This window comes from Lynx canadensis, chromosome A1 (assembly GCF_007474595.2).
Source record: "Lynx canadensis isolate LIC74 chromosome A1, mLynCan4.pri.v2, whole genome shotgun sequence".
Taxonomy (NCBI): Eukaryota; Metazoa; Chordata; class Mammalia; order Carnivora; family Felidae; genus Lynx; species Lynx canadensis.
This window is the reverse complement of record NC_044303.2, coordinates 10,731,884-10,876,062: the sequence shown is the minus strand read 5'-3', so window position 1 is coordinate 10,876,062 and position 144,179 is coordinate 10,731,884. Positions and strand designations below refer to the sequence as shown.

The 144,179-nt window shown below is 40.1% G+C and overlaps 1 protein-coding gene and 1 long non-coding RNA gene across 2 annotated transcripts; one reads left to right on the top strand and one right to left on the bottom strand.

The window, feature by feature from the left end:
- Positions 1–31,969: 31,969 nt before the first annotated feature.
- Positions 31,970–35,937, top strand: LOC115509451. The gene is made up of 2 exons (XR_003967358.1): positions 31,970–32,146; positions 35,489–35,937. It is a non-coding gene; the product is annotated as an uncharacterized LOC115509451 (long non-coding RNA).
- Positions 35,938–70,546: 34,609 nt separating this feature from the next.
- On the bottom strand, positions 70,547–135,989 carry RXFP2 (relaxin family peptide receptor 2). The gene is made up of 19 exons (XM_030309964.1): positions 135,913–135,989; positions 134,865–135,001; positions 116,953–117,099; positions 114,407–114,484; positions 111,460–111,565; positions 110,549–110,620; positions 96,952–97,023; positions 96,300–96,371; positions 94,650–94,721; positions 93,537–93,608; positions 89,817–89,888; positions 88,292–88,363; positions 84,917–84,988; positions 84,734–84,805; positions 82,527–82,598; positions 79,696–79,925; positions 78,656–79,066; positions 75,413–75,631; positions 70,547–70,927 (listed from the first exon to the last, which is right to left on the bottom strand). Exons 1-19 carry the CDS (start codon positions 135,987–135,989, stop codon positions 70,668–70,670), a joined length of 2,385 nt encoding a protein of 794 aa, XP_030165824.1. The 3' UTR covers positions 70,547–70,667.
- Between the last annotated feature and the right edge of the window lie 8,190 nt (positions 135,990–144,179).

Here is a 144,179-nt window from a genome sequence, read left to right as displayed (position 1 = left end):
TCGAATCCCAAGGATTAAACCATGATCAGTTGGCTGTCATTTAATATACTTTAAATTCTGTTAATGAGAAGTAACCCAGGCTGAAAGTCTCAAAAGTGAACTAGAAGGTACAGATTCCCATTCTTGCTCTGTTGTCTACTGCACACACATATACGCCTACAGTGACGGTTTCAACCTGGACAGATGATGAACGTTGCAAAATCACGGCTGCCCTGACATATCTCAGAGGATACAGAGTAATTAAACAGAAACACAAGAAAGTGCGGGGAAATGTTTTACTATCTTTCAGGTCATCAATTATGAATGTCACTTTCTCCAGGTAATTTTCATAAAAGCCTCTTTAATGACCCAAACGGTTACTCCTGCCTAATGTTCTCTTTTCAAAATTCCCCTTTAACAGAAACCTCTGGCACACTATGTGATAATCATTAATTTTTTTCCCTGGTGCTTTAGTTAGTTTTTAAATAAAATTTTTTTCTTTATCTTTTTTTTTTTTGGTCTTAATTAAAGTCAGTATTTGGCTTCTTATGAACAATGCTAACTTCCTCTATTTTCCATTTATCCTCGTCCAACTCAGGGTAGATTTTTCTAACTGAGACTTCCCTCATCCTTGACTCTGTCTCCTCCATTAAGAATTTTCTTAATGACACTGCCCTTCCCAGGATTTCCTGATAATCTTTCCAACTGCAGTTTCATGACAGGTCACATATAAGGTCAAACTCATTAGAAAGCTCACATTTCAGGTCCCCCAAATAATTCAATGTTCTAGAGCTCAAATGGAGTACCAGAATCCACCCTGGTGGATATCCTATGAGAGAACCAAAGTACGAATTAACGGGACCCACCACAAAATATCCTACCTGGAATGCAGACAGAGCATCCGCTTCAAAAACTTCTTGGGGAACTCCAGGTTGTAGGACGGCAGTGAACACTAACAGACCTTTCAAGTTCCCTTGCAAATTTAGTGTAGACATAGCCCTAAAGACTTTGGTTTTTTTCCTGTGTGCTAATTTCTAAAAAACAGCTTCCACCATTACTCTCCTGCCCACCCCTTTTATTGATAACCCGTACTCAAATTCTGTCACCCAGTCTATATCCGTAGGTCCCGAATCCGACTGTCCACCGCATCTCTCCATACTGTGGAATCTTAACTGTCTGTTATCTCTGCGGCATCTTCTGAGTGGCAGCTCATCAGCAATTCAAATGTAACTTGACCAAGATTGTTGTCTAAAACTTCGCAGGACGTTCGCTGTGGTGCTGCTCAGTCTTGTCATCTGACTCTCATCTTCTAACATCTTTTTCTAACTTCACTTTCATTGATTTGCCCCTCTGGCCACAGAGCCTCCTGTTCAGTCTCACTGAAGGTGTGTTTTCATGGAAGACTCAACAACATTCTTAATTAATTTGCCATTCTTTTTGAAGCTAGACGAAAGAGAGGGGATCCTACTTTTCTGAGTCTTCAAGGTTGTGTTAGCACCCGAGCGGTACAGAGTCAGTGCAATGCCATGTTCAACTGGCAGGCTGAAATGACTTTTCTATTCTTTGGTTTATTATGTGTGTTACTGTCTAATTGCACTGAACAGGAGGGGAAAGCACTTGACCCTCAGTAGGATCAAGGCAATTTGTGCCTCACAATTTTCATTTGATATTTATAAGCATAACTGAAGCTCATTAAGCCATATTCTACTGCACAATGCAACTTGATTTTTCCCCAGTTTTACTGAGATATAATTGGCATATAACATTGTATAAGTTTAAGGCATACAACATAATGATTTGACATATGTATATATTGGGAAATGATCACCACAATAAGTTAGTTAACATCTATCACCCCACACAGTTACACATTTTTCCCCTTGTGATGAGTCCTTTTAAGATCGACTCTCTTTGCAACTTTCAAACACATAACAACATAGTATTGTTAACTATAGTCACTATGCTATACTCTACATCCCCAAGACTTCATGTATCTTATAACTGGAAGTCTGTACCTTTTGGCCACCTTCGCCCATTTCCCCCACCCGGCACAATGCAACTTTAAACAGATACTGTTTAAAGCTCTTGGCTAATATATTCCAAAGAAGGTAGCACACACAGAGCTGGGTAAACCCAGGGCTCTCACATCTCAAGCAGCTGCTAGGCAGAAGCAAAAGAGGCAGAATATATACCAACTTTGGAAATTATGGCCTTTAATGACTCAAAATATGGGTATCCTGGTTGAAATTGGAAGATAAGTCTTAAGGAGACAATATGACATTCCATGAAAGTTTTTAGGAAGGAATGGGACAGGTTTGTGTGTGTGTGTGTGTGTGTGTGTGTGTGTGAACTAGATCAAGAGTGGGTTGACAATCTAAAAAAAAAAAGTATATTACAAACTGATAGAAATCTGATTCTTACTTCCTGAGTGGTAAATTCACTTTGAACTTGTTATAAAAACTGGATTCACTTTGTAGTCTATTCTTTACATCCTTTAAGTGCGGCAAGGATCTTAGAACATATGTATTCCATTCCTCTTGTTTTACCAGCAAGGAAACAGAAACACACTGGGCAACCTTGTCTCCAGGACCACAGGGCCTGCATCGGAGCAGTAGTGGGGTCAGGATTCAGGGCTTCTGCCTCACCAGTCAATGTGGCTTCTGTGGCCAGACCTGTCCATATTCCGATCACCATCTCCTTTTTTATATCTCAAGTATGACACTTCTGTTCTCTCTTTCCATTCTAGGTTTGAATCTGTCTTTGAATCCCTAGATTTCGGGTGGGGGGAGGTTTCTTGTTTGTTTTGTTTTGTTTTGTTTTTAGATTTGATACCTTCTCCTGATCCACGAGAAAGGTGTCTGGGTGTATACAGATACCCGGTGCAGCGTGGAAGAACAATTTGTTGTCTTTTAGTTTATTTTTAAACCATGCTTGCGTTGAGGGTTCCACAGACTAGGGGGTGTTGTTGTTGTCATTGTTTAATCTCTCTTCCCCTCCCCTTTGCTGTTATTATTACCGGGCACAGAACGGTCACCTAGCTTCCCCCTTCTTCAACCCTCATGCTGAGCTGCCAGCTGGGTCTTCATCTCTAATAAATCAGCTTCCATTTCACTTAGTCACGGGAATCCTTTATCATAATGTTCCCCCTTTTGCATCAAATTGACTTTCTCATTTTCAGTTTCAAGGTTTTCATTTATTCTTCACTTATGAGTCATCTGTTATTTGACCCAAAGTCACACTCATTCTCTAAGCTTCTCTCCCTATTCCCTTCCATTGTTAACTTTCTGTGGTTATATTGGGTTACGTGGGGTTATATTGGGATCAGGTAGGAGTTTACCTTTCACTTGCTTGCTTCAGCACCTGTCGCCTATTTTATGTACGATAAACACATTCTCAATCTCGGCAGACAGGGACAGAACTTCTAAGCCACCCTTATAGGAACAGAAATTGTGTCAGTGTGGGTATGCTGATGGCTGAGACAGGACCTCAGTTCAGACGGGGCCGTGTGTGGACAGGACGGGGTTAGATGTGACTACGTGGGCGGCTCCCTGGTCTACATTCCCACTGTGCCATCTTGATGTGTAAACCAGCCCCTGGGTGCTACGTCCCATATGCAGAAGGCCCTCGGCTAATATGTTTTGCAGTTCACTGTGGTAACATGATAATGTGGGGGTCTCTAATAGCACCTCCCTACCCCAGCATAACTGACAACTCCCTTCTTTGAGCCACCACTGAACTGAATGCAATTGTATTAGCGTTCTAATACTTGCAACCATATCTGTTTCACTATCTGACTCTGAGCTCCTCGAGTGTCTGATTTATATTTAGATCCTCATTGCTGGGGTTTACCAAGTGATTAACAAATGAGACTTCTACTTCCTTGAAAGGCTCCTTTACTCTCAACTCTGGGCCTCACGGCACAATATCCGTTTTGTAATATTGTTGTTACTAGTAAATACACAGGGTGACAAGTTATTAGGGAAATCAGAACTGTCTGGGGCTTACATGTTTGGGGGTGAAATGTACTTTAGACAATTTGTGCCACATATCCAGTTTGGTTCGAGAATGTCTGAAGCATTTTGCAAGTGTAGTAGCTGGCTTGAGAAGGGGTGGTTAAGAAGTCTACGAAATAGAACAGTAATTCCCCTCTATACCTCTGATAGGAAGGCCAATCAACCTTAGATATATGGCTCAGCAGTGAGAAAACCGCCCCTCCACCCAGAGTCGTGTGTGATCAGTTACATCTGCATGATGACTAGAGCCCTTCAACCAGCTTCGCTGAGGCTGAACACCCGGAGAGGAGAAAAGTGAGACCGTGAGGCGGTAAATAAGGAAAAGGCCAGGAATTAGGCTGCTTGGTGGAGGAGAAAATCCAAAGTCAGTGTCAACATCTGGACTTCATGGCAACTGTAGCCAAATAGCACTTATTTAAGAAAAGTTAGTGCCACCCTCACTGCTCACCCACTCACCCTCCCCCATCACCAAATTGGCACTTAGCTTTTCTGCATCGCTGACTTTTATTTACTTTTCTAGGAATTTGATCTGCCCAACCATACTCTTCAGAAACTGGAGGTTGCCTTTTTTATCCCTAGCTCAGTATTTGATCTTCTAGGTGCATAGCGAATGCTTGTTGCATGAATGCAAGTTGAGTATGCGGCACAGCAACAGCAAGCACTTAGAGAATACTTCCCAACTTGTCAGATTCACAGAGAGCAGCTCGTTTACCTTCCTTAAAAAATATATATTTTTAAAAATTTTTCATTTATTTATTTTTCAGAGACAGGGAGAGCACAAGTGGGGAGGGGCAGAGAGAGAAGGAGACAGAATCCAAAGCAGGCTCCAGGCTCCGAGCTGTCAGCACAGAGAGGGACGCTGGCCTCAAACTCACAAACTGTGAGATCATGACCTGAGCCGAAGTCGGATGCTTTACCGGCTGAGCCACCCAGGCACCCCTCCTCTTCCTTAACATAGACTCTGTTATCTCCTCCATTTTATGGATGAGAAAAGTGATAATCAACAGGTTAAAGAACCATCTCTAGGTCACATAACCCATGGAGTCTGGCTCCAGAGTGTGTGTTCCTATGTTGCTTCTCTGTTCTGTATATTTAAACAGAATTTTTTAACGTTTTTTAATTTATTTTTGAAGGAGAGCAAGAGACAGAGCATGAGTGGGGGAGGAGCAGAGAGAGAGGGAGACACAGAATCCGAAGCGGGCTCCAGGCTCTATGCTGTCAGCACAGAGCCCGACGTGGGGCTCGAACTCACGAACCACGAGATCATGACCTGAGCCAAAGTTGGACGCTCAACCAACTGAGCCACCCAGGCGCCCCATCTGCTCTGTATATTTTAAGTAGAAATAATCAATGTGCCACTGTGGATGGTGAAGAAAAATACTCAAAACTAAAAGTAACAGGGCTTTATAGAATTTCTGTGACAACATATGAAAAAGAAATTTGGTGATAGCCTTGAAATACTCTCATTGTTTTCTCTACTGCTTGGAAAAACATGTAGATTTGTTCTGTTCATGCTTTTATTAGATCTTATTTTATTTTTTTAGCATCAGGACTCTAAATTTTGAAATGCTATCTAAAATGCTTAAATTTTTAAATTATTTGCATTATCGTCATTGCTATCCATATATCATAATGGTATCTACAACAAAGATAGTTATAAATATAGCTTTGAAATATTTCAAGATACCTAAATTAACAGTGTAAAATATTAAGCAGTTTACACCTAATATCATGGATTAGAGGATCATACAAGCATATCCATTTCTTGTGTCTGAATACAGCCACCTTAAATTCATTTATTTCCCTAGAGAAGTTATTTTTCCTAAGCATAAAGAAATAAATTCTCATGTATCACTATATTTAAAATGTAATTGAAAAAATATTTCCATATTTCAAAAAATATTATATAAAGTCATGACTCTTGAGCTTCTTTGACCAAGACCCATAGTTAGAAATTCATATTATTATCATGTGTACGAAAGTTTTCTTTTGCAAAATATTTAACCTTGGAATACAAGATGCCCTTTGATATTACTAGTCTATCCCATTTAATATTTGAAAATAGCTGGCTCTGAATCACTAAATTGATTTTCCAAACCCCTGATACATCATTAATGATTCATGATCTGCAGTTTTTCAAGACTAAGTAAGTGGACTCTGGAGTTTACAACTTTCTCTGTTAGATCCTGGTAATGGCCGGTTACTTAGAGAGGAGTCTGGCCATAAGGAGGCCCACAGAAAACTGTCACATTGGGCAGCCAAGAAAGGCACCAAGTCATTGTGGGATACACTTATCCCATTTTCTCAGGATAGTGGCCTCCTGATTAATTACTTTGCAAATTACTCATTAAAACTTGGCTTCACAAAGTTAGCCCTTGGTCCAGTTTATTGCTGCCAGATTTCCTGTTTACACTGAACTCAATGTGTTAGGCTATTGTCTCCACTGAAAAAATACTTTAGACAAGGAAAAAAGGTGAATCAAAGCAAGAAATCAGATTCCTAGCATCATTCTGGGTACACTCTGGCAAAGAATTAGTGAACACAAAATGACTACAGAGGATATCTAGCAGCCTACTGAAGAAACTGACAAAGTAATTCTGTAGCGGATGGACCAGAAAGTTTAATATAGTTATTAGTCTGTGCTGCTTTCTCCTGGCATTGCCGTGCACTGGCAGTCACTGGTAACTTGAAATTTCTCTTAGAGAGGTTTCAGGATGAACATTTTCTATATTCCTAAATTAAGAGTTAGGATAAAGCATTCTTGCAAGTACACTGATATACATTTTCTCATTGCATAAACATATTTCTGCTGCAAGTCATGAGGCTATAGATACCTGCTTCGATTTAATTGACTACCACACTCGCACATTTATTTTCTTAATTTTGAAGTTAATAAAAGCTACAATCAAAAAACCAACTCTTAGTTTAAAAATTTTTTTCCTATTGTTTTTCTATTTTCTATTTAATTTATTTTTGTCCTAATCTTAATTATTCCTTCCTTTTGCTAATTTTGGGCTTAGTTTGTTCTACTTTTTCTAGCTCCTTGAGGTTTAAATTTAGGTTGTTCTATTTGAGATTTTTCTTCTTTTTTTTAAGGTAAGAATTTATGGCAATGAACTTCCTCCTTAGTTCTGTTTTACTGTATTTTACATTCGTCTTAAGGTATTTTCTAATATCCTTTTTGATTTTTTCTTTGTCAATGGTTCTTCAAAAGTGTGCTGTTTAGTTTTTACATATTTGTGAGTTTTCCAGTTAGTTTTCTGAAAAGATAAACAAAATTGATAAACTCTTAGTTAGACTAACTGAAAAAAACTCAAAATCAGAAATGAAGAAGGAGTCATTACGACTGGAGCCATAGAAGTGAAGAAGATCATGAGAGTACTGTGAATAATTACATACCAACAACTAGATAACCTAGAAGAAATGGGCAAATTCCTAGAAATATACAACCTTCCAAGACTAAATCATAAAGAAATTAAAAAGTCTGAACAGACGTATAATTAGTATAGTGATTGAATCAGTAATCAAAATTTCCCAATAAATAAAAGCCCGGGATTAGATGGCTTCGCTGGTTAATAAAACCAAACATTTAAAAACGAATTAATGCCATTCTTTCTCAAACTCTTCCAAAAATGGAATAGGAGAGAATACTTCCAAACTCATGTTATAAGGCCAACATTACCCTGATACTAAAGCCAAACCCCACAAGAAAAGAAAACTACATCAATATCTCTGGTGAATATAAATGCAAAATACAAACAAACAAACAAACAAAAAAACAAAACAAAACTCAATAAAACATTAGCAAACTAGTGTTTGCTAAAAGCATATTAGAAGGATCACACCACAACCAAGTGATTTATCTCTACGATGGAAGGATTGTTCAACATACGAAAATCAATGTGATACACCACAATAACAGAATAAAAGATAAAGATCACATTATCATTTCAATAAATGCAAAAAAAGGAAAAAGACAAAATTCAGTATTTCTTCATGATACACATTCTCAACAAACCAGGAGTCAAAGGAAAATATTTCAGCATATAAAAACCATATATAAAAGGCCCACAGCTAACATCATACTTAAAGGTGAAAATTAAAAGCTTCTGCTCTAAGATCAGAAACAAGATATGGATACCCATCCTTGCAACTTCTAGTCAATAAGCTACTGGATATCCTAGTCCAAGCAATTAGACAAGAAAAAGAAAGAAAAGGAATCCAAATCGGAAAAGACGTAAAATTGTTCCTGTTTGCAGATAACATGATCTTATATAGAGAAAACCATAAGGACTACATAAGAAAGCCTTTAGAACACATAATAAACAAATTTAGTAAAACTGCAAGATACAAAAATGAGTTGCATTTCAGAATACTTACAATAAACTATCTAAAAAGAAAATTAGGGCAACAATCCATTTAAGATAGCACCAAAAAGAATAAAATACTTAATAATAAACCTGAGAACTATGAAACACTGATGAAAGAAACTAAAGAAGACACAAATAGACATCCATGTTCATGGGTTGAAATAGTGTTAAATAGTGTTAACATGTCCATACTATATCCAAAGTGATCAACAGACTCAATGCAATCACAGTGGCATTTTTTGAAGAAACAGAACAAAGATTCTACAATTCTATAAAGATACAAAAGAATAAGAATAGTCAAATCAATCTTGAGAAAGAACAAAGTGAGGGCATCATACTTCTTGATTTCAAAATATATTACAGGGGCGCCTGGGTGGCACAGTCGGTTAAGCGTCCGACTTCAGCCAGGTCACGATCTCGCGGTCCGTGAGTTCGAGCCCCGCGTCGGGCTCTGGGCTGATGGCTCAGAGCCTGGAGCCTGTTTCTGATTCTGTGTCTCCCTCTCTCTCTGCCCCTCCCCCGTTCATGCTCTGTCTCTCTCTGTCGCAAAAATAAATAAACGTTGAAAAAAAAAATTTATCAAAATATATTACAAAGCTATAGGAATCAAAACAGAATGGCGCTGACATACAGACATATACAGACCAAAGGAACAGAATAGAGAGCTCAGAAATAAATCCATGCACATGGCTGACTGATGTTCAGTAAGTGTGTCAAGAATACACAAAGGGGAAAAATAGTTACTTCAACCAATAAATAGTGTTGAGAAAACTGGTTATCCACATGTAAAAGAAAGGAATTGTGCCCTTATCTTACACTATACATAAATATCAACTCAAAATTGATTAAAGACTTAACTATAAGACCTGAAACTGGGGCGCCTGGGTGGCTCAGTCGGTTGGGCATCTGACTTCGGCCCAGGTCATGATCTCACGGTTCATGGGTTCCAGCCCCGCGTCAGGCTCTGTGCTGACAGCTCAGAACCTGGAGCCTGCTTCGGATTCTGTGTCTCCCTCTCTCTATGCCCCTTCCCTACTCACACTCTGTCATTCTCTGTCTCTCAAAAATAAATAAACATTGGAAAAAAAATTAAAAAAAAAAGACCTGAAACTATAAAACTCCTAAAAGAACACACTGGAAAACACTTCATGACATTGATCTTGGCAACAATTTTATGGATATGACACCAAAAGCATGGGCAACAAGAACAAAAACAAGTGAAACTATATAAAAATAAAAAGCTTTTTCACAGCAAAGGAAATAATTAGAATACAAAGGCAACCTACAAAATGGGAGAAAATATTTGCAAACCACACTTCTGATTATGGATTAATCTCCGAAATACTAAGGAACTCCTACAATTCTTCAAAAATGGACTAAGGACTTGAATAGGCACTTCTCCAAAGAAGACATACAAAGAGTTAACAGGTATATGAAAAAATGTTCAATGCCACTAATCATCAGGGAAATACAAATCAGAACCACAACGTGTCAGGATACCTATTGTCAAAAAAACCAAAACCAAACCAAAACAAACCAAAACAAAACAGGAGACAACAAGTGTTGGCAGGGATGTGGAGAAACTGGAATCCTTGCATGCTGTTGGTGGGAATGCAAAATGATGTGACTGCTATAAAAAAACAGCATATAATTTTATTAAGAAGTAAAAGTAAAACTACCAAATCACCCAGTAATCTTATCTTGGGGTATTTCCCTAAATAACCGAAATGAGGATCTTGAAGGGATATTAGCGCTCCCATGTTCGGTGCAGTAGCCAAATATGGGAACAATTTAAGTGTCCATGGACAGAGAAATGAATAAAGAAAACACGATGTATACATACAATGGAATACTATTCGCCTTATAAAAAAAGGACACTCTGCAATATGTGATAACATGGATGAACCTGGAGGACACTATGTTAAAAGAAATCAGCCAATCACAGAAGGACACACACCGCACGATTCCACTTATATGAGGTATCTAAAATAGTCAAATTCATAGCATCAAAGCCTGGGGCGGTATTTGCCAGTGGCTGGGGGAGGAAGAAATGAGAAGCGATCACCATAAAGTTTCAGTTAAGGAAGATAAATAAGTTCTAGCCATCCTCCATACAACATTGTACCTACAGTCAACAATACACTTAAGGGGCGCCTGGGTGGCGCAGTCGGTTAAGCGTCCGACTTCAGCCAGGTCACGATCTCGCGGTCCGTGAGTTCGAGCCCCGCGTCGGGCTCTGGGCTGATGGCTCAGGGCCTGGAGCCTGTTTCCGATTCTGTGTCTCCCTCTCTCTCTGCCCCTCCCCCGTTCATGCTCTGTCTCTCTGTGTCCCAAAAATAAATAAAAAACGTTGAAAAAAAAAAAAAACAACAATACACTTAAAATTAAGTACACTTAGATTTCTGTGATAAAGGTAGATCTCGTGTAAGTGCTCTCATCACAAATAAATAACTAAAGCAAGCTGCAATCAGCACAATTTTTTTGCCAGGAAGGATGACATGAAAATCGACTAGTTTCTCTCCCTTCCCCACACTCCTTGTAGGACGATTATAGGCCAAACTTCTAGCTTATCATATAATTGTTTCTTTGTAAAGAGGTTACTTGGCCTCACATCATATAAAGTGCAGCTTCTTAGCTGATGCCAAGCAGCCTTTTCTAAACTAACAAAAGATCAAGTACATAATTTAGGGTAGTTCAGGGATGTCTACCTTATAGCCATGCACTGCAGCTATTAAACCCACAAATTAGTACTAACAGGCACCAAGCTCTTCTAGTCTTGCCATCAAATTAATATGTATCTAACCCACAGGGAAGCTTGACCTTCTTTATGTCTAACAAAGTCAGCCTTATGTAAGTCCGTTTCCTCTTGATTGGTTCTGTAATAACAGGAAAACAACTTTGAACCTCACACAATTGAGTACTTAATTTTATACAGTTTGTTCATTAATGGTTTCTCATATGTTTATTTCTTCTCTTCAATGGCCTGTGTTATTCAAATGCCAGAGCTCTGTCTTGTATTTTTCTTGTATCACCTCCTGCCTCTCTTAGGCAATGGTACCCACCTGATACCTGTGGTCTGACCAGCTGATTTCTGGGCTCATCTGGTGTGTGTCAGTGGAGAGGTGAGTAGAATCTTGGATGGGAGCAGGTTCTGAGAGTGTGGGCTGTGAGGTCCGGGGAACCTTACACTTCTAGAATGACGTATCAGCATAAAAGCTGTCTTTGATCCACTGTAAAGTCTTAGAAAGCAAATGTCTGCATTATTGTAATGTCAAGTTCATGTACCAGGCCACAGAATGCTTGTGGGAAAGTGCCTAATGAAAATTATTTGAAAAAAGATTATAAAGCTATGGGCTTTTTAAATTATTTTCAGTAAATGGTATGTTATTTTACACCAGTTAACTTCTAAATATCTTAGGATTTGATGTAGGTCTAAACAGAAAACCAATGGGTAATGCTTACGTCAGTTTTTGAGACACATTTTTTTGTACAGATGTTCACACTGGGTGTCCTTTCAGACATTTAGGGTAGAAGTATTTACTTGTCATATGAGTTCAAAATGCAACACACTCCTATGGGCTGAAACGTTACTGTATAAATAATACAGGGAAGCCTTTCCTGTGCATATGTGTGCCCAAACACAATTAACTATCCTGTGCCCAAACACAATTAACTAGTATAAAAATAGATTATACCCCACATGATAAACGTGGTGATTTAGTTTTATATTTTCTGACACATATATTTAAAGAAAATTTCCTCATTGAGCAAGAAGAAAATAAACCAAACAAATATAGTACATGTGGGGGTGGAGAAAATGAATCTGACATTTTTCCTAGTGCCTGGCTTTGACTATTATATTTCTAATTATAGAGCTATGGACAGGGCTGTTTTAGGCTGAAATGCAAAATGAGTGAGAAGAGATCATTTCCTGGGTAGAGCCAGATTATTTTCTAAAGTATCATTAATCTTCCTTTTTCTTTTTCCTATCAAGACATAAAACATGAATGCCTTTTATTTTAATGATACAAGTTTCCAGGTAATTGAATTAGAAATGCAGAAACATGGCCCGATGTTGACAAGCCAGCATGATCTGGCTGATTACAACATCTTCCTTAGGTAATTTTCAGAATCATTAAGATACCACTTAAACGCACACACGCACACACACACGCACACACATGCACGCACACACGCACCCAAGTCATTCCCTGAGATTCATCTGCCCTCAATGCACATCTCATTAAGACATTATAATCAAAAGTCATATGCAATGAAATTATCATCCTCCACCAATAGGGCGGATAAAGTGAACTTAAGGTCCCCTAAGTGCCTTTCCCTGATCAACATGAATCACACTGGAGGAGTCATATAGCTCATGTTCTTGCTCTGACCTCTTGAGTTTTCACTTTTTCTAAATGGCTTAGCTAGATCATCTAGGCTCCCACCTGGACCAGCTAAACAGGATTGGGATGAGGCTCTAATTTTCAAACCTGAAGCCTCATGGTTTTACACTGAACCCCCAGAGAGAATACAGGCTGCCCTCCCAGGAAAAGCTGTTGCCTGACAATGGGTCCACAAGGTCATTCAGGTTCTCACATGTTAGAGGTTTCAACCAGATGTCTGAATGAACTTTCCTGGCTATGGGAGTTTTTCCTCCAGGCCATCTGTAATGTAGAAATCTATGTTGTTGTTTTCAATGTTTTCTTGGTACCCAGATCCCAGGGAACATAAAAGCATTCATGATAGTTCAGAGCCAACTTAAAAATATTAGAGTCAGGGCTTCCCTATCCATCTTCCATTGCCATCTCAGGCTGAGAGATCAAACTGCCTGGTAAAACAGAGCTGAATTAGTTATGGGCTTCTGACTTTATTTTTATAACAGGAGCCTAATACATGTTGGGCACAGCTCTGGGCATTTAAAATATTCTCCTGCTTTCCCCTCACCAACAAACTGTGAAGTAGGCATTAGAATCCTCATTTTACAGATGAAAAAAACTAAGAACCTACTATGTGCCGGGTCCTGGTCCAGGGGCTGGGGTTGAGATTAGTTACCACGTGTAGGAGCAATGGCTTGTTGTCTGACTAAGGTTATACTGCCCAGAAGAAGGTTAGTAGCACGATCTCCTACCTCTTTGTTGCTGTTCACCACACCTCCTAAATCTGAAGGTCAAACTCTAGAGAAAGGTAGACAATCAAGAGCGAAATCTAGATTTGTCTATAGTGCTATCTATCCATATTGCACAACTGCCTTCAGAGTCAACCCTCTAATCAAACGCTCATGCTGGTGACCACTGTTTGGAGCCTCTGCCTCTTCTCCCCCACTGGACAGAGCTTTCACACAGTCAACCCGAGAGCAGATTCACTGAGAAGTGAGGGAGGTGGGTAGGTGTGTTATTTTGGTAAACATCAGGGAAAGTGAATTTAGGCAGTACCGGTACCTCTTCCTGTTGGAATAAAATAGGCTGAGAAATAATAAGTAAAATACAATAAATAAAACAGGAAAACAAAAATGGTGTTCCACAAACACATTGAAGATATAACGAGCAATTTATAACTATGCTATGAGCTTCATTTGTAGAGAAAAGCAACTAAATAGTTCTGGTGAAGAATGGTTTGGGGACCTCCATTACCTGGTTTTACACACGCAGAATAATCAGCTTTGTTGATCACCTGCCATATCTCCAGGGGACTGGCAACTGGTGGAAAACAAAGTCTGCAAACAACTCTACTGTGGAAGTGAAAACAAAACAAAACAAAACGACCTTAAATGGTGCTCCAGGACAAAAGGAGAAGCCTCTATAGTGACCAGACTCTTCTATTTGACTGAAATATATTTTTATTTCATTACATAGCATCTCATTATACGACTCACAGCCACTGTCACCGAACTGTGTAGAAGTTTTAAGCAAGCAAACTGTAGAGGTTTATTTGGTTTACAGGCTAAAATGTATCTATTTATAATGCTGAAGAAAGCACTGTGAAATAAATAAATGTTGGGAGGTGTAATGAATAATGGTGGCATTGTCTCCATTCCACAAAAGAATTAATGAATTGAAAATAAATAAAAATTACGTTTTTGATTATTAAGCATGTACTAGGAAAGATTATTTTTGTAGGAATATATATAGAAACCAAGTCATCAAGCCATTTAGTGTGTGGCCAGTATCTTAAAACTGGGAGACATACAACTCTAAATATATTTGAATCTCTCTGTACTTACTGAAAAGTTACATTTCTATGCATAATGATGTCAGTTCTCCCATTTTATCTCCCTTTTTGGCTCTTTTATTTGCATTATTTTATCATTTGTGTTATTTACAATACACCATATACAAAATATATTGAGCCAAAATTTGTGGTCAAGGTGCAATTAGTAGACTGACTTCAGATGAAGGCGAATAAGAGACTTTGCCCTTACAAATTCAAAATTTAAAAATTGAAATATATATTTTAGAATTTTACCTCCATTATTATAGTGAATTAGAAGCTATTCTTTAACCAAAATCCATTTTGAGAATAATTAAAACCAATAAACATCATCGCCCTGAATTAAGTGTCATCAATCCTCACTCTCTTAGTATGTCTAAAAGAACAGCATTTTTTTTTTTTAATTTTTTTTTTCAACGTTTATTTATTTTTGGGACAGCGAGAGAGCATGAACGGGGGAGGGGCAGAGAGAGAGGGAGACACAGAATCGGAAGCAGGCTCCAGGCTCTGAGCCATCAGCCCAGAGCCCGACGCGGGGCTTGAACTCACGGACCGCGAGATCGTGACCTGGCTGAAGTCGGACGCTTAACCGACTGCGCCACCCAGGTGCCCCTAAAAGAACAGCATTTTTAAAGTGCTCTTTGCTATATAAGAAAGGAGTGGAGCCGTCCAGGTAACTGCAGGGAATGGTTGTATATTAAATACTCTGACAGTTGTGGAAAGTAACCATGACAATCTGTGGAGGAAAAAGGTCCATAAAAATCAGAGTGAAAAAGTCAGAAAGCACAGACATCTGGGGTAATTTAGCTTAATGGACAAATGGTCCCACATACACAGGTTTACAGCCCCAGAAGGTCCTCCCCCTGTTAACACAGATGGCCCAAGCCATCCAGAAAAGGGAAAGTTAACGTCAGTACTCTCTGTATCAGGAGACAGTGTGAGGATCTTGGTTTTAGGAACACTCAACAAAGTGGGCTTAAATTGTCTGAAAAACCAATTTAGAAAAACATATTTAGAACATGTTCCCCTGTAATGGTAAATAAATGAAATTTATTGTAACTGTAAAGTAGTAAGTGACAGACTCTACATAAGCCCTTTAAAAAAGGCACACCAAGCTACTGCTGATGCCAAAGGAAGCACTCTATTTGTAAACAGAGGGATCTATTTGGCACTTCAGCAGAAATGGTTTACAATCAACTATATGATAATGAGATTAACATCAGTCTGTCATCACTTTCTTCTGCTTTGGTTGGTTAATCCTCAATGATGGTCTTTCTCCTTTCAGTAAAGCACATCCTCTTACCTAATGGATGTTCCAGTTAAATAGAGACCACCTTGCAAACTTTGGCAAATAAGTAAATCCATCCACAAAAATCCAGAAACTTCACTCAAATTCACAGATAAAACACATGAGCAGACCTGAGAGTTCAGCAGAAGAGAATTTTTGTGTTTTGAGAGGGAGAGGGAGAGGAAGAGAGAGAGAGAGAGAGAGAGAGAGAGAGAGAGAGAGAATGAGAATGAGTGGGGAAGGGGCAAGGAGAGAAAGAGAGAGAATCTTAAGCAGGTTCCACACTCAGCATGGAACTGACACAGGGCTCAATCCCACAACTCTGGGATCATGACCTGAGCCAAAACCAAGAGTCATGCACTCAACCAACTGAGCCATCCAGGTGTCCCTGAATCCCCACTTGAAAATAAGGTTGTGCATTCTCTGCGATATGATGATGATACCGATATTAAGTTACTAATAGAGAACTTCCAAAAATAAAAAAAAAAATCACATATTTATTCTTTGTTCTGCATGCATGTTTGGTCAATTGATCACAAACAGTGTGTGGCACAATAAAAGACAGTCCTTAAGCTCTTAAAAACCTAACTGCATCTGAACCAGGACTTGGTTATGACTTGATTTCACTTTTATATTATTTCAGATTAGTCATTTTGCAAAAGGGGGATTCTGTTTAGTTTATATATATGTCAGGCACCCATTCTTCCCACTGACCAGTATCATTACTCTTGAGGAACTTCCGCTCTGAGTGGAAAACAAAATGAGTATCATCAATTTTCATTGCACTTATGATTCAAAACCTCATACGGTTTTTAAACTACTGTGTTAGGCTGTATGTTAGAATTTAGGATCTGAAGGTGTATTTGGACCTTCAGCTGTCTAGGGCTAAAGACAAAGTTGTGGGAATTTATGCCCACCTGAGCCCAAATATTAAAGGTCCATTCACAGAACCTGTTCACTGGGATGGCAGCCCAGTTTGCCCGCTCAGCTATGCCAGTGAGCATCTTCCCGCAGCTGTCAGACCACATTGGCAAGTGCACGGTATCACCCTCCATACTGTTCAACCTTACTAGAGTGGCCCCCCTCCAATTCTGTAATTTCTTGGATTCACTGGGTGCTCAGGAAGGTAAGGGTTTGGGATTAAAAGCACCCCTTCCCCTGGCTGTGGATGATGAACTTGGGAGATTTAGAACATCTCAAACTTCTTTCCTTTCAGGACAACTCGAATAAAACTCACCATTAGCAAAGAAGAGGCTATTATAGACTAGGGAGAAAAAACAGAACTGACGTTCTCAACCACTTATTTTTTAGTCATGGATTCCTGTAAGAACTTGGTCAAAGCCATAGACTCTCTTCCAAAAAAAGAGAGAAAAAAAAAAAGTAAAGAAAAAGAAAGAAAAGATACATGTTGCCCAGGCAATTTTCACACAAATTTCAAGGGAGAAATCACTGATGTTCTGAATCTCATCCAAGATACAAATGAAGTCAAGAGTGCTGCCACCATTTCCCCCAGGCCCCTGGTTAGCTTTGAATTGTTCCTTTCTGTGTACTCCAGGGTCCAGCTGGCGTTGGCCCTTGGCTGGGTCGGTGGGCCTGGGGTGCTGTGTCAGGCGGGAGATGAGAGCAGGAGGGCACAGACCCTGGGCTCCTCCTCTCTGTCTCCTAATCAACAGTCCTCACACCCGGTCTGGGGGCTGTGCCAGTCTGACTGTCCTCTGTCAACGGGGATAATTCACATACAATTTCTATTCAGTGCTTCCAGGATTCCTTTCCGGTGCTAAGGACATGATCCAACAAGAAATCAAGTTCTACTTGATTCTACTGAATCAAGTTTCAGTCAAAATACAATTAAAAGCATGTACTATAATGTGTCTGTGTCCAATGGACATTTCTGATAAATGCCCAGCTGTTTAACAAACACCGAGGAGAAACTGGAAACACCCAAAAGGCACTCATCCAATTTGCACTAGCCTGTAAGTGCTGGCTAACATCAGTGTCTGGGAAGGCTTTTAATGTTATTGATAGCTTATTCAAATAGGCTGGAGTGGTCCCACAGGGCCTGAATCACTACTACTGTGAAGAAATAAACTACTTATGAAGCAAAGATGGGGAAATATGCTCAGAAGTAAGTGTGCTGCAATGCCTAAATCAAAATGGCCCTTCTCAGCATCTATGATGTAGCCAGACGGCAGTAACCCTTTCTCCCAGTTATACAACCCAACTAGCTTCGAGAATGCCTGGACAGCCAAATGTCCAATGACCTTTGAGGAAGAGAGTCTTGTAAATAGGTAGCGTGCTGTTTCAGGAGACTTTAACAGCCGTGGTGGTCACAGAATACCATGGTATTAAAGTGAGATACCTCACATGTCCTTGTTGAGGACTAAAAAGTCAGGGGAATAGAAAAAGACATTGTCCAGAAGGAAAGAAGGGGCAGAAGAGAAATGGAGATGCTGACAGAGGACTTGAAGTTGGAGGGGAGAGGGCTAAAGAGGTGAAGTAGGTGCCCTGTGCTGGTCAGGAAGGAGAGGGTGCTGGCATTCATGGCGCCACACTTGGCTGCTGGTGATTTAAAGGCTCAGTGCCCCTTGGTGGAGAAGGTAAAAGACAAAAAATATAGGAGGTTGCAGAATAGTGGCTCTGATTCATTTTTAAAAACGTGTGTTCGTGTGTATTCCATATATGTGTATGCACACATGTACATACGTGTATGTACGTATTTTGCAAGAGAATGGAGGTAAGATGGCAGACTGATGAAAGAGGAGCTTAAGCTAGTATTTTTTAAAATTTTTTTATGTTTGTTTATTTTTAAGAGAGGGAGAGAGACAGAGTGCAAGGGGGGAGGGGCAGAGAGAGAGGGAGACACAGAATCCAAAGCAGGCTCCAGGCCCCGAGCTGTCAGTGCGGAGCCTGACACGGGGCTTGAACTCATGATCCGCAAGATCACGAGCTAAGCCAAAGCTGGATGCTTAACAGACTGAGCCATCCATGCGTCCCAGTTAGTATTTTTTTTTTTTAAATAAAGGAATATCAATTAGTTGGAACTTGTTTGAAAAGCTTTGATGGTTTTTTGGAGAACCAAGATAGAAAAAAAGCAATTTATATGCTCCTGGGCAAAATATTTGGATAAAGAACCAAGAAGGGACAGTATCTGCCTGATTCTAATAGTACAAACACCTCGCTTAATGCTCTTCACAGTGAAGACACTGAAGGTTTCAAAGACTGATATACTCAAACTGTAGGAACATAAAGACAGGCTGGTTCTGCTGGTCTCTCTGGAAACCAAATTTTGGCTACCTCATTGCTCATTAGGCTGTGAATCAGGGGCTAATCAGGAAAAATAAAAGGAGGAGAAACTCTAATCAGTCCATTTGTGAGCAGCTCTGCCTGCAAGATGGATGGGGAGGAGATTTAAACTATCATAAAGTTTGGTTATTATCTGTGGGTTTCAATTATCGTTGGCATCTCCGCTCCCGGGAGAAGCGGTAATTGAGAGTCAGCTGTGGAAATTAAAATCATAAGATGGGGAGGGAGGGTGTCAGCATTCTGAATGGCAGCTTTTGATCGGCAGATGGGCTTGGTTTTAAGAGGCCGGTTGGCAGGGTTGTGTGTCTCCTGACATTCATCTGTCAGAGGATGCGAAGCAGAAAAAGCTCATTTGCACTTCCATGTCAGAATCACCAGGATGACTCTGAGACCCCTCCTTAGATGATGAAAATAATAGGAAGCTCATGATAACACGAACACCAAGACCAGGCAGAGGTAGGAGTCCGGATGTAGAGCTCTCATTTTGCAGGTGAAATCCCACTCGGGCTACTCTAAAACTCCTCTAGATAGGGGTATGTCTTGTGCAGATACGGACACAGTCCTCAGCCTTGGGGCTAAGTGGAGGCTTAGAGTGTCTCAAAACACAGGACCAAGGTCTGACAACTTTCAGTTTGTCTGAAAATCTATGTAATGATTTACTACCACGGAAAGATATTTGGGGTAAATTGTGTTAGCTGACACAAGTAACTTACAAAACAGTATATTAAATGACTCCATTTTTTTTGTAAACAATATGTGTGAAAAAAAGAAATACAGAAGGGAATATGAAAAATGCAAACAGGGATCACACTGAAGAGGTGGGATTATGGATGGCTTTTATTTTCTTCTATTTGCTTAACTAAATCCTTAAATTTTTCAACACTGAACACATCAGTTGTATAATAAAAATATTTTAATAACATTAATACTGAAACATATTTTAAATGCATTAAAATATTTTTAATGTATTAATCAGATGTCACACAGCTAAGGTGCTAAACCTGTGAGAATAAAAGAGCAATTCGTAATTGATTTCTAAAAACTCCTACGTGGATGCCCCAGGATCTCCTTCGGAAAAGCCAGGAGGAATACAATGTGTAGTTTTCACTTGCTACAATATATTTACAAGAATGTTTAAGATCTGCTACTTCAGAACTCATGGAATCTGTAATTAAATGCACTCTATTTAGTCATTGCTTCACGAGTAAACTTAGGGTTGCCAACGGTTTTTTTCTTACTTGAGAAGATAACATATTCAGGACTCAAAAAAATAGCAAATGAAGGTTCCCCAATTCTTGGTATCAGAGTGTTGAGTCGAAACTTCCCTCCCATTCTACTTTTGGTAGATTTAGTTCCACTGTTTTTGCTGAGTGAGTGCAGATAATTCCTGCAAAGAATAATGCTGATCTGTGCCCGCCCCCCTTGAAGTCTTTCTGTTTCCACTTCTGCTGCTTCCTACTCATCTAGGCACTCCGTGTAAGGCAGAAAAGATAGGTTCTGCAGTAGAAAGAGTTTCTAGACTGGACTTACGGGTGCCAGCAAGGAAGTTCCTATAGCTGTGATGGTGAATGGCTTGATAGAATGGTTGCCATAGTAATGGATATGACTGGGCTAAATTTGAGAGACAAAAATAGCTAGGACTTTCACTAGACTATCACATTACAGTCGTTAACAAAAGCAACAAAAGCAGCAATAACAACAGGCAACTACTCTGTACCAGGCCATTAGGGCACTAGATATTTTATATATATTCTCTTGCAAACTCACAACAAAGTTGCCCAGTAGAAATCAATGGCCCCATTTTACAGACAAGGAAGCGAAGACTTACGGATGTTAATTAAGCACACAACCTGGGAGTATTTCACAGGTGCTTAAATTCATGATTCTGGGGTCAGACACTCTGAGTTCTTCTCTCAACCTCTCCACTTGCTATCAGGGTGGCACTGGGCGAAATATCTAACTCCTGGTTCTTCAGTTTCCTAATCTGTGAAATAGAGATGATAACAGGCTCTATAATGCAGGGGCTGCTGCGGGGGTTAAATGAGGTGAGGAGAGAATGTAATGCCATTAGCTTGGTACTAGCCACACACTTAGCCTTCAACAGGAGTTGATTCACTTCTCATTCTGTGGCTGAAGGGACAGCAAGTCCAGGTCAGTCTGAATCAAAGCTCTCCCCCTTCCAAAAAATACCCAACATGAGGCAGCCACTGCTCAAGAGACCTCCAACCTTCATTCTGATCATTTTCATAGTCAAGAAAATTATTTTCCATTCCCAGACAGTGCTCACAGAGACAGAGTTTCCCCCTGTAGTTTCTACAGAAACAAGAAAACAATGCTAGCGTGAACATTTTGTGAAGACTGAGACCAAATTTCAAAACTTCAAGTGCAGTTTTGGACACGTGAGACCAAATTCCAAACTCTTAAGTGCTGTTTCGGTAAGTGTGCTTTTAAGAGATACAACTAAAGTGAAGACACTGTCTAACATGCTGTTGGAGTCTATTGAGTGTCCACACTGAAGTCTTTTGTTTGGATTTGTTTTATTGTCTGGAAAAACATCTAAGTAAAGAAGACAGTCCTGATATATAATTCTGTCTCAAGTGGTTTCTGAATAAAGTCACTATGATCCAACTTCTTCAGTGGTGGTTCAAGGATTATTATTATTATTTTTGTTTTACTAATTCAACAAATGAAAAAGAAGTCAGTCGACACAGATTTCCCACTTTCCAAATCACTTTTGATTTCTGTCACAGCACAAACTACACCTTTAAGTGGTGGCAATTAATGGATGTGTTTTATGCTCTGGACATATCGTGTGATGATCGAACATTTGTGTTTCAGTATCCAAAATGTCTGCTTATCTCCCTCAACCCCACGAACTAGAATCTGAGTGTTCATGCCATATATCCTTATGTTCATATCAACTCCTTACATATTTTATAAAGTTTATTTTTATTTATTTATTTAAGTAATCTCTACACCCAAAGTGGAGCTGGAACTCACAACTCCAAGATCAAGAGTCACGTGATCTTCCGACTGAGCCAGCCAGGTGCCCCCTTACATATTTTAGATAAGTTTTTATTACCCATGTTCTTTCTCATTCTGTCATCTTTCCTTATAGAATTATTTTATTGTATTTCCGTTCTTAAACCCTTTTCAGTATATTCTAATTTATATATATATATATAAATATATATAATATTCTAATATATTCTATATTCTAATGTATGTCTTTTGTAAGATGGCATAAACATCCCGAAAAGTCTTCACTGCCTTCAGACCTGGGATAAATACATTACTTTGCTTGTCTTCCCTCCCTCCCTTCCTTACCCTCTCCCTCCTTTTCTTCCTTCCCTCCCTTCCTTTGTTTTTGTTTTTCTTTTATATTAAGACTGCGTTTTTTTTAGAGCAGTTTTAGATTCACAGTAAAATTGAGGGATCAGTGCAGAGATCTACCATATGACCCTGCCCCACACATGCAGAGGCTCCCCCAGTATCAATATTCCCCACCAGAGTGGTATATTTGTTATAACTGATGAACCGACATGGATACCCTGTTATCACCCAAAGTCCACTGTTTACATGATGGTTCACTCTTGGTGTTGTATGTTCTGTGAGTCTGGACAAATATATATATATATATATATACATATATATATATATATATATATATATATATGTACATACATACATATACATGTATACACACAGACAGACAAGTACCCATCATTACGGTATTTCTGTTTTTTTCCTCCAACATTCAGCACTGTGGCTTAGCTGAAATTTATTCTAATACAGGTTTCCTCTGTTATCCAAAACACTTAGCTTTTACAATAGATCTACATTAGTACTTATTTTCACTAACCAACAGAAATTTGAAGACGATTTTCACTCTTACAAAATGGTAATTGCTTTTTCACTTCACGCTACCTTGGCTTACAAAAGTTACGTAGGAACACTCTCCATAGCAGGGGAAACCTGTATTTGGTTATCATCAGAATATGTCTTTCTTTTCCTTACTGTTTTCTCTTCTTCAAACTGTCATTCTATTGTTCTAGCAAACTTCACTAAGTAATCGACCTTTTCTTCAAAGTTGTGTTGCTTATGTGTGTGTCTTAAATTATGTTCCCTAGGCAATCTAAATCAAAATCTGGAATTTCTATGATTGTTTTTTATCTGTCTAGTTTTCAGTCCAATACTGGAGAATTTTAATAATGGTCATTTATAATAGATTTTTTAAATTTTGTTATATCAAATTTACCTTAATGACTTCTATTTGTTAAAATTTCAGTTTTGATGTGTTTGGTTCTTCACTGTAGATGATTTAACTATCAAATTATAACGTATTATGTGAGACTTTTATTTCATAATTAATAAGAATCTTTCAGCCAAAGAAGGGTGGAAATTCCTGTCTCAACTAAACAGTATATTTTAAATCACCAAATATTATTAAGCTTCTACTATTTATGGGTACTTTTCTAGGCTCTAGGGCTGAAAAGATAAGCAAGGATATGCCTCTTTCCACTCCACTCCAAAAGAGTGCAATTCAAATTCATTAAGGTTAAAGCTAAAATAGAATGAAAATACCTAGAACAGCTCCAGGAAGGCTACCCCCTCCCATCTCACCCTCCCATTATGGGGACTCACTATAATTATCAACACAAAGAAAGGGCTCCAGGAACCAAAGGACTAGTATCACTGATGTTGAAAGCAAGATGCAGCACTCACGTAGATGAAATTGTACCCCCCCCCACTCTTTTTTGACAATTCATATGTTTCTGCACATTATCATCTCATTTGACTGAATACTCCATTTTCACATGGGCCTAAATTGTGTACAAAATCAGAATTCAAAAGGATATAAAAGCCTGGATTTCAAAATGTATATTAGGTTAAGAGACATTTCTTCACTGATGTAAATAAACCCAAGGATTGTCCTGACCAACAACAAATCTAGGTCAGCAACATAAACCAGGCAGAAAATCCTTCATTGTCCAGTTTAGGCTAATACTGCAACTTTAATTAAAGAGTCATGATGTCAGTTTGGAAACACAATGGGGGAGCAGCTGTACTCCAGTGAAAACATCCCTACAATTTCCATCAACATAGATAAGCTCTTACACAATGCAAAGGAGATGTGTGCACAGCCACAAATTTAAAGAATTGTAAGCAGAAGGCAATCTCAGTTCTCACTGAAGAAACTACCCTTCTAATATTAGACGAACGTCCTGCATATGTTTTCGTTATTATTTCTTAACATGCCTGATCAAGATTAGAGGGAAAAGTCATTGGGCTTCAAAGACATTGTAACCATTAATCGACCACTTAGAGAGAAGTCATGAGGTTGACCACTGCAACAACTCATCCAATTTACTTAGCTGTAAGCCCTAACGCTTGTACCCTCCTGTACTCCTGACATTCACCATAAAGAGCAAGCCATGTCTTCAATATGGAAGCAACTCAAGTGTCCATCGAGATGAATGGATACAGAAGATGTGACATGATACACACACACACACACACACACACACACACACACACATTATTCCGCCATAAAAAGGAATAAGATCTTGTTATCTGCTACCATGGATGGACCTAGAGGGCATTATGCTTAGTGAAATAAGTCAGGGAAAGACAAGTACCATGTGATATCACTTACATGTGAAATCCAAAAAACAAACAAAAAGCAGAAACAGACCCATAAATACAGAGAAGAAACTAATGGTTGCCAGAGGAGAGGGGAGCAGGAAGATGGGCAAAATGGGTGAAGGGGATCAGGAGGTACAGGCTTCCAGCTGGGGACTAAGTCACCGGAATGAAAGGTACAGCATACAGAATATAATGTATTGTAAAAGTGTTGCATTGTGACAGATAGTAGCTACACTTGTAGTAAGCACAGCATAATGTATAGACTTGTCCAATCACTATGCTGTACACCTAAGACTAATGTAACATTGTGTGTCAGCTATACTAAAGTAATTTTTTTTAAGGAATGTCTTGAGTCTCACCCGGCATCCATCCCACTCATCGCCACCCTCCATCAACATCCTGGAAGTACAGGTGCATGTTACACATCCTATGCCTAGACCTGTCACCACACCAGGAGTATGTCTGATGCTATTTTGAGTAGCTCACATTTAGAAGTGTGCTCCTGAGCACAACATTTACAATACACAATTCACTTTGCAACTCCGGTTTTACTCAGAAGCAACCTTTCTACAGGTTGCCGGCAACCTTCCTGTTTCCTGACTTTTATTGACATTCCAAATTCACAGTGATTAAGGAGTTACCCCAAACATACAGTTACCTTACAGATTTTAAGATCTTAGAGTTAAGGATGTATTTGCCTAAGAGCTCATTTATGTTTTTAACAACTTTCTTGCCTCCTCCTCATCCTGGGTGGCTCATTTTTCATCTTTGTGTAGCGTGCGTCCCCATTGTCTTCTTTTTCTCAAGATGAGCACCGCACACCTGACCGCAATATGCAGCAGAGGCGGACTGTGAGCATGGCTGGACCATCTGGCACCACAACTCAGATTTAATTAATGTTTGCTGGGTGAGTACCATGTGTCAGACCCCGAGCCGGGCATTTCTGCACATTTGGCTGAATGCTCCGTGTGTACACGGCCCTAATTCATTACTGGACTATTTTTAAAATCCCCATTTATTCAGCATGTCTTTTCTTCTCCGTATCCTGAGGCTTTGGCATCTTTGGGCCTTGATGACCCTGCAGGGATTGTCCCTCCCAGAGTGAGCTAATTCCTAGGGATAAGTAATTGGCCTTCCGATGTGCCTTTCATACGCAAACCAGCAGTCCAGAGCCCGTCCTTCTCACGCTAAGCGTGGCTGTCCACCTGCCCTAATCACCCCAGGGCCAGGTACCGGATAACCAGGGACAGCTTCTATGCCCCAAAGCTCTCTGAAATTATTCAGCCCTAAGTCCGCTTGCCCTGCTCCTCCTGTATCTTGTCTTGCCCACATTCATCGTCACTCCCTCCACCTCCACGTAGCCCTGCACGACACATGTGCTTACTGCTTTTAGGGACCTGTGAGCGTAACAAACTCTTCCCTTCATGACAGTCATTTCCATGTCTGCATGTCTTACCACACCTTATTGAAACATCCCACAATCACAGAACTGGCATCTAAGATTATTCTGTTTTTCTTTTATCCCACCCTGTGTGTTCAGTAAAAGCAAGTTTTAAGTTATTTTTGTCATTTGTCTGGCTCATGTTAACAACGCTTAATAGACGTAATTATACAGAAGTTCCTTTAGTGGAAAGCCAAAAGGATTTAATTTCATTAATAATTATTTTCTAATAGGTGAAAGAGACAGCTCTGGCCTATCTGCCATGTCCCGTCACGGCACACACCGCTTTGCCTGTACGTGGGGAGAAACACACGCCATTCATTCTCCCCCAAGCAAGCCACTAAATGTGTCTTAGAAACCTACAAGTGACCTTAGCTGGTTACATAGGGGTTTCGGAGGTCTCACATTTCACTGAACGAGAATTGGGACGTATCTTCGCAGGACCGGCTGTTTCACTCACAGACCATGGGGTTATTTGGGCAACGCTAACTGTCAACTTTGGGTCCTCAGGATCGCTTTGGAGCTTGCTAAGCTAAGCTTCCCAGCCTTTCCTTCGTTGCATCCTCACATAGCTTCCTGTTTGGCCTAGAAGTACATTCTGCTTGCCTAGGGAGCAGTGAGGAGGCAGGAGCATGACAGACAGAGGTCTATATTCCTATCAAGGTTTCCTTTTTTCCTTTTTGTCTGTTTCTTTGTCAAAGTGTCAGGATGGCCTTTTTTTGGCGGGGGGTGGGGTGGGGTGGGGGGTGGTAATTAAAAAGTGGACTGTAAGGAAAGGCCTTAAAAGTGTGTGTGTGTGTATACAAACACAAATATAAATAAATTTAAATAATTTTTTCTCTCAGAGATGCACATCCAGACAAGGTCACCAGCACCGGATTTCTGTCTCAGAGGAGCTTACTGAAGGAAAAGCATGTACCTATTAATTCCGGTTTCTGTCCAACGTCCAAGAGGACAAATGCATGACATTGCACCAGGCATAAAATTCAAGCAACTTATGATTTGGGATCGTGCGAGAGAATCAAGGTGTTACGACGTCATACATTCTTTCATTGGTCAAAGATGAATGAAGCCACAGTGGAATTTCTTCTATCCTGGGGTCGTTTTTGTAATGGCATGAAGTGCTTTGTACAGGGGTCTGTAAACAAAATCGAGGACTTAATTCTGGCCTGTACCCTTTTCCTATGTCTAGCATTTCTGTCGATGTCATACTTTTAAGACTATGTCTTTCAACCAGCAGGAGAGTAGTGAGCCACCTGATGTGTGTGTCTCCATGCTTTCCATGGGAGGATAGCCACTCACTTATTCCACGGACATTTACTGACCACATCAACTCCGTGCCACGGACTCTCCTACATGTCTGGCACATAGAGTTGAGAATAAGACAGAAAAAGTCCTTGCCCTCGTGGAGCTTGGTCTCACAAAACGAGGGACCATGTGAATGAACGAATCAACAGGGTTCATGAAATTCAGTAGGCACAGATTAGCATAGTTCATTGATAAGGTTCATTTTTTTTTTTCCACATTTTAACATCTCCAACATCGGGATGTGTCTCAATATTGACGGTGACAACTTGGCAGTAGTTGTCACACCGCTGTCACTGCTCTGCACAGGCATAAACATGGTCACAGCTATTCATTTTGGTAGCACTTCTCCTAAATTATGGGCATTGTTGGCACTGCAGGTGTTCTGTTTAATTGCCATTTAAATGGTTTTTCTGAAAAGATCCCACTATGATTTGGCACCGAAAAAAGATGTTACTATGTATGCGCTACGGCACCGAAACGGAGCAGTGGGGCTTAAATGTTATATCACTCAGGGAAACATTTGTCTTTGTTTGACATTTCTGTACTACCTTGCAAAGCAAGATCCAAATGCTTCACCAGATTGAAAAAAAGAAAGACACAGAAGAGGAGTCTGTTACGGTCTGTTACTGAGATATATGCAAACCCACTGTCTATCACACATTGCTTAGGGAAGCAGTGCTAATTAATGACGGTATGAGCAGAAAAATGTACCAAAACCCTTGATAGAAATGGAGACTCGAAAGCAGTAAGAGGGTGGTGTAACCAATCCACACGATGTCATGGAAGACGGCTATTAAGATGGCCTGCATGCTGTAATATAATCGGCAGTATTTTCTTTTTCTTCTCGTACAACATAAAAATGATGCTATATAACTGTTGATATTTTAGATTTGATGAAATGATGAAATAAAAATGGATGGCCCGTGAATGAGAAGTTTTATACACATGATAGAATGCAGAGTAGAAGTTTGTTGATACTGGACGGTCTTAACCTAATGAGGTATTTGCACGAACCCAACTTTAGGCAAACTGCGTAATGTCAGATAGTTTTGCAGATCACTGGTCATGTTAAACAAGTCTACGTCACTCCGTATGCCCAACAAAGTTTTTGGTATATTTCCCATTCTGGTGCAAAAGCGTGACAATGAGCAAACCTCATGTTCTAGTTTCCCAACTTTAATTAGCGTTGCTCCAGTTTTTGGCAGTTTAGAGAATTTAGAGGGGAGGTGCTGGGGCTGTGTTCTAAACTCAAACCTTCCAACTGCTTCAGGGGATGGAGTGAAATAATTAGACAGGAGAGTCCATTTGCAATCCCAAAGCATGCATTCGGGACTTTGAGGTTCTTAGCACTAGAGTAACATGAGTAAAATGCCAACTACAGGGATATGTTTCCAGGCAGCATATGGCCTCAGCTCAAAAATGCATCTATTTCTCTTTAGGCTTGGAACTTCAAATCATTTTGGAATCAGAGAGAAGAGAATTGAAAACTATACCACGGGAGAGAACACACACACACACACACACACACACACACACACCACACACACACACATTCACCTAGGGAGGAGAAATAAAATGATAAAAGAATGTCGATTATCATAACAGACACAAGTTTTAAGCACAGCTTCAAAACTCTGTCACACCTGCGACATCAGTGTTTGCTACCATTCAGCCAAGTGACAACTGTGTTAGTACAAGCGAGTAACTGAAACAGAAATAGATGTGTAGCTGCACCCATCACCAAGATAACAGGTAAACGAGTTTCTATATGGTGAACAGATATCTTCAGTAGTGTTGACAATGGGCTACACCATATACAAGGCATTTCACACTATGGGGAAGGCCTGCTTCCTGACCCTGTGGCCCTATGTTAATCTCCTTTCTGGTAAGCCTCAGAGAATTCAGGGATTCCCTAGACTAACACCACCATCCCCAACGGCTCTGTTTCAGTTTTTCCTTTTAAGTAGCCTGGCCTGTGTCAGGAATTCTCTGACAGTTGGTACAGGAAGATGAGTGTGCCAGTGTGAACACTGCAGGGGATGTATTCCTGCCAACTGGTGGTGTGTACTTATATGTGCAGAGCTAAACCAGACTTGGATGACTGAGAGAGTAGAGATTGCTCCTTAAGTGGCAGTGAGAGAAACACTTCATTACCTGTCTTCCAGAGCCAACTTCTCTGAAGGGACAAGGGGTTTAGATGTCTGGAGATTTCCATCTGATTTACATGCTGGGGACTGGTGCTTAGAGCGTGTCCGGGGAGTTCCTGATGTTGCCCTTTGGTGAAAGGAATACTTGTTGGACGCAGTGTTGGGTTCCCAGAGGGACAAAACAATCTATGAAGGGGTTTGATCCAGGAAGCCAGTGGAGACAGCATTTGCCATATTTTGATTTCCTAGTATATTATAAAATGGCAATTCTCTTTCAAGGGGGCTGGGAGATAGCACGGGGTAGTGGTAAAGAGCACGGGTAAGGAATCAAACAGATCCGGGTTCAAATCCCACCTCGATCACTTACTTCCCACATAATCTTGGGCAACTTTACATAATCTCCTTAGTCTCTGAAACAGGGTAATAATATCTCATCAGGGTGCCTGTGAGATTTAAAGTAACTGTATAGGTAAAAACACTTAGTATGTGTGCTCAGTGTTTATTTGGACACTGTTGTGTCACCACTAAGGAAGTTTCCTTCTCTTTATGATGTAAACGTACTTAGAGAAGTTATGTTACCGGTGTAGGGGATAAATCATATGAACCAGAAGAGGATGTCCATATCCTTAGCTAAGGGTGTCTTTAGGGCACAAAATGGTATTATGAAGTTGTCTTTTGGTGTGAGTATGTCTTGGTTAGAAATGAATAAAGTAAACCTGGTAATCCACCAATATGATCAGAAAGGTTAATCAGAATTAAACAGAATCTACCTATATTTGCTGAGATCTGCTAATTTCAAGTCAACGTGGTATCGGCCTGATTACCCCGTCAATCGACTCTGAGCCACTTGATGATAGGCCTGTTGCCACAATCTTGTGTAAAACTCAGTTCTAACTCTAATCGTTTCTCTGCATGAGAGGAAGTTTTGTAAAGCAAATAATCCCCACCTAACCCACTTTATTTTGAAGGTTGAAACTTTCTCCTATCTTCAAGTGGGTACACGTGTTCGGTATTCTTTGCTGCCACCTCCCACCCTAACAGCCGGGCTGTAACTTCTCCTCCCTTTCCTGTGCTCCACAGCACCCGCCCAGCTCTCAGGGAAAGCTGATTGGAAGCATATGGCAGTAAGAAACTAGTCAAGATTTGACAGAGGTAATCACTGGCACCTTGGACACATGGGTGTTTAGGGGTCTTTAATTCGAGGTCCGACTTCAATTTCTGATGCCCTCTCTTACAGCATAGCTGCTGGTGGCGCCCGTTCTAGGGGAGAGAACGTTCTAGGGGAGAGAGTACTGTTCTCAAGCGATAATAATGTGTGAGTTGTGGATGCTCTGTACCCGAAAGCCCCTCCCCACGGGGGATTCCCACGGAGGAATTTCCTCAAGCAAGGGCCTGCGTCAGGAATGCTGCTAGGGTCGGAAAGGGGCATGGGTTCCTGCACGGCCCTGTTCAGAACCCAGACCTTCCCAACAGGGTGCTCCCACGCTCTTGAAGGGTGCGGGCCTCAGGGGCCGCAGAGTCTGGCTCCTCAAGTCTCAGCCTCCAACTTTCTCCTGGCACAAAACCTCTTCCGAAGCACATGGAGACGGGAGGAGGATGGACGATGGGGATGCAGCCAGCTGCTGCCGGGAGACAGCCCTCGTCCCCACCCCGCCCCACCCGCCAACCCCGCTTCCCTCTGCCCCCCCCTTCCTCACGGGGAACCCCGGACCCCGCCCCCCCCCCACCCCGCTCCCAGCCCACCCCTCGGTCCGGGGAGCTTCGAGCTTCACAAAGCCACTTGCCGGGCGCTGCGGTGCCCTGGGCGAGGGGGCGAGCGGGGCTGGGTACCTTTAGGAAGAGGCCAGGACACCGGCGCCCGGAGAGACCAGCAGCATCGCCCGCACGCCGCCGCCGCCGCTGCGGAGGGCTACTTCGCGGCGCCCACAGCCGGATCCGGCGGGGACCGGCCACCGCCGCCACCGCCGCCCGAGCCGCTCGCGCTCCCGCGCTGCGCTCCGCGCGCGCTCCCGACTCCGCTGCCCGGCGACCGCCACTGTCAAGCTGGAGCCCCCCCCCTGCGCTCTCGGCGAGCCGCGTACCCCCCGGTACTCTCTCCTCCTTCTTTGCTTATCAGTTCTCTGTGCTCCTCCCCCCTCTCTCCTCTCCCCTCCCTCTCTTTGTTTCGCTCTCTTCTGCCTTCTCCCTCCAGTTTCGTCCTCGGGATTGTCCCGTTCTTTTTCTGGTCTTCCTTCGGCATTCTCTCGCTTCTCGCTTCTCCTTTTCTCGGGGGGGCTCTGCAGTTTCTCCGTCCTCGCCCAGCCCGGAAAAAAACTGGACGGCCGAGAAGGAAAAGAGGAAACGTCTTCTGTAGGGCCCTTCGCACTGCTGCAGCGGGTCTGGTGGGAAATCTTAATGATGGAAAGACGTTGGTGAAGGAAGCCCAGGAAAGGCTAACTAGGGTAGAGTATTGGATTAGAGTCAGAGGGCTCATTTGTTTTTTGGTTTTGCTGGTTTCCTGTTTAACCTGAGGGTGCTCTCTCACACCGTCTAAACTTCATGGGACGAGGAAACGAGATCCAGTTCGACAACTTGTCCAAGGTCACGGAGCAAGGAGATTGATTCTATACCTGTATACTAAATCAGAGCTGCTCTGGGTTTTCTTTCTTTTCAGTCATGTGAAGCGATGCGTCCTAATATTTGATGCTATGGATATTGTGTCACAAGAAATTAGTGAAAAATCCGTGGAGACAGAAAATAGACTGGTGGTTGCTAGGAGGTGGGGGGGGGGGGGGGGGGATGGGATGGGGAGTGGCTGTTAGTGGGTAGGATCGTCTTTAGTGTAGGGAAAATGTTCTGCAGTTTGATAGTGATGACACAAACTCTGAGTATACTAAAATACCACTGACTTGTACCGTTTGACCAAGTCAACTTTGTGATACGTGTGTGAATTGTGTGTGGATAAGGCTGTTACAAAATACGTCAAGAGTAAGAGTGCTGTGGGTTAACCCACACAAACACATGGTTGGGGTATGTCACAATTCTGTTCTTAGTGGGCAAAAACTGTGGTTTATATGCATGCATGCATTCATTCATTCATTCATCCGATAATCCATGCCCATCTTTACCAGGTACTCTGACAGGGGTACAAAGATTAAAAATGCATGATTTCTGCCTTCAAGGAGTTCCCAGTCTACTGAGGGGGCGGTCATTATAGTACAATATGGTAAATGTTATTCCAGGGAGGTAATCAAAGTGCCAGATTTAGGGTACTTAAAACCAAGGGAGGGACGTTTGCACCATCATGGAGACGCTGGAGTACATGACAGAGTTTGCCAATGGCTGATGTGCTGGGTGTGAGAGGTGTGGCAGAAAATGCAGCCAGACTGTTACAGGACAAAGTCTCACCGTGTGTTAGAGCTCAGTTCAAGACCGACACCCTAATGAAAAAGTGAAAACTGAATTCCTCTTTGTCTTTCCTATTCCTGCCACAGTGTGTGATTTTGGTGAATGGTCTCGGTATAAACCCAGTTTGGTTACCTCACAGAGAGCAACAGTTGCATCAACTGACCTTTGTTTCTACCTTTATAGTAGAGTTGTATAGTACCTTTCTTTCCTCTGAAGCTGGAGAGGTTGAGGGGATGCACTCAAGGCTTTACAGCTTCTATCCTAAGTGATGGATCTAGGATGACTCCATTTCCAGGCTGAGTCCCACATTCTTGACATTGTCAGCCTTGCGAGTTGTGAAGCTTCCTTAGAAGCGCAAAGAACTCTTGAGCTAAAAAAGCTGTTTGAGCAGCAGCAAGTGAAACCTGTTTTTACACTTGGAGTTGATCTACTTTTGGATTGGGAAGTAGGGATATTATAGGCCCTAAGGGGAGAAAACAAACAAACAACATAGCCAGCTGATCCCCTTAGCTCCTCAGGAAAATCCCGGATTCTGGATTTGTAAGAGTGGCCTTGCAGTTGGAAAACCGGAGGCTACCTATCTGTATTGTCAGCATACGATTGTCAGCATCAACAGCACTTTCCTTCTCCACCTTTCCTTCCATCCCTCCCTGGTTTGTGAATACCTTTTGAAAGCAGAGACTGGGCTTTGTTAATTTCCTTGCTTCCCCTCCCCACACTTAACAACCTCCTCCCTCTTAACCCTCCCCTCTTCCCCGCCCTCCCAGCCTCAGAGCTTGGGACCCAGTAGCCCCTCAATGAATGTTTGCTCAATATTCAATGTTGTTTTACTGGCAAAAAGGGAATCGTTTTTCCCCACACTAATTGTTTATAGTGCTGATATACATTATGAATTTGGGGTATTAATTGGTCTATATAGCATGTACATTCTACAGCTTTGGGACACGGTTGCAAGAACATGAGAGAATTCATACATTCCACATTTTAACAAGCTGTGAATTGAACTCTAAATCTGAAGCCTGAGTTTAAGTCAGTTTCAATCTAATAGAACACAATATTAATATTTTAACAGTAAATAAGCTAAGTACTTGAGAGCAGAATAATTTTAATATTTATTATAGAATTTTTTTTATCGCTGAGGAGATAATTTGCTAGTAGTTTCAAAGGTCTTCAAAATCTTTTCTAAATCTTCCTTTTTTTCTTTTCCTTTTTCAATTCCTCCTTTTAGTCTCATTTTAATCTTTCACAGTATTCTGTTATCTAATTAACACCTCAGCATTACAATCCTATTTTCCATAAATTTCTGTGTTAAAAATCTAGGGAATCTAAAAAATGGGGTCAGGGGGAGAATGGGTGCTGATCTCCCTGGAGTCTAAGGCCTGGAGAAAACCAAGAAGCCTGTAACTCTTCCTTTTGCAGGAACAGATGTTGTCCCTCCCGGAGGAGTTATTATGGGTTGGAAGAAATGAGATAATAAAAATAAACAAGCAATACTGTGAATGTTATCAAACATCATCAGCACCAGCCAGATAGATCCCTAAATAAGTATTCTTTACCAATAAAAGCAAAAGCAGATGAACATGACAGTTTTCTAAATATATGCAGAAAAAGAAACAATTTGAGCAAAATAGCCAACCTAACTGGGCTACACATGAGCCACTCCTTGGGAAGGTGGAAACTGTTGTTGGTTCAGCCTCCCTGGCCATCCGCAGTCAACCCTGCCCCAGAGCCTTTGCTGCCTTCTTAAACAGCCTTCTTCCTTTCCAGGTCACATGGCAATCTACTGCCCCTTAGGATATTTATGGGATCTGTTTTATGGGTGAAAAGCCAACCAAAGATAGGACAAGGGGAAGAGCCAGAATCCTTCCCTGCTTAGCTGTCTGCCAGATCCTGGGGTTTCCAATCAGTTAGCCCTGGGCCTCCTTGCCGTTCTAGGAAAATCAATCTGTGGCAAAATTTGAGGAAAGGAAGGATACCAGCAGATAATGATTACAAAGGTATTTAACCTGATGAAAAAGAACAATTTTGTAGGTAGTGTAAATGTGAAAATTAGGAACTTTTTTTTTTTTTTAAGTCAAACGTAATGCTACAATTGCATCCTCCAAACAGTTAATGGTGGGAAACTATTCCCTAGCTCTGTCTGATTAGGGAAAGTTTATGATGAAGGTGGATTTTGAGTTGACAGTGAAGGATGTGTGAGGACCACTAGTCAGAACGAGGGGAGTTTGGAGTGAGCAGCACCTGGAAAGTCCCAGTGTGTGCATAGGTATGTGGCTTCAGAAAAGTCACCGAAAGGTGACCTGTGGATGAAGCGTTGAAGGTGACCTGCGGATGAAGTGTGCAAATTTCTGTTTATCTAAACTGCTCACAGCTTCTCTGCCTTTGTGTATTTGCAGATTCTCTACTTCCACCTCCAGGAAAATAGATACATATTTAAGAGAAAAAGACACTGGCTTGAAGTAACTTAGCTGTTACCATAGAGAACAAGAAAATAACAAATTTCACATCATGTGAAAGGAAAGTCAAGCGTGATAATTATTCAGAATAAACCACTCAAAAGGCTCTTCAGTAGAATAAAGAAGAATCGTTGTCCCAAAGGAAGCTACTGTTTTGACATTTCACTGGGAAGAGATCCAAAAATTGAGACTAGGAGTATAGCCCTTGCTTTTCTTCTGGAAGACTTCATGTGATAATTCAGAGAAGCTGATGTTTGTAATTCTAGTTACCTTCAGATGATAATCAAATCAAACAAATCAAACAAAACCAATGGATGCATGTATAGAGGAGACTGACACTGCAATAATTTCTATCTTTTTAATAAATGACTTGATACATTTTCTTTTTATTAAATGCTTATTTATTTTTGAGAGAGAGGGAGAGAGGCAGAGGGAGGGGCAGAGAGGGAGAGGAGACAGAGGATCTTAGCGGGCTCTGTGCTGACGACAGAGAGCTCATGCAGGGCTCCAACTTAGGTAAGATCATGACCTGAGCCAAAGTCAGCCGCTTAACCAAAATGAGCCACCCGGGTGCCCTGATACATTTTCTTAATGTAGCTCAACTTCCTTTAGAAATGAATTTTTAGAATCCCTTTTTATTTCTTACCCATTTTTGCCTAGTTACTAGACTAGTTGAAATGGTTCCATTTCTTTCCTGTATTATTGTTTTTCTGTCTTTGGCTTTTAGAATCATAGTTCATGACAGTGGGAATGACTTAGAAGAAAATTACCAAGATGTTAATCTTTGAAGAATCTTTGAAAGTGTGGCAGGAAGATGGGAAAAGATCAAATTTAAATTTAATTTTCCTCAATAGAAGGAGGTATGTAGTTTCTGCAAAGTAAGACTGATTAGCTTGATTAGGATTCTAGTGAGGGTCTAGATCACGTTATTAAAAGTCTAGATATAAGCACCTAATGGAAAGTAAGGACCACCAGAATCCAGCAGAGATTATTGAAGAACAATTCATGTCAGATTAACCCTCTGGATTTCCCCAGGTTACCCTGATAGGTCAGAAATGTATTAGACTAATGGCAATTGTCCCCTAATATCTATTTCCCCTCAACTTATTTTCATTAGAAGTACCCCCTGAGTTACAGATGGAAGCATGGCAACTTAGGACTCCACTGTGGCTGGACATGGCCAGGTGACTAGCTTTTTTCTGGTCAGTGGGATGTGAGGAGGACTGATGTGTCCCACGTCCCAGTGGCTTCCTTCACTTCCTCCTTCCCTTTCCTGCAAACAAGCAGTGGTGAGAAAATTTCACCCAGGTAGCAAGAACAACACTCGGGGAATGGGGCAACAACAATATGGAGGGTCTCTGAGTCCCTCAATGACTTCATAAAGAAAAGCCACCTATCCTTCTGCATATTATAGATTAGAAATAAATTCATTTTGTTTCAGCCATTGAAGTTTGGAGTCTCCATGTTACAGCAGCTTAGGTTGTAACCTAAGTAAAAAATATGTGAGCTTCAATAAGACATTTGCTTAGTCTCTTACGATGTACTTCTATACAAAGAGAGGAAATGTGTATAAGACAAATACTTGAATTTGTAGCTAGAAGAACAACCTGACTCAGATTGAACTCACTGTGTTATACCCACAGTTACGGGATATTACTGTGAAAAGATCCAGATCAAAATCAGCTAAGGGAGAAAGCAGATGAGTCAGAGTTCAGAAGAATTCCATGAATAGATCTGCTGTATGTCCTCTCTCATTAGAGTCCTGGACAGCACTAACTTCTCCCAACAAGTCAGTATGTGATAACATGCATTGAGCATGACTCCACAGAGCTTTGGTGTCTCTGGATTTATTCCTGGGGCTTGTTCACATAGACCTGCAAAGCTGACCTTAGCATCCAGACCCTCCGGAAATAGACCTGATACTACATGACCCAAAGCCCCCAGCCATAAATCACATTATTAGACTCTCTTGTGTGGCTCAAGGCATCTAGATAAATAAAGACACATTTATCAGGCAAGGCATTTCAAGAGAATTATACATCACCTTCAAGGAGCTGAGAACAAAGACCAGATCTCTTTTTGGGTAAGGTTAATCTTTTTATTACACAATAGATTTCAATCCATTGCAAGTTTTGTTATTTTTTTAAAAAAAATTTTTTTTAACATTTATTTTTGAGACAGAGAGAGACAGAGCATGAACGGGGGAGGGTCAGAGAGAGAGGGAGACACAGAATCTGAAACAGGCTCCAGGCTCTGAGCTGTCAGCGCAGAGCCTGACGCGGGGCTCGAACTCACGGACCACAAGATCATGACCTGAGCCGAAGTCGGACGCCCAACCGACTGAGCCTCCCAGGCGCCCCAGCAAGTTTTGTTATTTAAGCCTGAACTGTGTCATCTTTGACCAAAGTGAGCTTCTTAAGTTGCTTCCTGGGTCCTTATGAGAAGATTTATTGATCTTGAATAGGTTCCTTAATTTTTAAATTATTTTAAATTATTTTTTTATCACAACATGCTCCAGGCACATCTAGTTTCTTTGGGAATAAATATTTGAAGACCATAGTCTGTATGCTAGGTATTTTCACTGTTACTGAGTTAGTTATTATTTCTAGGGATTCTCAGTGGACAGAGTTAGAATGATGTGTATTCTCTCTATATATATGAAAATATACGCAAAATGAAGATCAATTTCTTATGAATATCATATTGAAATTTACAATTAAAAAAAAGTACTACACGACTTTTACTCAAGTTCTTCCACATTAAAAATATATCTTTCTTACACACCAAGAATTCTGGTTCTCAAGGATCAACAGAGAGGATAATTATTCATTTGTTTTATTTATAAACTACTGATACTAGGAATAGTACTACCAGTAGAATTACCCCAGGATGAAAGCAGTTAGAATGTGTTTCCATATGCTTTTCCCAGTGTTCCCCCAAATTGTTTACAGGTACTCCTATATATACATTGTTTTAGAGACGAAACGCATGTGGGAGTGGGGAAGAGGGGCAGAGAGAAAGAGAGAAAGAATCTTAAGCAGGCTCCACACTCAGCATGGAAGTCTGCTGTGGACTCCATCCCACGACCCTGGGATTATGACCTGAGCCAAAATCAAGAGTTGAATGCTCAACCAACTGAACCACCCATGTGCTCATTTAGTCTTAGTTCTATAAGAAACTATACATTTAACTTTCACAATCAATCATACGACAATATCTCTCTAGTCATTTTGGTTATCTTAACCTCATTCTTTCTCAGATTCTTTAGGAAGAGCTCACAGAACAATGTTCTCTGCTCTCTTACATGTTGGTAACATTTTTTTCTATGTTGTTTCCACCTGAAAATCAGTTTTGCTGGATATAAAATTCTTGGCTACATCTTTTTCCTTGAGTATTTTAAATACATTGCTCCATTTTTTTTCTGGCATAAAACAGAGCAGTGGAGAAATTTAATGGCAATCTAATTTTTATTCTCTTATAAGTCATCTGTTCTTTTTTGTCTAGATGCCCAAAGACATTTTTTTTTCTGTCTCTTTTCAGTCTAGTAATTTCACTAGAAGACTCTTAGTATTGGCCATTCTTGGTCTATACTTTCAGGTACCAAGTGTGCTCTTTCAATATATAGTTTCATATGTTTTTAAAAATTAATTTCTGGAAAGTTTGCATAAATTATAGTCTTTAGAGTTTGTTCTGTTCGCTTGTCCCCATCACTATACTTCCTCCCATCCTATCTATGCCCAGAGACTCCTATTATCTATGTTGTGTCTTCTTTGCCTATCTTCAAAGTTTGTCATGATCTCTCAACTTTCCTTTATATCTCTTTCATTTTGTTCTGGAGTTCAAGTTACTTTAAACTTTATTTTATTATTACTGTTTTTAATGTTTCTGTTAGAGAGAGAGAGAGAGAGAGAGAAAGCAAGCAAGTGGAGTAGGGGCAGAGAAAGAGGGGAACAGAGGATCTGAAGCGGGCTCTGTGCTGACAGCAGTGAGCCCCATGCAAGGCTCGAACCCACAAACCATGAGATCATGACCCGAGCTGAAGTCAGATGCTCATCTGACTGAGCCATCCTGGTGACCCTCAAGTTACTTAAATTTTAGACATTACCTTTTATGTTTATTTGTTCTTGAGTTTCTTTTAGTTTAGTTTTTATTTCTGAAATTGCCTTTTTAAAATTTCTAATTCCTTCTTCAGTTCTGTCATTCTATTTCTGAATTTTTATAATTTTTATTTTTACTGTTCTTGCATTATTATCCTACTATTTTAGCTTGTCTTGAAATATTAGGTTACAATTTGGGTTTGTTCTGGAGGCATGTCTTTCTGGCATGCTTTCATTGTCTGTACAGATGTTATTTGCTTCTTATTCTTTTTTGTTTGTTTTCTTACAACAAACTTGCATTGAACCTGACCCCAATACTTCCGTGATGCTCATTTTTATGTGAAATTAGTTTTCTAGAATTGTTAGAAGGAAATAGAGTTCAGGAAGCCTTTCCAACTTTATAAAATTCTCTCTTTCGTTCTTTCCTTGAAGTGTCATAAATTAACAACTTTATTTATAATATTTTCTGGCACTGTTTCTCTCTCCCACTTCTCTGGACTGACTCTTTTTTTTTTTAATTTTTTTTTTTTTACGTTTATTTATTTTTGAGACAGAGAGAGACAGAGCATGAACAGGGGAGGGGCAGAGAGAGTGGGAGACACAGAATCGGAAGTAGGCTCCAGGCTCCTAGCCATCAGCCCAGAGCCCGACTCAGGGCTCGAACTCACGGACCGCGGGATCATGACCTGAGCTGAAGTCGGACGCTTAACTGACTGAGCCACCCAGGCCCCCCTGGACTGACTCTCTTTTTATATCTATTGTCGCTCTGCTTATCTGATACTCCTCTCAGCTGTGTCTCCTCGGGAGCTCTGGCCTGTCAGTGGTCAGTTTTGAGCCTGTTCAGTCCCTTTACTCTTCTTTACCATATACCCCTTACACTTACTAGCTGTTGGAGGGGGCAGAAGGAGAAGGGGCAGAAGGTTGGCCTCCTTTCTCCCGGTTTCAGTGTATCGTCTCAGATTGGTCCGCCACACTTTCTGATGAGTACAATACTGGGATTTTCTTTTCTTGATTCTGTCAGCTATCCCATGACTCTCTTCTGCCTCTCGCTGCACAGATGCTTTGTAATAAATATTGTCCATGGGTTTTCAGTTTTGCTAACCATTTACTCCGTCTGTTTTCATAAGAAATTTCAGGAAGTTTCAAAATATAGGATGATGATGCGACCATCATCTACCTATAATCTTAAGGTTCTTCTGTGGTTGAATCTATAGCATTGATAAGGAAAAGCAATAACCTAGTGGATATCCTTAATCTGGGCTGGATCAGCTTACTCGGGCTTCCATAACAAAATGCAATACATTGTGTGGCTTGAACTACAGAAACTTATTGCTCACAGTTTTGGATGTTGGGGAGTCCAAGGTCAAGGTGCTGGCCGATTTGGTTCCTGGTAAGGGCTCTCTTCCTAGCTCGCTGATAACAACCTTCTTGCTCTGTCCTCCTATAGTCTTTCTACATGTGTGCATGTGGAGGGTGGAGGGGGAAAGAGAGATGGTTCTTCTTTTTCGTATAAAGCCACTAAATCCCATTATGAGGGCCCCACCCTCATGATCTAATGTAACTCTAATTACTTCCCAAACTCCTCATCTCCAAATGCCCTCACTTTGGGAGGTAAAGATGGAATATATGAATCTGGGGACGAGGGAAACAAACATTCACCCCATCACATGTGTTCTATAGAGGGGTTATAGGTGGTTGTCAACATCATAAAAATTTATATTCAAAATTTTATATAGATGTGTTCATGTTTCTAGGAAGTTGGGTTCTCATTGAAGTCTAAAGGGATCACTGACCCCAATCTTTAGAACCATTTTCATAAATTATGAGATCTTTGAAAAGAGCACATCGTATTCCTTCTTTCAGTAAGTGAATATATGAATGAATAAATGTTTCTTCTTTTTATAAGATACATGGACAAGAAGGGTGATTTGAAACACATAAACTTGGCCTCCTTTCTCTATTACTGATTTGTTTTATTTTTATGGGAATCTAGGTTTACGGAACAACTGTGAGTGTATTTGCTGGCAAATACAGGGTCAGCCACAGAGAATATGGGAACTGATGGGGATGAGGGACTGGAAAATCTTGTAGGCAAGCTAAAGACTATAATCCCTGCCATATTTTTGCCTTTAAAGAACTACTGTTGCCAGGTTATCTTGGACACTCAATATGATAACAATTTTTTTTTTATTTATTTCAAAGGTGCCATTTCTAGTGATAAAATAAAACCAGAGGAACGCCAACATTACTGGTAAATGCAATAAATGCCGTGTTGTCCCAGGACAGGTTTGGAGTCAGGGTGAGGCATTTTCTGGCAGATTGTAATTGTCTTCACTAGTTTGACAGATTCAGTTCTCATTTCCAGCTAACACTGTTCTGCTTTTATCAGGTTAAAAGACATCTGACTGCTGGAAGAACCATGCAGATGTTCTACTGTAAAAAAGCAATTGCAGTGTTTTCAGCTGTAGGTAGGCTCCTGAGGCCTTGTGCTCTGCACCCACAGCCCTCAGCATGATTCAGAACTAGGACTCGCTGAACTACAAGAGCTGACAGAAATTAATCCTTGGGAATGTTAAAAATAGGTAGACCCAGCCCTGGAGCTCTGCTGATAAAATAAGATATATACTTGTTGACTGGGCAGCCTAGGGCACTCATGTGAGATTGACCAACCAGCAAGGGCCTGGAGAGGGGAAAATCAGGGCAGTGTCGTCTCTATATGTGTACATAGTGTGAAAAATCTAACAGTAGCATGCTTTTCCCTTCACTATCCATTGAAGTGAATCAGGTTAAACTCAACGCAACAGTCACCTTAAAGACAGATGGATAAAGTGCAGCTTGACGGATGTGAATGAACAAGGGAAGGGAGAGTTCCCATGTGGGTTGGGATTTAGGTGCTGAAAGTCTATAGGTATGTGAGTCCAGGGTTGTTTTTAGCACCATCTGGTAGCATTGTTCTCAGCTTCCTTCTTGCACACAAAAGATAGGAAACTCTATGTATTTCTTGTGAGATGTGTATGTGGTGTGTGTGTGTGTGTGTGTGTGTGTGTGTGTTTAACTATTTTCTCTAGACTGTATTTCTAGAAGGTGTATTTCTGTAATTGTCATTTTAAAGCAATACCTACCAAGTTCTGTAGTAAGAAGGGTCTGACTATTTCATCGTTAAAGTTTCCAATTTGAGGTTGCAGTTAAATACCCACTAAAGTTACAAACGTGTAATTTTTAGGCATGTGTTGTGAATACACACAAATTATAGATTTTGAAGTGCCAAAGAATATGGCTTTCATGAATTTGGACATGTTAACTAATTAGTTATTATAAATGAAAATGAAATTCTCAATACCTCTTTGCTCAGGAAAAAAAAAATTTCAAATTTTACTAAAAATGAACTTGTAATGAATGTAATGAATGAGTCTGATTTATATGAACTAGATTAATGTATTAATTGTTTTATTATAATATATTAATGTATCAGAGCATGAATTTTTAAATCTTGGAGTAATGTATAATTATAGAGCACTCCCCACCCCAAAAGGCCTTAATTTCCCTCAAAACAGGCTTGGAAAGCAAAATTGCAAACCTCACTAAGGCAAAACATATTTATATCTGTTTGCTCTTTCAATATCTGAAAATTCCTAAAAACTTTAAAACAAACAAAAAATCACATTTGTTATACATTTTGTTGCTTTATTATTTAGTGATTATTCTTCATTGATTTAATCATCCAAGATTGTTCATCTTGTTTCTCCAAATAAACCTTAGGAAAATGAACTAAGTGTTATATAATTAGGGAATAAAAATATTGAACTCATGACTCATATAACAATTTTTCTATTTTTTTAAGAATATTAAGATAAAAGAAACTTACCATGGATTTTTACTTTATTCATTTCTTTGTTAGTCAATATTTCTGGTAGTTACATGTTACTAAGACAGAGGTGTAAATGTAGAAAATCTGTGACTAAACTACTCGCGGTCAATATTCTTTCAGCATTTAGTTAATCCTCTAAATTGATTAAATCTAAGTATTATTCCTGCACAATCCAATCATACAGACAGAATTGAAAATATAGTTTTTATTTTGACAGAGCATGTCTTTGAGTTTTCTAGAAAATGAGATGTTCATGCCTCTAGGATGACTAATGCTCAAGTATGCATTTGAAGTACTTTTAGGTATTGATTTTTAAACTATATTTCAGACACACTGTAGTTGTGCTTACAAACACGATAACAGAGATATCTGTAGTATTCAGTAATAACTGGTGGATCAGAGAAATAACGCACTTCGTTTTAAAAACAATTTAATGTCAGATATGTATCACATTATACACTTAGATTTAAATTATTTGATTAATAGACAAATATGTGGAAATATTCCTACTTTATAATCTAAGAAATAAAACTTTGCTTCTCTGTGTCAGTTATTAGGAAAGAGAGAACAAATCAGTAATTTGGCTTTATTTTATAATACCCATTGGGTGTCTTGACACAATTGAATGTTTCTTGAAAATGCTGTTTCTTGATTGGAAAATAAATACTCAGATCCTGAGGGAAAAGATTATTAAAAATTATATCATTTATATAAATTGAATCTTCAGTCAAGACTGAAAAATTGAATTATTTCTTGTAGTCAATAATTATTAATTTTTAGGGGCACCTGGGTAGCTCAGTTGGTGAAGCATCTGACTTCGGCTCAGGTCATGATCTCACAGTCCATGAGTTCGAGCCCCGCGTCGGGCTCTGTGCCGACAGCTCAGAGCCCGGAGCCTGTTTCCGATTCTGTGTCTCCCTCTCTCTCTGCCCCTCCCCTGCTCATGCTCTGTCTCTCTCTGTCTCAAAAATAAATAAAAACATTAAAAAAATTAAAAAATAATTATTAAATTTTAGAACCTACTATTAAGCAGAAGTGAAGAGCACTCTGATCTTGCAAAAATTTGTTACTTTTATTTTTATGTCTTGTATTTTAATATTGTTTTGGTTTTCCTCCTTTTTTTTTTTTCTTTTTAATTCCAGTTAGCTAGCATACAGTGTTATATTAGTTTCAGGTGTACAATATAGTGATTCAACAGTTCCATAAAACACCCGGTGCTCATCACAAGCGCACTTCTTAATCCCCACCCCCTATTCCTCACATCCCACCCCCACTCCAGCCTCCTCTCTGGTAACCATCCATTTGTTCTCTTAAGAGTCTGGTTTTTGGTTTGCCTTTCTCTCTCTCTCTCTCTCTTTTTCCCTTTCTAGTTTGTTTTGTTTTAAATTTGAGATCATATGGTATTTGTCTTTCTCTGACTTATTTCTTAATGTCGTTTTCTTTATGGAGTGACAATTCAATGAACAAGTCCTTCAACAATGAAGTCCACTATAATAAAATTGACCAAATTTGGCAAAATTAACCTAGAAGAAAATGTGGGGAGTAAGCTCCTTGATATTGGTTTTGGCAATGAATCTTTTTTAATTCGATACCAGAACCAAAAGGAACAAAAGTTAAAACAAACAAGTAGGACTACATCAAACAAAGAAGCTCTATACAGCAAAAGAAATCATCAGCAAATAAAAGGGCAACATATGGAAAGGAAGAAAATATTTGAAAATCATATATCTGATAAGGGACTAATAGTTACAATATATAAAGAACTCATACAACTCAATAGTAAAAAAAAAAAAAAAACAAACCATCCAATTAAATAGGTTTTTTTTTAATGTTTTTATTTATTTTTGAGACAGAGAGAGACAGAGCATGAGCAGGGGAGGGGCAGAGAGAGAGGGAGACACAGAATCCGAAGCAGGCTCCAGGCTCTGAGCTGTCAGCACAGAGCCTGACGTGGGCTCGAACTCACGGACTGTGAGATCATGACCTGAGCTGAAGTCAGATGCTTAACTGACTGAGCCACCCAGGCACCCCACAAACAATCCAATTAAAAATTGGGCAGAAGAACTGAAAAGATGTTTTCCCAAAGAAGACATATGATTGGCCAATAGATACATGAAAAGGGGCTCAACGTCACTAATTATCAGGGAAATGCAAATCAGAACCAGAAGGAGATATTACTTCTCACATCTGTTAGAATGACTGTCATAAGAAAACCAGAGATGGTAAGCGTTGGCAAGGATTTGGAGAAAAGAGAACTCTTGGATGCTGTTGGTGGGAATGTAAATTAGTGCAGTCTCTATGGAAAACACTTTGTAGGTTCCTCAAAAAATTAAAAATAAAACTACCATATGATCCAGCAATTCCACTTCTAGGTATGTATCCAAAGGAAAGGAAGACAGCATATCAAAGAGGTATCTTCACTTTTATGTTCACTACAGCATTATCCATAATAGTCAAGACATAAGTGTATGTATACAATGGAATATTATTCAGTCATGAAGAAGAAGGAAATCCTGCATTTGCAACAACATGGATAGAACTTGAAGGCATAATGCTAAGTGAAAGAAGCCAGAGAAAGACAAATGTTGTATAATATCACTTATATAGAGAAGCTGAAGAAGAAGAAGGAGGAGGAGGAGACATCAAACTCAGAGAAACAGAGAGTAGAAAAGTGGTTGCCAGGGGATGAGAGGTGGGGAAAAATAGGGAGAAGTCAATAAAAGAACACAAAGTTAAATGGGGTGCCTGGTTGGCTCAGTCGGTTAATCATCTGACTTCAGCTCAGGTCATAATCTCATGGTTCATGAGTTCAAGCCCCACGTCAGGCTCTGTGCTGACAGCTCAGAGCCTGGAGCCTGCTTTGGATTCTGGATCTCCCTCTTTCTCTGCCCTACCCTTGCTTGAGCTCTGTCTCTGTCTCTCAAAAATGAATAAACGTTAAAAAAAAAAAAGAAAAGGAAGAAAGAATACAAAGTTAAAGAAAAATAACACCACCACCAACAACAAAAAACCCAAACAAAAATTGGCCAGATTTAAAACATATACCTGTATAGTAATAGGAAGCACAGCTACATGTATGTGTTGGCAAGAGAAAAATATCTCTCTTTCAACCGTGTTTATGTGTTACATCCAAGTAGGCAGCAGACCTAAAGACCATTCTGGAATATGTGGAAGTTGGTGAAACCTGTCTTCCCTGTCCCTATCCTCCCATTTTCCACTTCACTCATTTCACTGAATGAATGACTATTCCTTTTAATCCCTGTGGATGGTTAGGACTTTTGGGGAACATCAGTGATATGGGCCTTATATTTGCCATTTCATAAGACGAAAACGAAGGGCTTGCCCCCTCTGGCCTTTCTGCTTTCGGTGTCCTGAGAGCCAGAGATCCCGCTTTGCATATGCTACATGACATGAGAAATGAGTGGTGGGTGTGTGTTGTTTGTAGTGGTACTTGTTGAACTCCTCATTGGTGCTTTCCCGCTTATGGTTATGGTTTCCCCATATGTCCCTCTTCACTTGCCAGACTGTCACCTCCTGAGTTCCCTTTGCTCAGCTTTGGCTCTTTCCCACCTCTTCCAAGTATGCGTTGTGCTTCTCACAGGACACTGCTGCTCAAGGTCACTGCTGAGCAGCTTCCCAAATACCCTTGGCAATGTACTCTTTGCACATGGCTTCTACTTCAGGAAATGCACGATGATTCTGCTGCATAAAGGGAGGGTGTTTAAAATCTTCATGATTTTGTTTTAAATGTAAGAGTTAAAATATTGTGAGTGCATCTGTGTACTGGCACTTGCCACTTATCTTCTGGGTGGTACTCTGTACTTTAACACATAATTGTTCTCATGTGTAGGGCACTGCTCCTTTAATTTTCTCATTTTGGCACGCCTAATGCTTCAGAACTGCCAGATCAGAGGACCTCATCACAGACAGACACTGAAATCCTCTCTGTTCTAAAGCCAAATATATTGCCAGACTAATGGGAATGAAAGGAGTCCAAAAGGCTTTTGGCAAGATATTATCGACATTCCCAGAACTTTAAAGGAAGGAGCTAGCAGGTAGAGGGCCTCTACATCAAAAGATTAGGGCTGGGAGGAGCTCCTGGGATTGGGGTGAAGGTGGTCATTCTGACGTCAGTTATCTCTGCTCCCCCAGCCAGCCGGAGTCTGTCTCTCCTTAGCTGTCAAGTGAGAGATATCCACCATTAGAATCGTGGTAACAAAATGGTTCCCACGGACCAATTGTCTCTTGGGGGTTATTAACATGCATATGTCACATGTTCTTGGAAGCACACCCTCCCCACACGTACTCCTTCTGTAACACTCAAGTAGCCACTGGATTCACTAGTTAGCCCTTAAAATCTGAGGCCATGAAAACCCACCAACTATTGGAGTTATGAGTGGGGAAAGGGTACATGTCTTGGGTTGGGGATGGAGACAACAAAAAGATGGTGAGTCAAGGATGACCAAGTTCAGATGAGGTGTTTGGGAGGCTAAGGGACTGTAGGGGGCGGAAACCTTCCCAGAGCTTGGTAGATCCTAAGGGAGGGAGAAAACAGAAATAAACAGAGAGAAGAGAAGGGATACTCAGACCAACTTTGCTTTTTTCACTTTGCTTTCAGTTTAGCCAAGCCTCATTCTATTTATTATCAAACTGACCCTCACCATCTCTATTAATCACTTATTAACATTTCTGGGAAAAATCAAAATAATTTGCTGAGTTTTGTTCACTGGCTTTGATGGAGCAGCTCCATTACCAACAGTTGGGTTTTGAAGAGGATACTCTTTGCTCTTACCCGTGCTGGAAAAGGGCTAAAAGAAAGATCTCTGCCTTAGCCAAGGGAAACTGTTTTAAATTTTAATTAATAATGTGTTTTTCAGTGAATCAAAATAAGGATCTCAAAGATCTCTGAAGGTTGCTGAATGTGTAGAGAGACAAAGACCTTCATTATATTCCCTAATTTTTCTTTTGTAGCAACTTACCGGTAAGTGAATTGTTTCATTAATCTGAGGCTATATATTTCTCAGAAAAAGAGAGAGTTAGAGGTAGAGAGAGAAATGAAATGTTTGCAGTGAGACAATCTGCAGTGTTGGATGTTGTTCACTGGATGCCTTTGTCATACCAACCAAGGATAGTGGTATAACTATCGGAAGTTATACCGGAAGCAGTAGGTATAACTTCTCAGTGGGACAGGCTCCCACTGACACTTTTCACTGAGGCGCTGTCATCCCCACTATGTCCAGACTCTGCCTTATCAGTCTCTCCTTCCATCACCGATTGAAATGTCTATCACTCTTTTGATTTCCATTTGAGCGATTTGCTATCTTTCAAGTGAGCTTCTTAATTATCATGAAGGAACTTCACAAAAAGAAAAAAATGAACCAAGGATTACTTACAAAGTTCTCTGGCCAAGATAGGCTGAAACATTAGCAATATATCCCCCACCCCAAAAAACCATTCTACTATAACTTCCTATACATTAACAGGACTTGGGGCTCACGTTTCTCCTTTATATCCAACCCGAAGTGTCTATCTTCAACTTTCTTATATCCTTACTTTATACCCAAGATTACAGGCGTTCATGTAGCCTGGGGCCTGCGTGTATAGTGATTAATTTATGTTGCTAGAAATGTTTATTATAAGTGTTGTGGAGTACTTTGACACTCACTCAGGGTTTTTTTATTTTTGACATATCTTATGAGCCTTAAAGAGTTAGTTCCAGCCAGATGTAAAAATAGTCCAGCAGATGCCTTTGTCATACCAACCAAGGATAGTGGTGTAACTATCGGAAGTTATACCGGAAGCAGTAGGTATAACTTCTCAGTGGGCTATCTGAATGGTTATCTAGCTTCTCTAGAGCTATCTGAATGGTTTAATGTTGACAGGCATGGACTTACGGAACAGGCAAAGAAAAAAAAGAAACAATTCCAGAAACTATTGAATAATAATCAATTATTTAATGTCTTGCACTCTGTAGAGTGCTTTCCCTGGACATACATTATTTTCTCATTAAGTTTTCATGAAAAAACTCTGTGAGATAGATGGGGAGGAATTATTCTTATCTCGTAAACATTTGAGGTTCAAAGGCAGTAAGAGTCTTACTCAAGATGACACTGATTCTCTGTGGCCCATGTAGAAATTGAGCCAGATGTTTTGATGCCCCATGTGAGATTTATGTCATATTTCCATCCAACATTCTGGCAACCTTGTATTTCCTTCACGGTATGTCACAGGTTAGGATTTCCAAAAAGTACGCTCTGAAACAGTTTAGTGTTCAGGGTTCTTTATTAGGGAGTGCCCTTGAGATCAATACTTACGGAGGAGATAACGAGGAGGCAGATTAGGCGGAGGGAGAAGTGAGCTGGTTGCAGGACCAGCAGCTTTGGCTGATGCATAGGGAGCCCTGGATCTGAGGTGGCTCACAGAGCTGTCATGCATGGAAACTACTGGGCTGAAATGGCCAGGCCCCCAACCTGAATTGGTCATTGAATGCTCGCCACCCATGGGAGAGCATGCCTTTGGGCTGGTGGCTCTGCAGATGACGTGGTCGTTGAAGGCAGCTGAAGCCTGCTGACTGCACTCATACCAGCTGGGGCAACAAGTCCTTCCCTTTTTTTTTAAAAAAAAATTGTATTTATTTTTTAAATCTACATCCAAGTTAGTATATAGTGCAACAATGATTTCAGGAGCATTCCTTAATGCCCCTTACCCATTTAGCCCATCCCCCCTCCCACAACCCCTCCAGCAACCCTGTGTTTTTTTCTTCATATTTAAGTGTCTCTTCTGTTTTGTCCCCCCTCCCTGTTTTTATAGTATTTTTGCTTCCCTTCCCTTATGTTCATCTGTTCTGTGTCTTAAAGTCCTCAAATGAATGAAGCCATATGATATTTGTCTTTCTCTGACTGGCTAATTTTGCTTAGCATAATACCGTCTAGTTCCATCCACGTAGTTGCAAATGGCAAGATTTCATTCTTTTTCATTGCCGAGTAATACTCCATTGTATATCTATACCGCATCTGCAGTAAGTCCTTCCTTAAAGGGCCATGTGGGTGGACGAGTGGAACATTTGCCTGCAGCCACCACAGACAACAAATGGGAAGTGTGGTTTTGACTCACTCAGCTTAGCTTCAAAAAACGAAAAATCTGTAGTGAACTTAACTTCAATTAGAAGCTTCAAAGCTCTAAAAAACAATAAAAATAATAAATAATAAAAAGGGCCACCTGGATGGCTCAGTCGATTGAGAATCTGGCTCTTGATTTTGGCTCAGGTCATGATCCCAGGGTTGTGGATCGAGCCCAGCATTGGGCTCGGCGCTGAGTGAGGAGCCTGCTTAAGAGTCTCTTTCTCTAGAGAATCTCTCATTCTTTCTCCCTCTGCCCCTCTCTCCCACTCGTGCTCTCTCTGAAATAAATAAATAAGTCAATAATATATAAACCTTAGAAGAATGTTTGCTACTAATGGCTGTATGTTAACAAAAAACTCTAGTCCACATTCAGCAAATCTCATCATCTTAGTCTCAACTTTGCTTGTCTACACTCCAAAAGAAAAGGGCTAAGCCTTACATAGGTATTACTGAAGAGTCAGAAGAGAAGGCTTTATGCTCAACACGAGTCCATCGTTAAGAGCACAAGCCCTGATCCCATCGTTAGTGTACCCTGACCAACGCTTCATAGACCTAGGGCACTTGTCAGCCCCCCAAGGAACTTGGAAAATGAAGGCTGTGCTTCAGTAGGTCTGAGGTGGGGTCTTGATCCTGCATTTTTATTAGAGTCTCAGCTGCTGCTAATGCTGTTGGTCCTCTAACCACACTAAATGGCAAAGTCCCACATGGAAATTTCAAGCCTGTCCTCAAGGGCAAAGGAAAGTCTATTTCATATAAGCTGATGGAGAATGATTTGATTGCATGGCACCAATTAGCATCTGCCATGTTTGCTAATTACTATCTGTCAGGGATTTTTCCTTTTGGAATGACTCATGTGTGGTGAGACCGAATGGGGTTATGACAAAGAACCTGTACTGCCATTTATTTGCTGTGACTTAGGCACTGTTTTCAAAATTATGGAGGCTTGCTTTCTTTATTTTAGGTTTATAATAAGGTGAATCTTTCAGAGAGAATAACTGTCTCCAAAGACAATTGACCACTGACTTCTGTGTTGTTACTCTTTAATATTCTTAAGGTATAAGTTCTACCCTACCCAAAGATTTGGGTCCTTTCCAAAATGTGTATTTGGCAATAAGTTAACATAATATCTTTCTTTTCTAGTGTTCAATACACCTCTGTTATCGTAACGATCTTACAACATAGACAGGGAGAACTGTACTGTAGGGAACCTGGAATATCATACCATCCAACATCCTGATTTTCAGAATAGGTGCAATGTCCACATCGTTATTTAAAAGGAAAGCAAGAACTAAAACTTTGGTCTCCTGGCTCACAAACAGCCTTCCTTTCGCAATGTTATACCTCTATCATATTCCTGCAGAATTCTTGTGGCGGATATTTGCCATCCCCATTGGAAGATGGAAAAGTTGATTTTTTAATAGCATATTTGTGTCAGAGTCAGAAAGAAAATCAGGTATTCATTCTTCTTGTACTGGCATTTTCTCATCATGGCCATACCACTTAAACCAAACGAAACCAGACCAAAACACTACGTCTAGGAAATGAACCCTAGGCAGCCTTTATTTGTGAATAAAATAACAACTAATTTTTGAGCACTTTCTATATTCCAGCTACTATTCTTGGGTGGAAATATACTAATTCCTTTAACTTCAAGTCATTAAGCCTGAAGGGCAGAGGAAACAGGCACAATAAAGTTCAAGGGATTGGCAGAGCTCAAAGAGCTCTAAACTTGGTGGAGCCAGGATTTCAATCCAGGCAGTTTGGTTCTAGGCCCTACTAATTTTCAGTCTGCAACTGTAAACATTAATAAAAGGAGACTTCATTTAGAATTGGAGTTGGGAGGCCAGCATGTGGGCTCTCATGCGCTACCACTCCTTGTCAATTGCAGACCCAAGAGGAAAAGAGAGACCTTACAGGTGGACACTTCTTTACCACCCCAGCTGGAGAAAACAAGGCTTTGCTCCTTCCCCCGCAATAGTCCACCCAATGAGAAACTGTTACAACCCAGCCAGTGAAAATCCACTAGACTTCAACCTCCCAGTTGACTCCAAACAGTTTTTTATTTATAACAGCCCCTCCCAACTCCCAACTTTCTCAGGTTGAGGGTTCCTCTCCTTTGTTCTCCAGACTTGCCTGTGGTTTGCTGTAGCTTGTTTGTGTCAAATCACATTTCTCTGTTACTCCTGAATAAGCCCCTCTCCCTACTTTTTTTTTTGGCTGGTAAAATAACTGGCATTGTTATTTTTTTTAAGATTCACACAGTGGTGTCGCCTGTAGAACCTGGTTAGGGTACTAACGGTCTTTGCCATAGTGATGATTTCAGCTGTGGGAGGCATAATTTATAATCCAGCAGGAATATATTCCAGATAGTTTCCAGACAAATGGCCTTCATAGGGCAGAAGGGGAAGAGACAGTGGGCTCCTGTGGGGCTTTGAGAGGAGGCAGCTGCAGCGTTACGAGGGATGGTGTGAAAAGGCTAAAGAGGCTAACAGAACCAAAGGTAGCCTCCCTTTTGTCCAGTATTTCCCAGCATTGGTGGTGTGGTGACTGTATTAGTTTCCTGTGGCTGCTTTATAAAATTACCACAAACTGGGTGGGCTTAAAACAATTGAAATTTATTTTCTGTTGTAGAGACCAGAAAGTCTTAAACCAGGATGTCGTTGGGCCATCCTCCCTCTAAAAGCCCCTGGGCAGGATCCTTATCTCTTCTAACTTCCGGTAGTCTCAGGTATTCTTTAGCTTTGGTAGGGTTATTCCAATCTCAGCCTCTCCTTCTCATGGTTGCTATCCTTCTGTGTCTGTGTCCAAGTTTTTCTCTCTTTATATGCACATCAATCATTGGATTAAGGATTCACCCTAATGACCTAGATTTAAATTGATTACATCTGCAAACACTATTTTCAAATAAAACGTTCATAGGTTCTGGGAGTTAGGACTTCAACATATCTTTTGGAAGGACACAATTCAACTCATAATAGTATCTGTATTAGGATTCTTCAAAGGAACAGAACCAATAGGATGTATCTATATATCTATGTATCTATATCTATATCTATATCTATATCAGCTCATGAGATTATGGAGGCTGAGATGTCTCCTGATGCTGACTGAAAGCTGGAGACTCAGGAGAGCCATTGGCGTAATTCAGTCTGAGTCCAAAGGACAGAGAAGCAGAGGAGTCGGGGTAATTCTCAGTTTCGGGATGGAAGATAAAATGAGATGTCTCATCTCAAGCAGAGAGGCAGGGAAAAATGGGGTGAATTCCTCTTTCCTCCACTTTTTGTTTTATTGAGACCTTCAATGGATTGGATGATGCCCACACACAATAAGGAGAGCAATCTACTTTACTGAGCCTACCGATTCAAATGTTAATCTCATCTGGAAACACCCTCACAGAAAGATCCAGAAATAATATTTAATCTGACTATCCCATGACCAGTCAAGGTGACACATAAAATTAACCATCACAATATGTATTTGTGGCTGGGAGGGATCCAGCAAGTAAATAAAACATTTAAGAAACATTAGCAGCATACCAATTCAGTACTGAGGTACATCTGACACCTATTTATCTTATAAAATTGTCAAGGATATTGCTGTGGACGAAACTGGCAAACTCTGAGTCTGGGGTGATGTGTTTATTAGTTCAGTCTGTTTGGACACCTGTTTATAGTATGTACCAGAGCAGCTTTTCTAGTTTCCACCTCGTACATCCTCTATCTAAGGGTTGTTTTGTAAAAGATCTTGAGATGGGTATACATGGGAAATGCTGTAGTAGGCCACATCCCTTCCTGGAAGTTCATGATGTCCGCTGGTTCTTTAGGGGCGCACACTTTTTAAACCCTATGTTTAGCTTTGTTTCATTCTATCTCTCTTGAAGCCTACTTGACTTTGCAACCCATTTTTTCCATAATATGTATTTATGTCCCTTCCTAAACATTTCAGAAATACTCATCAAGACTCCTACAAACTTCTTTTGTCTTCTGACCTTTTTATTGCATTCATTGCATTGGGTTTGGATCCCTTTTTAGTGAGCATATCTCTTTCACCCTGCCCTTCTCAAGAGCGGGATTGTTCTTTCTTCAATCCTTCCTTCCTTCCCTTCACAACTTTCTTTTCTTTCTTTCTTTCTTTCTTTCTTTCTTTCTTTCTTTCTCCTGTCCCTAAAATTAGTATAATGCTTGGCAGATAAAAAGTGCTTCATGCTTATGAAGAATGAACAGAGTGGAAAGGCCCAAATGTGCACAGCAGGGAAGTAGTTAAGTCAATTAGGATTAAACATCAGTGAAAAATCATTGCTTCTCCTGTATAGAAAAATAACCAATTATGAAAATTGTGTCACAAAAAATTTTTGCAATACAGCACAAAGAAAAGAGCATAATACAATTGTAGTATTGTGGGTGGGTTTACAGTAACAGAAATATATTATTTATATAATAAGTTACAGTAAAGAATACATAACTGAGAGTAGAGTATTATATTAAAATGGTGAGATTATGGGTGCCTTTAATTTTTTTAATTTAATTTAATTTCAATATGCATCATTTAATTGTGTAATACTAATACATTGTTCAAACTAAAAAGAAATACAACCCACTAGTTTGTGGCTTTCCTCGCAACGCAGTTGGCCAGAGAGCCAGCCTCTTTGCTCTCTGCAATGAATTGGATTTCCAGAACTGGAGAGTAGGGCTGGCAGGTGAAAGCAGTGAGCCATTCTAGAAGTCCAGGAAAGCCGTACGTACTTCCTTCATCATCCCCCAAATAAAGATGTTATCTCCTCTGCTAGAGGCTCTTCTGAAATTGTTAATTCTAAATTGAATCTTCAAAAATCCACTGACTCGAAATCTCATTGAGTTAACTGGAGTTTTGTTTTCTTTTCGTATTCATGTTATCTTATCACAAGATGTTTGAATCCTTTAGCAAGTTTTAAACTGAGATCATATGAATTCACTCTCTGGCAGCATTCTATAAGCTTCTCATGAGAATAGACCAAGAACCTATTCAGAGGTCCCTTTTCTCTCCTACATGTGCTTTGCAGGTGACTTAATAAAATTCTGGCCTTTCTTGATGTAAGGATTCCTTATATTTTTGTTAGTGTTCTAAACTATCCAGTGGACTTCCCTCTAACTACAGCAGTTGTATTAGGAGTTTAGAGCTTGATACACCAACTCTGTATCTTGGAATCCCCTCTCTCCTCTTACTCTCTGAAGCAAATTCTGCCAAACAAAAACTCTGCTGTTGCTCAGCCACCGAGAAGTCTCTCCTGAGCCTGGAACCAAGGTCTGTTCTCTGATGTGTCCTGTTCTCTGAGCAAATTCTCTCTATCTCATGAATCAAAGCCAAAGGTTTTACTTTACCTCCTATTATCTGTGTGTTTCGCCTTGCCTCATTCACTCTCAGCACCAGGAAGAAGGATGTCAGACATACTCTCTCTTTTAAGACGGTCTGGTTACATATATATATATATATATATATATATATATATATATATATATGATGCTCTATTGAGATAATAAAGTTGTGAAAAGACCTTATATGGATCTCAGTATCTTCCTCTAGGTAGGGTTTTTATATTCATGGGTATGTTTTCTTATCTATTAATAATCTACACTTTCTTGGGGCACCTGGGTGGCTCAGTGGGTTGAGAGTCCAACTCTTGATTTTGGCTCAGGTCATGATCCCGGGGTTGTGGGATCGAGCCCTGTGTCAGGTTCCATGCTGAGTGTAGACACTGCTTGAGATTCTCTCTCTCTCTCTCTCTCTCTGCCCCCTCTACCTTTCTCTCAAAAAAAAATCTTCACTTTTTTACGTGTACAATTACAAGGCAAGGAAGAGAATGATGGAGATGGGGAATTCCTCTAGACACACACACATGTGTGTGTGTGTTTGTGTGTGTATATCACGTCTCCTTCTGTCCTACATAACACCATTTTGGCCATGTAAAACTTTTGGGTGGTTCAACTAGAGTGTGATTTCAGGAAGCTATGGATATACATTTTTCATTTATTTATTCTACAATTATCAGGCACTTACTATGTATCAGGCATTGTTCTGGACAACCATTTATCCATCAAAGCCACACTTCAAAACGAACTCTTTCTGAAACTTTTTATATCTCTTTGCACTTTATCCTTTCTATAGGACCCTGATATTAACCTAATCCTTTCTTGACGTCTGGGTTTGATACAGCGTGAAAAGCCATCGTGTTAGGAGTCAAGGGAACGAGATTTAGTTTCAGCTCTGCTGAAAATAATTTGCGTCATTTCAAGTATTGGTTAACAAATTGTTTTTGTGTGTGTGTAAAAATTCCTTGTAAAGGAACATCATTATTATGGAAGTTCATTCTAATACAAACATTTCTTTGGGATCAACTAAGGCATATGGAATAATGTGCCCCTTTACTAAATGGCCTCAGATCTCAGGGCTTCTAGTGTTTGTATGTATGTGAAGGAGGCAGGGTAAACTGTGGATAGTGAGGAGGGGGAGGTTCACCACTCTTGCAGATTTATTCTGGACCAAAAGGAAAGTGAATTTTCATACTGTTTTCCTTCTGTTTTCAGAAAGTCTTGGAAGGTAAAGCTATCTTTCATAAAACTTGGTCATGTTGAAGGAAACCTATCATTTCACAGGTTTTCCTTTTGTTTGGTTCAGCTAAAGGACCAAGACCCTGAATAGAGCGTTCTTTTTTTTAACAATGTAGATTAATATTCTGGGTAAGCAAAGGTAGGCTTGAAACCTTATTTTGGGGGCAGACATGAAGAACAAAACTATTATGCAGAAGGTATTAACAGGATTTTGGATGTAGGAGACTGATACCAGTAGGGATAATGTACGCGTACGTGTGTGTGTGTGTGTGTGTGTGGTGTGTAACAGAAAAGCCCAGAAGATGGAAACAAAGTATGCCAAAATGCAGAGGTAAAAATGTTTGAAAGAGCTTTTAGAACATAAAAGTATGCCAAAATGCAGAGGTAAAAATGTTTGAAAGAGCTTTTTAGACATATTTTACGTATTTTGCTGAACTGTGATCCATATTCATTTATTCTTCACTATCAGTACAAGTCTATGCACCATAGTCGTGTGTTTATATTGTGTTGGAAATGATAGAGAAAGTGGTAGGATAATGCAGCCCCTCTACAGCATCCCTCTAATGTGCTGGTATGTTGGTGGCAGAACTACACTGAGGGGAGAATGAAGCCTGTGGTCCAGGCGTTCAAAGTCAGAGGAGGCTCAGAGCTGGGGATCAGGGGAGAAGGGAAAAAATACTCACAGAACAGGAACTGACTTAGCCAATTGTAAATTCCATGAAAATTTGAAGAAACCTGGAAGAGACTTCGACACACTCTGTGCTATGATAGGTAGAGTGAGGGCTTGAGCCATGTACATTTTAATTCGAAAAGGTATTTGCACCACAGAAACGTTCATGAATTCTTATAACAGATAACATGGACATACTGGCAAAATTAAACTGATAATCACATCAGTGATATTTGCTTCAGGATGTATATGGGATATATTATTTTGCGCATTTCAAAATTTTGCATAAATGATACAGTAGACACAACCTTTCAACTTGTCTTTTTTAGCCAACGTTATGTTTTTGACATTTCTCTATTTCGATGCATGAGATCATGTTCACTGTTGTTTGATAATTGACTGAATAAAACATAGTTTATTTATCCATTCTTCTATTGTATGAAACTTAGGATGTTTCCCCTTTGCCCTGTTACAAACGGTAAGGCATATTTGTATTTATCTCTCTGTGCACATATGCAAGGGTTCTCTGGGCGTGAACATCTTTCTAGTGGTTGAATTGTTGGGTTATAGGATATCTTAGCCTGGAATCCTTAAATAATCAGGGCCTAAGGCAGCGCGCTTAGGTGCTAATGCCTTATTAGGAAGCCAGGCCTAGAGCAGTGAGGCTGAGGGAAGCAGGAAGCAAGACAGGGAAGGACGAGAAGCAAATGCAAGTCAAGAAAAGATACAGCTGGTGGCTGGGCAGCTGGGCCCCACTTGGCCACATGGACTGCTCTAGATAGGCTATAGAGAATACTATTGCTAGGAACAGCCCACGGGAGGAGGAAAAGAGGAGACTGATTTGTTGGCTCTGATTTCCCTTCTCTCTCCTCTGAACGAAGTTCATTTCAAGGGAAGTAAAGCACACTGCACTTTCAGATTACATTACATGGCGTCTTTAATAGCTACCAGACAAGTTGGATTCCAGTTCCCCCTCCCCACTTCTCACCCCTCTGTAGCCCAATGCTTCTTCCTGAGTAGTAAGTGATGGGAAGAGCCAGGGACTTTGATGTCTGGCTGGCCAGCGCCAGGTAGGAGAGCTTCATAGACCTTTCTCGAGCTGGTTGCAGTGATGGTAACTGAGTTGGCACAGATGATGCAGGAGAATTTGGGAGGCATATGAGATGTATATCCAACAGGGTATGCCTTTTACTATTATGCGCACATTTAACTGTACTAAAGTGTCATGTCAAATCATTTTCAAAAATGATTGTGATAATTTACACTCCCAGCCAGCAATGCAAAAGATTTTGTTTTCACGACATCTTGAAACTCAGTTTACTTTATTAATTTCACCGCGTAAACCAGTATTTCACTTTTGTGTTAAATTGCATTTAGCTGATAATAATGTAAGTTTATATTTGTTTGTTTGTTTTTCATATTTATTGACCACTTGGTTTTCTTCTTCTGTGAATTGTTGATTCAAATCCTTGGTCCATTAAAAATTTTTTTGGTCTGTTTATCTTATTCCTATTAATTCCAAATAATATATATTTATAATTTACATGATTTACAAAGACGTTCTCCAGGTCTATAAACTCATTTTTTTATTATTATCTTTTTAGGGGTGCCTGGGTGGCTCAGTCGGTTGAGCATCTGAGTTCAGGTCAGGTCATGATCTCGCGGTCTGTGAGTTCGAGCCCCGGGTTGGTCTCTGTGCTGACAGCTCAGAGCCTGGAGCCTGCTTCTGATTCTGTGTCTCCTTCTCTCTCTGCCCCTCCCCCGCTCATGCTCTGTCTCTCTCTCTCTCTCTCTCTCTCTGTCTCTGTCTCTGTCAAAAATAAATAAACATTAAAAAATTATTATCTTTTTAGATTAAGTCTTTATTTATTTTTAGAACAGTTTAGGGTCCATAGGAAAGTTGAATGGAAATTACACAGGTTTCTCATATACTTCCTGATCCCACATATGAATTGTCCCCCCAGTAACATCCCCCCAGAGTAGTACATTTATTATAGTTGATGAACCTACAGTGACATATCATGATCACCCAATGTTCACAGAATACATTATGGCTCACTCTTGGTGCTGTATATTCTATGAGTTTAGACAAATGAATAATGACATATATTTATCAATGCAATATTATACAGAGTATTTTTACTGCTGTAAAAATCCTCTGGACTCCACCTATTCATCTCTCTTGCTCCCTGCCCCTGTACCCCTGATCTTTTCACTACCTTCATGGTTTTGTCTTTTCCAGAATGCCAAATAGTTGAAATCCTACTGTGTGTAACTTTTTCACATTGGCTTCTTTCACCTAGTGATATGCATTTAAGTTTCCTCCATGTCTTTTCACGGCTCTATAGCTCATTTCTCTTTAGTGCTGAACAATATTCCATTGTCTGGATGTACTACAGCTTATTTATCCTTTCACCTACAAAAGGACATTTTAGTTGCTCCCAAGCTCTGGCAATTATGAATAAATCTGCTGTAGACATCCATGTGGATGTGTGGGTGTATGTTTTCAGTTTCTTCGGGTAAATACCAAGGAGCACAATGGCTGGATCATGTGGAAAGAGTATGTTTGGTTTTGTAAGAAATCACTGAACCATCTTCCAAAGTGGCTGTACCATTCTGCATTCCCATCAGTAATGAATGGGGGTTCCTGTTGCTCACATCGTTGCCTGCATTTGATGTTGTCAGTAGTCCAGATTTGGGCCATCCTAACAGGTGTGTATTGATATTTCATTGTTGCTTGAATTTCATTTCCCTGATGATATATGATGCGGAGCATCTTTGCATATGTTGTTTGCTATCTGAGCCATCATTTGTTGGAACAGTGCTTCTTTTCCATCCTCCTGTTCTTTCTAGCTGGGACTCCTTTATTTTATTTAAAAATTTTTCCTCCAGGTTTATTGAGGTATAATTTACAAATAAAATAGTATGTTTTAAAAAATATATGATGTGGTGATTTTATATTGCTTACATTGTAAAATGATCACTGCAATCAAATTAATGAACACATCCATCACCTCACTTAGTTACTTTTTTACAGTTATTTGGGTGGTGAAAACACTTAAGATCTAGTCTCTTAACAAATTTTGTGTTATAGAGTACAGTATTAAGTAGAATGACCATGCTGTATGTTAGATCCCCAGAACCTGGGACTCCTTTTTAACTTTTTTTTTTTTTTTGAGAGAGAATGAGAGCACATGAACTGGAGAGAGGGGCAGAGGGAGAGAGAGAGACAATCTTAAGCAGACCCTATGCTCAGCATGGAGCCTGATGCAAGGCTTGATCCCATCACCCTGCGATCATGACCTGAGCTGAAATCAAAAGTTGGATGCTTAGCCAACTGAGCCACCGAGGCACCCCTCTGGGACTCCTTTTAAATGTGCATTTGACCTTCTTATACTATCCTCTGTAACTCCTAAATCTTGATCATAATTTACACATTTTTAAAATCTCTCTCCATTTTCTGCGCTTTCCTCAGTCCTAACTTCTAGTTCAATAGTTTTCTCTTCAGCTGTACAGAATCTGATCTTGAAACTATCCATGGACATTTAGGCTCTTTCCATAATTTGGCTATTGTTGAAAGTGCTGCTTATAAACATTGGGGTACAAGTGCCCCTATGCATCAGCACTCCTGTATCCCTTGGGTAAATTCCTAGCAGTGCTATTGCTGGGTCATAGGGTAGATCTATTTTTAGTTTTTGAGGAACCTCCACACTGTTTTCCATCACCTGAGGAATGGATAAAGAAATTGTGGTTTATATACACAATGGAATACTATGTGGCAATGAGAAAGAATGAAATATGGCCTTTTGAGGCAACGTGGATGGAACTGGAGAGTGTTATGCTAAGTGAAATAAGTCATACGGAGAAAGACAGATACCATATGTTTTCACTCTTATGTGGATCCTGAGAAACTTAACAGAAGACCATGGGGGAGGGGAATAAAAAAAAAGAGGTTAGAGAGGGAGGGAGCCAAAACATAAGAGACTCTTAAAAACTGAGAACAAACTGAGGGTTGGTGGGGGGGGGGGGGGGGGGAGGGTGGGTGATGGGTATTGAGGAGGGCACCTGTTGGGATGAGCACTGGGTGTTGTCTGGAAACCAATTTGACAATAAATTTCATATTTTAAAAATAAATAAATAAATAAATAAAGCAGATATATAAAAGAAAAAAAAACTCTCCATGGAGTTTCTAATTTTAATGAATACATTTTAATTCAAAAAGTTCTGTTTTTAAAGGTACTTTTCAGGGGTGCCTGGGTGACTCAGTCAATTGAGTGTCCAGCTCTTGATTTCTACTCAGGTCATGATCCAAGGGTTGTGGGATCAAGCCCTACATCAGGCTCCACCTTGAGCATGGGGCCTGCTTAAGGTTCTCTCTCTCTCTCTCTCTCTCTCTGTCTCTCTCCCCTTCTTTCTCTCCCTCTGTCCATCTCCCCTGCTAGCACTCTTTCTCTCTCTAAAAAAATTTAAAATTAAAAAAGATACTTTTCATAGGGTCTTATACATTTTATAGTGTCAATTTCTTTACTTCTTGAATAATTTTTAAAAATGTGCTTTATAGATTTTGTCATATAATTCTATTACCTGAAATTTTGTTGTTGTTTAGTTTTGTGGCTTCGTTGGTTCCCAATTTCTGGTGTATTGTTTCCTTGTGGTTTATTAATTTGGGATTATGAGCTCACCATTTGTGAGACGTTACCTGTAGAACTTCTATAAAGGCTTGTATGAGAATCTGCCATTTTGGAGATGTTTGTGAGGACTGAGTTAGGATAGATGTTTTAGAGAAGTTTATTTTTGGCACTTCCTGTTATCTCAGGGTTATTTATTATCCTCTTAGAATTAATTTTTGGCTAAATTTATTGGCTTTGGGGTTCATAGATCTTAGGAAGTCTAAATTTGTAATGGAAATCCACATGAATATCCAAGACACGCACATACACACACTCATACACACCCATATATACATACACGTATATACATACATACAATCTTCTCTGAGTTTAGAAATAAGAAAATATATCTTGCTAAAATTATATGTGAATTATAGGAAAATGTATTCTGAACATATAAAGCTCTCCTAGATGAGTGAAATTTTGAGAGTAAGATGAATCTACTGCTTGTTGAGTAATTAACACATTTCAGGCTATGTGCTAGAATATGTATCTGTTCATTTAAAGCTTTCAGTAATTTTGTGAGATAGTCATTATTTTTCCTATTTTAAAGATAAGTAAACTGAGGAGAAATAGTGGCAGGCTATTTTACTCAAATGTCACCTTTTATGAGGACTTTCATTGCCATTTTCTCTCCTCTGGCAATAAGTTATCCACTTCCCTTATTTATTCATTTTTTCCTGCAGAATTTCTCACCCTCTAGCACACTATAGATTCTGCTCATTTTCCTCTATTAGTGTTTCTCCTGCCAACCCCCAAGAATGTAAGCTCCATTAAGACGGGCACAACTTTCTGGTCCATGTGTTCACTGCTGACTTCTGTTACCTAGAATTGCCTGGCATAATGGCACCCAATTTATATTTGTGAATGAATGAACAACTCAAGTGAGATGCTGGGTGCTTTTGCCTATGCCCCATTCTACTTTTGTGCTTTAATTTATGAATCTGTAGCAACTGTTTTATCTTGGGTTTCTTAAAGGCCTTTAAAAATTAATGGGTTTATTCTTTTAACTTAGTTGTTCCAAGGAGGTGAGGTTGTCAAATGAATTAATTCCAACATAACAAGGTGTTTATGTGTATGCACATGTCTGCAAAAGCATGCACTTATGAATAAATAATGCTTGACCTCTAACAAAGCCTATCTGACTGCATTTGGCAGTCTGCAACAACTGTTCAGTTATGTTTCTAGTATGATTTGTTGCTATAGGATCGTGGCCAGATGATTAGACCTCCTACCATTGACTTAGGGTACTTACAGCTGGCTGAGAGCATAAAAGTGAACTTAGTCTGCTTCCTGATGTGCTCAACAGAAGAGCCCATCTCACTTTGGGCCTCACTCTGGCCTTATATCCCCTCTTCAAATACTGCCTACCCCAGGAGAGAGAGAGAGAAAGACAGACAGACATAAAGCCAGGAATATTAAGAGTAAGGATGGAAATGAGGAAGCAAAGAAGCAGATTTTGAGAGAGGTAAGGAGGGATGTGTGTGTGTAGGTGTAGTGAGTGAGAGAGCAAAGAGAAAAAGAACAATGAATGTCAGCAAAAGTTTGACAGAGGAAAAAAGGAAGAGAAGTAGAAAGAAAAAGATATTGTGGTAAAAAGGAGTGTCCTGTGGATAAAGTGATAAGACCGATGCATCCATGGGACTTAATCTCTGACAACTCTAAAGCAGTCCCCCGGTTGTCTGGCCAAGCATATTTTATTGGAATGTGAATTACCTGTTCTTGAAGATGACCTTGTCAGACAGCATTGTGGCAGCTTCAGGTAGCTGCACAAGGCCTATTTGCTGACTGAATAAATGAATGGCAATAGAAATTTAGATGTATATTTCCTAAAGTGATTCACTTCCTTAAAAAAACTATTATTTTAGAAGCATACATTATGTCCAACTGTTTTCTTATTAGCTGACAAAGAGCATGGCAGGACTCCAAAGATGGCCATGATCCACAGTGAACGAGCAAAGGGCAGGGCTAATGGCTGGAGAGACATGGTTGTGAATCTAAATCAAACTCCATGCATGGTGGGTTTAGACTTAGTCCCTATGCAGGACAAAAGTTTGAGGCTTTTCTTTATTTTAAACAATAATATAAAAGAGGTGGAAATGAAAAATTCAAATCAAGGGAGGAATGAAGCATTTTTTTTTAAATTTCATTTTTAAGTAATCTCTACACCCAATGTGGGGCTCAAACCTACAACCCCAAGATCAAGAGTTACACACTCTACCAACTGAGCCAGCCAGGTGCCCCAGGAACCAAGCATTTTTAAGGGAAAATATAAGCCACTGAAGAGTGGAAAACTAAGACAAAAAGGATTTGCTGTTTACAAAGCAGCAAAAGGATACAACCCTTGATCTCTAAGGCTACTGCCAGCTACATAAAAACAGGAAAGGTAAATCAATTAATATCACTGGTTCAGTCTCTATGATGGTTATCATGTGATCTGAGGTTTCCACCCTACCCCATCCAATGCCTCTTCAGTGATGTGCATAAAACTTTTCCTTAAGATCCCTTTCTCGATTCCATACTTTCAGTGGACATGTCTGCACATTCTGATCCTGTCCAATAAAATAAAGAAAAGAAAGAAGTTTATGTAAGCATAGGTCCTGGACTGAAAATAGAGGAATTGAGCAGAAATTTATATAGGGAGCCACTAGAATCGTCCTCTCCCCTCTCTAGCCTGGGCCACTTATGGAGTTTAAGTTTATGGGATTTTCTCTTAAAAATCTTCCAAACAAATGATTTTGGTGGGTTTCAAACCCATTTGCTAAACATGTAAAAATGCATCACTTTTGGATGAGCCTGAGAGAATAGCTGATTCTCATTAGGGAGGTTAGAAATTTCAACAAAAGTTGTATGGTGGAGAAGATTAAAAAGTGTCAAGATATGATAAGAACTATCAAAATAAGCCCCTTCTATATTTAGTTATTTATGTATTTAGATTTGTTTTTATATTTTATTTTTTTAGAGAGAGCGCGAGCAGGGGAAGCGTAGGGGGTGGGGGCAGAGGATCTGAAGTGGGCTCTGACAGCACAGAGCCCGATGCGGGGCTCAAACTCATGAACCGTGAGATGATGACCTGAGCCAAACTTGGATGGTCAACCTGCTGAACCACCCAGGCACCCCTCTTTATGTTTATTTTTACGTGAGCTTTAAAAATTAATTTACTTATCTATGACAGCCATGGAGAGATTGAAGCCTGGGAGGGATTTAAGGAGGACAAAGAACAGGAAGCCAAGAATAAACCCCCAGAAACTTATTTATAAGTTTATGGGGGCAGGTGGAGGAAGAGGAAACTCATAAAGATGTGAGAAGGGAGAGCCAGTGGAGTAGTGTAGAATAGGAAAGAATGATGTCCTTCCTTCTAAGAAAGGAATTTGGAGGAGGAAGTGGTTGTCAGTGACAAATTCTTCAGAGAGATGAAATAGTTAAAGAAAGGAAACTGTCCATTGGGCTGTTATCATTAAGACCTCAAGGAGCAGTGCCTTCACGGTGTGGTGAGGGTAGAGGCATTCTGTTGTTGAGAAGTCAAAGCACCGGTGACAAAGAGTTTACCATCCTTTCTAAATGTTTAGTCATAAAGAGAAGGCAAAAACAGACAGATGCTAGTGTCGGTCTTAGATATGAGAAATTGGAGCATTGTGAGCTGAACAGAAAGGGCCAGTGGAGAAGAGAGGTTGATGATAAAGGGAGGGAGTTCAAGGCTGATGGTGCACGGTTTGAGGCAGAGATCAATCCTGGGTCAAGAACCACGTGTTGTATTTTGGTTCTGTGGGGAAATTGGGTATGCTGTTATGTCTTTACCCTAACAACACTTTACCCCCAGTATATGGGGTAAAATCCCAGTCATAAGTGCTTGACATACCTGTGCATTTATGTGTTTTCCAAAATAATGTAGGGGATAGTAGACCCATTTATACACTTACATGAAGAGACCAGCTTATGACTTGTAGTCAATTAAAATGGTTACTTGTTAATTACATCACTGTCTGCATTCCTAGATTTTTCTAGCATTAGGTCACCTAATTTTTAAGTTGTACTCACTGCTACACTGTTGTACTCTTCCACGTCTTAGGAAAGAGTCACTGTCTGAGGCTTTGCCTCAGTGTTCTTTCCATAAGAGAATGGGGGCCCTGTAAGCTTTCGCCAGAAGAGGATTTCTGAACATCGCACTGACCCACGCATTGATTCTTTCTGAGACCTTGTAATATCCCAGGGAAACTGAGAATTGGATAATCCTTGAATTTTATGTAAACTTTTGGATTTTTAATCCACATGGACCTTCAGGAAGAGGTTTAATCCACATTATAGATCTTCCCCAAAATGGGATAGGCCATCAGTTTGTGTGATGGTCCTAAGGAAGCCCAGTTATAGAGAATGGAAGAGATTTAAAGGCATTTGTCTGAGAACTTATAAGTAGTTGATGACTGAATTGGAACTATGGCACCAGCTTTCTGGTTTTGACTCTGTATTTCTTTGTCCTAAATATATACTGTCTGTAGCAGGAAAGTATATAATAGCTTCCATTGCAAATCATTACTGAATCAAATACTCTAACGTCATGAATTCAGAAAATCAGGAAACAGGTGAAAGTTTTATGGGGTCCCAGGCAGTCCAGAAATAATTTCTTTTTGTATCCAAACTAGTTGTGAGTTTATGACTCAAAACAGTTATGCTTTTTTCAGGTCCTAGCGATAAGCAGTGTCACCATGGACTGGGGCCAGACCGTTGAGATGGCATGAGATACCCATCCCTGGATCCGCAATTTTGTCAGGTGGCCTTATTGTTTTTTATTTATTTGTAATTGATTTCTTCCATATGTGTCACGTGGAGAGTATCCTGAAGACTATTCTAAATGAAATACATTTCGTATAGGTTTCAATCAGCTTATAGGGCTTTAGGAAGTGTACCTCAAGGACTTTAAGGTCTCCTACTGAAAAACCATTTAAGAGAATACTCAAAACAACAACAACAACAACAACAACAACAACAATAGCAACAACAACAACAAAGAATATTCTGATTACATTTTATGTTTCTGGTTCAGAAATAAACATTATCTTTATTAGAAATGCATCTTCTGTCTTTCATAGACAGGCTATCAGACAACTGACATATAAACAGATTAATATAAGGAGAAATCTTTACAATCACTCTTTCTTTTTCTTTTTCAGGAAATAAGAAAATACAAATATTTATCTTCCATGCTTTGTTTCTTGAGTAAAGTTACCTAAGGCTATTTATTAAATAGAACCATACGCCCATTTATGCTACATTGAAAAACTAAAAAGAAATATGTCTTACGTGTATCCCTTGTTACTTTTGGAAGATCCATTTACTTCAGACCTCCCTTGGGGGCATATGTAAAATTATAGGGAGCATATGATTGGTGACACTTCACCAGTTTTCATTTCTATCATGTACATTCTCTGGATCTTTGCATTGCTTGCCAACTCGAGAATGGTAAAGCAGAGTGAAGAATCATATTGGGTGAGATAAATTCTTGAAAATGTAGCATGAGTATCTGCATAGCAAGTTACCAAATACTCATTTGATCTGGCACCGAGGTCACCCTTAAGAGAAAAACATTGGGGTGATGGCTCTGCTTTTGTGGCTCTCTGATGCTGTAGAGACCAGGCCGGATGGAGCTGAGGATTTGAGGCACATGGTGAGGTGTGAAACTACTACCTGTGAGCTAAAGCTCAGCTATGTGTAACCCCACTTAGAGCTCCTGGTCACCAGGGTCTATTTCAGCAACCGCAGTGGGCATAAACTATTTTAATTTTGATTACAAATAAACCTTAAGAATGAAACAAAGTGATGTAAGTAAGCTTAGCTATGTCTAACGCAGATAAACCACGTACCCCCTTTTGGTACGCTCATCTGAGGTTCCATATTCATTTCTTAGAATATATTTTTTTTAAGTTTCAATACCAGATGTCAGTAATACACAGGCACATGATGGAGATGGGGATTGGGTAATTTGCCCTCATTCTCTCTTACTCAAAGATAGCACAGTCTATGGCCTCTTATGTTCTCAAGTCATGTTTATTTGCTGTTTATGTTGTCATGGGAAGTGGTTAAAGAACAGAAGTAGTATTTCCATATCCACACAGAAGCATCGGGTTTAGAAAACAAGTCTAACAATGCCAAAGACCTCACTCAATCCAGATAAAAGACTGTTATTTGCTAAAATTAAACATTTCTTACAGGTTTCTATTTATGTAGCAGTGCAGAATAAGGCCGTAAATCACTAAGCTATTAGAATTCAATTCTATACTATCCATTAGCATGCTGCTAACCAATATATAGCTTCCATTTTTTCTGTGAAAACTTCCCCGATGCACCTGACCTTGTATTTCTCATGTGTACTACTTAACAGTAAGAGCTCATTCACAAACACAGGTCCCAGATGCTTGGTTCATGGCCCACCCCTCATGCTTTTCAAGAGAGGGAGACACACATTTGTGCTAAGATTGCAATACCCTGGGCTCAGGGTCTAGTCCTTATTTATGTTCCTGATGTTGGGAAATGTATTAGGAAATAAATCATCTGATGATCAAGGACTGGCAGAGGGCGTTTAATAAAATGTCAGCAAATTCAGGAAACATGTCAGGAAGTAACTCATCATACTGAGGAGACAAGATGGAGAAAAGTTTGAAACCATAAGGAAAAGGGCAGCCTACTTAATGGGGAGGAACATTATCTGCAGAATCCTCAGAAAGATTTCACTGATGCAAAAGATATTTCACTTGGTTGAAACGATGGTTTTAGTCACTATTAAGCAATAACAAGTAAATTACCAGAACTTCCGTGACACATGAACTCTGGGATTCTTTCCTGGATGCTATTAGATGATAGGAGGTAATCTGGAGTTCTTGGTCAGCTGCTTAGATTCTGCTCATTAAAGGAACTCAGAATGAAGAGAGCAGTAAAGACATTCAGTTATTGCCTCATGCTTTGGAAAAAGGGGTAAGAGAAAAACGTAAGATGTGCTTGTTGACTGAGGTGCTGTGTTTCCTGGCTATACTCTCTCTCAGGAGAAACATGGTAATAGTCAATAAACAGGCTCTGTAGTCTCTTTCAAACATAAAATAAACTATGGACAAATGCAAAATATAACTTTATTTACCTGATTGTTTTTCACATATGAGCTTTCATGGTAACGACACATCCAGGCCTTCACAAGTAAGTACTTTACATTTTCAAAACTCAAGTCCAAACTTACTGGCCTTTTTGAGTGAAATCTCTGAGTAAGCAAACGGACCCAATCAAACCACTATTCTTAAACCCCTTTAACACGTCTCATCTGTGTGTTTTATGAAGACAGAACTTCCTAGCCGTAGGGATGCTACTTTAAAGAAATTACCCATGAAAGAGATTAAAATGTAGTTTTGGCCGCTGGGGTGTCCAATTTTTCTTCGTGGCCTGGGCAATCTCGAGAAAAATAATCTTGTTTGCGATCTCAACTCTGCTGACACTAAATAGCAGCCAAGAGGGTGAATGGTACTAGGCTTAGTCTCTGTCTCTCTGCCGTTTTGTTGGCTGCAACAACCTCGTGTAAAGATGTGCTTTCTAAGTTTCTACGCCACCGGCGTAGAGGGCGAGGCTGGAGGCGGGCGAACATCTCAGAAATCCCTTGCCCTCAGTTCAGCAGGATGCCGATGATTTCCTTTGACGTGGAAAAAGCAAAGAGAGAGATGTGAGGTTTACGTGACGATGGCCACCCTGGAATGAGGTGTCATGAATGTTTTTATTTTATGGATGGTGCAATTCAACTCAGAAGCAGACATGCAGTGCCAATGTGCGGGGCGTTCCCTTGCAGGGGGGTAGTGTCGACTAGCTGCGGATCAACGGCCCATCAGCCTACTATGTGTGGTTTCGCTAGTGCATTTCCGAAATGCCGAGAGCGAGCAGAACCCACAGGTACAGTTCTTCGCACGGCTAAGTAGAACAACTGCCATCGGAACGCAGTGCCAGAAGTCACTCTGCTGTGCTCTCTGTGCAGAAAGGTTTGCTGTTGGGAGAGATGAAAAGCACTGCAGGTAGCATGTTCCGAACGCTGTCCTTTTCTTACAGGTAGTCCCCTGGAAGTCCGGGGGTCCAAAACCATTGCTAGGAAATTGGCTTCACTATACCATCCCCGAGGGTTATCTTGTTCAAAACGCCAAGTTTAAGTGCGGAGGAGTCATCCGTCCACACAATGGATGTCGAGAGACTTTCTTTCTTCGTTTTGAAAATGGATTTCCTCCGATGTTTGTGCAGCAGCTGTTTCAGCTTGTCTTTGAAAAAGCTGGTTGTGAGAGTGTAGAGGATGGGGTTCAAGGCACTGTTTACTGGAAGGAAGAAAATGACTATCCAGGAGGTGATTGTGCCTGGAGAGGGAAAGGAAATGTGGGAAATGTCATGAAGCGGAGATTTTAAACAGACGCAAATAGCACATAACGGTTTGTAGTCAATGTTCCTTTGGGGAGGGCTTCCTATGACAGTTTTCTTTCACCATATTGAGATCCTCTCTGTTGGAGGAGCAGAGGACCTATGAATTCAAGGTCCTACCATTCAGAAATTTTTGAATTTCAGTAACTACTTGGTAGGTTGTTGGGAGGCCAACTGAGAGGAAATATATTAAAAAAAAACACTTCATAGATGTAAGTGTATATATATGTGTGTGTGTGTATATATATATATATATATATATATGATGTATTTTTCTTGTCGTTATTGCTTTTCTTTATAGATATGTAAGAAAATGACAAAATACTTCTTAATCAATAGATCAGTGTTCAGGAAATATCTGGTCCGGTCTCAGATGGGACCTCGGTCTTAACTTCGCTCCTCAAGGCCTAACTGTCCCGCCCTCGTATTCCAACCATCCTTTTCAGAGTGGAGGCTGAAGATGTGACGAGCAAAGGAGAATACATCTTCCAACTCAATCAATCCTTCTGTGTGAAGCCTTACAGACGCTCATTAGAATACGGAGGGAAAGACGCCACAAAACTTAATTGTGAGTAGACGTTTGTGATGATTGTGCCCTTTCTGAATACATCACGCACTTGGTGAGGATGAAGTGTGTTTTCCCCCTTGCACGCAGCCTGCTCTCAGGGTCATTGAGCTACGGGACCGTGGGCAAATCACCTAAGCTCCCTGGACCTCAACTACCCTACCTGTGAAAGGGGCTGATGATAACTTACTTGATCGAAGTCGGGGGCTGGGTGGGCCATGGTCGGCAGCTCTGCTGACGTCCCTCTTCAGCACTAACACCTGCAATTCTGCGACCCCACCACACTAGTCTGCCTCCTCTTACACCTTCAAAAGTGTAAAGAACTCCCAGCTCAGGTGAAGAGCCGGAGGGTAAGGCCAAGGATACATTCCCTGTCACTCTCCCTTGTCTCCTTCTCTTCCCTCCCCATCTCACAATTTTCTTATCCTTTAGACATTGTTCTTTGTTCTTCTTTGCCCTGCTTTGTTCCTTCCATCCTTTCTGTCCTTCTTCTCTTTCTTTTCCATTTCTTCTGACTGCTTATCTGACCTCCCCTCCTGTTTTTCCTGCTTTCCTGTTATCTCCTCCCTTCTCTTTTTTTTCTGTATTTGCCTTCCTCTTTTCCTATCCCATCTTCTCTTTCTTGTCCTTATTTATTTTTTTGAACTGGAAAGAATATGGAAGAAAAATAGCTATATTTAGCATAACTCAGATTTATTAAGGTTCATAATACTACATTACGTGTCTTAATTTTTTAAAATTAGATAGTATGGACAGTGCAGTGATTGAAATCAAAACAAAACCAAAAAAAAAAAAAAAAAACAAGTGCTTTTTGTCTGTTGTGTTCCCAGAGGAAATTGTGACCAGGAATGAGACTTCCCATCCAGTCTCAGGGTGACTCACTAATGTAAGGTCAGCAGGTGACTTCTGAGAAAGGAGGGCTAAAGCTGGCTTATCTTTTGGGCTGACCGCATGTACTGTCAGTGACATGCCATGGTGGGGCACACCCCAGAGTTCTTGGAGGAAGAGGACAGGATGGGTTTAAGTCAATGAGGTCCAGCCATTTCCTACAACACTTGGGAGTCACACAAGCAAGAAGGGGCTTAGTCAAATGCGGGTCAAGACTACTCTGTTAGGTCCAACCAGGTGTTCAAGACAGACCTCAAAGGATTGAGCTATAAATGTAGAGAAAGACTGATGTGTGGGCAAATAAGTTTGTCACAAAACATTTTTTTTTCCCATTCTAGTTTCCTATCATGATCTGGAATGTTGTAGGCTCTCCAAGGATGATGGCTACTCCTGTGGCTCTCAGATACCAAAGCATCTTGATCACCAGACCTCCCCTGACTCTAAATCAGACAGTGTTACGGGCTGAATTGTGTGCTCCAAAATTCATGTATTGGACCTCAGAATGTGACTGCATTTGGAGACGGCCTTCTAAAGTTGCCATTAAGTTAAAATAATTTAGATTGGTCCTCATTCCAATCTAACAGATGTTCCTAGAAGAGGGAAACTTTCATACACATAGAGATACTATGGGTGCATGCACAGAGGAAAGACCACATGAGGATAGGGTGAGAAGGCAGGAGGGCCAAGGAGGGAGGCTGCAGCGGAAATCTGCTGACACTTTATTCTGGACTTCCAGCTCTCCAGAACTGTGAAAAAATAAATTTCTATTGCTTAAGCCACCCAGTTTGTGTTACTCTGTTATGGCAGTCCAAGCAGAGTAATACAGAGGAAAAGCCTCAAGGAGTTGACAGGCTCACAGAATATGAAAACTGGAAAGAATTTGAGAGGCCATATGAAAACAATCTCGGTGAGGTGAGGTGATCTGCCGCCAGTTCCTCAACTGGTCAGCGGCGGGATCAGGACAGAAACCCAGGACTCCTGCCCCACTTGGTCCTTCTATCACCACACAAGGCTGCCTCCTCCCACATCAAAAACAAGCAAGTGCCTGGGGTGGGCGAGGGCAACAAAAGGCGTGGAAAGAGAAGTTTGGGAGGTTGATGAGACAGTCCCCTCCCACCCTGTTCCACCACTCTCGGACCAGCTCAGCATCTTTAATTAAAGAAACATTTATTAAATAACATTATGCAAAAAAAAAAAAAAAAACCACTTGTGGAAAGATAAACAACATATGGTCCCTATCGTCCTGAAGCTTATAATCTGAAGGGAGCAATGAACACATAAAAAAAAAAAAATAACACCGGTGGGAGGCAGCTCGGATGAGGTTAATAAGTGAAGTGCAAACAAAATGTCACAGACATTTAAGCAGTTGGGTTAGATGGGTGTGAGTTGGAGAGAGACCTAGAATGGTACCATGGGAGAGGGAGTATTTGGATTGAATCTTGAAGGATGAGCAGAGGTATTTAGGAAGCTAGAGTCCTACAGGTTGAGAATATAATCCAGGTGGAGGAAACATCTTCAGCAATGTCAAGACATCAAAAAGGTACAGAAGGGAAAAAATCCTAATAATTCGAATGGATTATTAAGTCCCAGGAAGGAGTTCACATAAAATCCTACCTAATGAAAGTGTTTTTTCTCTGGTTGAACTAGGGGTGTGGGTGGGAGACCCCATTCCAACAAACATCTAACACTCTAGAGTGGAGCCTGGATGACAGAATACACGAGGACGGGGTAGGAGGTGATTTTTAATGCCGATCCCAGCACTTGGATTTTATTCCATGAGCAATGGAGGCCCACGGACACTTTAGTCCTGTTGAATTCGGAATGCAAGGATGTAAAAATAGAACTGTCCAGGACGCTGTCGCATACTGGATGGTTCATCAAGTTCCTCAGCGGTGACCATTAATATTTAAGTAATTCTGCTCCTCACTCACATGCAGCTGAGTCTCGCCAAGCAATGGCACATGCATTCTTAAAGCATCTGCTCTCGCCACTCAGTGAAAGTTCCCAAGTAGTCAGCCGTGATGTCTCTCTCGATCTGCACTTTCACACCTAGCGTCTGCCTTGTGATCAGTCTAAACTGACAGGTTAAGCGGAAGCTGTGGGTGTTGTGTGCCGTTTCGCAGTGAGGCACTTGACAAGACCTCCCATGACTGCCATGCACACGCCAGAGGGACAGAAATCATTACAGCTGCTTGTTTCCTGGACATTCATCACTCTTTTATAAGCGCTTCCGAAGCGTCCACCCCATGCTTGACCCTGGGGTGCCAAGATGAACAGATACAATTCTGCCCCGGATGAGCACCCCCCCCCCCCCCAAGTAGAAACCCCGTGTCCCTGGGAGTCAGGCCAAAGCTCAGGTGGCCCCTCGATGACTGTGATTTCTAAGTCCCGGAAAGGGGTTCGCATAAAAACCTAACTAATGAAAGGTTTTTTTTTCCCTCTGGTTGAACTAGGGTGTGGGTGGGAGACCCCATTCCACCAAACATCTAACACCCTAGAGCGGAGCCTAGAGTGACAACCATACGGCAAGGACCGTGAAATAAACTGGTGGTTCTTAAGGAGGGGTGTGTGCCTCAGAATCACGTGGGCACATGGAGAACTTTTCCAAAATACCTGCGTGTAGCTCTTTGTCCCTGTAGATGAAATCCAGAAGCCCAGAGTGGAACCTGGCCTTTTTGTGTATATTTTGATTTTGTATGTGTACTCTTGGTTAAGAGCCACTGTCTAGCTCAGATAGAAACGAGACGCTAAGTGTTCGTTTTTTTTCTCAGTCCCGTTTCCTTATCATCCTTGTCTGGATTGCACCACTACCCAGTTACTGTCTTAGAATACAGACTATAAAATATTAAGGAAAATAATAGTCGTTTGTAGGTGTTTACGGAGAATTTACTATATGTCAGGCACTGTATTCTGGTCTTGCCAAGGGGCTAAAGAAAGCACAATGTACTTGGGAATAATAGAAGGGACTGACCTGGTATTTCCACCCGGAAGAGGGAGAGAATTTTAATTACAAATACAGGAATCCAGCAGATGGCATCAGAGAACACTATAAAAAAGAAACGATTTGCAACAGCCACCTCTCTTCCAACATGATTCCTCACTTCCGAAGTCTGCAAGGCAGTTTTTTTAATGGAACAGAACATAATAATATAGGAAAACACAATGATGAGAAAAGCCAGCAAGTTCACACCTGTTGGGAAAAGCACAGCTCTTAACATCTCAGGTGTATAAATCAACAGTAAAAGTGTTGTGTTACATAGATGTTCATTATGGCGCCTCCTTAGGCTGTACTTCCAAGGATATTTTTGTATAGGTCCAGTGGCGATCAGCTAAAAACCCCGAATCCAAGGCTCTCAGCTGCAACAAGCTAAAAGAATGGGGTTTGTCAGATCAAAAAGATACTGGAAACACACAAACCCTTTATAAAGAGTTTCAGGCCTCTGAAATTCAGATCTAGGTGTAGCATGAGGTGAATTTTAGCTTTTTGAAAGCCAGAATAAAGCTATTCTCATTTTTCAGTCCCCGCACATTCAGATCTGAAGGGATTATTGTAATCATCTGATTATCTCAAAAAATAAACATGACCCCATTTCTTTATCTTATAAATAGGAACAAGATGACTTGGAGTATCAAGAAGATAATAGCCTCAAAAACATTATCTCCCATGGTTTTTGGTCTTAAGTAAAAATATTACATAGAACAAGAATGCATTTTTGGGTGTTTTTTTTTTTTTCCAGAGAGCTTACAGTAATTTAAACTAAAATTCAGAACCCTTTAGGCTTGTTTTAGAAGAAAAAAGAGAAGAAAAAATAAAAAAAAATCAACTGTACGAGTGATGTTTTAGGGTCAAATATATTCTCACTATAGGGTCAACTTCTCACTTAACATCACTATCTTATAATGCTGACTTCTTAGTCACTTTGTTATATTCTTGCTGGAATAAAAATACTAAGAGTAATTATCACATTCCTCACTGTGAGCATAAAACATGCATACGATTTCGAAGTTGTTTAAAAAATGTTCATCTGAATCTAGACTATGTGTAAGATGGGTGAAGTCTAGGGGAGAATTGTATAAATTCCCAGTGTTCTGTTGTTTTCATCCAAAACATTTCACATTCCATAGAATCTCATAACAAAGCCATTCAATAGAATTTTATAAAATTGGTTTATCTTAGGCCTCTTGTCAGAAACTTTAGTTAAGAATAACAGGTAATGACTTTTAACGATGATCCTATAATACAAATTGTGAAAACAGACTTACAGGAAGGATTAAAATCGTGTGTTCTGAAAGCACCATAGGGATGTGAGATGTTAGCAATAGGGGAGACCAGATGAGGGGTAAATGGAAGCTACTGTCCTTGCAACGTCTCTCTAAATCTTATTCCATTCTAAAATAAAGAATTGATTTCAAAACTGTGTATTTGTATATTCTTTAAAGAGAAAAAAAGGCTCTAGCACTCTTCTCACAGGTAAGCCAAGTGTATATAGGTGATGATGATGATGAGTGTATGTGTGTGTGTGTGTGTGTGTGTGTGTATGCGTGTGCGTCTCTTGATCAACCTGGAATACATCACAGGTGCTATCTTACCCCACTCTCCTTAACTATAAGATCCAGCTACACCTAACTTCTTGGCCTTTCATCTGGGCCTGTTCCCTGGCTTTGGAGTTCTACCTCCACTATGTTTTTTCCTGGAATAGACTTCACTTGGTTAATCCTTCCTTATCCTTTGGGCCTAAGGATGTGGATTCATTCCTACTGGAAAGCTTTCCCCGGTGCTCAGATTTGGGGCCTCCTAGAACATCCAGTTCTCCTCCTTCGTGGCATTTGTCAGTTTGTGACATAAGAATGTGTTTACTTGTCTTCATCCTCCTTTCTGGTGGTAGGTCTGTGAGGGCTGATCTGTTGTGTCTCCAGTGTCCAAAAGAGTGCCTGGCCTATAGCAGGTGCTTAATAAATCATTGATGAATCAGTGAATGGAATGGAGCGGAATGCGTGTGTGTGTTAGGAGGGGTCTCTATGAAGTGCATCTATGCTAGGAACAGCTTACAACGTCCATGAAAAAATAGCTGTAGAACGGGGTCGTATGTGAAGAGTATTATTAAAATGGTGCTAAGAAGGTATATTTCTCAGAAGAAGAAAAGGAATCCATGAAGAAGAGCTGGACCGGTGGTTAGAGCGATTTTGTGAAGTATCTTAAGTGACTAATGTACACTTGACCTTGGCAGTAGCAGGGAGTCATTGAAGGTCTCAGAGCTGAGGCCTTTTTGATACTCAGGGAGTGAACAGGTTAATAGAAGAGAGAAAGCCCCTGAGGCCAAAAGACTAGTAAGGGCTAATGTATGTAATAAGCCCTTATGTATAAGGCCTTCAGGGTTGAGGTAGTGAGGTTTCACACGAAGGTGATGGTAGGTAGAGACTGGAAGAAATAGAAAGCAGTGGTATATTTTGATGAAAAAAACATTTGATGAGAAAGAAAGGATGATAGAGCTTATCGACCACTTAGGGGAAAAGATGAGAAGGGGGAATTAAGATGAGAACACTGCTCTAAAGAAATGACATGGAAATCGTCTTAATTTTAAACAGCAGGGATACCTATTAGACAAAAACAAATGTTTTTTTTTTTTTTTAACCTTAAAGAGCTCCACTTCTCATTAACTTTTGTTCCAGAGAAGGTAAGATCTTCTTTTCTTAAAAATTAGAGGGAATTAAGAAAAACTGAAAGCAGTTTTATTAAGCACTCTTCCAGTTTTGATTTTAGATCTGCATTTACCAAAGGCAATAAACCTTCTTGGTATTTCCATTCCAATAATCTCCTGTCAGTGAGTTTCCAGAATTTTATTATTATTATTTACTTAACTCATATCTAGATTGTAAAAAAAAAAAAAATGAGTTCAGATAACTTGATGGGGTCACAGGTCAAGGTACTAACCTAGACTTCCTCCAGCTCATAGTCACAATGTGAAAATCAAAGGGTCTTACAGATAATAAAAAATCATCCAGAGATCCTGACAGTATGTTTTTTGTTTCCCATACTAAATCTCTATATAAAAAGTTTAATAAAAACTATACTCAGTAAGAATTTTTCTTTAAAAAAGGACACAGTCTTGAGTATATTCATTTACTTTCTGAAAAGGACAAAAACACTGTTGATGAAATATATGATATTTCTATCAAAATTATGTTGGCCCAGAAAGTGAAAAATATAATTTACCTAGGAAAATTCCAAGAGAATAACCTTTGCTTCCGATATCTTCTGTTTGGTCATAATAAAGTGGGAAACACACGCCATTTTTTCCATAAAAGTTTCCAAAATAATCCTCATTCCAAAACGGAATCACAGCTATTAAAAATCCCATAATCCAGATGCAAATGAGGATGACCGAGGTCTGCCATTTTCCAGGACGAATATTACTGAAGGGAAAGACAATGACCAGAAACTTCTCCAAAGTCAAGTACGTCAGCAGCAGGACGGAGACTTCGGTGGACAGCATGGCCAGGAACCCCATGAGGCGGCACTGTAAACTCTCCATCCACAGTAACGCATACTTCTGATACTGCCCACGGTATTTTATATCAAAAAAGCCAATGAAGAACAAATAAACACCCATCAGGCAATCTGCACCTGTTAAGGAATCAATACATTGTATGTTGATAGTTCCCAACATTTCAGTTTCGGTTTCCTAACTGGGTCTACTTCCTTCATCCTGTATTAAATGAACTAATATAAACACCTACACTACAGCAGTCTCTAAAAGCCAATGGACTTCACAAAAAATGTCCAATTCTAAAATACTCTACTGGGTCTTTGTTTTATAATTTTTAAAAATGGTGGTGTGTGTGAGGGGGTAAGTTTTGTGGGGGAAGCTAGTTTTCAAACAGTAGATAAGTATTACTCGCCTAGTTAACAGAGAGAATAATTTTCTGGGCTCGAGGAGCATGGGTGCTGTTGTAATTGAAGGCAAACTGAGCTTAGTTTGTAACCCACAACCTGCCCTCCATAATCTTCCTGTTGATTCATTAGCTCCCTGTTACCCCATTTCCAAGATATAACCCCCAGCGGTGAATGCTGGATCACTGCAAACTCATGCAATCTAAAACAGAAAGCCAAAGAGAACAGTAGTTCATACTTAGAGAAAAAAAATGCCTAGCTCATCCAATCCGTACTAAGTGCCTTTGTTGAAGGCCAGTATGTATCTAGTGCTCAGGTCACAGAAGACATCCTAAATCCATTTAGGTAGGAAACATACTTACAACAAAGGATTTTGATGGACGTAGCGTGGGTCGTATTTTCAGCTTTAATGAAAGATCTCATGCCAATGACAAAAAGATTTCCAAAGCAGGTTATGAAAGCTATAACCCAGACAAATATTCTGAGGATATTGTTAGCCAAGAGGTCCTCAAATGAAGAAATGCCGTCAGTCAAGGGCATACATATGCGGACATGGGGAGCATAGGAGCAGTATCGAAAGTTTTTGAAATAACTAAATTCAAAGGGAAAAAAAGAGTCACTTTACAGCAATGACAGAGAAACTACAGTTGCCATCCTAGCAGAGCTGCTGCTCTCTCAGGGAGGCAACTTCACTAGGTGTGTTTATCTTTGTTTAGTAATGATTATGCAATTAGAGTGTTTCCTCATTACATATTACGTTACTCTGGGCAGTGTTCTTCTTGGAAAGACAAAGAGCCTAAAGGGCATAGAAATTCTGTGGCTTGACCGAGATGTGTCGGGTGAGGACATGAGAATGTGAAGTCTCCAGGACTCTATTTCTTCCTAATTTCCTGGATTATTCTCTAGGGTGTGGTAAAAAGCAAATTGTCATTGTTACATTGATCTGTAGCAAACACTCAGGGGCTTGGGTCGGGTATGTAAAGGACCTCGCCGAATGCATTCCTGCCTGGTACTCAGTTTAAGTACACTCACTTACCCAGCCTCCTTTCCCCTGACACTGGCAGGAAGGGAGAGTCTCTGAGACTCGGAAACCTCAGACTCACGGGAGCTAGGAGAGGAAGCAGATTTCTCACCAGAGCCTGAAAGGGCTTACGCAGTTTCTAGAGAAAAATACAGGCTTGTTTGTGATCGAGGTATTTGTGACCTAGGTGTGTGGAAGCTTCACGTGATTGAATTGGGAGGTCACTTGGCTTACTGCTACTCCCTAAACCTGTGTATTTAGACTTTTTTCCCCCCTTACAACTTCTTTTAGTTCATTTCTCTTTGTCTAAGCCTTTTTTTTTTTTTTTTTTTAGCCATCTCTCCATTCAGTTTTGAGACTACAGAGTTAAAGGAAGCTTTCCTTTGCCGCGGCCTCAAGGCCCCTCAAGACTGGATGCCCGGATCCACTCACCTCCTTCCCTTCATTGCTAGTTCCACCCGGGCACCCTGTCTTTCTTCCCAAACTCAAACAAGCCAGGCTCACCCCCTTATCACTGCAGTGCTTTTGCTGTTCCCCCTGCCTGGAAGATTCTTCCCCCAGATATCGCCAGGCCTGCTCCCTCCCTTCATTCTGGTCTGCTCAGATGTCCCAGCTCTCTGACTTCTACGTGAACCATCTACATCCTCCCTCTGACCCTCCATCTTGCTCTGCTTTTCTTCACAGTTTGTGTTAACTATTTGTTCGCTTTCTGGGTCCCAAAGCTAAACGGAAGCTCCGTGAGGCAGACACTTCTCTCTGCTGTTCATCCCTGTGTTCTCAGATCTAGAACAGGGCCTGACACATGGGAAGCCCTCCTCTAGCCACTTCCTAGATGAGCAAGTGAATGATGGATAATTCAGTGCTGGGCTTGTCAGGTAGAGAAATAGGGGACAATCACTGCCCCCAAGTAGCTCAGAGCCTCGCTTCCTGACATCGTCTATCCGATTCAAGGAGCTTGATGTATAAATTCTCTTTCTATCTTCTCCCTGCCTGGAGTCCCTGGCACACACCTGACTTGACCTCTTAGTCTTAAAGGAGATTCCATCATGTCTGCTGCCTTCAGATAGAGCCAGCTAGGGCCTTGGTCATTCAATCTCTCCTCCTGCTGTGGCCAAGGCACTGGCTGGCAGAAAGTGTTGGGGGCTATGAGGTGGACGTGTTTCAATAAATGGTGGACGAGGAAGGTGAAAGAAGAATAGATCACTCAGTAGAGAAGCAACTAACTTAATACATTTTCTGTTCATTGTTGGGCCCTTCTTGACCTCAACCCGAAGTTCATAGCTTAAGCAGCACCTTCTCCATCATGTTCTATTAAGGGTGAATTTCTCTGTTCTAAAAGGACCTCACATTCTGCCTGCGACAAGGAAATAATCGCCTCGTTAAATGTGTATCTACTGGTGCCACAGAAAGGGAAATTAGGAAAGCCATGTGGATACACATCAAATATTTGTCTTTTAGTAGTCACACCTACTGCAGAGACATAAACATGTTGTTCTCCCAAAAGAGCACTTTCACACCAACCATTCCATCCATTTGCTGCACCCAACTTGTAATCTTACATCGAATCCTCCCTACTGTTGTGGATAACAAGGGTTAATTTTTGAAATCATGAACACAGAGATTATACAGCTGGTAAAGAAATGATCATGTCACAAACACATATGTTAACACAACTTACACAGTGCACTTTAGCCAAATACATTAAAGTGACTTATCAAAAGCTACTATAAAGATTAATTACCTCCATTTTGTAGTGCACTTAGTAACAGTAACAACACCTGGAATTTATATAGCACCTTTCTTCCTAAGGGCTCAAATCTTAGAGCAGCCGACTGCTCATTCATGTGAGGTGAATTAATGTTTCCAGGTCTCCTGAGTACCATTTAGCCAGTGGCTTCATCTTGTGTAATGTGTGGCATTCTGGTACCCTGATCTCTTATTGGACCTCAATTGGATAAACAGCGTGTTTCCCGGGAGAAGTGTCATTCGTGTCGGCACATCATAATATTGAACTCTATTTGACAGGGACCAAAGGTGACAAAATTAAAAAGTTCTCAACAAAAAGACTTTTCTTGCACACAAACACATTGCAGTGATACATTAGACAGTCTACACTAGAACATTGGCAAGATTTCACCATGCTTACTTCTCCACTCTTTCATACATACATACATGTGAGAAAGATTCGTCATGGGTTGAAACATCCGCGTGTTTATATTTGGAATCTCTATCCTTTCCAGGTCTCTGGAAAACATGCACAATAGGTTTCATGTTTTTAGGGCTTAACTTTTTAATAATCGCATTTCGTCCTATCCTAAATGCCATGCTTCAAAGTCTTGTTACCAGTTCAAATCAGGATGGAAATTTTAGAGTAAACTCTTAGAAGATTGCTATTTCTATTTATGCCTTCTGTAAGTTGGAGCTGATTTTGTCACTTGAAGTGCAGAATTAATTCTAATAAGACATTTTCATGCGTTTCTTTGATTTAAAAATGGCAGTGGTGATTAGTGTGATCATGAAATTGGCTGCACAGTTTGGTTTTATGGACCACGACATGCGAGTTGTGGAGGGTTTGACAGGAGCTGGTAGTTCCAATCACTGAAGTGACTTTTGTGGGGGCCTGGATTCAAATGCGGTTGTTTCTTCCAGGCCTATGGGTCGTTAGGGTGGAAAACCAGGGAAGCGGTAAGCAGGGCTCCAACTCTGAACAAGCGTTCCTAAGATAGTAGTGGGAAGTATAATGCCTTTCCTTCCCAGACCCCATGAGATGTCCTCAGAGGGCTGCAGTGGGAACTCCTATACTCCTCACTTATCCAGAAGCTTCTTCAAATACGGATTCTTTGAAGACTCTTTAGGGTGGCATGAATTAAGGGAACCCGCCATGTTCTCAGGAAACAGATGGAGAGAGGAAAATCTAAAAAGACAGAAGCCTCTTACTTTTCATGGTTATTTTCGAAAGCTGTCTGATTCTTACTCAGTTTCTTTTTGCTTGATCTGAGGAGGGATTTCTTGACATGGTTCTGAGGTTTCCTTGTCCGTTGACTCCTTCATAGCACTGCCTTTTCTTTGGCAGTCAGAAATGAAACCTAGCGGAACAATTATACTCCAGAATCATCACAGGGCCCCGTGCTGCAGGAAACTCGAGTCGTTTTTAGAGGGTTTGTTTCCCTCTTCTTTCTTTTCTCTCTGGCTTTCTCCTGGACTTACCGCAGTTTTAGCTCTACATGGATTATTTGATCATTTGGTTCATAGCCGATAGTTTCCAAAAGGGCAGAGGTCATTATATCTTGGATGCCTAAGACAGCGCTACAGGTAAGCTGATGGCTGGCAAATGTTTGTGGAATCAACATGTCAATGAATCTTCAAACAAAATGAGGAAAGTCTTTTTTCATCGGTGGATGCTTACTAATGAGAGAGAGCATGTTGAAAGAGAACCTAAATCTGGCATTAATTGCCAAAAGAAAATTATTTAGCAAGAAGAAAAAGTGATATTAAGAATTAGACTTTAGAATTAAATGTGCGAAGGCTTTAGGCTGAGATCAGGTAATGCATATGTTCTCTGTGTAAAAACAAATTTGAACCAACAATGGCTGTTCATAGAAAAGGGATGAGGAAGTTCAAAGGAGAACTGGCAGAGTTCTTGACACTAATATGTTTGAAATTTTAAAATACGAAGCAACATTAAGTGTCTGAATGTTCATGTTGCTAGGATATTTTTTTCTTTACTGGTAGAAATAGAAAAAGCATGCACCGTAGACCAATGTCAAGTAGACTGTCGTAGCAAATGGGAAAGGAAAAAGCAGGCAAGTCTTATATAATTTGCTTTTTACCAACAGTTCAGTAACCAGCCTACTGAAAATGTAATTCTTCGGGAAAATTGTAGGATGAGATTTTTCCATACGAACCCGGTACATGTAGCTTCGGACACGGAAATGGTCTTTGCAACAGATTAAATGGTAAAACAGGTGGCTTTGTTGTCATTTCAGCACATACGTGATGGTAACAATGATATTCACAATTGTCTGATGGCATGGGCTCAGATTAAGAGCTCTCTGCATAAAGTACCCATTTATTAAATTTTTTTTTTTTCAACGTTTATTTATTTTTGGGACAGAGAGAGACAGAGCATGAACGGGGGAGGGGCAGAGAGAGAGGGAGACACAGAATCGGAAACAGGCTCCAGGCTCCGAGCCATCAGCCCAGAGCCTGACGCGGGGCTCGAACTCACGGACCGCGAGATCGTGACCTGGCTGAAGTCGGACGCTTAACCGACTGCGCCACCCAGGCGCCCCATAAAGTACCCATTTAAAAATAAACGTGGTTCTAAGTAAATTATATCCACTCAAATGATAATCAATATACCGTTATATTTCACTTACAGAGACTGAAGCTGTTTAAGACTTTCAAACTGGTTCTTGTGGAGATACAAAAGAGGATTGGACGACAGATTCCTTTTGTACCATTAGAAAGAGGAAGGAAAGAAGCATCAGGATGTTATTATTTTGGAAGCTCAAGATGTTGCCATTTAAATCTGATGATGGTGGGTGGGAAGAAGAACTTACAGTTTCTGTAGAAGCTTCAGGTCTTGAAAAAGGTGGGCTGGTAGCTCCATTATCATATTGCTAGACAGGTCCCTGTTGATGACAGCGAAAACCCAAAGCAATTACATTGGAAATAAATGACTTGGGTATTACTCTTCACAATTATCACCATCCCATTTGACGTAAGAAAATAGGGTCCAATTTAACCATCCTGATAACTTGTTACAAAACAGTGCTGTGTGAGTCAGCCAAATGGATATGTTTTCCATCATTTCAGACGTGTGACATTTTGCTCATCCAGTTCCTGTCTGGAATTTCCTCTCAGTCCCTCTCCAACACATTCCCAACCTGGCTTCAATATCTACTTTGATTAATTTCCTCTGTTTCAGGTACTCTTTGTACACTTCGATCATTCATTTGTTTTTGTGATTCCTCCTGGGTTCAAGTATGTGATATCTTATTCATCCAACTCTATCAGAAGCTTTCTGAGGCCAAGACCTTTGCCTTTACTTACTTTGCATTCCAACTAAGATGGTATTGGCCACACATTATCTTCCCAGATAGTCTTGAATGGGTAAGTTCATGCATTTTAAATCTATTTTGTTATAGTACTATTTTTTAAGGAAATTAAAATTTTAGAACAAAGTATCACAGTACCGTCCAATCCATGAAGAATCATGGCAAAGTGTTTCTAGAGAATGTAGAAAAGGATTATCTAGGATCAGAAGGAATCAGGAATCTTTAAGAGTCCAAAATATGCTTCTGAACCAGGGAAGGTATTGAGAAGTGAAACAGACATTCAATTGCTTAAGAGTCAAACAAAAGATTTTATCTATTTTTGATGCTTTGGAGCTGTTGATGGTTGGATAGGTGGGAGCTACAAATAACTTAAGACTTAGATATCTTTCTAAAGAAGCTTACAATTAGAATAAGCAACTAGATTATAAAACAAGGACGGAATGAAGCAGGTGCTATTACAGACCTACTGACAAAAGAAAACAGAGGAACGAGTTGGAAATTAGGAACTGTGTAAACAAAGCTTTATGATTTTCATAGGCAGAATAGAAGAACAGCTTTTCAGGTGAGGGTTAACCAGGCTCAGAGAAACAGAAACTTGGAATTCGATGACATCCTCTCTAGTTGGTAAATAGCCCAGCGTGGGTGAAGGATGGAAAGTATGGGGAGATGTAGGAGAAGTGAGCCTGGAAATAAGCATGGAGACAAAATGGAAGGGCCCTGAACAGATTCCAAGGCGGTACTTCCCAGAGCATAGCCCAGGCATCAGAACCAAGGAAGATGCTTATAAATCCTGGGTGCCCACTCAAAGAACTATCTTGGTGCCCACTCCAGCAGGACTAACACTTCATAATCTCTGAGTGGGGGGAGCTTGGTAACGTGCATTTAAAGCCAGTATCCCTTGTGATTCTTCTGAACATTAACATTGAGAGCTAGCAACAAGGAGTGAGAATATGGAGAAGGACAGGGGCAAACTATGCTCTGCATTATGGGAAGACAGTTCTGTCAGAAGCATGGAAAGTCAAGGAGTAAAAGGATGGAGACCAGGCAGGAGGCTTGGCCCTGGACCAGGTGAAAGAAGACGAGCGCTTAAGGGGGCACAGCCAGGGCTCACAGTCCGATGGGACATGAAGGGTCATGAGGGTCGGAAAGAAAGGAAGAGGCTTTGAGCCTGGCTGCCAGGAAGGATGCTGATACCACTAAGATGGCAAGTTCAGGGGCAGAAGCTGACAGGGGGGTAAGAGTCATCTATACATTAATTGTAACAGATGCTTTTGAGGAGCTGTCATGATACCCAAGTGTAGACATCCCGCCAGCTGGAAACTTCTGATCTGAGGAGCTGTAAGTGAGCAGAGAACCCCAGGGTTGTAGCGCAGAAGGACAGCCACAGGCACACATGGGTCAGCGAGAGCGTGACCACACAGCAAGACGATGATGTCTTGTACAGCTAGAAAACATCCTGCTAAGGGTCACGTTGAAAAACAAAGTACAGTCTCGTAGGGGAAAGGGCTTTAGTGGCCTCCCCTAAGTCTGTTTGATTCCTCTCCAGGCAGCGTTTGTGGTCACAATGGCTCAGGAAAATTATCTAATGCTGTTGTAAACTGAGGAGTTAAAAATACCTTGTTCAAGTTAATTCTGTAAACTTCTGAATTTCTTTCCACTTACTGGGGACTAGTGGATTGGAATGAATTATTGGTGGTCTTTCACAACGCAAGCTAATGGCTCTTTTGAGGGGCCGGGGTGTGTGGAGCTCTGCCAAAGTGTAGGATAAAAGGAGGATTTGAATAGTTTTCAAAATACGAACTCTGTACCACCATCTCCTTAAGTTTGTACCGAAAACATCACTCCTGTTCGTCCTGGGCTGTTCACCTGCCCCACCCTGTAACCCAAATCCCTAGCAAACCCCTAAAGCCTCATGAGGAAGAATGAGCAATTCTAAGGGAGCTGCCTTTCACTTTGTGCCATAGAATGACAATATTTGTAGTTCTAATCCGTGTCTTTCACATACTAGGCACTTAGTAAATATATACGCATTTGGTTTGTGATACTTATACATGAGATTGAATTATCTTAATTATTCATGAATTCGTTTTCAAGTGACTCTTACTGAGTTATTTTCCCCAGGCCTTTCTGTATTTCAAAGCAAGGTATAAAGAAGGGGGGAGAGATTAATTAAGAAATTCATTTCCATTTTTTAGGCTTCAGATCAGGAGGAGGAGTTCTGTATCCTAATCACCACTAATTATAATGTAACAGACTGAGTTTTAACTTCCAATGACACACAATTATGTGGGTAGCAGTGAATTAATCGCAAGGCAGATGCTTTTAAAAGTTTTAGCTCTACAAAACATATATTTGAACAGAAAAAGCTCCATGATCTCTCTGCACATTTTTCAATAAGCCTGATCATTCTAGACATTAGTATTTGTTTTATCTGCTCTAGAAGTCATAATTTCTCAAGGGATAATAAGCATCTTTGTTCCTTTGTTCAGTCATGATTAATATTATTGCAGTCATTCATTCAGCAAGCATTTACTGAGAGTTAACTATATGCCAGCCATTAGAGATAATGATCCTTGAGTTTAAGGAGTTACAGAAAGCCCATTTGCTCCAAAACACACACACACACACACACACACACACACACACACACACGAAATCACCCAGAGAAATTAGCGTAGGCTAAATCCGTATTAAGCCCACTGTTTAATTTTAATTTGCTTTAGGCTTTAGGATAATGTTGGTTTTCTTAATTGATTTGGAATATCCGGGAGTCTGCAGGATTTGATTGCCACTAGTGAAAAAGAAGCCTCACTAGTCATTTAAATTTATAATCTTGGAAGAAGCAATCCTATTTTCCTAGTAGACAATGCTACTTACAGTTCTCCTAAATTTTTTAATGAAGAAAATGTCTTCTCTGGAACAAAATCAATTTGATTTCTAGGCAGAAACCTGTAAGACATGGTGAGAGTCAGCACTGTTGGTTTGTGTCTGCGGTAAGAATCAGTCCTCATTGGGAGATGCCAGTGATCCGCGTGTGATTTCTCAAGGCCTCCTGTGAAGTCTCAAAGTGAGGCGTGATCTGGTGTGGAGCACAAGGCAGGAGTTTCTCGCCGAGGATATCTACGTGTTCTCTCCAGGAAACGCTAGCCATAGGTAATGTGAGGGGCTGAGTGTGGTCTCTAAGGCTGCATTTGGTTTCCATTCTGATGGCTTCAGAAAGTGTTTACTTCCCAACACACATGTAATGTCAGATTTCGACCCCGTTAATACTTAGAGCGGGGTTTGCCTTGTGTAAGGCATATTCCTTAGGAGAAGGCCAGAAAGAACAGAGTTTGAACCCATGGGGCCACAGATGGATTTTAAATGTGGTGGTGGTGAGGGCACTGGTTTTACATTTCCTTTGTCTAGAAATGGAATTCTTCAAGACCTACGGTAAAAAGAGGGGGTTGGCAGCTACCTGCCCTACAGAGGAGAGCTCGTGAGTATGACAGTGATTCAAAAGCTACACGGGGCTGTAAAATAGAAAGTGTCAAGGTAATTTGTTGAGTTTACCAGTGTTTTCTCTCATTACCCACGAGAAAAAGGGTCAACTATTTGCATCTTCTGAGTGGGATAGCCCCTCTTTTCTCATTCAATATGCTGGTCTGTAATCTGACTGATAAATATGTAGCCTGGCAATAACCTCATCTCTTAGTTTGGTGAAAAAAAAAAAAAAAACAACAGTGGTTAGACTACTACAAATGAATATACTCCAATTTTTCTTTTCCAACCACCTGTGAAACCACCAGACATTACTAACTGCTTACTACACGTGGAAAACTATTGGTTAAAACGAAAGCAAAATTCTTGTGTTTTTTTCACCAGTGCAAATGTGGCGTAACCAACCCATGGGCAACGCCCCCGCCCAATAAAAAAAAAACACAATCAGCAATCCCAATCACCAATCAGAATCTTTGGCAGATCAGAATACACTAGATATTCTTCCCTAAAGAGTAAAATTATCATTTTTTTTTTCTTTAGAGAGAGCGACAGACATCAAGGGATAAGTGCCCCTGGCAGTAAGCACTCATTATTGTAGAGCTAAGCATTTTCTCACACATGATCTCATTTCCTTGGTTATCACGGGGTTAGACACCAGCTCGGCTCAGCTGAGAGGATGCAGTGAAATAACAATTGCCCTCAGCAAGAAGGGGGACAGCTGGAGACCTAGCTGCTGGGCAGCTCAACTGAAGGCTAGGCCCACCGTCAAAATCCATCAACCCGTGGGTGTGTTTTCTAGGAGTGTAGTTCCAGACCGAGGCTGTAAATAAAAGACTATTTTAAAATTCCTTGTCAGTGTTTTCTTTTGACTTCCAAATCTATCGAGTTTCCCCTTGTTCACTAATTTTCATTGTATACTTACAGCACTGTGAGTGAATTGCATGACAGAAAGGTGGAATTCGTAAGACATTTTATTCCATTGCCTTCCAAATCCCTAAAATGCACGGGGGAAAGATATGTTTAATGTTTTTGCACGAATCACATGTCTGGAGGCGCTTTTTGTGGCCATAACAGTTCTGAACTTTATTTACAGAAATTTTTTTTAACGGTTATTCATTTTTGAGAGACGGAGAGCGACAGAGCATGAGTGGAGGAGGGGCAGAGAGAGAGAGAGGAAGACACAGCATCTGAAGCAGGCTCCAGGCTCTGAGCTATCAGCATGGAGCCCGACGTGGGACCCGAACCCATGAACTACGAGATCGTGACCTGAGCTGACGTCAGACACTTAACCGACTGAGCCACCCAGGCGTCCCTGAACTTTATTCTTTACTTCATTTCAGTGTTTATGCTTTCTTCCCAACTATTACAAGGTTAATATAATTAATATTGTGCTTCTTTTCCCCTTCCAATTAATGTTAGAGCTTAATAAAATTGAGGGAAAGGGCAGCTCAACATTTAGTGAGTGTTTCTCTCTGTGCCGGATACCATGCTATTAATTATAATATTGCCACCATAATAGCGGCAACTACATTTACTAGACTTTTATGGTGTCAGATATTGTTCTGAGTGCATAATCGCGCTCTTGCTAAATTGGTATTATCCCTCCCCCCAACATATAAGGAAAGTGAGGCCGTTGGGAATTCACTTAATTTCTGGCCGCGCAGCTGGTAAGCAGTAGAATTGACCTTCTCACTCAGATGTCTCTCTGTCTAAAGTCTGGACACTAAACCATGCGTCATAGATCCTTCCACTCTCACTTTCCCCTGGCCGCAGGTAGATACTTTTGTCTCTATTTTGGATTAAGGAGACACTCAGGCACAATCATCTTCCAGATACTAAATCCCAGAGTCCGGCATCTGTATCCCTCTGCCCGATGACCACAACCGCTCTTTCTGCTCTGCCTCTGAGACCCCGATGCTGAGTGTTAGCGCTGCTCCAAGGTGGTTGGGACAGCCCTCAGCGTCACCTGGGAACTGCTGAGAAATGCAGACTCTTGGACTCCGTCCCGTTGCTACTCTAGGGCTGAGGCCTTTTCATCTGAGTATAGTTAACATACAGTGTTATATTAGTTTCAGGTGTGCAACATTTCAGGTGTTTCAGGGCTCCCGTACAACACCTGGTGCTCATCACAAAGGTCCCCCCCCCCCAATTGGTCCTCTTGGCCTATTTAACCCCTCCCCCCACCCGCCTTTCTGGTAACCATCAGTTTGGTCCCTGTAGGTAAGAGTCTGTTTCTTGTCGCTCTCTCTCTCTTGTTTGTTTGTTTTTTTTCTTTGCTCATTTGTTTTGTGTCTTAAATCCCACATATGAGTGAGATCGTATCGTATGTGTCTTTCTCTGACTTATTTCACTCAGCATCATACCCTCTAGCTCCATCCACGTCGTTGCAAAAAAAAGGAAAAAAAAAAAAAAAGGACTGAGGTCCTAACAAGGCCTCGTGTTGTTTGAGGAGCGCGGGAGCTGTGACATTCTGCCGGTGATCCTTTGTGACAGCGGCATCCTACGTGATCAGGGACCCTCCCAGGAGCCCTCTGACATTACGGCTTCCCCCGGTGCCGAGGAATGAGGAAGAGGAGACTTTCCTGCCAAGTCTCCTAACCCCTTTTTATAGTCCGCTTCTTACAATCTTCCCCATATATGACAATAGCTGTTTTGCCGCCTGTGAACATTTCTCACGTTAACACTAAAATCGCCAGTCGTGTGTCATTTCCTTTTAAATCCTGTTTTATACCCATCCAGATGGTCTGGTAGGAACTTGATAGTTTTTTTCCCTCTGAAAATACTGTGGCTAAAGTAGTAAACACTGTACTCTCTTAAAAGCCCAAATATTGCTCGGTGGGATGGGAACAAGTGTTTTTCACACTTCGCAAGTATAGCAGCAAGGACTTGCGAGCGATCGCCCTGCCGATGGCAAGTGAGGGAGTGGGAGCCTGGCCAGGGTATGGGTTTTCCTTCCTGTAAGGGTTTTTTTTGGGTCTGACCTCTCAGTTCTGTCCTCTTGGTTTCAAGGCCCTTTCTCAGGTGTGATGGGACAATCTTACTAATGATATTTTCACTGGGTGTCTATTTTTCCCCTCGTGTTTGAGGGAGCCTCAAATCACGACTATACCAGAACCCGGGGCTCTGATGCTGGTTCCTGCTCTCCTCCTGGTTGCTGATGCTCATTGGAGGAGAGGCAGGCTCGGGCCCTGATCTTTTTCTGCTACCTTCACTCTTTCCTGTTTGCTTCCATGGTGCAGCTATGTCTTGTCTTTTCTAAGTGTTTTTTTTTCCCCCACCTATTCTTAACAAGTATGATTCTCATGTTTTTCAGATCATTATTTCCACTTCAGGAATGGCACACTTACATGAGACCTCTATGGCTTTAGAAGTCTTTGATAACAGGTATGCAAATAAATAAAAGTCCATATAAACATAAGGACCCCTAAGAGTTGTAGAAAGTAATTGTGAGGCTAGCTCAGAAAGGACCAGAGGCTGAGGTGCTATAATTTTATCATCCTAGGAGTATCGAGTCTCCTGGTTTGACAGTGAGAAGAGTTCTGCGGGACAGTACAACCAGCATTGTACAGGGCAAGAAATCACTGTGGGTGCCCAAACTGCCTGTCTCAGGAGACCTTGAAGATGAAGGTGACAGGGAGGGGTGAGTAGTGGTGGTGAAGCCATGAATTAAGTAGACGTTTTAAACAAGTATTGGTTGAAAGCTAACAAGGAGTGGACACGGTTTAGCACTTTGGCTTAACAAAGGTTTGTTGAGCAGTTATTATGTGCTGGTTGGTGTACAAACGCTGGGGTATACATCACAAGGTGGGTCTCTGCCCTCACAGAATTTACAGAACGGGGGGGGGGTGGGGACAGGCAAGATGGTGACAGTAGAACCGAGATAGGTGTGTAGGGAATGGGTGCCGTGGTGGAAGCCGGTCCATGGTACAAAGGAGTCACAGAGGCAGTCACTGTAATTGGTTGGTGTGAGAGCTTCCTAGAGTGGATGTTTACGCTGACTTTTGGAGTTAACCGAAATTTTGGAGTTGACCGAAAGAATAAAGGAGAAAGACTTTTCTAATTGAAGGAACAATATGTGCTCAGGGAACTGATTATAGCAGTTTGGTGCATCTGGAAGGAAGGCACATAGGAGGAGCCGGGTAGTAGTCTAGATGGAGGAAGGGATACAAATGGGGGGTCTCGGGTGCTCAAGGGGCAAGTCTGAAGTTAACTTGCACACCCATGGGAATTCTCAAAAGATTTTTCTTTTTAAATTAATTTAATTAATTTTTTTAACGTTTATTTATTCTTGAGAGCGAGAGCAAGAGAGAGAGAGAGAGAGAGAGAACAAACATGAACGGGGGAAGGGCAGAGAGAGAGGGAGACACAGAATCCGAAGCAGGCTCCAGGCTCTGGGCTGTCAGCACAGAGCCCGACATGAGGCTCGAACCCACAAACCGTGAGATCATGACCTGAGCCAAAGTCGGACGCTTAATCACCTGAGCCACCCAGGCACCCCTCAAAAGATTTTTAACCCAGGAAATAACATAATCAGATTTCAGTTTTGGAAAGATGGGCTTTTTTATGGGCTTTTTATGTAATCATGAATTAACTTCAGGGCTGGTTTCCTTAAGAACAAATTAGCTCCTAAATGCATACTCACATCCAGTTGAGTTGAGGCATTTGGGCACACATCTGTTTGGGAAGGGCCTCTAAGTAGTTATTAACCATAGACCTTTGCACAAAGAAGATGTTAGTTAGAAACAAAAGGATATGCCCCTTTAAGCACAGCACTTTTACTGTTTCCACAATTTGGAAACTTGCATGCTACAATCAGTATAGCAGGATAAAAAATAAAAACATAACTACTTCTTCAAAATGGTCTCTAGATATATGTATAGCACAGATAAGAAAGCACATGTCAAAGAGGCTGAGCGCAAAAGTATGATATATAACCTGGGAATAAATATTATGCGCTTTAATTTTACGAGATCAAACAAAAGTATGTATTGAGTAATAATTTTGAAGTTCATGGTAATTTTCCTTGTAAACTTCAAACTTGTAATCATTTCCACATCCTACATCCAAAGTTTTTTCTTAAGGGAAACACAAATCATTTACAGTATTAAGGGGCCACACTGGAAACTGCATTAAATCTAAGAAGCGATCGCAGGGGGCACTGGGGGAAAGAAAACAACCCATCAGCATGTTAAGTTGCACGATTAATTTATGATATTGTGGTCCCTTTTGACAAATGGAAAAATAATGATGCCATGCGATGAACTATAAAGGAACATAATAATCCCCTGCTGATAAATCATTTCAGTGTATTAATAAACAGTGAGAATGTAATTATGAGAACAGCTCTGTCAGTGGGACAAAGGTTTTGGAATGTTTAGAGACTCTTGCTGGGCAAAGGCACATTTCCCTCTGTTAAAAATGTAGTCGGAGCTGAACTCCCAGGAGATTCTGATAGATTTAAATGTAGTTAGGAGATAAAAGTGAATACTATCTTTGGTCAACCACTGCAAGTAAAACGTGCCTTAAGATTAAAGGAAAGTAAAGGAGATCGAAAATTAATCAACCAGTAGGTTTAAAATATACCACGAGCCAAGGCTAGGAAGTCACAACAGTAACTGTGGCTGGAGGTACAGGAAAGGTTTTGACTAATAAAAATGTTAACGGGCTTGAGGTTTTTAAAACTCATTTTGCAAGCTAGTGTTAGATGTCGCTGCAATTTATAGACAGATGTATTGAAGGGTAGATGAACACTTACAGGAAAAACAAGGACTTTAGTCCAGTAAACAACCGCTGGGAAATTCTGGTTATTGGATTGTCATCTAGAATTCTGAAAAAAAAAAAAAAAAAAAAAACCATATCAAAAATATTTCCACCATTAGAGACATCTGTGAAATGAAACCAGGAAACAATATAAAGCCCGTGACAATCCTGCCTCCCAACACCTGCTCTCCTCTTTCCTGCCCGTCCACACTTGGCTCCCCGTCCTCTTCCCTAAGAGTCCTTCCTAGCTCTTTCCTCCAAATTTCCACCACCCCCTGTCCCAGCCCTTACGAGGGGTTCGTCCTGATTGTTTTCTCTGACTGCATCCGCCTCCCATTGGACTTAAAGACAAGAGACAGACCCTTCACCTCTGGATACTTGAATCCAGCTTAAGCTGAATTATTAATTGGCTGAATACAGGCTCCACAAATGCTTTGACCTACTGATTGACTGAATGAAGAGTGGATGAAAAAAAATTCATAGGAAATCACAAATGGTTCTTTGGTCTCGTGGTGTTTAAATGATGCATTTATAAGGTCTGTACCAACCAGCTCATTAGGAGCTTTGAGGATGAGAGCGTGAAAATACTCATATATTGAAATAACCATTTCTAACCATATACGGTATTTTCCTAGAAAGAAATAGACTAAGGGGGAAATATGCCTTCTTTCCTCCTGTTGCCTTTGAAGCCAGGTACCATTTCCTCTTACTCTCAGCGGTTCCTGAGAGTAGGATTTGGAGAAGGAAGTGACATTAGACACCTGCGATATGCCAGGTGCTCTGCATGTGGCAGTTTATATCTGCCTTGTGATTTAATCCTCACGCCATCACTCTTAAAAAGGAGCTGTGCTTCTAGTTTACAGATGAGAAATAAAGCAGCCCAGGAAGATTAAGAAAGTTGCCTGGAACATTAACAGAGGCCCACAGCATACGCAGGATCTGGATAAAGTTGAAGTTCTGGCTTTTTCCACCAGACCAATCTGACCTACAGAAGTGTCAGACTGAAACATCGAGCCTTCTAACGGGCCAATGTTCATTTTCCTGGTGAAAATACAAATATCTGATGTGAGACTCCTCAGAAGGGAGCTGGTGGCTCAGCCAGGAAAGCGATGAAACACCACAAGCTACCATATCTTCGGACTTTTCTATGAATGCTCTGGAACTCTAAAAGGTCCCTAACTTGCTTACTTTCTAGGTCAGTGGGTTTCAACAGAGGTCCGTTGAAATGAATGTCTGGAGACATCTTTGGTTGTCACACCTCTGGGAACCAGTACCACTGGCATCTAGTGAGATAGAGACTGCAGATAATGCTAAACATCCCCAAATATGAGAGAACACCCCCTTCATCAAAGAATTCTCTAGATGAAATGCCAATAGAGCTGAGGTTGAGAAATGCTGGAATAGATCAACACTGGATGGACACATGGCTCAGAAAGCCACGTGGAAAAAGCACGGCACAGGTTCCTTTGCACACAACTACCATTTGGCATGCCATTATCTGAATTGCTTGGGTAATGTGCCCCAGATGATGTGACAATCAGAAAAATGAGTGTAATAAACAAGATACATAAATAGATGGAGACTATAAGCATATATAGTCTATCTGATCTATCCGATCTTCTGAAGGAAAAGCTAGGATACTTACAGCCAAGTTAGCTGATGTAAGTCTTTGAATACTCCGGGTCTGAGAGTTGTAATACAGTTGTGGCTGAGATACCTATAAATAGCATGAGCGAGTCAATTAGGCAAACTCAATACTTCATTTTAGTCACATATAATCAGAATATGAGCCGCTGATGATGATTATGGAGTAGGGACATCTGTTTCTGAAAGCATTCAGCTGGATAAGAAGATACAGATAACCACGAGCCTGGTGTGTATGACACTGGGGCCAGGACCAGCAAACTGGCCACAAATAACGTGTTGGGATATTATATTCTGTTAAGAGTATAAGAGTAGGTGATTTTTGCTTCTGTCACTTTTGGTCACATCCTTAGTAGACTAGCATTTTAAGAAAACAGATAGGTAAGTTAGCAAGGGTTAGAAAAAAAATGCTAAAATATTGTGGAAATGACCCAAACTTCAGAAGACAAGGTTCAGGAGAGCCTTTGTTTCTGTCTTCTGGTAAAACTAGGAATCTTTTAATAATTCCGTTAGGTTAATAACTCATCTAAGTACTTTCTGGTAACCTATTTCTCCCATTTTGCTATAGCCAAGTCCAGCCTTTAAAAAGTGCCATTTCTACTCTTTTAGTCTTTGCTTAAAATTGTACTCATAGTTGTAAAGAAGTTACTCACAATATTTGCAGATTATGTAATCCAAAAAATGCTCTCCGTGATATGTGCGTAATACAATTATGCTGAAGAAATCTGGTGGGAACGAGACAGAAGAGCCATGTGATTAGGGTGTAGGTACTTTATCGAGTTGTGGCACATGGTCTCCACTTGATTCATCTAAAGACAATTGGCGAAACTGGTTTATGAAGTCCCAAGTCCTACTCTTATGTCGGGTGGTGGTGGTGTCGCCCACGAGATGGCTGTGAAACTAACCAACGCTTGTTTCCCACTGGCAACCATGCAGTGAGATTTGGGCGTCTCTGGTCTGCCCCGCTGAGCTCCCGGGTGACGAGTTTGAGGAGGGACGTGGGCTTGTGTTGCGGTTTTCTTATTCTGACTTGCAGATGATGCTCCCCATGTGAGATGGGCCCGGGCCCGTGTCTCACTGCTGAGCTTTTTATTCTTTCAGCACAGAGTTCCACCTTTAATTCCCCATTTCTCTTCATTCTATTCCCATGAAAAAAGGAGAGGGCAAGTCTCATTTGTTTCTATCGCGAGATGCTGAGCCGGAAGCACAAAGGGAGTTAGTGAGGTACTCAAGGTCACAGCTGCATCCGTAGTGGAGCTGAGGTTAGTATCTCAACTTCAGCTCACAGGGTCACGATTTACTTACCCCCTGAAGCAATTTACCAATATAGTATTGATTCAATAATAGCACTGTTGGGAGTATCTAAGTAAAATAATTTCCATTCCCTGCGCTTCTGATACAATGGGAGTTTAGCCTTGAATCCGTATTTTCTCAAGGTATTTAGGAGCAGGAAATATCCACACTAATAATAGTGACTAATGACTACATAGTGTTTTGAATGGCTTCCCTAGCTCTTATTTTGATCTGGTTCAGTTCCTAAAATCTCACACAACACTTCCTTAATTGTTAGGAGACTTCAGTGCAAAACCATTAGTAGAACACGTGCTCCTTTGGCAGCTGGCTGTACTTTGAATTTTGTTATACTATAACTATTCTCTAGCAAAGCTTCCCAGCCTTTGAATTATGAAGCCATTATAGGAGTGCCAGGATATTGAAGCCCTCAGCCCTCAAGGTAGCGAGGTAAAGCCGATGTCAGCTCCCAGTTATCAGCAAACCCATCCATCCCAAGTTCAAACCCAAGTGTTGAACGGATATTGTCATTTTCTCTGTGTTCCACCAAGTGGCAGAGGTTGGTACTACAGCACACGCATTACATCCATAAGATACACAGAGCGTCAATTTCAATCTCACCAAGTAAACTTGAAACCCATTGAGACCTCGTGTCATTCCACCCCTTCTCTCCCCCCGCCCTGCCCCACGTCTATGAGGAGACGCTTCCCATTACAGCATACGTTGTCATTTGGTTTTAAAGTTCTGCTATGAATAGAATGAATCCGTACGGATTAATATCTGTTTTGGCATTTCAAATCCCTTGGAGTGATGTAATGAAAATGAACGTAATGAATTATGTTACAATAGTAAGTGAAAATAGAAAAATAATACAATGCTATAATATACGTAGGTTGAAGTTCCTCTTAAACATAAAATTTACTACCTAACTAGTGTTAGTTATATTTTATTCCAGATAATGAATGCAAGGGGCACCTGGGTGGCTCAGTAGGTTGAGTGTCTGACTCTTGACTTCAGCTCAGGTCATGATCTCACCATCCGGGAGATGGAGCCTTGTGTGGGGCTCTGGGCTGACAGGGCGGGGCCGCTTGGGATTCTCTCTCCCTGGCTTTCTGCCCCTCCCCCACTCGTGTGCACCTGTGCACGTGCTTTCTCTCTCTCTCTCTCCCAAAATAAATACATAAACTTTAAAAAATATAATGAATTCAAAATTGCCATGCGCATTTTACCTACATGTTGTCAATCTTGAAGAGATGGGCTCAGTCTATAAATTGTGCATTTGGCTCCGTGCTTTCCACCTGCATGACTCACTGGATGTGTGCAGCCTGTCTGCCTTCCCTGACATGAATTGAGACCCCAACACTTTATTTACTTATTTTTTTAACGTTTATTTATTTTTGAGACAGAGAGAGACAGAGCGTGAACGGGGGAGGGGCAGAGAGAGGGAGACACAGAATCGGAAACAGGCTCCAGGCTCTGAGCCATCAGCACAGAGCCCAACGCGAGGCTCGAACTCACGGACCGCGAGATCACGACCTGAGCTGAAGTCGGTCGCTCAACCGATGGAGCCACGCGGGTGCCCCAAGACCCCAACACTTTAAATAAGGAAGAGCCTCTAGTCACCTGCTGGGCTTCAGCTTGCTGGCATCTCCCAGAGAACTGGAGCTCCAAGTCCCCTGTCTCAGACTTAGGCTACTGAATTTTAACTTCATCCTGTAGCGTCCCCTTGCTTCTTTGTAGAATAGTAGCTTGGTGACTACGAGGGGAAATTGGGAACCGTAACAGTTTGGCAAGTGGTGTCCTCTTTTTATTCAGAGCCGAGATGTGAGCCCATTTAATATACTTTCCACTGAATGGCTTTTCTAAGAATAACTTACTGGTTCATGAATTCCTGCTGTTTCAGCTGTCAGGACTTTTCAAGCAGAAACGCCAGGAATTTATGTACCTGAAACTAAAGCAAATAAATGCTTTAATGACATGCATGTTTATAGGCTATTTTTTAATGCAACATTTTGTATTCATGAGTCAGGCAGACTCCTTGAATTATATTTTGTCGCCAATGAATGTTTTGAACTAGAACCATGTTGAAGAAGAAATTCCTAATTTATGTAAGGTTTATGGCACAATGAGGAGGAAGGCTGCTGCTGGTTTCCATGGTAGTGGTGATAGAGTAATATAGTCACTGTTAAAGTCTATTTTATTTCTTTGAAAGGTCATCTTAAATCTCTTCCCTCCCCCCCCAACATTAGAAAGGCTTGATATTTTTAAAAGATTATTAAAATGGATAATCTGACCAATAGTAAAAACATTCAGGTAAGTTCAACAACATTTATTCACTTGGCAATTAAAATTTCATTTTGATTTATGAACTTATTCTTCTGGTTGCCTAAATGACCTCAACCCACTGACTATTTAGAACATTCTAGACCACAGAGTCACTCAACGTTAGAGTCAATGATCTCTTAGGATATATTCCAATTTGTATAGTAAGATGTGCTTGATGTGGGTTCTGGGCAAAATCACAAAACAAGCTATTTAGGAAACCGCCTGTGAATACCTCAAGAAGAAAATGAACAGGGCACTTCATGAGAAACAAGTCATGTCAGACTAACTTTATTTTCTTTTTTTGAAAAACTGATCAGTCCAACACCAACAGTGGCTGACACTGCTTCTATGTCTAGCATGCATTGATCAAGTGGCTTTATGATGCATTTGTGGCCAAAATAAAGAATAATACACATTGTTTGAAGGACATGATGAAGGGCTCTGGAAAGAGTATTTGGCACTGTCCTCTTCAATATTTTACTCCACGATTTGGGTAAAGATGGTTCATCCAATTTTCAGGTGACAGAATGCGGACCTCTCAGCAGTCATATTCATATTTATATGAATATTCACCATAGTCATAGTGAATATGTTGAATTTTCCAAAAAGTTCATTACAGTCTGATAAGAAAAGCTGAATCTAACAGGTTGAAACTGAACAGGGTTACATTTATGGACCTACAACTAGCTCTCAAATGCCAAGTGCACAGATGCGGGATGGAGACGCCATCACTTTGCAGAAACACCTATGGCACGGGATGGGGAATTTTAGAAGCATAACCGCTAAGAGTTACAAGTATGAAATAGCCACCAAAATATCAAATGTAAGCTTGGAGCATATAGAGTTTAGAAAAGAAGTCTTGCTAGCTTTCGTCTGTCCGTCCCCGCCCGTGTCACAGTGACAATATTACATTTATCCTAGATACTACGTGGAAGGCAAGTGTAGGTGAACATATACAGATTAATGTGACCAGGATGATGATCAGATTTGAAACCACATCCTTTGGGGGAGAAGTCTGCTGGAAGAGACTCGTGGAATATGCAGGGTGATAAGAGCCAGCTTTAACTATTACGGTTAAGTAGAGGACTGATTGGGTGTGTTTTGAACAGTTTCATGGCGTAAGTCTAAGAAAGATGGGGAGCTTTAAAGACACCCTTGGCAGTAGTAGATTTACATGACAGGCCAAAATTTATTGGTGTATTCTTTGAAGTTTCTTCTGCTCAGCGCACCCTCATGACCTTCCTGGCTTATTTTACTCCATGGCTCTCATCGGTATCTAACAAACTATGTATTTTCTATTTTATTGCCTATCCTCCTCCGCTGCACCTTTAACTCCATGAAGAGAGGGCTTTTCACATGTGTTGTTCACTGCTGTATCCTCAGTACTTGGAGCCCGGCAGGTATCAACAAATGTTTGTTGAAAGAATGCATGAATATGTGGTTTTGTCAGCTTTTACCCTCCTGCGGGATGTTTCCAAGGATCCTGGGAGTCGTTCATTTCTTTCTTCCCCAGACACCTTTTCCTGGGGATGGTTTTGGTTTTGCCACATTGGCTATTTGGGATATTGTAATGCAGAATAGGGAAGGAGAAGGTAAGAATGGAAGGACAGGAGAGAGAAGGGCATGACTGAGGTTGGGGGTTGGAGAAGGAGTGGCAGGGGAGACTGAGGAGTGGAGAAAAGGGGGTGGGGGTAGGAGGTTTAAGGACGGATGGCTGAGCTCATGAGCTGCTTTATGATACTTAAGTAATGGTTGTAAAGACGCTGTGTTATGTTCAAATCAAAGCTTGGTTAATGGACGTTTTCATCAACAGGAACAATATTCTGAGACTGGACCAAGCAGTGAAGCTTCCAAAAGATCACAGTCAGAGGTTTGGCTTTGAGGCCAAGATCTAATACTTGTCAGCTGACTGCCTTTGAACAAATAATCCCTCTTCTCTAGAATAGGTATCCTTATTCCTGAAAGAACCTTGTAATGCCCACCCCCACATCGCAGATTATGGGGCTCAAAGTCCGAGTGAGAATTCCAAATGTTGGGATTCTTTGTGAACTTTAAAAGGTGATATATAAATATAAGGAACTGTGCTGTACTCTGCCTAGGATAAACACTTAGTGAGTGTTTCCTGATGAGGGTCCCCTAATCTTTTTTCTCTGAGCCTCTGGGAGAGTCAGCTTGCCTCGTTGATTCAAATAGCATCAAATAGCACCTTGCATCAGGAGAGCTTCAGCTGGGTGATGATGTGGCATCTAAGTTTTCTCAAAGTAGAAGTAAACATTTACTTGGAGAACTTTCCAGCTGACCTGGGCAATTAAGGTCAATCCCTATTTTATTTCACTAGGAGAAATTGGGGCCTGGATTATCAAAATTAGTGATTCCAGGGAGGCGCAGGAAGATGGCGGCGTAGGAGGACGCTGGGCTCACCGCGCGTCCTGCTGATCACTTAGATTCCACCTACACCTGCCTAAATAACCCAGAAAACCGCCAGAGGATTAGCAGAACGGAGTCACCGGACCCAAGTGCAGACGAGAGGCCCACGGAAGAGGGTAGGAAGGGCGGCGAGGCGGTGCGCGCTCCACGGACTGGCGGGAGGGAGCCGGGGCGGAGGGGCGGCTCGCCGGCCAAGCAGAGCCCTCGAGTCCGGCTTGCAAAAGCAGAGGGGCCTGACGGACTGTGTTCCAACAGCAACGCGACTTAGCGTCTGGGAGGTCATAAGTTAACAGCTCTGCTCAGAAAGCGGGAAGGCTGGAGGACAAAGGGAGGGTGAGCTGCGGAGCCCCCGGACGACAGAGCTCAGTTTGGCGGGGAACAAAGGCGCTCGCCAGCGCCATCTCCCCCGCCCATCCCCCAGCCAAAATCCCAAAGGGAACCGGTTCCGGCCAGGGAAATTGCTCCCTCCGCGCAAACACCCAACTCTGTGCTTCTGCGGAGCCAAACCTCCGGCAGCGGATCTGACTCCCTCCGGCTGCCACAGGGCCCCTCCTGAAGTGGATCACCTAAGGAGAAGCGAGCTAAGCCTGCCCCCCCTCCCGCCGTGCACCTTGCCTTCCCACCCCAGCTAATACGCCAGATCCCCAGCATCACAAGCCTGGCAGTGTGCAAGTAGCCCAGACGGGCCACGCCACCCCACAGTGAATCCCACCCCTAGGAGAGGGGAAGAGAAGGCACACACCAGTCTGACTGTGGCCCCAGCGGTGGGCTGGGGGCAGACATCAGGACTGACTGCGGCCCCGCCCACCAACTCCAGTTATACACCACAGCACAGGGGAAGTGCCCTGCAGGTCCTCACAACACCAGGGACTATCCAAAATGACCAAGCGGAAGAATTCCCCTCAGAAGAATCTCCAGGAAATAACAACAGCTAATGAGCTGATCAAAAAGGATTTAAATAATATAACAGAAAGTGAATTTAGAATAATAGTCATAAAATTAATCGCTGGGCTGGAAAACAGTATACAGGACAGCAGAGAATCTCTTGCTACAGAGATCAAGGGACTAAGGAACAGTCACGAGGAGCTGAAAAACGCTTTAAAGGAAATGCAAAACAAAATGCAAACCACCACAGCTCGGATGGAAGAGGCAGAGGAGAGAATAGGTGAAATAGAAGATAAAGTTATGGAAAAAGAGGAAGCTGAGAAAAAGAGAGATAAAAAAATCCAGGAGTATGAGGGGAAAATTAGAGAACTAAGTGATACACTAAAAAGAAATAATATACGCATAATTGGTATTCCAGAGGAGGAAGAGAGAGGGAAAGGTGCTGAAGGGGTACTTGAAGAAATAATAGCTGAGAACTTCCCTGAACTGGGGAAGGAAAAAGGCATTGAAATCCAAGAGGCACAGAGAACTCCCTTCAGACGTAACTTGAATCGATCTTCTGCACGACATATCATAGTGAAACTGGCAAAATACAAGGATAAAGAGAAAATTCTGAAAGCAGCAAGGGGTAAACGTGCCCTCACATATAAAGGGAGACCTATAAGACTCGTGACGGATCTCTCTTTTGAAACTTGGCAGGCCAGAAAGAATTGGCACGAGATTTTCAGGGTGCTAGACAGCAAAAATATGCAGCCGAGAATCCTTTATCCAGCAAGTCTGTCATTTAGAATAGAAGGAGAGATAAAGGTCTTCCCAAACAAACAAAAACTGAAGGAATTTGTCACCACTAACCAGCCCTACAAGAGATCCTAAGGGGGACCCTGTGAGACAAAGTACCAGAGACATCACTACAAGCATAAAACATACAGACATCACAATGACTCTAAACCCGTATCTTTCTATAATAACACTGAATGTAAACGGATTAAATGCACCAACCAAAAGACATAGGGTATCAGAATGGATAAAAAAACAAGACCCATCTATTTGCTGTCTACAAGAGACTCATTTTAGACCTGAGGACACCTTTAGATTGAGAGTGAGGGGATGGAGAACTATTTATCATGCTACTGGAAGCCAAAAGAAAGCTGGAGTAGCCATACTTATATCAGACAAACTAGACTTTAAATTAAAGGCTGTAACAAGAGATGAAGAAGGACATTATATAATAGTTACAGGGTCTATCCATCAGGAAGAGCTAACAATTATAAATGTCTATGCGCCGAATACCGGAGCCCCCAAGTATATAAAACAATTACTCATAAACAGAAGCAACCTTATTGATAAGAATGTGGTAATTGCAGGGGACTTTAACACCCCACTTACAGAAATGGATAGATCATCTAGACACACAGTCAATAAAGAAACAAGGGCCCTGAATGAGACATTGGATCAGATGGACTTGACAGATATATTTAGAACTCTGCATCCCAAAGCAACAGAATATACTTTCTTCTCGAGTGCACATGGAACATTCTCCAAGATAGATCATATACTGGGTCACAAAACAGCCCTTCATAAGTTTACAAGAATTGAAATTATACCATGCATGCTTTCAGACCACAATGCTATGAAGCTTGAAATCAACCACAGGAAAAAGTCTGGAAAACCTCCAAAAGCGTGGAGGTTAAAGAACACCCTACTAACGAATGAGTGGGTCAACCAGGCAATTAGAGAAGAAATCAAAAAATATATGGAAACAAACGAAAATGAAAATACAACAATCCAAACGCTTTGGGACGCAGCGAAGGCAGTCCTGAGAGGAAAATACATTGCAATCCAGGCCTATCTCAAGAAACAAGAAAAATCCCAAATACAAAATCTAACAGCACACCTAAAGGAAATAGAAGCAGAACAGCAAAGGCAGCCTAAACCCAGCAGAAGAAGAGAAATAATAAAGATCAGAGCAGAAATAAACAACATAGAATCTAAAAAAACTGTAGAGCAGATCAACGAAACCAAGAGTTGGTTTTTTGAAAAAATAAACAAAATTGACAAACCTCTAGCCAGGCTTCTCAAAAAGAAAAGGGAGATGACCCAAATAGATAAAATCATGAATGAAAATGGAATGATTACAACCAATCCCTCAGAGATACAAACAATTATCAGGGAATACTATGAAAAATTATATGCCAACAAATTGGACAACCTGGAAGAAATGGACACATTCCTGAACACCCACACTCTTCCAAAACTCAATCAGGAGGAAATAGAAAGCTTGAACAGACCCATAACCAGCGAAGAAATTGAATCGGTTATCAAAAATCTCCCAACAAATAAGAGTCCAGGACCAGATGGCTTCCCAGGGGAGTTCTACCAGACGTTTAAAGCAGAGATAATACCTATCCTTCTCAAGCTATTCCAAGAAATAGAAAGGGAAGGAAAACTTCCAGACTCATTCTATGAAGCCAGTATTACTTTGATTCCTAAACCAGACAGAGACCCAGTAAAAAAAGAGAACTACAGGCCAATATCCCTGATGAATATGGATGCAAAAATTCTCAATAAGATACTAGCAAATCGAATTCAACAGCATATAAAAAGAATTATTCACCATGATCAAGTGGGATTCATTCCTGGGATGCAGGGCTGGTTCAACATTCGCAAATCAATCAACGTGATACATCACATTAACAAAAAAAAAGAGAAGAACCATATGATCCTGTCAATCGATGCAGAAAAGGCCTTTGACAAAATCCAGCACCCTTTCTTAATAAAAACCCTTGAGAAAGTCGGGATAGAAGGAACATACTTAAAGATCATAAAAGCCATTTATGAAAAGCCCACAGCTAACATCATCCTCAACGGGGAAAAACTGAGAGCTTTTTCCCTGAGATCAGGAACACGACAGGGATGCCCACTCTCACCGCTGTTGTTTAACATAGTGCTGGAAGTTCTAGCATCAGCAATCAGACAACAAAAGGAAATCAAAGGCATCAAAATTGGCAAAGATGAAGTCAAGCTTTCGCTTTTTGCAGATGACATGATATTATACATGGAAAATCCGATAGACTCCACCAAAAGTCTGCTAGAACTGATACATGAATTCAGCAAAGTTGCAGGATACAAAATCAATGTACAGAAATCAGTTGCATTCTTATACACTAACAATGAAGCAACAGAAAGACAAATAAAGAAACTGATCCCATTCACAATTGCACCAAGAAGCATAAAATACCTAGGAATAAATCTAACCAAAGATGTAAAGGATCTGTATGCTGAAAACTATAGAAAGCTTATGAAGGTAATTGAAGAAGACTTAAAGAAATGGAAAGACATTCCCTGCTCATGGATTGGAAAAATAAATATTGTCAAAATGTCAATACTACCCAAAGCTATCTACACATTCAATGCAATCCCAATCAAAATTGCACCAGCATTCTTCTCGAAATTAGAACAAGCAATCCTAAAATTCATATGGAACCACAAAAGGCCCCGAATAGCCAAAGGAATTTTGAAGAAGAAGACCAAAGCAGGAGGCATCACAATCCCAGACTTTAGCCTCTACTACAAAGCTGTAATCATCAAGACAGCATGGTATTGGCACAAAAACAGACACACAGACCAATGGAATAGAATAGAAACCCCAGAACTAGACCCACAAACGTATGGCCAACTCATCTTTGACAAAGCAGGAAAGAACATCCAATGGAAAAAAGACAGCCTCTTTAACAAATGGTGCTGGGAGAACTGGACAGCAACATGCAGAAGGTTGAAACTAGACCACTTTCTCACACCATTTACAAAAATAAACTCAAAATGGATAAAGGACCTAAATGTGAGACAGGAAACCATCAGAACCTTAGAGGAGAAAGCAGGAAAAGACCTCTCTGACCTCAGCCGTAGCAATCTCTTCCTCGACACATCCCCAAAGGCAAGGGAATTAAAAGCAAAAGTGAATTACTGGGACCTTATGAAGATAAAAAGCTTCTGCACAGCAAAGGAAACAACCAACAAAACTAAAAGGCAACCAACGGAATGGGAAAAGATATTTGCAAATGACATATCGGACAAAGGGCTAGTGTCTAAAATCTATAAAGAGCTCACCAAACTCCACACCCGAAAAACAAATAACCCAGTGAAGAAATGGGCAGAAAACATGAATAGACACTTCTCTAAAGAAGACATCCAGATGGCCAACAGGCACATGAAAAGATGCTCAGCGTCGCTCCTTATCAGGGAAATACAAATCAAAACCACACTCAGGTATCACCTCACGCCAGTCAGAGTGGCCAAAATGAACAAATCAGGAGACTATAGATGCTGGAGAGGATGTGGAGAAACGGGAACCCTCTTGCACTGTTGGTGGGAATGCAAATTGGTGCAGCCGCTCTGGAAAGCAGTGTGGAGGTTCCTCAGAAAATTAAAAATAGACCTACCCTATGACCCAGCAATAGCACTGCTAGGAATTTATCCAAGGGATACAGGAGTACTGATGCATAGGGGCACTTGTACCCCAATGTTCATAGCAGCACTCTCAACAATAGCCAAATTATGGAAAGAGCCTAAATGTCCATCAACTGATGAATGGATAAAGAAATTGTGGTATATATACACAATGGAGTACTATGTGGCAATGAGAAAAAATGAAATATGGCCCTTTGTAGCAACGTGGATGGAACTGGAGAGTGTAATGCTAAGTGAAATAAGCCATACAGAGAAAGACAGATACCATATGTTTTCACTCTTATGTGGATCCTGAGAAACTTAACAGGAACCCATGGGGGAGGGGAAGGAAAAAAAAAAAAAAGAGGTTAGAGTGGGAGAGAGCCAAAGCATAAGAGACTGTTAAAAACTGAGAACAAACTGAGGGTTGATGGGGGGTGGGAGGGAGGGGAGGGTGGGTGATGGGTATTGAGGAGGGCACCTTTTGGGATGAGCACTGGGTGTTGTATGGAAACCAATTTGTCAATAAATTTCATAAAAAAAAATAAAATAAAACAGATAGAATCTCTAAAAAAAAAAAAAAAGATACCTGGCAAAGTACACTGTAAAAAAAAAAAAAAAAAAAAATTAGTGATTCCATATCCTTCCCCTACGTGGGCTAGCCGATACTATCAGAGATAAGTATTGACATAAATCAGTGGTCCACAAAAGGACTTGGTAGGAGAAGTTGAAATGTACCCCTCCTTTGCTTGATCCTCTGGTGGTCTCTCTGCCTTCCCAGAAGTCAGTTTGTCCCAAATTAGAGGGCACATGTAGAAAAGGGAGTTCTGCGTGGGGCAGGACAGTATGTGTTGGTAGAACATTCAGTCTGATGCTAGAACAACATCCATCTCTGGTTCCTGGCTATTGTAAAATAAACACTGCACTGAGCATCAGAATACATGGGCTTTCACTCTGACTCTTCTGCTTACTAGTCGTAGATCTTAGTTAAATCATTTAACCATTGCAGACTTTAGTTACCTTGTGAACAATAAGAGCACTTAATTAGAAATTCATAAAACTTCTATGACTCTAGATAACGGAACTGAAACAGGTACTCTACAACATGAATCTTTTTCCTTCCTTTCTGTTACTGCCATGTTTTCCCCCCTCCCTTGAGCATTATTCAGGCCGTGCAAGAACCGTATTGACTCACAGGATGAACATGTGGTGATTCCAAGAATTTCCAGTAAGAATAACAGCAGTATAGTTAGGGTTTGCTCTCTAGATTCATCTGGAGACCCAGAGTCTGTGCATAGCTACTCCACTGCGGCAATGTGAACATGACAACACGCCCCACAATGGAGCAGAAGGTCGTGACTGCGGATGGCATTGACGGAGGCTGTGATCAAACCCAGGCATGATTATCTCTGTTCACATAAGATTCTACCTCACTAATGGACTTCCTTCAGCGACTTCTTTTCTTGTGCGAGAAAATCTGTACCTAAGTTCATGCACAGCATTGAATTTTGATGGCATTTTACGCCAAATCTGTTTGTCCGGTATCAGCAGAGGATCAGATTATTTTTATTCTTTTTAACATATTTTACATTTCTAGATATTAACATACTTCGCATTTCTAGAAACTTTCTATGCTGACTGTGAAGGATAAAACGGTATAATTGTGCTGCTAAGGAGCCTTACAGCATTACCTTGTTAATTTTTAAATCTGGTCTAATGACCATCTTGGCAGTTGTAGAAACTTGATCTCTTCGTTATCCCAGAATGACTGGGCTCGGAGGGGCTGCCATAGAGTAACAACTGACAAGAGGTTGAATATTCTCAATGTCTTTATTTAAATGGGAGGTATCCAATTCCACCAAAAGGAACATTCTAATACCCTATCCGAGGTAACTGTCCAAATACTTTGATTTGAGTAATTTGGGAAGTTAATGCAGTCATCATAAGGTTGTTTGGTGAGCAGGGAATCAAATTAAAGGGAATTTCTATCAAAAGATAGATAGTTCGTGCAAGTAATGAGACTCGTCTAGGGATTACATCGCCCAGATCCTGGTTTTCTTTCTTGGAAGGTGCTGGAAGCATCTTGATACTTTGTTTCTCTCTGACTACCATTTCTTCACTGCGGACTGTGCCCTATTTATTAACATTTTCTTTCCTCAGATATGCTAATATCGCTGATGTCACTAAGATTGCAGCGTTTGTTTCTATTATCCCGGGAGACAGTCTGTATCCTACCATTATGTGTTTTAAATGATCTGATCTTTCTTGGGGTGCCTGGGTGGCTCGGTCGGTTGAGCGTCCGACTTCCGCTCAGGTCATGATCTCACAGTTCGTGGGTTTGAGCCCCACATCAGGCTCTGTGCTGATGGCTTAGAGCCTGGAGTCTGCTTCAGATTCTATGTCTCCCTCTCTCTCTGCTCCTCCCCCGCTCATGCTCTGTCTCTCTCTCCTTCAAAAGTAAATAAAAACATTGGAAAAAATTAAAAAAAAAGATCTGATCTTTCTTATCTATACTAACATCCCCCTTTAAAGTTAAGAAGTATATCTAGTGCCTCTGAATCTACCGTGTCATTTTCCAAATGATCTTGGAAAACAGCATGGAATGGAACTATGTGTTTTCTTATGAGATGCCTGATCTCAACTTCAATTTAATTCTCTAAAAATAATTTAAGTAAAATTAATTCAGCTACTTTCAATTATGAAATGGAAAGATAATATACTAGTTTTCAAAGTTTTATTTCCTAATCTTAATTACATTTGAAAAATAAATTTAATGATAAAGATTATTAAGTTTATGTTCCATTTTACTTAAAGATAAAAGGCATCTTAAAACATCACAAGGATTTCTTCATAAAAACACCATTAATAGCTACTTACATCTGTTTAAGTGCTGTGTATTTGATGAAAACTTTATCTGGAAGACTGTGAATTTTGTTTTCCTTAAGAGACCTAAAATAACAGGTAAAGCAGACTTCATTAGGGGTTTTATGACCAAGAAAACTTTTCCCTAGAAAGTGCATGACTGAAAACAGGATATTTATGGATACTCCTTGCTACTTCCCGCACATTTGAAAATGACCCTAGTAACTGAAAACTTTCTCGTGTGAGAATGAGAAGTGCATAAGGCAAAATGAAAGCGGTTTGCAAGTATCTGATAAGTTTGGCCATTTAGTATCATAGATTAGAATGTCTATGAATATTTAACATCTTTACTCTCCGGGTGATTTAATAAAACACGACCAACAAACAAAAGAAAACCAAAAATTCTTAACCAACTCACACATGCTCAAATCATAATATGACTGTAAATTCTGGAGGCTCTCAAAACATTTTTACAAAGTACAGGCAAACTTACAGTGACGACATAGCCAGCTTCATGGATTTTTTATATCTTTGTTATATCTTTGCAGTCTTGGACAATTGCCACCATTTACAGTGAGGTAGAATAAGCTAGTGCTCTCCTTTTTTATTTTCATTTTTAGTTCTATGGTACTCGCATTTTAGTAAAAACAATGAATCAGAAAGTAACTGAAAATCAGCACTGCAGACCAGAGACGTTTGTGAGCTCCACGATAACCAGGCTAATCTAACACACAGCATTTAAAAACTTGCCTTCCCTGGAGAAGAAACATGTGGGATTCTCTGATTTCTGGTAGTTCTAAGGGGAACATCTATGATTTTGCTCATATATAAGTAACACAAAACACAACAAGGGGAGGTTAGATTAGACTACATGGTTTTCATATGGTTTCAGGGGCAAATATCATCAAGACATGAATTCTACTCACAGTAATGTCGCATTGCTGGAAATCACTGGCACAGACTTTAAGCCCATATTTACACATTCCAATTCAGTTCCTTTGCAGTCACAGGGTTGTGGATACTGGTTTAGAGCTAGGGGGCAAAAGAGTAGTATTTCACTGGGAAAAAAATACGTTTCTTTAATTATGACCTCATCTCTAATAACTGACAGGGTTCTCTCTTCATTGAATGTATAACATTTACATCTTTAGTAGCCTAATTTGGGTCCATACTAAAAGCAAAGAATTGTCTCCTAGTCCATCATAGACTAATGTGGCATTTCATTTCGGTTCTAGCTTCCAGTGGTCATTTCAGAGGCACTTAATAAGTGATTAGAAAGAAACCACAGAAAGATTTAAGTAGCACAAAAGTGTATAGCGAAGCAGGATTAAGTTCTCCTCAACGAAAAATATTAATACAACAGAGTAAATCTGCAATGGGTGTAATTGAGTCGATTTAATTTAATTGAATGGCACAAAGAGGTTGCTCAGTAAATCCTTGTTGGTTAAAATTCAATTCAATTTTTTCCCCCTTCAAACTTCTCCTAGGGCTGTGAGAAGAGACAGATGCAGTAGCCTCCACTGTGCCTTATTGAAATAAGCCAAGTTGAATACCGTCTTATTTTGGTTCTTTGTTTTTCGTTACTTTAAAGTTATAGTGGAAGATAAAAATGGTAGAGAAGCTATAAAGCTGAGAAAACCAAAGATCCATCTATCTGAAACATTCAGAAGAAAAAAAATTCGGGATTTACTGTGAAGAAACTTACATAATTATTAAGATAATGGCATATAAAGGGGTGATAAATCTATGGAGAAAACAGGCCAACTTGTCCCATGAGACAATCACTGTGTGTGTGTGTGTGTGTGTGTGTGTGTGTGTGTGTGTGTATGAGACTAAGGGGTGTGATATTTATGGAGCACTTGATTTTGCCTCTGATCCTGTGGGTATTTGTTTTGAGGGAGCTAAGAAAATGAGGATTCTTTTCCAATTTTTGTATTATTATTTAGTTAGATCTTTACACATCCTCTCTAATTGCTCTGTTTCTTTTAAATTCCTTTAACCAAACTTTCTAAAATCAATTTTATGGAATTTTAGTAAATTCAGCAAACTTTTATTGAGTACCTGCTTAATTCAAAAGATGCATAAAGTTTTGGAAGTATCTAGTGTATAAAATTTTTGAAAATATTCTATGTTGTTTACAAAGTTTTTTATAGAGTTTTTGAAAATATTCTATGTTATAGGTTTATGCTAATTAGCTCAACTCCTTAAAGCTCAGAATGTTCACTTCAGCGTTTATTGACAGCAAAAATGGTGTTTACGTTATTAGACTGAAAGCCTGGGGATGGAAACTCATATTTACCAATAAAAGAATTCCATGTAGTCCAAGCTGGGCCTACTGCCTAAACCAGCGACGTGAGCATAGCTCCCTCACCTGCACATCAGTCATACCCACAGGCTCTGGATTCTTCTTCAGAAATGCTTCTGCATCTCTGTCTCTCTCACTCTTCCCGCTGGCATTTTCTGGGATCAGATTCTTAGTATTACTCTGGAGTATTGCAGGGAACATAATGATCAGTATCTCACTGTTCTTTGTTCTCAGCCTTGGGAAGGTTGACACTTGGGTTGGCTCATTCTCTGTTTTGGGGGGGGGGTGCTGTCCTGTGCATTGTAGGATGCTAAACAGCATCCTTGTCCTCTGCATACTAGATGCCGGGAGCCATCCCCCAGTTGGGACAACCCAAATGTCTTTTGACATTGACAAGTGTTCTCTGGGGACAAAAGTTGTCCGGGGTTGAGAACCACTGTTCTGATCCATTCTCTTATGATTCTGATGGAAGAATCATTCTTACAAACGCTTCTTTTCATGTGCTTCTTCCTCCTCATTAAAAGAAAATAAGCCCACAGTGTCAGTAGTTGCCGACCATGCACAGCAGTGATCTCCACAATGGGATGTGTACAAGATGACCCATTATGGCTCAGGAAGAAAATACGAGAACTTATAGTTGTGTTTATTTTTAATCTTTTTAAGTTCTAATTTTTATATGTGATGTACCTGTGCACAGTAAAGTATATAATAAGTGGTAATTATAAACTGATATTATAAAGTGCATAATATAAGGTTAATATACTGTTTAATATATATGTATATTACTATTGTATATACATATTAATATATGTATATAATTGTATATAATTGTATATGTACCTGCATAATTATGTCTAGGTATACATTATACACATGTATGTAATACAGGTGTGTATAAAGACACGATTCTATCTACAGGGTAGAGGCCAAAGTCCAAAGTGTGCACCCAGAATCCTCCATGGGCTGGTGCCGTCCTTCTAGGTCCGTGTCAGTGTCATTGTCTCTGTGGATCTTTTTCCACCCTTGGCACAACCACCATTTCTTCCAGTGGGCTTCCACATTCCTTTGTGCAAACATCGTCCTTCTAGTTTATTGTATATATTGTATATTGTATATACAATATACTTCACTATATTGTATCATCTCTGTCTCCATGAGGTTTTGCCTTTCCTGCTACAATGTGAAGTATTTGTGACTTGGGGCCACATCTTACTTATCCTTGTACTCTCAGTCCTTAACATAGGGGCTGAGAAGTAGTTGGTGTTCAATATCTCTACTGAAGAAAGTAGTTAAAGGGAAAAATATCTTTATTATTTATCATAATTATTTAATATCTATATATTCTCACAATCGTAGGCTACTACATAAAATGAGCATGAATGGAATATGTTGTTTCCTTCCATGTCTTCAATCCCATGGCAGACAACGGAGCAGTTGACCACTGAAAGACATTGGCCTTGAAACTGAAATTCTAAAGGGAATTGACCACACTACCCATATAAATCCATGCACCACAAATCATGTTGCTCGCAAAGCTGAGACTGAGTCTTTGAATCAATACCACTTACAGCACTCCTGTGTTAATGCCACATAATTAGCATTTCCATGGACTGTGCCAAATATGGTCGCCCATCCACTAGTGTCTCCTGTGAAATGGTGATGAATATGTGTCAGTTATTCTATAAATCAAATATCAAATTACAAAACAAAAGTATAAAAATTTGATAATGAAATCAATTAAAAATTTGTTTCAGTAGTTGAATGATAACATCAATGGTAAGGGACAAAAAGCTAGGCAAACATCTGGAGCCTTTCCCTTTTGGAAAATTACAAATATTTCAAATGTATGTTTCATAAAATATATAATGGAAATAGAGAATTATTTTACCTACCTATATCCATCTTGAAAAATACTACTTGTTTCTAGTGCTGACAGCTGAAATGTTTGATCTTAATTTTAAGGCCCTCGGAAGAAAATACAATCTGAATTGTTTTGGCATACGCATACTGCTGCATATGTATATGTAGATACATGCTTGATAGATGTAATGACTAATAATAAAATATGTGTCACCTGACCTTTTTAATGAAGCAAAAACAAAGTTCCTTTTCATCAAGGATACCTAGTCCTATTGAGTGGAAAAATATTTTCTCAATTTGTCAGAAATTGCCAAGTTTCTGCTTATTTGCCAAGTTTCCTTCTCCTTTCCTGCAAGAAAATTATCTTCTTTTTAAAAAGGAAACCTGATTTTGAAGTATCATCACTTTAGCACGTGCCATTAAAATGGTAAGAGACGTATTATCACGTAGTACACTGAAGCTCATACAAATAGAAAAGTAAATTTAAATAGTTGCCCACAGTTCCCTTCTGATGCCTACAACCTACAACTGATTTCTATTTCTTATTAATACCCACAATGGTTTTTTAAATGATTCTATTTGATGCCTTTACATGAATTATTTAACTTGTGTTCAGAACATCCTCACAAGGTAGATAAATATGCCAGGTCTCTGATTCCCAAGCAGTGAAGAGGGAACACTGAGGATTCGATTGACTTGCCCATTGGCATCCAGACAGCTGCCCCCATCACTGAGAAGTGATTGGGCACCTACTATGTACCCTACTATTATAGGCTCTGATGACAACAAAAGAAATAAGACACAAATAAGAACTCTTCTCAAGAAGTTTATGTCTATAATGAGAAGAGCAGTGAAAAGACAAGGCAGCCCTTAGTACAACCATATGGGTACAGCCAGGATGCTATGGCAACAGGGAGAAAAGGTGCTTATCCTAGACTGCTGGCAGAGCTTCAGGGTGGGGAGTGAGGCCAGGGAAGCCAAGCTTCTGAGGTGAGAAGGGCCCCTGAACTCATCCTAAATGGTAAGTATGAACGATCCACCGGAGGTGAGGGCGTAAGGTTCCGTGAGAGGGGAGCATACGTGAATACTCAAGGGCAGGAAAGCAGATTCTAGAGACAGATGCCTGGCATTCCTGGACTTTGTGGTCTCACTGGGATTGCTAGTTAGGTGCTATCAAAGAATGGCTGTTCTGTGCGATAGGAAACACACAAGATTCTTTCAGATTCAAGAGATCTGGGTTCTAGTTGTCTACTCTCTCACTAACTAGACATGTCAATTTGGCATCCGTTTATTCAAGTAAAAACAAACAGGTTACATTAGACAATATACACGGTCCCTGCATACAGACCTCAAACGGCCTGTAAGACTTTTGGTGATCTGGTATCTGCTTACCTCCTCACCCTCTGTATCTTTGTTCACTCTGCTCAAACCACACTGGCCTTTTGGCCTCACAAACACACTGTCTTACTTCGTTGAGCCTCAGGATCTTTTCCAGTTGCTGTTTCCTTTGCCTGCAACTCGGTTCGTCCACAATTTTTCATGGTTTAGTTTTCAGTTCAAACATTATAATCTCAGGGAGGTTTTCTCTGGTTGCCTTTTTAAAATAGGCTTCACTTCAGGTCACTTTCTACCCCATCATCTTTTTTTTTTCAATATTTTATGGCACTTATCATGCTCTAAAATATTTAACGTTTAAATAAATATTAATATTTGAGTACATTTAATATTTAACTTCGTTCCGTACAGGGTTATTGTCCTCCTTGTTCACAAGGTCCACGTGAACTCCATGAGGGCAAGACCTTGTCTCTCTTGAGCCTGCTGTGTCTGGGTGAGTGAGACAGCACCTGGCACATAGTGGGTACTCACTGTAGGTTTAACTCAGTGAATTAATTCTCTAGGCAGGAACCATTCACACTTTATGGGTATTCGTGTAACTGCACCAAATTACCAAGCCAAAAGAAGAGGTAGTCTATAGGAAGACATTTAAAATTAAAATATGAGCATTCAAGTAGCTTTCAAAACATGATTTCAGTTTTTATCACATTTGTATTTCTGATTTAAGCAACCTCTACCTGTGAAAAATTCTGGTCATCATCGCAAACAAATCGGGGAGCAATTATTTGTGTTACAGTAGGATTTCCTATAGAATATCAAATCATCTCTTCCCTTTTGTGACAGTTATTATTTGGTCCACGCACAGTTTGGGGGCATTCACAAGGGGAAGTGTGTGTCTGGAGCTGAGCGGAGGACTCACCACAGCTATCCTCGTCAGCCTGGTTCCCGCAGTCGTCCACACCATCACAGTGAAAAGCACGGGGTAAGCACTTGGTAAGATTTCCACAGGGAAAGTATCCTTTTGGGCACAGAGAAGTGATTGTACTGCCCTTGGCCAGTGCAAAATCTATGTGAAAGAGGGGAAAGTAGCCTCATGTAATAGAATGAAAGTGTTAATATGGCCAAAATTCTTTTCATGGCATTCCCTTTAATTTTCAAAAGGACCCTTTGAATTGAGTTTGTCTAATTCTATCCATAGTGTACAATATCTTTGAATAATATTCTTAATTATAACATCCTAAACAATCATTGTCATATCGAACATCAGCTATACCAAGAATCAAGGTTCATTTTTGAACTAATTTCAGGAAGGCAATAGTAAGAAAAACCAAAGCAATCATCCTACTTTTGTATGGAAGCAAAGAGTTGTCCACTCTTGGAAACAGAAAGGTAAAGCCACGAGCTAACAGAATTAAACAGATGGATTTATTTACTTATTAATCCTTTCTGAGAAGGATTTGAAGTGACATAATATATATATGCAAAAGGACAGTTTTAAGTGTGAATTAGAAATTGGGAACCACATTTGAATTAGGAGGGATAAATAGTAAGTAATAATATCTAACCCTCATTGAGCTTACTGTGTCCCAGGCCATTTGCACAAGTGGTTTATCTCAGGTATTCATTCAACCAATCTATGTATGGGTGATATTTTCCTTTATGTTTCAGAGATAAGGAAGTTAAATGCAGACATCCATCTGGAAAGTCACAGAAGGTTTGTTCTCTATCCCTCTGCTATATTAAAATACATCATACCTCCAACCCAAGGAAAGTCCTGGCCATGATGCCAAACATCAGAGGCATGGTTAGGAGCACCTTTCCAACACCGCTCACTCCCTTCAATTAGTGATAATGAACTGTGGTCATACCTGAATGTATAGTCTCCCCCAGTCAATTTCTGTGAAGTTTTGACTGGCACTCCTTTAAAACAATACATGACTTCTACAATTGTGCTAGAGTATTTATGAAGAACATCTCTTGTTTTCTGGAAAGTACTCTTTCAAAATTGACAGATGTCTCTTACATCTAAATTTCTAGAATGTTTTTGATCATTTTACCCACAGAGTAATTTTGTCAAAGTTAATTATATTCCTTTCTTCATTTTCTCATTCAACCTAGCCACAATTCAGCTGTTGTCTTCCCTTATGTTTCCTTCTCTTATGTTTTGCATCCGTCCTCACAGAGGACTTATGCCCCCCTTGAAATTCAGGTTCCCGATTCAACTGGTATCTTCATAACATAGTAGTTAACAGTGGTCCTCTGGGGTCAGGGGATGATTCAAATACGTGTATAGGGGAGGGAGGATATGAGCAATAAAACATCTTTTATAGGTAGGAAGTTCATAGAAAAATAGTTTAACACCTATTATATCGAAAACACATTATATTTTGTATTGTCTACATTCACTTTGTCTAATTTTCCCTTCCCTTTAATAAATACAACACTACTAAAAAAAAAAAAAAAAGGTTAAGAGCCTGGCCCTGTCTTGGAGACAACTGGACATGGCAACACACACTCGACCCCAGAAGCTGCTGCTGTTGCATCTGCTACACCTTCTGTAGATGGGGAGGGTGGCCTTTGGATGCTTTTCTATCCATTGGATGTTTGCTCTTAGCAAAGCAAAAAATATTTTTCTTTGCTATTGTTGCAGTGGTAGATGAATGATTTACTATTAGCAACTTGGCGTAAGACCAGTGAAGGCTGGCGATTTTAGGAAAACTCTGCTGCATGGCTCTGGGAGTTGGCTTGTTAAGCCTATTCACACAGGGAGAGGCATACTGAGTCATGGATTTTTAAATCTCTTCTTTCTTGTAAAGATTTCTGTAGAGGGCAGGTTTATAAAAAACTAGTTGTCCCCCTGTGTTTGGAATATGAATGAGTGAGAGAGTCAGTATATCCTAGTGTAGCAGCCTTGAAATTTTTTATGATAGTAACTCACAGACATATATCTTGTATCACAATTCAGCATACAAACAGGCACACACTGAAAACAAAATTTCTTGAATTATAACTTGCCTTTTACTATGTGGGATGTGCTCTGATCATTGCTATTCTATCTTATTCCCTCGGAACGGGATCACAATCCACTAAATTGATCTCACGATCCACTAACGGCATATGACCCATTCATTATTCATAAGTATTCACTAGTGATGAAGTACTCTGGATGCCATCAGACCTGCCTGGGTTGACATTCTTTCTGCCACTCACTAGATTTCAAGAAAGCTACTTAATCTACAAATTTAGTTTTCTCACATTTAAAATAAAGTTCATGTAATATGGATGTGTTTCAGGAGCTGCACAAGCTAATGTTATGAAATACCGGAGACTTCCTGGCCCACGTTAAGCCCTCAGTTAATGTTGGTGTGCAGGTAATTTCAACACAAGGTAAGAAAATAGGACTTTAAGAAGGAAACTCGAATGTAGAATGAAAGCTTGCTGTGCCTTAGCGGTGCAGAATTTTTTACGTGACTTCTAAGAAAGGAATAACAGAGACTATAATAAAAATTCCCCTACCTATTCATGTTTTTCTATTTGAAACACCATATGACATTTAGGGTTTCTATTTTAAGCAGCCTCAAATCGCTTTGAAAGCTAAGGGGGGGATGTTGTAAATGATAAATAAGCAATGAAAATGTCCTCACCATCTAATAATAATATTTTATTAATGATTTAGAAGAGGTGATTAAACATTTGATTAAAGACAATTTTGAAATAGAAAGCTGAGCCTGCATAAGATATTTTGAAGGCAATACACTGTGTTCCTTTGTGGAGTTTACCATGAAGATAACCTTGAGTTCCTTGAGGGCTGGACCCAACTAAATGCCCATCTCAGAGAAGCAGATTCAAAGCAAGACAAGTAATCAATTGTCACAGACAAGACAGACCAAGATTATTTCCTTGCATCTGGAAGAAAAATGGAATACATCTAGCAAGTTAGAGTGAGGGAAGGGGAATGGAAAGACTGACCATGTGTAAAGAGAACTTATCAATTGCATTTCTCATAATTCCCCGGTTTGCATTCAAGAATGGCAGCTTCCTGAAGATATCCTCGAGGTATAAATTTTATGTGGAAGGAAAAGAAATAAATGAAATCTACTCCCTACCCCTTGCCCTCGGTATCCTAAATCCCTGTTATCCAAGTGCCTGGCACTCACTTCATGCTCAATAATTTTTTTAATGAAGAAATGAATTAATAGGTCACTTGGGAATAAAAAGAATTGTAAGAAGAGCCCCTTTCAAGATTTAAACTTCTCAAAGTTGCAAGCTTATGTTTTTATTTTAATAACAAAAATAGCGTTCAATCTTCCAAGCACTCCATCTATTATTTTTTCTGCCATATATAATTTAAAAAATAATTAAGAATCCCTGCTATATTTGGCACATACTGAAAAAGAATCAATAGCCGTCTGGAGAAAGTGTATTCTGCCGTCTAGTCTTCCTGCCATCTGTGGAAGTGGAAAGAGATCGTTTTTACTGAAACTTAGGGATTACTAAAATGGAGGATGCCTACATAAAAGCTATGTTGATAGCTTCTGCAGCAATTTCTGTGGGACTCCTGCCAAACACACAGCTGAGGGGAGGTTCGAACATGTGAGAGAAAATTGCTCAGTGAGTGCTTCTTCTTTTCTCTTCTGGTCGATATTCTGGACATGTCTGTGCAAAGAGCTTTTTAAATGACTCCTTGATAGCCTTTCGAAGCCAACTGGACTGCTGTCCAAGGACATTTTTTTGCTGCCTGCCAACACCATCGTTGTGTTATTGGGAAACGACAGGTGAACGTGCTTTTGTAGGTCCTCAGTTTAAGAATCCATGGAGGTGTGCAAGCCCCTCTTTGCTTTTTCTGATTTTTTGCCAACAGTAGTCCTGCATGAAGCTAAAGAAAGCCCTTATCCCCTCAGCCTAGTGTTCTGGCTGAGATTCTCTCCACACTAATGCCAGAGATGACAGCTCTACGATCCCCCGGGGGGGGGGGGCTTGGGGGGGACACAGAGGATCCTGGCCAATGGGACCATTTCCCAGAATGCACCACTCCTAGTGGATCTCGGTTCAGATGCAGATGAAGCCTCTGCCATTGACTAAAGAGCCAACTAGCCTTTAGCGTAAAGAGCGGCACCAGAAGAAACATTTATTTAATGTGCAAAAAATGTTAACTGGTTGCCTGCTATATGCTAGGGCAACAGGTTAGACAATGCCCACTGCTACCTGGAGCTCGGGTGCCAGGATGTCTAAGAGGAGCAGCCGCTACATTTACAAGGCAGAGCAAAGGTGAATCCAGCCCATTCACTGAATCCACCTTTTCGAAGTTCTATTTCTGGGAAGAGCATGAGCATCACTAACAGCTCACCTTTGTGGGATGGATGATTTATGGTTTGTTTGCAAGTAACTAGTAAAGTCTTTCTAAAAAACTTTTATGTTAAGGTGAGTGGAGAGGAATTGGCCTCTTGTGTGGTGTTTTTTAAACTTAGAAATCTTATGCTGTTGTGCTTCTGTTTGGTCTCCCCCTGCCCCAACAGGATTGTGTGGCCGTATCAATCAGTGTGTGTAGGATTCAGATCCAATTTCATTCATGCATTTACCCACCTCCTTGTCATTTCAAAGATTGCCGCCTCAGCTGAATTTCTCTAGGGCCCTATTCTCTCTCATGTTCTTCTGGGACAAACCAACCATCTAAGGCCCTCAGGCCTGAGACGAATGTCCCTCAGGATCCCTCTCACAAATTTTCTGCAGAAACCATCACCCTATCTCCCTCTTCAGATGATTGTCCGATGTTTGAACAAACAGATTTGAGGAAACAATGCCAAACTAGCTGGAACAAGTATAGACTCAGTACATGTTGATTTAAATTAGAAAACAAGAACTTCAAATTGTCGATATCATCATCAACAGGCATGGATTTCAGCCCCACGTTTCCCTTTGCTGGGTCCATTTAGGTGGATCAAAAACTGAATGCTGTGGCCCTTGATGGGTTATAAGGGATATAAGGGCACAAGGAACACTTCTACCCCAAAAACAACCGTGCTGCCCACCAATAAACTGCCTAAATTTCACCTTTAGAGAGGAATTCCTTTAGGTTAAAATATTGTCTTTTACTATTTAAACAGCCACCTTGTTCTGTATGAGTTTGAGAGGCTATCTTCTTCCTAAAGAAACCTGCCTAGGCACAACGAACTCACAGAATGACCACCGTGGTGGGTAAAGGGAAGAGGAACATGGAAAAGGTGCTTGCGAAGGTGACACCTGTTGGGAACTTGGCACAGGAAGCGTAGAGAGGAGAGAAAACGCTCCATTTTCCCTCTCTCTTCTAATTCGTCCCCAATTTGCTGACTACTCTGTGTCAAGGGACTTTCACTGGCTGTTCTTCCTCTTGGTGGCAATTCTCCCAAATTCTAGTTCCATCAACTTATAGATTTACCTACAGACAAGACCGCTGCATGTGCGTAGCTGGGATGTGTTTCACACGACCATGGGACACCATTCAGCAGACTGTTGGTGTTGAGCCACATAAAAGCCACACCATCCTAGACTGAGGCCCTGGGTGCTTTTTCATGATGCACGAAGGATAAAAGTCTCTTTTCCTGTCCATAGTGAAACTGTCCATCTGTGTTCTATATTCCATTTAATCTCATCTTCTCAGAATCTCTCCCCGTTAATTATTATCTCTGTCTCCTATATTTTAATATACTGTCTCTCCACTGGTTTTTATTTTATTTTTTTAACAATATTTCTAATGTTCATTTGTCCATTTGTTTTATTTTGGAGAGAGAGTGTGTATAAGCAGGGGGGAAAGGCAGAAGGAGCGAGAGAGAGAGAGAGAAAATCTTAAGCAGGTTCCATGCTCAGCACAGAGCCTGATGTGGGCTCGCTCTCACGACCTGGGGTTCATGACCTGAGCCAAAATCAAGAGTCCAATGCTTAATCAACTGAGTCACCCAGGTGCCCCTCCACTGGTTTTTAAATTGATGTTAATTTTATTCAGTCATCTCTCATGTTCAAAACAAACAAAGAAACAAACCAATCAAGCAAGCAAGCAACCAACAAACCCATCAACCCAAATCCTACTATATCCACAGTGGAACTGAAATCCACTTCTCTCTTCAAAATTAAATTCCCAAGAAAAATCAAATAAGGCAATGTCTCCACTTCCTCACCAGCCTTCCTTCAATCCATAGCGTTTGGTTTTGGCCTTGCTGCTCTGCTGAAAGTCTCCCATCAGCACCATTAATGTCTTCTTTGTTACTAAATGCAGTAGGTATTTTATAGTCTTCATCTTACTTAATCTTTTTGTAGCATTTGACACAGCTTAACCACAGCCGCCAAGTTGAAACCATTTTTCCCATGGCTTTGTGATGTCTCACTGCCCTGGTTTACTTCCCCTTCCATATTCTCTAAAGGTCCTCCCCCCCCCCCCCAATGCACTGGCTCCTTTTTGCTTTTTGTCAACACCCTAAAGATTACTGATAAACATTTGGTCAGAGATTCCTTAGACCATCAAATCAATTAAAGAATGTAGACGAACCTACAACAAGTTACTGATATTTTAGTTTGTCAAATAAGAAAAAATTTAAAAACCCTAAATTACTATGTATTATAATATTGATTTATTACAAAAATACTATTTTACCATTAAAAACTACAGAAAACATATCACAGGAAAAAAGAAAGTCCTTTAAAAGGAATATACTTAGCTTTATGAAAAATACTTATTTATGCTCCTGGACTGGTTAAACTTTCATTCCTGACAGCAGTGGCCCGGAACACAGTGTTTGGAACTGTGTGTGAGAAAATCAAATCTGGCAATGTTACCGGAATTCTTTAGAGAGCTTAGCCCTCTGGTCTATAACTCACAAATATTTTCTCCTGGTCTGCCATTCGTCATTAACTTTGCTTATGACAGGGACTCCAGAGATGGATCTATCAGGTTCTGACTTTAAAATGACTATGCAAACTAAAAATAGAAGGTAACTTGCTTGATTTAATAAAGGATATCTATAAAAGCTAACAGTATAGAATATGCTTGATGGTGGATTTTTGAAGGCTTTCCCTTTGAGATTGGGAACAGGATAGCAATGTCCACTATACCACATCTATTCAACATTGTACTGGGAGACTTAGCAAATGTAGTGAGACAAGGCAAGTAAATCAATGGTTTAAATATTGAAGGAGAAGAAATAAAACTGTCATCATTTATGAATAATATGAATGTGAACATAAAAATCCAAGATAATTAATTGTTAGGACTAGTAAATCTAGCAAGCTTTCTGAAAATCAAAGTCATTTCTGTATGTCAGCAACAAATGATTAGACAATAAAATTAAAAAAATGCCTTTTACTATAGCATCAACAGTGTCACATATTTGGGAATAAATTTAACAACAATCTGCAAGACATTTATGCAAAGTATATAAAATTACTGAGTGACATTAAAAACTTAAATAAATGGAGACAATATTTTAAAGATGTTAATTCTTTCGCCCAATTGATCTACAGTTTCAAAGCAATTACAATAGAAATCTAGGAATGTGCATGTACAGTGTGTAGAAATGAATAAGTTGTTTCTAAAATGAGTAATATATTTCTAGGAGGACAAGAAGAGTCAGGTCAGTTTGGAAGAAGGAGAACAAAGCAAGAGAACTTATCTGTAAACTAAGACCTATTATGATGGTACAATAATTTGGACAAAGAGTGAATATTGGGGCAAAGGGTGAACAATAGACCAGCCGAATGGAATAGAAACTTCAGAAAAAGACAGACAGATGTGAACATTAATTTACGAACAAGTAGCACTACAGAACAGTGGTTGGGGATGGGTACTTCTAGGTGAATTATATTTAAATACCCAAGGTAAAACAATAGAGTTTCTGGATGATAATATAGAAAAAAGTCTTTATGACTTTGGGGTAGAGATTTTAAAGAGAATACAAAAAATAGAGAACAAAAACATTAATCATATAGGAAAGAGCTAAATTAGGTTATATTAAAATTAATAAGTTCTATTGAAAAAAAAGAAAAAAGAAACCATTAAGAAAGTGTAAAGGCAAGCTACAGAGTAGAAGATGTCTCAGAAACAACAGAAGTTGGCAAAGATGTGGAGACAAGGGAACACTTTTGCACTGCTGGTGGGAATGCAAACTGGTGCAGCCACCCTATGACCCAGCAATTGCACTACTAGGTATTTATCCAAAGGATACAAAAATGCTGATTCAAAGAGGCACATGCACGCCAATGTTTATAGCAGCACCATCAACGATAGTCAAATTATGGAAAGAGCCCAAATGTCCATGGATAAAGAAGGATATGGTATATATACACACACACAATGGAATATTACTCAGCAATCAAATAGAATGAAATCTTGCCATTGGAAACAACGTATTATTCTAAGGGAAATAAGTCATCAGAGAAAGATAAATTTCATATGATTTCATTCCTATGTGGAATTTAAGAAGCAAAACAAATGAACATAGGGAAAGGGAAGGGAAAATAAGATAAAAACAGGGAGACAGACAAACCATAAGAGACTTTTAAATGTAGAGAACAAACTGAGGGGTTGCTGGCAGGGTGTTGGGTGGGTATGGGCTAAATGGGTGATGGAGATTAAGGAGTACACTTGTTGGGATGAGCACTGAGTGTTATATATAAGTGATTAATCACTAAATTCCACTCCTGAAACAATTACTGCACTGTATGTTAACTAGCTTGGATTTAAATAAACCTTAAAAGACATTTTTTAATTAAGAAAAAAGAAAGTTTAAAGGCAAGCTCCAGAGTAGAAGATGTTTCAGAAAGTTTATAATTAGAATATGTGTGTGAGTGCATGCATGTGTGCGTGAGAGTGTGTGTGTGTGTGTGTGTGTGTGTGTGTGGAGGGGAGCGGGGGGAGAGAGGTCCTACAAAATAATGAGGACAATATGAACAATAAATAGAAAATGAACAAGAGACTGAACAGACACATAGCAAAAGCAGATATACCAATGGCCAAAAACACATTTGAAAAGACATTCAATCTAATTAGTTAGCAGGGAAATGCAAATTAAAACTACAAGTAATATTACTACAGGTTACCAGTATGGCTACAATTAAAAAAAAAACAAAAAACTACTGGGGCACCTGGGTGGCTCAGTTGGATAAGCATGGGACTCTTGTTTTTGGCTCAGTTCATGATCTTGAGGTTGTGAGATCAAGCCCCGTATGGGGCTCTGCACTACGCATGGAGCCTGCTTGGGATTCTCTCTTTCTCTCTCTCTCTCTCTCTGATCCTCCCTCCCCCAAATAAATAAATAAACCTAAAAAAAAAAACACCATCATAAACTATTTGGTGAGGATGTGAGGCTGTGCAAACTCTCACACACTAGTAGGGTGCTCCTTGGAGCGACTGCTTTGGGAAGCCATTTGGCATTGTCTGGTAAAGTCGAAGCCTTAAAAACCTGACGAGTCTGCAGTTTTACTTGTAGGCTTGTGCCCACAGAAATGCACGCACATGTGCACCAAGAGACTCAGACAAGAATATTCACGGAAGCATTCTTCGTAACAGCCCCAAACTGGAAACCACCCAACCATCCTTGACAAATAAGATAGATAAAAAGTATGGCGTATTTATCGGCGGCATACAATAGAGTTCTGCAAATGAGCGAACTAAATCATTCAAAGCGGTTTCAGATCAAGCACAGGCAGAGAACGCGTCTCCTTTACTTTTTAGAATTGCTGTCTACTCTGTCAGGAACACGCTCCTGGCGGCCCTGACTTCTGAGGTAATAAGACATGGAGGCCTCTTCCTTCAGCCTGTGCTGTTCTCTGCCTCTGAAATGCCATTTCTCTCCTGGTTCACTTCCTCACTCTTCACACCCGTTACAAAAGTCATTTCTGTGAGAACTTTCAGGATCCCCTCCAAAGTTGTTCCGAAGTATGAGCCTTCCCAAAGCATCTTACGCATATCCCTATTGTAGTATTTATGACATTTTATGATTATAAAATATAACACATATTTTTATATCTATATTATATATCTCTAATAAAGTGTATATATATACATATGTATACACACTTTATTCTAGATATCTTCCTTTATCCCGTAGTATGTTGTGCCCCTCTTATGGAGAGGAACTTACTTTACCAGTTTTGATTCTCTCACTGCCTAACAAAGTTTCAGTTTTTAGCACATACTATATGCCTCAAAATTGCTTTGCAAACTGAATTATCATTTTCAGGGGCGGCCATGTTGTTTCCATAACTGGACTACATATCCCTAAATTCCTGTATGTGGGGTGGGGGGCACATAGCTACTTCATGTCAGAAGTGTAGGCCAAACTTGAGTGTGCGTGTTCATATGCCATCCATGTGGGTTAGGCGCATGTAGAAGCTTTATGTTCATTTCTCTTTTCTCATTTATCTAATATCAGTACTTCAGGGCGTTTTTCATGTTGGCATTTTTGCTTAAAGTTACCTACCATGGAAGAGGAGACATGGTCTGGTGTCTCCTAATTTCCAGGTAGATTCTATATATGTTGGGGTAAGGTGGTCCACATGGGCTTATTACAGCATATGCTCTATGTCTGGGAATCAGGTTATAGTATGAGTAATTTCCTCATGCTTTGTTCTTTACAAAACTCTTGCAATTCACTCAGACAATGGACAAAAATCACACTGCGTTTGCAAAACCCTGTGCTCTTAGCGAGGGCAACTTACTTTTCCAAGTAGATAATTTTAGCATTAATTAGAGTAAGAGCGGCATTTGTAAGTGGGGAATGGGAAACAGCCATAAAGGAATGGTTTCTGAATGAGGAAACAGAGTTTTTCACTAACACTCAGCATGGATTATCCTTTTCTTAACTGTAAGTGAGTTTACCTAAAGACTCTCTCATCTCACTCCCACACAGAAGTTAAGACTTTTGAGGGAATATCTTTGCAGTGGCCCTCAAAAGAAGAATGGAAGTGAATCCATATCTTTTGAATTTCTTATATTTCATGAATTTACATGAAAGAAAATTAAGAGTACAAATATCTACAATAATAAATATACTATTTTTAGCCTATCTGGTTGAGAAAGAAAGTCTCAGGCAAACGTGTGACTAAGACAGAAGTGTGCCTGGGTGGCTCAGTCAGTTGAGCGTGCATCTTCAGCTCAGGTCATGATCTTACAGTTCAGGAGTTCGAGCCCCACATCGGGCTCGCTGCTGTCAGCGTGGAACCCGCTTCAGGTCTTCCGTCTCCCTTTCCCTGCCCTGCTCCTGCTTGTGCGCGCTCTCTCTCTCTTTCAAAAATAAATAAACACTTACAAAAAACCCGGAGAGGTGGGTGAAACAAGGGGAGGGAGGGAGTGAGGAGAGGTCCCTAAAATAGCACTCTTGTCCTCCTACAGGCAAATGACTAGCCCAGTGTCCACTGGCTGGACGTGGATAATGAAAGCCAGCTGACGAATGAAAAAGAGGATCTTACTCTAAATCAGAAGAGACGTCTCCCTAGCCACTTGTATCATAGGTTTAGGGTTTCTTTCAAAAAAAAAAAAAAAGGAGTGGTAACATTGACTACTTTACAGCTAAACTTGCATATTAATTATACTTTCTTGAATCATACTATCCATTAAGAGGCTGTGTATTGATAATTAGACAACATATGTTCAGCTATTCCCTTGCCAAATATTTAATTGGTTCTTATCATCCTCAAAATGAAAAAAAAATTCAAGTTGAATTAATATGTAAAATAATGCAGGTAAGCCCAATGAACATCCTGATATGAACAAAGAATTAGCAAGGAATGAGCATATCTTATAGGAGAAAAGCCTACTTATATTTTGATGTGCTAATGTAATATCAGTGTTCCCAGAGATGCGATCCATAGGGCAGGTTTATCAGAACACCTGGGTTGCTTCTATACTGCGCAGAGCCCTGTGGCCCAGCCTAGATCTGTTGAATCTACTGGGGGTGGCATCCTAGAATCTAGTTCTTTAACGTCATCACAAATGGGTCTTAGACACCAACAATCACACCAATATGGCTGAGGCTAAGGGGTTATTTGGTATGTTGAGGGTCAAAGGCCAGTGAGGATAAGGCAGTGACTTGAACACAGTTCCGCTGATCCTAAATCTAGCATCCTTGCCACACTGTGCTGCCTCCCCTCCCCGAATCCCTTACACCTGTATGGCACTTCCCTTCGCGACTCCAAATCGGTGTGTGGCCACTAGGGTCCGACGTCTGATAAAGCGAAATCTAAAGAATGAAACTACCTTCTTTTCTGAGCTTCTGCATCAAGGTTGTGAGCAAGTTCCGAATACGCTCCCCACAACACACTTTTTTCCATAGACACAAAAAAGGTGGGTATCATGTTTCTTCATGAAAACGTCAAGCTCATAGCAGAGAGAACTCTCCACAGTGCGTGAAGAGAGAAAAAGTCACTGGAGTGAGAGGAGCTAGCCCCCCAAGGTGGGCAGGGAGCTGGGACTGGTTGAGCATGAGGATTGGGCACCAAGCCCATCTGTGAAAGCCCAGCCAGCAGCTGTGTGAACCTGCAGACGCGTGTGCTGGGACTGAGCCCCGGACGATGAGTGTAAAGGGCTCCGTCTGACCCCCCAAGGTTGTGGACCGGATATCACCCTGCCCATGTCAGCAGTGACAGCGGCAGTGATGCCTTGCAAACCAGACATGAGATTTGGAACTGGGTCACCCACGAGGTAAAAATCGCTGAAACCTGAACATAAACTCCAGCTCAGACCTGAACACTTCCATGGGCTATATTGCCACAATTCTGAGATCCCTCAAAGGCAGAGGTGTGCAGGGGAAAAAAAATCCCTCTGACTTTATGAAAGTGTGCAGGGCTCCAAAAAAAAGGGAGAATTCATACCTGGGGAATTAGATGATAGTGCTTTAAAAAGCGGTTTAAATCTGTATTTATTTTCCAAAGAAATAACGGGAGGAATAATTTCGTGAAGTAAGAAGGGAAGTTTATAAAACCAGAACAGACAGATTTAAATACAGCCGGAATTATTGGAATGGAAAATATAGTCACCAACATTTAAAAAATATCTGAACGAATTGAATAAAAAATGAACCAGAACCACAGAAAGGGAGAATTCGTTAAAATAATCTCTCTTTCTCTCTCATAGAACACTTATTTTGGTAATACAGAACTTCCCTGAGCAAAGAAAATAGTCAGATACCACTGGTGAGAAAAATGTTGGACAGACAGCTGGTAATCTGAATAGGGTGATGGCTAGTATAGATCTATAACGCCTTAACAGAAACCGTTTGGAGAAATGTATTCCAGAATTTATCATTTGTTGTGGTTTAGAAAGTTAAATGATACTTAGGCTATAAATGACATAACATTCTCTGCTGGGTCTAGGGCAAAATCACATGAGCAAACACATTAATATCTATGTATATATCACAACGTATGACATTTTGCAGTAAATTTATAAGTGAAGACCTTAAATAGTTTCTGGTAAATTCTAACCACATTTTTTTTGGCAAAAGAGTTCAAACTCTCAGTTTTTGGAGCTCTCTGCATTTCAGAATTGTGGAGAAATCACCATGGACCTCCAAAACGAGTTCAAGGTGGGGTTGAAGTTATAACAAGATATAGTACATGTTTGCTTGTGTTTGAACACATGTTCTAGCAATCTGAGCAACAGAAATGATGACTGCTGGCCAGGCCAGGAGATGCTGGGGCTAGACACAAATAACAGAAAGGGGACCAGGGTCTCAAGAGGAACAAGACAGATACAAGAAGACCTGGAGAGGAAGCTCAAGAATGACAAGAGGCCATCAAAGGTGAGGAATACCTGGGAAAGGAGGAAACCGAGGGGCGGTTGGATTCCAAGGGGAAATGACAAGGCAGATGCTAACGGTCAAAGTGGAGCAGATATGGGAATTTGGGAGCATGAAATGGGAAAAGCATGAAGCTTGAGCTGGAGAAGGTAAGCACTCAAAGAGTAAGAGAGTTGAAAAGTGGAGGCAGGAAGACAAGACAGAAGAGGTCTCAGAGGCCAGGAAACCTGGAAAAGACCACAGTGAGGAGGTAAGAGGGAGAAACAGCAGCCAGAGAGGCCAGGAGGGCGTCTGAGACAGATGTGTGCAAAGGGGAGGAGAAGAAGGAGTTAAGTGTGTCAGGAGATGAATCTAAGAAAGGAGCGCCGGTGGGGGTGGGTGGGCGGGGGACTCAGGGGGAAGAGAGAGGCCTAAAGAGGAAAAGAGGTGAGGATGGAAGCCAGAAGAGTGCAAAGGAAGAGTAACCTAAGACAAGTGGTCTACCATTTTATCAATCTCACTGAATTTATTTAAAGGCTTTTTACTTGGTAATAAAGTTAATTCTTCTACTGCAATTCCTTTCTAATCTTACAACATTCAAAAGTTTATCGAACCACGCGAGCATTAAAGCAACCATTTCATTTTGATTTGGGAGCACGTTCCGAGGTATTTAACACAGTTGAAATTACTGCAAGCTTAATTTTAAAAGGATTTTTTCATGTTTATTTATTTTTGAGAGAGGGAGAGAGAGAGCACACAAGACAGGGAGGGGCAGAGAGAGAGGGGAACAGAGGATCCGAAGCAAGTTCAGCTGTCAGCTTGGGGCCTGAACTCACGAACCATGAGATCATGACCTGAGCCCAAGACAGATGCTTAAGTGACTGAGCAACCCAGGCACCCAGAAAACTTAGTTTTTATCCAGATGTACTCAATGATTGGAAGTGTGGGGTGAGAAATTGATGTGCGTGAATAAAGCAGAGAAGACAGGTGTATTTTTTGTTTTCAGATAATTCCCTACTATTTCTCATGTAAAACAAGCACATTAATTTTTTCTGATAAACATTAAGTTATATGTTTACCAAACAAGTAATAGGTTCTTAAACGTATGCATTTAAGATATACATACGTTCCTAAAAATGCTGTGCGTTTATCATTATATAATTATGGACACAAAAACTATTCTAATTAGTTGAATTTTTTTCAGGCTACAATTTCCTAGGACAAAAGTGTGGCATTTTTCAAAACTAACTGATTTGAAGGCAAACCAATTTTGTCTCTAAAATTCAGGCGACAGCCAATTTTGTTAGTTCAAGTAAGAGTCCTTAAAACTCTTGATATACCTGGTCATATTTATTTACAATAAGATAAACAAATGAAGAAACATCTGTTGCAAGATGTATTTGGTTAGTGCCTTTAGAGAGAACACATCTCAAATAGCTTTCGCTTCTGGTTTTCTGATATTTTCTGTCTTCCTCACAGAGGGCTCCATTCAGGGAAGTTTCTTTTTCATTAGGGGTGCCCATGTAGCCTCTCTGTATGACTGGCCTGCAATATAATAGATTTTCACAGCTACCAGCAGCATGATGTAATTGTGTGAAATTAAAATTTAGTTGGAAAACCTTTTCTCAAGTGACAGCAACCAATTAGAAGCGACATTTCTTAGAAAAAGGAGCATCCAACGCGAGCTTTGAACTTGTCCATTAGGGGGCAGTCAAATACTGCTCACTTCAAAATGTTAGGCCCCTGTTTCCAATGACTTCATTTTTTGAAGGTTAGCAAATTTTTTGAGTAGCTAGCAACCTAGAGTTACCCAGTAGCATTGTGGGCACTTTATGCTTTTAATTTCCCAGATAAGCCCATGTTTTCGGTTTGTAATATTATCCGTAATTAATCCACAAAAAACTTGTTGGGGAGGAGGTGGCTTGAGTCTGATTAACAAGGATACCCAGTGAATAAATTGATGATAAAATACATGTACAAAGTTATAATAAGATATGTTATCTTTACTCATCAGTTAATGTCTGTAGCTTGTTAGCCAATATCACTAATCCCTTAGACACTCAAGGGTGATGATGGCCAGAAGAGAAAAGGTAAAACATAATGTCTGCCTTTTCCTTTTGTTTAGGTCTGACCTAAAAAATTATGACAAATATTTATGTAAATGTAAGAAGCAATCTGTGCTCTTACATAATTCCGGATGACTTTTCTTTATTCTAGCCGAACTACTTTAACTGTCTATAATTTTATTGTGAAAAACTTCCACTAATTATATAGCAAATGATTATTATCTTTATAAATAAGAATAAGATATCAAAGGATTAACATGTCTAGCTTTGAAAATAATGTTAAAAAGAAAGGGTTAAATTAGCAATTGAAGTGAAAGGTCAATTGGAAAATAAAAATTTCCAAGGAATTACAATGAAAATATTTATCAGGTTGGACTGTGGATCTGAAACATGGCATTTGCTTAGAAATAAACCAAAATCATCTGTTTAAAATTTCTTTCCTTTCTTTTTTAGTTTAAAGAACACCATTACGTTATGGTAAATCTTAAAACACTATTTCAGTAATAGATGTTTTTCATCTCATAAAAATTTTGTTCACAAAGTCAATTAAATGTATTACCACAAGCAATACTATACTTTATATTTTATACATATCCTTTATACCATATATATTTTATACCATATATTTTATTAAAACTGGTTAACTATATTGCAATTCCTGTACAGTAAGGAATTAAGGGTACAGATTACCTCTACAAAGTGTATTGGATCCAAGAACCTTCTTTTTAACTTTTATTCTTAAAAATCATGTAAAATTTAATATTACAGATATGCATAGGATATAAATTGAAGGAAGACCCTAAATCAAAGAAATAGACTGCTCTCCACAAACGTATTTCATGTCAAGTGAGTTCATATATTCCTTGTCTTTAAGAAACACATAAGGCAACACTTAAATGATAACTTAAATTTTTATGTAAAGGAGATTAAAATGCAAAATAAAAATCATGCTAACTGTATTAGGATAATACTTTAAAATAATCTGAAGAAAATTTTAGTATTTCAAATTCAAACTAAAACTGAAATACTTTAAAAATCTTCTATTTGTTAGAAGTTTGTAAATAATTGTTCATAAATAACTGCATTTTATTTCAAGATTAAAAATACTCAATTGAGTTCATTTAATGAAAACTGAGTATTTTAGAAACCTAAAACCAATTTCTCAGAAAACAAAAATAATTTCAAATTCTAACTCTTATTCTCAGAAGTTTATCAAAATTCTTTAAGAAAGACTAGGAACTTAGACACATTTTGAATAATAATAAACCCAACATGCTTTGGATATAATAAATAGATACAAGTGTACAAGCTCACAATAAAGCAAGGGTATATTTTTCTTTAAAACCAGGTGAATATTAATTTTTTTCCTAAGAAAAATGCCAAGTTATAAATATGGATGAAATAAAAACGTTTAAAAATCAAAACCAGTAAGGAGAGTCCTTTTGTACATTTTTAATGATTTTATTTTACATAGGTTTGCTCTAAGGGAGAGATTCTGACTTTTAGATTTGTGGCTTTTTCTTTTCCTTCTTTCTTTCTTTGTTTTTTTTTTCTTTTTTCTTTTTTTTGGGGGGGGCAGTTCCCAGTTCAGCTATGTTAACAACAAAACATAGCAACTAACAATTACATACATTTTCTGAAGATATTTCAACAGGTTGAAATTTCATAAGGCAAAATTTTAATTTTTTAATTTGTCATGCTTGTTTTTTTTTTTTTTTTACAAATACTAAGAACTATTTTCGCCATTATAATTGATATATTCCACATTGGTTTTAAAAAAATGTTTTACCTACAATTTTAATAACATACAAAAGCAAGTTCCCATGAAAAATTTGTTGCTGCTAGAAATTGCTAGGATGGGACTACAAGCAATTAGTGGTGATGACAATGACAACGTAAACTGGATGTCTGTTTCTCAAACGCTGCAATGAGTCTATTATAAATATGCTAGAACTAAATAGAAATAGTCTATTTTCTATTCTCTTGGAATTGCACTCATTTAAGCGAGAAAGTAGCAGACTTACCTTTGACATCTATCAGGATGATGAAATGAAGTAGAAGGAACATTGCAATCAGTCTGAGGCTGAAGAGATGTTTAATACCAGAAAAGTAACAATAGGTTTTCAGCAATTGAAGTATTAGATGTATCCTCCTTATACCTCTGAAGGAGTTCTGACATAGTAACTTCGGTGCCTCCCATGTGTCTGAGCATGCTCAGAGCTAGAACCTTACTGGCATTGAGGGGAGAAGGTCTTGTCACTCTGCAGCCTATCTTTTTTGCTCTTTCTTTTTTGTTTCATATTATTTTAAATCTGCGGTTGTATTCTTGGTCGTTATTTCCTTATAGTATGGACAGAGAGACATAAATAAGACTTGGGCATTATTAGATAAGAAACATTGTTTTAAATCACTTAAAATTTGTTTCCCTTCAAAGCATGTAGTGCAATTTGCTCTTACTTAAAATCTAAACATACACAGTTCTTGCATATGAAGGGATATAGATTTACAGTGAAAAGGTGATGAAACTCTTTACAAGCATATTTTCAATGCAAGAAGCAAGTGACAAAAAGCTACTTACTGACAAATACATGAAGAACACCTATTCAAACGCTTTTCAATGTTTTCAAATAACATACAGAAAGATAGTAATAATGAAAATATATGGCCTTGGGTTTAATAGTTATTGTAAAACATTTACACAATGTTTTAAGCATTTACTTACTCTGTAACCATATTCCTTTTTTAAAGTGGATAATTTTAGTGGATAATTTTAAAGTGGATAATTTTGCTTTCAATGCTGTGTTGCATGCCTATCAGAAAACATTAATTACAGTTTAGTTCTTACATCCTGAAAGTGGCTTCTAAGACAGCACAGTTAGTGCAAATGCAAGTATAGGAAGGGACTTTTGGTTGATCCTCGCATAATCAGAAAGATTTCTACAAAACTTCAGTGTAGAATTTTGTTGTCAGTGTTTCACTGACTAGGAAATGCCTATGTAGACATATATAAAACAGCTTGTAGTCCTAATTTGGATGGAGGATTTTGTAAGTGAATGATAGGGATTCTCTTACATGTCGTTATTAATCGTGTCATTAACAACGCTGTTTGAAAAACTGTCCAGTGATGGCTGGCCATTGTGGTCACTCATCATAAGAGACAGAGTTTTCATTGTTCTTTCTTTCTTTCTTTCTTTCTTTCTTTCTTTCTTTCTTTCTTTCTTTCTTTCTTTCTTTCTTTCTTTCTTTCTTTCCAGGCTTTGATAGAATAAGGATTCAAAAGGGATTTGAAAGGGAAAATATTTTATCAATCACATGACGTGTTAGTTCTTTCTCTTTTAAGAAGTGAGCTAAATTCTCCAGATACGTTTAGATGTGTTTGTTCTCCTCTTATTTTTCAAACCAAGAAAGCAACAAAGAGAATCAAGCATTAGATGAGAAGAAAAATTTCAAAATCTTTCCTTACGTTTCAGGCACCTTTTTTTCTTCACTAACCTCGGGGACTTTTTAAATAAAAATTGCCTTACTTCACTTAAAAAAATCAGGGGGATCACTTTTTCTTCTATTTTGTGTTCTGCCATCAAGAGGATGGTTGATAGTTTCTGGTATTGAAACTTTGGGCATGAATTTTTAAGTGCAAGTAAATGCCATGAATTGCCCGTCACAAATCTATTGGAAATTTAAATATATAATCCATGAAAATACAATTTTTAGAGCAAGAATTGTCAAGATTTCAAAGAAATTACCAGACTTACTCATGAAAGAAATAGAGTTTAATTGCTAAAGAGTTGAATCATCATCCCTTTGTGTTAGGCTTTTCAGAGTTAATCTTTGAAATATTAGCGTTCAACACACACAATTCAGAACCCAGTAACTATAAATAATAGTTAAGAATATCTTTGACTCATTATTGATTTCTAAAGGCAGAAAGTGCAAGTATTAAAACGTGTTTCAGTTAATATGTTTTAACTTTGATTTTGAACAGAAACTGAAATGGCTGATATGTGCACAAGGTATGATGTATGTGTTTAAATGAGGGTGAATGAATTTCCTCTTTCCTTGGAGACACCGCTGGGGAGGAAGTTCCAGACAGCGCTTCATGCAGAGCTGAGAAGACACTATGCAAGCCGATTCATCCCCAGATACTAACGTCAAATTTGCACAAATGTACTTCATTGATCCTTACCTAAATCAACTTATTCCTCCATTCCAGTCTCCTGTGTTAGTACCCATGCTCTCAGCAATAGTAGTAAAAGCTCATGTAAATATAGCATTCACTGTATAGCATGATTCAACATAATTCTGGATAATTCGAAGGAGTTTCTTTACTGTAAGTACTGACTACCTAGTTCTGTGGGGGTGGGTGGGTAGGGGCATTCTCTTAGTTTCCACTGTAACTCTTACTCATGTCTTAGACACGATTGTTACACGGAAAGCTCTGAAATCCGGAACGTAATTTATTTAAATATAGCCAGAAAACCCTGATTTTGACACATATTGAGAATGATGTGATCATTTTTTATGTAGGCTATAATTCATTATCTTGCCAAACTGATGTTTTCAATCAGGATATTTACTAACCATTCACTGCACTTAATGCCAATATAGGCTTGTAAACACCGCTCCCTTCTACACATTATCTTGGTTTTTATTCCCCAAACCTGATCCATTAGCTGTTTGCTATCATTTTCTGTTTGGAGGGAAAAGGATATAGTGGTATTCAATGAATGAGTTATGTTAATAGATAATATTTTCCTCAAAAAGATAAGTTATACAATAAAAAAAAATATCAGAATTCCAAGCTCATGATGGCGGCCCAACAATGGCAACATTCGCTTGAGTAGTCACTATACCATAAATAAAGTTATGGTAAAACCTTGGTAATTCCGTTATGTTAGCTAAGTATTTGTGATGATAGTTATTGTTAACCTTTCTTCACGAGATTATGTCACTAATTCATCCTTCAATGAATGATATTTTGAGTAACCTTTTCAGTAGGGGTAACAGGTTTATATGCACCCTGTTGGCAGTGAGCAAACGGAACTGAATCATGGGATGTCATTAGCATAAGCTGTCAGTCATTTAGGCAAACCAGTCCTGAAATAGGGCCCATTTTGAGCAAGAAAGTCTAAGTTAAGCTTTCTAACTCTGATGTTCAACGTTTAAAATAATTTAAGCCATGCTCCATTTATCTGGGAATCTCAACTCTTGGCAAGCTCCGCTTTTAGGAGCAGAGCTATAAACCCAGAGTAAAAAATATCACCAAGGCAGCCACTCCTGGCAGTGTGGTAGATTAGAAGCTCCGAAAGGCCTTCTTGCTTGAAAATAATAGCTCCTGCATAAAACAAGTTTTACTGCATTTCTGAAGTCTCTGAAATGAGGGGAATTAGGTGTAAGAGGAAAACACAAGACAAACCAAACCAAAATGCTGAAATGGCGATGAATAGCGGTGACCAAATAGAAAAGGCAAGATGCTCCCGCAAACGAATGTGGGTATCAGTGCTGCACCTTCTATTTAAGTTTATTTATTTTGAGGGGGAGAGAGAGGGTGTGCACAAGTGGGGCAGGGGCAGAGAGAGAGGGAGAGAGAATCTCAAGCAGACTCCGCACTGTCAGCGCGGGGTCCACAGTGGGGCTCAAACTCATGAGCCGCAAGATCAGGACCTGAGGTGAAGTTGGAGGCTTAACTGAGTCACCCAGGTGCCCCACAGCACTGCAACTTTTAGACCAAGCCTTGGGTCGTGGCAAGTTCTGAGGCTTGATGTTAGCCTCCTTAGAGGATTCGGCTGAACACTGTTAAAGGCAGTGCCTTTTAGCACCGATCAAAACAAATATGAACCTTGTAGGAAATATCCTCAATTTAGATTCTTAGGGTTTACCCAGACTAACATCAACCACACATTGGCTCATTATCCGAGATCAAGCGAGCACACTTGGGTGAGAGTTGGCAGAAATAAAAGCAGATTTAAAACCCTAGCCTTTTCAAATATTAAAATGATCAGTTATGGAATATAAAATGTTTAAAGAAAGAGATATATGAAATCACAAACATGACTAAGAAATAAGAAACCATTCAAAAAAAACGAAGAGAATTTTTAGAAAAGAACAAGTCTTGTAGAACTTAAGAACTCAATGGGTGGGTAAAATAGTTGTTAGGACGTAAGTTGAAGAAAAAAGTTGTACATTGGAATAAGGAGGTGAAGAAATTATCCAGAAGGTAGTATAGGAAATGGAAAAAATTAAGGAAGTTAAGAGATTTGAAGGAAAGCGTGAAAAGTTTCCACATACAGACAATTAGAGTCCCAGAACAAGAGAATGGTGAGAATGAAGAAGGCATAATATCTGAGGAGATAATGACTGAGAATTTTCTAGAAATGATAACATATAAAATTTACAAATATGGGAATAACAATATCTATCAGGCAGTACAAGTAACAAATCCACTTCTAGACTTTCAGCATTGAAATTGCATAATATTGGATGTACAGAGAAGGCTTTAAAAGAAACCAGAGGGGAAAGACAGATCACCAACAAAGGGAATACTTGAATGCTAGACTTTTTTTTTTAAATTTTTTAATGTTTATTTTTTGAGAGAGAGAGAGGGCATGAGAGGGGAGGGGCAGAGAGAGAGAGGGAGACACAGAATCTGAAGCAGGCTCCAGGCTCTGAGCTGTCAGCACAGAGCCGGACGCGGGGCTGGAATCCACGAACCGTGAGATCGTGACCTGAGCCGAGGTCGGACTCTTAACCGACTGAGCCACCCAGGTGCTCCTAGACTTCTTAACAACAGAGATGGAGGCCAGAATAAATAACACAGCACTCAAAGTTCTGAGAGAAAAGAGCTGGCAACTAAAAATTGTGCGCCGAGGAAAGCTATCTTTTAAAGGGAGTATAAAATAAAGTCAAGCACAAGATATGCTAGAGAGTTAAATAGGAACCAAAATGAAAATGCGGATAAGAAGTTCAATGGCATTTCAGGGAAGGGAACATTCTGCTTGAGTTGCAGAGACAATTAGGTAAAACTTGAACCCTGCCCATCTTGAATAACGGATTGCGATATTAGGAAGTAACATCAACTCTTCTCACAGCGATAATAGGATGCGCTCAAGTAAGGCTGAAGGGAGAAGAACGCTAAGCAGATTCTTGTATTTGTGTAAAACTGAGAGAATCCTGCCCACACATACGTGGCCAGGGCAACAACAGGAAAGATATTCAGAGTGTATCCCCTCCCTGTGAAAGGACTATACACACCCACTTTTTTTTTTTTTTTTTTTTTTTTTTTTTTTTTGCCATGTGATTGGCAATACTTCTTATAGGTGGCTCTGGTCTATTTTCCCTTGGCCATGAGACTGGTTTTGACCAGTTCAATGTGGCCAGATATATCATGTGCCAGGTTCCAGCAGAGGCTTAGAAGTCCTCGTTGTGGTGTGGCTTGACCTTGTATGGTGTGACTTCTTAGCCCGAATGAGAGTGGCACGCCGCACGCTTGAACCTGAGCTGAGCTAAGCCCAGAAGAGCCATAGATGACCGCAGACCTATGAGCAACGCATAGATGTTTATGGTTACGAGCCACTAAAAATTTGACTTTATTGTTGCCGTTTTGATTTCCACAGCAAAACTTAAACGGATAGATATGGAAGTCGTGAGTCCTGCAGTTTGTTATTCAGGACAAAAACTGAAGGCATTGGCCTAGAGTTACGTGCTATGTAGGATGAGTAAGTTTATGCACGAATCCCATTTTTCTTTGCAGAAATTTTCTTCTTTTGGAATACCCTCTTTATTATATAGTATTCCTAAGTTTCTCAGAGTAAATTATGCAAGGATTACTTCCAGAGAAGGCATTCCTGCATTATATGCAAAATTATTCCTAAACATGAACTATAGTCTTTGATTTTTCTGAAATTCTCTGTAATATGATTGAACTTCAGTATGTACTTAGGAAATAGATGCTATTTTCTAGTGCCTATGTATTATGAGCTCTAAGTGCCTACCTTTTAAAGCTTGAGGTAACATAAAATAAATTAGACCACTATTTGATGACTGCTTTCATTTTCAAGTCTGTGTATTGAGTTTACCCTGAATGAAGGTACTTTTATTTATAAAGTACAATCATGTATATTGCTGGGTAATTATCTTTGATTTAAAGTGAAAAGTAACAAATCATTTTTATCTAGATTCTTTTTGAAGTCATTTAGTCAGCCCTGCATTTTATAGAATTACACAACCAGAAGCCTGGCAGAGCCCCCTTAAGCCCTCAAAGCAGCTGGAATGCTCACAACGGCCATTACTCTCATCTTCTTCTCACGCTTTGCCCTTTGCTTGAGTATGAACACTGATCAGTGTTTCTTCAGAGTATTACTTCACATTTTGACAGCTTGATGAAATATTCAGAAAGGCACCCAATCTGTTGGCTTCAGATGGGAGAGTGAGCAAAAGCAAGGCCCCACACAACCAATAGATTGGATCATCTTGGACAGCAGAGTTAACTGCTCGTCTTTGGGCAACCCTGTGACAGCTCATGATGTGTGTTTTTATTTCATTTGTTGACATGTTCATTCAACAAACAGTTACTGAATTTAAATGTGGTTTAAGCTGAAGAGTGAGCGAGTATGTCCTGTATGGAGGCCCAGAGTGAAGGGGGCTCTGGGGGGAAGCCAAGAGCTTGTGTGGAATTGGAATGAGCCTCTGAAGTGTTTTTCAAACTGTGGGAAGAAAGGTAGACTTCTTGTGGCTAGAAGGGGGAAAGTGTTGAGAAGCTTTAATCAAATAGAAGGGGAGAGAAGTTGGTGTGGCTACTGTGGAAGGTGAAGTGGGGAGGATGGTTCCTGAAGGCTGGAGGACCCATCGGCTCTACCACAATAGCCCACAGGGAGGCATGAGCCAAGGCTGTGGTGGAGGAAATGGAGAAGAGGGAACAAACGCAAGATACATTTAAGAAGTAGAATTGAGGGGATATGATGACCAATGAGACAAAGGAATAGAGGGAAGCCTCAGGTGACTCTCTAATCTTCAGACTAAGCCATTTGGTATTAGAGCTAGGAGGAGTGTCTGGTCAGACACAACACTGAGTGAATATTTCCATGTGCTGAATTTGAGGGGACCGAGGGACATCTAGATAGCAATGCCTAGTTAACAGGTGGAAATAGAAGTTAGGATTCAGGAAAGAGGTATGGTGTGGGAAGCAAGGAGTCTTACTTGTGAAAATAGTTACCGAAAATACTTTACAATAAAGGGATTAAAATGCTAGAATCAAAACTTTTAACTCATTCAGTTGCTATATATAAGAAGATAGTCATTAGAAGCTTTATTTAAAAGTCATTAAAATTCCAAGGCACTCAAGGAACCGGCACTACATGTAGCTAATTTCAGATTAGTATCTACTGAGCATTCATTCTAGGACTAGCATATATGAGCTCCATTTTGGTAAACCAAAGGAAAAGAGCTAAGAAAAGAAAAATTACTATAATAGCATAGGTGATGAGGTTACGTAAGTGATTATGTGCACCTGTGCATATCCAAGCACATATGTAGACAATTACCTAGATCCTATTCAACATAATGCTATTGGATTTCGGAATGGATAGTGAAGGCTCACAAGGCTGGCAAATGAATAGGAGTAACCACTAAACTCTGAAAATGTTGTGGAGTTTTCTTTTCATGAGGTATGATTTAACGGATAACTTCATGATCAAGTCAATGAGCCCAAATAGCTGGGGCCAAACACAGGGCCTAGTATGTCTTTAGCTGGCATATGGTGAACTAGTTTTATGGTTTGAAAACTGTCTTTCTTGAAATTTATAACAGATACAAATGACATATTTTATCTACACTTGAATGCTTCTCATTTAATGTCTCTTTTAGGAGTATAAATAGATTGGCATTCAATTAAAAAGCAACTGTTGATGACAATCAATTTTTCACTACATGAAACTCTGAACTCAGGACAGGACCACCTACTGCAGAAAACATATTGGATTTCTTTGTATTTGGCAAACCTCCTGCCCATGGGCCAAATTTGGCCCCCGACTCTAACTCACCTGAATCTTGGCAAATATTCCCTACGTGAACTGCACTTCAAAATGTCAACGGGCAGCAGGGTGGGCCTCAGGTGACTACCCCTCCAATGGCACAGTGTGGGAAGACAGCAGTTAACTCTGGACTTCCTCTTGTTTGGAAACCACAGGGCTTCTCCCTTGCTTTTACTCCTCCCTTCTTCCTCCCCTTCCACCTTTTAGCACTGTTCCAGGCACACAGGAGACCCTCAGGAAATATCTGCAAATGGGGTAAAAGGGTGATGTTTCCTTCACCAATCTTTCTCATTGCTTTGTGTTTCTCTCAATCTCCTGTTACCTTTCTGTTTCATTTTCTTTCTCTCTTGCCATTTCCCTCATTTTAATGAACACGATGTGGTACTCAAATATATTTTGATTAAAATGATTTTAGTTCATACCCTATGACCCAGTGACTGCACTACTAGGTATTTATCCAAGGGATATAGGTAGGCTGTTTCGAAGGGACACATGCACGCCCATTTTTATAGCAGCACTATCAACAACAGCCAAAGTATGGAAAGAGCCCAAATGCCCATCGATGGATGAATGGATAAATAAGATGTGGTACATATATACAATGGAATATTACTCGGCAATCAAAAAGAATGAAATCTTGCCATTTGCAATTATGTGGATGGAACTAGAGGGTATTATGCTAAGCGAAATCGGTCAGTCAGAGAAGAACAAGTATCATATAACTTCACTCATATGAGGACTTTAAGACACAGAACAGATGAACATAAGGGAAGGGAAGCAAAAATAATATAAAAACAGGGTGGGGGGACAACACATAAGAGACTCTTAAATATGGAGAATGAACAGAGGGTTACTGGAGGGGTTGTGGGAGGGGGAATGGGCTAAATGAGTAAGGTGCATTAAGGAATCTACTCCTGAAATCATTGTGGCACTATATGCTAACTAATTTGGATGTAAATTTTTTTAAAAAATTAAAAAAAAAGGAAAAGAAATGATTTTAGTTCAATAAAAGAATTAAAACTTCTCTACTGAAAAGAATTTTAGGATTCATGTAATCCATGAGTGGAATTAGTAAATTTACTGTGTTACAGCTCACGGAAAAGAAAAAAGAGAAGATTGTTTTTAAACTTTGATTGATTTCTCTGCTTAATATTACAAGTTCCTGATGGAAAAATTTTTGTTTTATTCTTCATGATTACTTGACGAACCAAATACCATTATTATAAAAATACTGAAATGATTTTTAAGGTACCAGCATTGAAGTAGGCAAAACTCTTGCTAAGTGTTGTGTTACACAATATTACATGACTTAAG

Excerpts from the sequence above, each read along its gene's own strand:
- RXFP2 (XM_030309964.1), bottom strand. The coding sequence starts at position 135,989 with ATGAGTGACCACAATGGCCAGCCATCACTGGACAGTTTTTCAAACAGC. Across the intron at positions 96,372-96,951 it reads TTACATAATCTGCAAATATT|GTATCTCAGCCACAACTGTA; the intron begins GTGAGTAACTTC and ends TGCTATTTATAG. Across the intron at positions 88,364-89,816 it reads TGCAATTCACTCACAGTGCT|GTTTCTGCCTAGAAATCAAA; the intron begins GTAAGTATACAA and ends CATGTCTTACAG.